Here is a 121,896-nt window from a genome sequence, read left to right on the forward strand (position 1 = left end):
GTGGTTTATTGTTTTAAAAGAAGAAGACACTAAATTGGTAGGGAGTACGGGGATTCTGGGAAGAGGAGTTGGGGAATACTTGGGGATGAAAATGATCAAACTATGTAGTATGTATATATGATTTTTTTGAAAATTTACACACACACACACACACACACAATCAAAAATGAGCCTTTTATTTGGATCAAGAGACTCTGAAGTACCAGCCCAAAGAGAATGATTACTTTAAGACTTTGTAATGTAGTAAACAGATATCAAACAAATAGCACACTCAAACGAAATTTGAAAAAGTTCCAACTGCTGTGAAATCTATTACAGGTGACTTCATGGCTTCCCATCATTCACTTATTGGTCTGTCATTGGTCTGCCAGGATGTCACTGGGTCCTCTGTTCAGGTTAGCACAAGGCTGAATCCAGGTGTTGACCACAGTGTTTTCATCTGAGTTCCCTGCAGTCCCTGAAGTCCTCACTCAAGTCCCCAGGAACTGGGTATAGATAAGCCTACAGCTTAAAATAGTTCAAACTCTCAAAAGCAGGAATATGGTCCAAAGATAATGGCTCTTTGTCTTTCAATCTAGAATTCCACTACCACCCAAACTCTTAATCAAATATTCAGGGCAAAATTAAAAAAAAAAGCATTTCAAGCTGGGCAGGGGTAGCTCATCCCTTTCATCTCAGCACGCTTGAGGCAGAGGCAGGTGGATCTTTGAATTTGAAGCCAGCATGGTCTACAGAGCAAGTTTCAAGATAGCCAGGGACATACAAAGAAAGTCTATCTCAAAAAATCAAGAGGAAACAGAAAACCATTTTCTTCTGATTTAAAGGGTATCAAAAGTTGCACCACATACCCTCTTTTAAAAAGTAAAGTAATTGATTAATTAATAAAGCTTTAAGTATCATCCCACCAAATTAGAATAAATTAAGAGAGAACCCTAAGGCCCTGAGAAACACATAGAAAGGCCATTTGTCTCACTTCTTTTGTTAAAATGTTATTTATTTATGTTTACTTATTTGTCTATTTTATGTGCATGTGTGCACATATATGTGCACGCAGGTGTCCACAAAGCCCAGACAGGGCCATGGATTCCCCTGAAACAGAAGCTATAGGAGGTTGAGAGCTACCCAAAATAGATCCTGGTTCTTTGCAGGGTCAACAAGTGTCCTTAACTGAGTCATCTCTCCAACCCCCAGCCATCCCACTTCCTACCTCCTGACTCTCACATTTCTCTCATCCCCAGGCCCTGGCACAAAGTTCTCCTTATTCATCATGACCTTTCTATCCCCTGCTCCACCTAAATTCAGATTCTCTAGGCTGTTTCTACCATCACGGCTAAGTGAGTGGATTTCCCATGTCAACTGCCTCGAGCTTTAGGACCACTCTGAACCCACAATCAGCTCCCAAAGGTTCTACAGGTGAACTAACTCTATTAGAATTACTTTAGCCTAGATTTTGAGATTTGATTCCTACCACACGACTGTGTACAATTATAAATAGACACCCCTATATACAGATTAAGCTGTTCTTCAACAATGGAGACCTTGCTTTATGTTTTAGAACTTTGAAAAAAAATTAAGCATCCTTTGTAGTTCGGATTTTATTTTGTTCTTGTTGACTATTGTGTTAAAGGAATTACAGAATCCTAAGAGACAAACAGGAAGATGTGAAGTCCCATGTGCCTCAGCAGCCAAGAGCCCTAACAGTGGCCAACTTGATCTCAGAGCGGCCGGCGCTCTTCTTCCCCTACCTCAGCCCTGGGCCGGGAGGGAGGTCAACAAATGCTTCTAAGGGAATCAGTATGCGATACCGGGGAAACAGCAGGTAAGCCCTTTTGCTTAGCACCATGAAATGTATCTCCCGCAACTGTCCACATACCTCACTTTGACAAGTTTAATGGACTCGTCCCATCTCAGTTTCTCACCTCGTAGGGAGCACGAAGCCTGAACTACTTTTCGCCTATCCAACAGACCATATCTAGCATTCACGTTATCTTAACAAAGACAAATTTATCACAAGAATTCCACACACAGGGCATGTCTTTCCCTTCGTGTAATGTGTACATGTCCTTTGGAAAGGAGATACCAATCTCAGTGTGACTTCCTTAAGAATAATAGACACTGTCACAGTTTGTTAATCTCATTTGTCTCCCAGGAGAAGGAGAACATTATTAATTACCCACTGTAGGTCAGGGGGTCATCAGGCCCATAAAGGCCATTTACCCAAGACCCTCTCAGGACACAAACTAGTGGAAGCTGGACAGATCTATATACCCTCTATATGCTGGCTTTGTTTTCAAACCCTTATTGTGTCCATGGAATACATACATACACATATATATATATATATATATATATGTGTGTGTGTGTGTGTGTGTGTGTGTGTATGACCCAACCCAATTTCCAGACTTGTTAGTGAATTTCAAAATTTTGTACATACATAGAGATGAAGGGTTTTAAGAAATCTTATGGACAGTGTTATTTCTGGTTCCTTCCTAACCAAGCAAATATAGAGCTGGGTCAGCCTGTATTTGCAGTAAGGCATATACACTGGATATATAACATGCCTAAAAGATATGATCTTTTTCCTCTTAATCCTACTGACAGCTTTTCTCATTTTCTTTGCCTTAGCACTCTCTGATTCATAAAGTAGAAGTTATAGAACACCACACAAATTAATGTATCATTGGGTTATGCTGCCACACACCAAAAAAACAGCTAATTGTAATACAGTGTGAGATATGCTAAATTAGGAGTATGAAATGCCAATAAAAAATAGACTAAGCCACCTGTCAGCCTGCCCAGGGAGAGGACCAGTCATAGAAGCCTTCTAGTATCAGGTCTGGGTTTTGAAGGGTGAGTTAGTAATTGCTGTGTGAATATAATAAGAAAAATCACTTCCAGAGATGGAAACAATCAAGACAGGTGCCACTGTAATACGGCTTGGACAGTCTCTCTCCTTGAGGAAAGAGATCCCGTGCTTTCCTCTGAAGGCTTGCAAGGAAGGCAAGAAGCAGAAGCAGGTACAACTCTCAAGTTCAACAGTTACTTCCCAGTTCTCACAAGGTTAATGACATTTCTGTTACCAGGCCCGAATTTAAGTATCACCCTCTCCCCGGAGAAGGGGCAGATCAGGTTGGACACATTGGCTTTCCATCATTGCAACAAATGCCTATGAACAGTCACCTTATAAGGAGAAATGTTTGTTTTGGTTCGTGGTTTTTGATATTTTAGTCCAAGTTCCATTGGCCTCACTGTTTGGCGATAGCACATTACAGTGGGGCCTGTGTAGCAGAGCAAAGTCGCTCAGCTCACTGTGTCATTCAGGTAGAGTGTCTTAGTTAGGGTTTCTATTGCTCTGAAGAGACACCATGGTCATGGCAAGTCTTGTAAAGGAAAGCATTTAATTGGGGCTGGCTTAGAGTTCAGGGGTTTAGTCAATTGTCATGGCAGGAAGCACAATGGTATGCAGGCAGACATAGTGTTGGAGAAAGAGCCAAGAGTTCTACATCCTAATCTACAGGCAGCAAGAGGAGGGAATGACATTAGGCTTGGCTTGAGCATCTGAAACCTCAAAGCCTGCCCTCGGATACATACTTTCTCCAACAAGGTCACACCTCCTAATAGTGTCACTCCTTCTGGACCTATGGGGACCATTTCCCTTCAAACAACCACAGATGTTAAGAGAGAAAACAGATGCTGGTTCTTGGACACCATCATCTGTTTCATACCCAGTGACCTATTTCTTCCACTCTATCTCTGAAGCTGTCCATCACCTGCCAACAGCATCACAACATGGGAACCAGACCTGTGCCATATGGCCTCCGTGGTGCTTAGCCAAACCATTCTCAAGAGCAACCTGCCTACTGATTCTAGAATCTGGGCAGTGCCTCTTGTTCATTATGTGTTGATCTGTGCATGAGAAGCATCATCAGGACAGTGAAGCTAGCACCCACACTTAATGGTTCCATGTTCCCACAAGAAAAAAACTTCCTTCTCCTCTGGCAGCCTGCTCTCTCACTTTTCTTTGTCTCTAAAGCATCAAGGATATCTTTTTATGACTTGCTCTCTATGACCTTGAAAGTTCTAGAACAGTACATTATGCTATATTTATATAAAATATAAAATGATGCTTTTCATCAACTTAAGAATTCCCTTTACATTTCTCAAGTAGCCTGACAATTTCTCTCATATGAACCACTTTAAGCTCATCATTTTGCTAGCAATCGCTGTTAGAGACTTGGGAATCTGATTTGAAGTCTGAATAGTTTCAAGCTATAGGAGTTGTGAATGCAAAATATGGCAGTCTAGGAAGTTTTGGTTGAACCTCAGTGATAGCCTTTAAAACAAGGAAGCAAACCATCATGAGTGATACAGAAGATATAATGTTTTCCATGAGCTAGGGAAATGGCTCAGTGGATAAAGGAGCTTGCACTGCTAAGTCCTGATGATCTGAGTTCAAACCCTGAAAGTCATATGCTAGAAGTGAGAGAACCAACTCTCCTCAGTCGTTTTCTGACTTTCACACATGTGCACACACATGCATGCATGTATCCACACAGATTCTCACTAAGTAATTAATTAAATAAGTAAATGAAATCAATATATATAATTGAATCTTATATAAGTGTGGAGAAAGCATGGGGAGTTTGGACCTTACAAATGGTGGACAAGAAGCAAAGAAGAATCAGAAGAGATTCAGACTTGTCAAAGGTTCCGAGAACCAGCCTTCCCTGCTGTGTGATAGAGGCTCAGAGCTCTGGAAGGAGAGCAGCTCATCGTGTTCTCTGTGAGTTCTCAACAAAGCATCTGACATAGCACAGTGGCACTTTGCAGATATACGGCTACCATGAGGACAAAGCAATGAATCGAAATGTGTTGACATCCTACCACATCTGTGTCTCTTACTACAAATAGGTGACAAGAATCTTCAGAAAACACGACAGTTGCTTCTCTCCCACCTCCCAGAATCATACATCTTCTCTTTTGGTCAACTCCAATCTGGAACTACATGAAAATAGATGGCCTGACAGCCATCGGTCTGAATATAACTGAGTAGATCCTAGCTATACTGGCTGATGTAATGTTGAGACTTCCAGCAGTCTGTTATGCCAGTTCAAGCAAGCGCCCCTCCTCAAACAAAGAAAGTCCCTAGGGAATGCGTACTTACATAGCTCTTAAAGACAAAAATGATGAAACTTTTTTTCCTTTTATTCTTTATTAACTTGAGTATTTCTTATATACATTTCAAATGTTATTCCCTTTCCCGGTTTCCGGGCCAACATCCCCCTAACCCCTCCCCCTCCCTTTCTATATGGGTGTTCCCATCCCCATCCTCCCCCCATTACCGCCCTCCCCCCCAACAGTCACATTCACTGGGGGTTAAGTCTTAGCAGGACCAAGGGCTTCCCCTTCCACTGGTGCTCTTACTAGGATATTCATTGCTACCTATGAGGTCAGAGTCCAGGGTCAGTCCATGTATAGTCTTTGGGTAGTGGCTTAGTCCCTGGAAGCTCTGGTTGTTTGACATTGTTGTTCATATGGGGTCTCGATCCCCTTCAAGCTCTTCCAGTCCTTTCTCTGATTCCTTCAACGGGGATCCCGTTCTCAGTTCAGTGGTTTGCTGCTGGCATTCGCCTCTGTATTTGCTGTATTCTGGCTGTGTCTCTCAGGAGCGATCTACATCCGGCTCCTGTCGGTCTGCACTTCTTTGCTTCATCCATCTTGTCTATTGGGTGGCTGTATATGTATGGGCCACATGTGGGGCAGGCTCTGAATGGGTGTTCCTTCTGCCTCTGTTTTAATGATGGCACGTTTTTGTCTCAAACATTTCACTCTCAAATTTTAAAATTATAATTGATTCATAGAGATAATATCTACCCATAGTTTATAACACAATGTTTTGCTAGGGAGGGAAAGGAGAACTTTCTGCTCAGTTTCTGTCATCTTTGTATGGTTCTGTGCATTCCACATTGTAAGCATCTACCCAGTTTTTCCCCATCCCAGGGTCCCAGCAATTACTAGCCTAGAGCAAGCTTTCATGCTCCTTTGCATTAAAAAATATCCTTATCTCTAGGAACCTGCCTCAATCTCACCATGTTCCAAATGGTCCATCAAAACGGACTTTAAAGGTAACAGTCCAACAGTAAACACCTGAATATCACTGGAGATCTGGGTGCTGCTCCTTCCCTGTCATCCAAAACCCAAAAGTACTCAAGTGCCTTTCTCTGTTACAAAGCAGGATGGTATTTGCATATAACCGTAAATGTCATGTAAATAGTTGGTGCATGGACTATAGGAGTAAAAACGTAAAAGCCTGTGTGTCCACCCCATCCTTTAAGATTTAATCCCCCAACTTACTGGCAAAATAGTGCTCATTCACTCCAATCGGGCCCTGAGTAGTCTTCCTTCCAGTGTCTTCTTGAGCACATGGCCACAAAATTCCCCTAAAAGGGCGGTGTGCTTGCCAAGTGTGCTGTGTGTATTGATTTACATGTCTATCCACGTCAGACTGCTGGGGTCTCAATGTTAAGTACCACAACTGGTCCATCTTTGTAGCCTAAGGCACTAACAAATTTCCCTGGCAATGGACAGGGCTCAATAATCATTTGGACAAAAAACCCTACTTGATGTATTTCAAGATTTGATATGTTTAAATATTCTATTCCATATTTTCAGCTGCTTCAATAGAAGCTAGGTTTCTCATCAAGTACAGGTTTACGTTATTAAAATTGATTGATTTGGGGGTAATCCGATAAAGGCAAGTGAACAAATATTGAAAGTCAATATAAATCACATTATTTCGCTGATGAGATTAATAAGATGATTCCTAAGTATCAATTTCTCTGGCGCTATTTAAACTTTTGGCATGTTGTCAAAGATAGAGAACAATATTTCTCTCAAGTCAAAGATGGGTGATGCCACACCTGATGACCTGAGTTCCCTCTCCCGGACACACATAGTGGATAAAAGGACAGAGCGTCTGTGCATTGTATTCTGATACACACAGACTGCTTCAGGCAGTCACAAGTGTTTACAGAAAGTTTTTAGACTGTGCGGCAACAATAGACTGTGTTTTTCTTAACTTTAGATTGACAAATCCATTTGTTGCCAGTAGCAGCGACGAGCTTGACAGTCCTTGATAACAGCTCTCGCGTGGGGAGCTCCGACCAAAGCAGATGGACCCGACACTTGGGGAACGCTTTAACAAGATGTCTTTGCTAATTCAGGTTATACACTCCTTGAAAGTTCCTCCAGCATAAGTTTAAAAGTTTGCAGATGATTTTGATCAGATCTGACAGTTTTGTCTAGAGGTTAGTTTCCAACTTCCCCTCGTGTGCAGTTTGCTTGGGGTTTGCTGGATTTTGCTGGAAAGACCAGGATGTTTACAATAGACCAGTGCACGAAACACACTGTGTTCTTGCCAACTTTCTGCTTCTGGCCCTTGCTTGTGTGGTTATTTCTTTAATTCATCATTGGCAACCCCAGGTTAATCCAGAGGTACTGCCATTTCTCTTGTGTGCTTGAGTGTATATTAATAGTAATTATGTTTAGACTCTAAGGTTGTTAAACAAAAGGCCAACCTCTTGCCAATGTAAAAGTGTTGGAAAGTCTTTTTAATACAACTGTGTTTATTATATTTCAGAACATATCAATCATGAGTATAAGTTTCAGTAATCCTAACCAAACCCTTCAAACATTCTATCATTTTTCAATTCCATAAGACTTACATAATTCTCCTTAAACTGTTCACTTTCATAGCCATTTTTGAATTGCCTGATTTACTTCTCATCAAATATGCTATCCCTAAGCTGATTATTTAATTATTTATATTGGAAGCAGAAAGGAATTTTATCATATTTGGACTAGTCAGTAGTTAATAAGAACCACACACTGAAATACTTTCTTATAGAAGCCTCATTCTGCTCAATAGAATTCATACACAAATCGCTCGATTTGCTCCACATGAAGCGGTTTCTATACGATTTTGGTTGGAACTCAGTACTTTTAAAATCATTTCCATCAGGCTTTAGGACCACGCTTATAGCTGAAGAAACTGATCCTTGGGGATTTAACTGCCCCAATACTGACTGTGTTAGCAATAGGATCTAGAACTTCAGTAATTATGCTAAGACACAGACAGACACATTTTTTAAAGACTAACCATAAAACAAATTCTGATTCGCCAATGAAAGTGTGTGTGTGTGTGTGTGTGTGTGTGTGTGTGTGTGTGTGTGTGTGTGTGTGTAGGGCAGAGGTTGGTTCCAGATTTCTTCCTCAATTGTTTTTATGACACTGAGAGTCCCATTGGATTTCAAGCTCACTTAGGTTGAATGCCCAGAAAGCCAGGGACCTACCTGTCTCCACCTTCCCAGGTAGGATTGTAAGTATATATTGCCACCACCCAGCTTTCTACTTATGTGGTGTAACCTCAGGTTCTTGAAGTCACACAGAAAGCACTTTACTGGCTCTCCAGCCCCCATATTTATCTTTACTGATTTATTTATTTTCTAAGATAGACTAAAACCTTTATAATCGCACTGAGATCTTAAAAGAGCATTTCCTTTTGAGAAATGTACTTGCATACAATGTATCTTAATGTCCACCCCTACTCTTCGCCTCTCAATTCCCCCACATCATGCCTCAATTTAATGTTCTTTTCATCAAGTAGCTCATGTGGGTGAAAGGTCACTGACTAGAACAGTGGCTACCAGGATCTGCATTCCTGAAGAAAGCTGACTCCCCATCCCCCGCACCTCACTCCAGCAGCCATGACCTTCCTTAGCACCTTAAACAGGAATGGGATTTTTTTCAGGAGTCCTCCACTATCAGCGCTGGCACATAGACTAGCTTGATCTTGCGCAGGTCGTGTGGGAGCAATCTCCGCTGCTGTGAGTTTGTGAACACGACAGCTGCGTCACGTCCAGAATACAGTTTTGCAGCAGTCCCCAAGCTTCTGCTCTTTCAATCTTTCTGCATGGGTCTTCCATGATCTTCCCTGAGTCTTGAGGTGGGGAAATATGAGCTATGGAATCTGTGGCTGAACACTCCTTGGACATTGATTGTCTGTACTTTGACCAGTTGTGTGTCCTTGTTTTCACCATGTTCTCTGATGGGGTCTGAGAGCTGTGCCACTCTATGGATACAAAAGTTAATTGTCATTCAGAGGGCAGTTTGACACTGTATCTATTTAGCAGAGTAGTAGTAGTAGTAGGCTCTCCCCTAGAGAAGATGAGCTCCCAGCTGTATGTTCTTGGTCAAATTTGTAGTACCAGGCACGAGTGCTAAGTTTTAAATCAACAGATGGGAGACGTGGGCTAAGTAGGAAATGACCATTCTCTAGTGCTGCTTTGGATAAAAATGAAAACAGTCGTTTCTAAAAACACTTTCACCAACTTGCCACAAGGTAAAAAGAAAAAGGAAAGAAAAGAAAAAACGAGTGACTATGGTCTTGATGTGGGAGGTATTGACAGGAGAAAGGATTCTGGGAGCCTCTTTCCAGGCTTTTCCCAAGGCTTGGCATCCATTTCTGGTCTTTCAGAGGACAGACCCTCCAAAGGCTCCCTTAGGGTACTATGCCACTGGTGCTTCCTTTCCTCTCCCTCAACCCTTGTGTTCTTGTATTGGCTGTAGTTTTACCCTCAGAGATCCATAAACTAGAAACCTGGTTTCAGTGTGGTTGGGCTGCAGAAGATCCGAGAAGCACACCTTCATTCAGGCACTTAGTTTCTGGGACACTCGTTCCAGAAGAGATGGACGCTGGTGTTGCAGAAATATTCCGCTCTCTTGAGAGTGAGTGGTTATAAATCAGGCCATACCATGCATTGGTTGTCCCTTTTGCATGGTGTCTGACCCCTGTGAGTTTGTCTGCCATATTGTGATAAACACGACTTTTTCAGACAGTTGAGACCACCCAGCCTTGAAGGTTTAGTTTCCTAAATTTTGATTAAAAAGAAAGCTGCTACCTTTCTAAAGTATTTATGGTCATTTGCACAGCTACAGAAAACGTACAAATACAGACCCCAAAGGAGAATTCCAAAGTTTTTGAAACAAAGGCATAGGGGGGAAAAACATTCCTTTTTCACAGTCAAATAGTCTCTGCCCCTGTCCTGACTACCAGGGCCTTTCCTCCAGCCTGTGAAGTGTTTTCCAGAAGGAAAACCTAGATGAACCAGCACTTTTGCTCCTCACTACAACGTCAATCCAGTAGGAACAGGCAAGCAGAAGAAGAATGGTCTTGTCCTGAACTCCAGCTGACTTTGTGGCCAGAGAAAAAAGGAAATTAACAAGTAGGCTCTGCTGCTCCGAGTTAAATGACTGTGTTATTCATCCTCACAGTTTCTATTCATTATAGTGGAAAGGCACGGTCATGAAAGTAGCAGCCTTAGGCCAATTGTGTAACCTTGGGTAAGCTGCAGCATCTCGCTGAGGCTTGATTTCCTAAGTGTAAGAGGAGGGTGATGCATAGTCTGGAGTTTATCATGAAGACATAAGAAAAAATCCGAGTATGTGACAGAAATGCCCAGGACTATTAGGAAATTAAGCCCCTGCTTGAGAAAGGCAGAAACTTTATGTTAACACAAATAAATCAAACCACTAACAAAATGACAGTGCACACCGTGTTGGAAATTCTCACTTTGGATTTTTCTACCTATAGTTCATTCAGTCTCCTGGTTATAACTGTGACCCTTGCAGCTTGTAGCAAAGAAATCTTTTTGTCCTCAGTATTGAACAGCCTTGGCCATATCCTTAGTGGCTTAGTAAAGCACATTTTTAGAGACGCCACCATCAGTAAATGGCATTTAACGTCACTCCAAAGCGTTGCCTACTGAAAGGCCCCATTTCTCACCGTCATCCACAACCCAGTGCGCAGCCATTCCTCCGTTCATCAGGCGTTGTCTTTCCTTTAAAGTCTGGTTCCCTAAAACGTGTTGTGTAGGGAGCTAATTTCATAGGAAATTGCCTCTGTGGGTTTGAAAGAGCACAGGGGGCATTTCTGCAGTGAACTAAGTTTAGAATATGGTGGGGAGAGGTGAAGCTAAGAAGGATTTTCTCTTTGCTCTGTTCTCTTTTCTCACACGTGAATTTTCAGAACTTTTAGTACCCTAATGTACATGGTGTGTGTCCCAAAAGGTAATAGGAACTCTTATGTTCCCAAATTTTATTTACTCTCAGAAACAGCAAAAGGAGCCGTCACCTAAGTCTTCTATTGGTTTTGGTGTAAATGTTTTCTTAAACACAGCAACAGACGTGTTAGGGCGGGGGAGGCGTAGAACCTGAGGAGCAGGAATGCACAAATTAACACAAGGAGACCAAGGTCATAGATTCCACTCCAGGCACAGGAGCGTGGTGTCAAGAGCCGAAATCTGCACGCATTACAGGGGATGATTATAGGTTGCTGACAAACTGAAGAGTCCATGCTTCTTCTACCATGAGTTGCATTATAAAAAAAAAAAAAAAAAGCAAACCAACAAAAACTCTCTATAAACCTTTCTGTCTATTTGTGTCTCTGAGCCCTGTTCACCACTTGCAGGCAGTAAGACCTTGTCCTAAGGAAATTACCTCCACTTGTGTTTCAAAAGGCTTGTAACATGTAACATGTAACATATAAGAAGAGTTTGAGAACTAAGTGTTAATATACCAAAGCTGGGTGGAAAGGATGCAGCATGGTCAGATCAAGAGATAGCAGCTCCCTTGACCAAAGCTACCATTAGGCCCAACTCAAGTTTAAGACATACGTTGTAATAGCTTCACTCTGTGTGTTATTTACAAGCATGTAGACAAGAATACTTCCTGATTTTTGTCCCCTAATGTTTTGCCAGATGCTGGGATGCATGTGTTACCACACTTAGCTAGCAAGAGCAGAAAAGGAACTCAATTCCTAAGCCCTGGCTACTACGCAAATTCAGCTTAGGGAACGCCTTTCTCCCATTTCAGGGAGCACATCCATTCTGAGTTCTTTGAAGGCTGTAGGTGACAAAGCCCTGGCTATTAGTGTCTGGTTAAACTGCTTTCCCCACAAACATGAAACCTGGGAGCAAGCATGTGTACATTAGTGTCAGCATTAACTGCTTGAATGGTGACAGAATGGCTAGCTCTCTTTAGACACCACTTCTGGGCTCAGGAAAGTGAGGAAACGAGGTAGCACCAGCTGCATCTTTTCCTTTAAGCAAGAAACTAAACCCCTTTCCAAAGGCACCATCAGATTTCACCTTGTACTTCATTGCCAGCGTGACAAACATCACGTGGCCATAACTGGTCGCAAGGAATTCTGGGAGAAATTTTTTCAAGCCCGGGGAAGGGAAAGCGGGAAGGGAAAGCTGCTTGGAAACAGGTGCTGGCTTAGCCAGCCAACATTATTGGCTACAGTGGTTTGGTCCGTTAGGAACATACCAGTAGAACTTCATCATCCTGTGTGTCACTCCGGCCACAGACGCTAAGAAAGACCGAGAATAATTAAAGTTTGCTGCAAAAGCATGGAATTGGGGGTGGAGGGCTACCATCTTTAGAAACTATCTGCTTCCATCATTTTCAAGATGTGAAATACTTTTTCTAGCAAACAAGTGCGGGTAGCGTGTAAAAGTTATACGGTGTTCACAGTCATTCCATAAATTAGATTATTTTTAGCTAGCTTTATAAACTAATATCTTCTGGTTTATGGCTAACATATCAAAATAATAATTTTAACGTCATTTTTAAAATCAAAATGAAATTTGTCCCTGAGTAGGAACCAGGAAAATTCTATTCTAGAAACATATAATAGAATGCTTGCATGTATAATCTACTTTTCAGTTTGTTTGTACTGCCTTTTCTGAGTCTTTATACAACTTTAATTGTTTTTGTTGTTGTTGTTGTTGTTCTGTTTCTCTATTTTTAGTCATAGCACTCAAACTTGGAAAACCTGTTAAGGCAACTACATGGGATGTAAAAAAAAAAAATCCAGTTAACATATTGCTATGGAAACCAGGAAATAGAAACGGCACCCTAATCATTCATTTAGACAATTATGGTGTGTGTGTGTGTGTGTGTGTGTGTGTGTGTGTGTGTGTAAAATCCATCTATTTACTTCCTATTGAAAAATGTTATAAACTTTCAAGCTAATCAGAATGGCTTTTTAAAGGCCCGGAACCCTGTAGCCAGTAACACCAGAGCTTTAGAATGAGCTCCAGCCTTCATTAATGATATGATATTCAGAAGGACGGACTTGAATCAAGCTTGTTTGTCTGGAGCCCCTGGACATAGTGTAGACCCTTGAAGGAGATTTGAGAACTGGATTCTAACTCTGGCTCTCTTAACAGCAGCTGTGTGACCTTCCTAGGAATTCATAAGGGCTGTTTTATTCATCTGCAAAAACGATTCCATGCAGGACTCCAAAAATGTAATAGGAACTTTCCTTTTCCATCAAACGGAGGAGCGGTGAGGTAAACAGCTCTTGGGACTGAAATAGCTCTGTCTAGTGTCTGGTAATGTACTGAGCACACAGTGCAGCTATCGGAAATGTATGAGACAGGGACCTGTCACCTTCCTAGTCTTTATTCTGTGTGTGAGAGGTGCCACCAGCACCTGCAGAGTGGCCGTCAGTTGAATGACTCTCAGTAACCAGCAAATACACACCCCTACTTCCACTACAGCTCATAGGACTGTTGGAAAGAACTCTCATTCTAAAAGGCAATGGATTCCTTAGATCCTTTCACCTTATAGGTACATGCAAATGTTAAGAAGCGATTCTAACAAACGAATCTCCCTAAGTGAACTATTGCCCTAAATCTTTTCCAATTATTTTTTAATATTCGAGATTTGAACTTATGTGTTGGTTTTGTTGGTTGCTATTTGGCTATTTAATCACCTTGTGGTCATTCGTCTGTTTAATTACCCTGTGTCCAGCTCTGAGAAAAAGTGAAAATAAACCAGAAGCCACTCCTGGGTTAAACTCCTGGGGTTCTTCCAGAAATTCGAGTTGTTAATAGTAGGGGGATAATGATTACAAAATGAAATCTTTGGGACAATCCGTCCATGCACTCCCAACATTGTGACAATGAGAGCCTTGTTTCGGTGGCACCTAGATCTCTGTCCACGCGGGTGAGTGCGGGCCGCCACCGCGGTCGTGGGAGAGGCTGCAGCGCTCGGGTGCGCCGGGGTGCACCGGGGTGCGTGCGCTTTGCGCGGGTGACTTTAGAGCACCAGGAGGGGGAGACTCGGGGCCGCTGATCTCCCTTTGCTCTGGCTTCAGACTCCAGAGCTGGGGGAAGGAAGAGAAAGCGCGTAGCTGGGGAGAGGGAAACTTCTCCACCTAGAAAGTTTCACCTTGTCGAGGGCGGGGGTGGGGCGGGGCTTGAGGAAGTGCGACCCCCAGGGCTAAGCGTACTGGCTGCGAGAAGGGCGGGGACACCACCCACCCCCCAACCCTCCCAGGGTGGTGCCAGTCCCCATTTCGGCCCCTCCAGGGACCGCTGGGACAGACCTAGAGCGACAGGGACGAACAGACACGTGCTGGGGCGGGTGCCCGGGTTTCTTCGCCTCCAGCCCGGACGCGCCCGGGCGCCGCCGTTTGCCGGGCTGAGTCACGGGCCGGGCAGGGCGCGTGTGGGAAGGGGCGGAGCAGTCCGAGGGCGCTCGGCGGGGTTCGGCCCGGGCCGCAGGTGACCCGGACGGCCTCGCCGCCCGCAGCGTCCGAGCTCGGGTGACCGGGTGCCTAGCCAGATGCTGGGCGACCGCTGACTCGCCGGAGAAGGGCAGAGCGCGCGGGTGGTCCCCGGCCCGCTGACTTCGCCGCTGCGCGCTCCGGGCACCCCAAGGTACAAACTCCAGCCGCGTCGAGATCCTGCACCCACCCTCTCCCAGCACCTCTGCTTTCTTTGTTCCACTAAAGGAACTGGCTACCGCTCCGGAGGACAAGACCAACGAGGTAGGTGAGAGCCCGGGGGCTTAAGAAACTGAAGGTATGGGGTCGGGGGAGGTACAAAGTAGAATTGAGCTTGTCGCTTTAGGAGGAGTGTTGTTGACGGCCACCTGTGTGACTCAGGGGCGCTAGGAGCATTGGTTGCTCCAGGGCTGCTGTTGTTCTACAAGTTTCACCTCTGGGATATAACTCAGCCTTTACAAAAGGGATCGGTCACCCTGTCCAGGGTGATGCAGCCGGCAAGGTTTGAGCCCAGCTATTTCCTTGTTCCCAGCCCTGCTTTATCTGCCTTGCGGGAGCGCTCGCGGAGGGGGTGGGGGGTGTATTTCCCAAGGGCAGGTGTTTCTGGGATGGTCTGATTTTTTTTTTTCTTTTTTATTCCTGGCAAACACACAGAGTGTGTGATCCATCATTTTCTATCCTACTTTATCTTTTTGCTGGGACTCAGTGGAGGTGAAATACATTATAACCAGAGGTCAGGCAGTCTGTCTAGTAGAGGTATAATTATTAAAACACCAAAGAGAGTACAATGCAGAATTTCCTCCAAACTGTGGTTTTCCATTTCCTACCTTTTATGTTTAGAGGAGCCATTTGCTAATTTGGCAGTTGGCAAGGGTTCTAGGGGCTCACGCATGAATGCCTGTCCAGTGGCTTTTCCTTTATCACAGGCTTGTGTTCAAAGCAGCTCTGGGGCAGAATGAAATATTGTCAACTTTCTTAAGCAAAATAGTCAGGAGGCTCTAATTGCCAAGTTAAAACGGTCCGTGACTGTGAGGAGATTGTAAAAGCTGAGAGAATATAGACAGAATTTTAAGAAGGCTGCTTGCATTTTGGAGCATTGGGTGGAGGTTTATTCTGTCGATTCCAACAGCCACACACACACACACACACACACACACACACACTCCCATGCAAATGGATTCAGAAGAACATTATTTTCCTTCACAGCTCAACGGTTATAGCTGACTAATGAATTTCTTCTGCATGAAGATGATCTGAAAATGATGTGCATGGTGTTTCCCTTTGCTACTGGGGCATAAAGTGTGCTTTTATGGGAGCAGCGTGAGTGTTGCCTGGATTATTTACAGGTGAAAGCTTTCCTCTCCGGTTGAAGGAAGCTTCCTCGGCTTTGTTCTCAAGTGTAGATTTCCACTGTGGAAGGGAAATGGGGTTCGGTGGTCTCTGCCATTCCAGGTTGTGACACAGTCAGGGTATGTCCCATCAGAGCAGATAAATAGCGTGCACGAGGTCCACATCTTCAGGAAGAAGTCCTATGGCGCCAAACGTGTGTCCCTACGGAGTGCAATAGGTGCTTGGAATTTTGTGGTCAGTTTTCAAACTCAGCAGGACCCCAGTCAATAGTTATTAACTTAGCCGCACTCCGCTGCAAACAGGATGGATTTATGGCATGTCGAGGATGATCAGGCAGTGCCTTTCCCAAGACTGCATTGTTCTTGATCATTGGCAACGGGCAATTTGTCCTACGGATGGTCTATGGGCTTTGAGACTCCGAGCCAGGGCAAGCTTCATCTGTACAATTAAAAAGTAAAAACACTGACGGGCAGTTCATTTGTAGGTCTAACATTTGTACTACGTTTAAGCCTATAATGAGAGGAAAATGACGATGTCCTCGGGAAGGTAAATACCCACAGTTTATGATTCCTAAGACCATGCAAACAGGGTCCCGCATTTGCCTTGAACTTTTAAAGAAAACGAGGGCTGCACCTAGAATTACATTTTTAAAAAAGTCAATTTACAAAGCTATCGGCGGAAATAAGCAGTTCAAAGTAGGGTGAGTCTGATTTTTCCCCTATACGTTTACGTGATTCGGGAGAGGTTTCCTCGGATGTGGTTTTTCTCAGAACAAAGAGGGGCTGACGCCCTGTGTGGCTGCCCAAGTGACCACTGTACCTATCGCATATTTAGTGAGAGTTGCGTGTTACTTTGCCCTGAGAAAGAAGATCATGAAACTCCGTCCTGAGGGCTCAGTATCTGACAAGATAGTGATCTGCTGTCGTATCCATATTCACACACACGACTAATCACACATCCAGACCTCCTCTCTGTACCCCTCCGCTCTTCATCTGTCACTCCCATTTCAGAGCTTTCTCGTTTCTTCACCGACATGAGGTTTAGGGACATTTAGGGATGGTCACTAGAACCATCTGTACTTGTTTTCTCTGTCCCAAGGAGGGGGGCAGGGTATGCATGGGTGTGCCTGTGCCCCTGGAGGCCAGAAGAGAGCATCAGATCTCCTGCGACTGGAGTTAGGATAGTTGAGTGAGCTGCTGTGTGGGTGCTGTGAACCAAGTTTACTCCTGTGTTAGAGCAGTCACCGCTCTTAAATGCTGGGCCTCCCTGTGATACCCTGTGGCCTGTTGTGTTGATGCCTGGAGCGCCGAAAGTCCTTATCATTGTCCCTTAGCAACAAACTGAATGCAGAAACCCAGATGCAAGGGAAGTAGTTTCCTTTTCCTGCCTGGTGTATGTTGCAACTCCTGTCAGATACTGAGCCCTCAGGACAGAGTTTCATGATCTTTTATTCTCAGTGCAAAATAGCATGCAACGCTCAAATAATAATGCAATAGGCACCGTGGCCAGTGTCAGTTGGAACCATTTTGACTAAGAGTCCTTAACACGTACTGAATCATGGCTGAACTCACACTTCTTTTTTTCTCATCGAAAATAGCAAAGAAGTTTTACTGTGAGCATTAGCTGTGCTGGTTCTGGGAGGGTATCAAAACCTGGGGAAGGGAAATACAATGCATCTGCCCTTGAAAACTTTTACAGTCTGATTGTGTAGACAGATATTACACATACAAAATAGAGCTAGAATCCATAATTATTAAGGGAACGTGAAGACCTTAGCATTGCTAAGACTGCTTCTGCTTATTTAATTCTTCATACCCTCCAAGCTGAGACCGGCTCATCCTGAGGTCTTCAGGGATCCACATCACAGGGAGCTTCGCTCTGCTCTTCCGCCCGTTTCTAGCCATCAGCAGAGGTTGTCTTCTGCAAAAATTCCCACTGAGGCACTTGTTGAAGAAAGACTCTCTCTCTAAACCCACGATCTATTCATATGCGTGGGGTCTTCCACCCCATTATCAGATTAAGAACTATGAGTGACTTTGTAATCTGCCCTCCCATCAGAGAGCCCATTCTCTGATATTTCTTCAGCTGTGTTAAATTGTTTAACGTTTATATTCCCCTTGGGTTTTGTTTTAATAAAAACATCCAGTAAAATCCGACTACTTTGCTTTCAAGGGACAAAATGAAGAAAGTGTTTTTATAAGCTATAAAACATAATTGAGAGAGAGAGAGAAAAAAAATCACACGTGTGTGGCATTTGTACCAGGAGGTGTGAGCACTGTAAAACTCTGGAAGTCACAGACCCAGGCGTGTGTGTTTCTTCCTGTTGTGTGCAAGTGCGTTTATATAGGTCAGTCTCCATTTTAACTTGCACCAAAATACGGGACTACGGGGCCATATAGGAATCCTGTGAAGAGCTATGGGCCAGGTAAATTATATCGTGAGGGTGAAAACCTGATTGTACTTCTGAGACAGCGAGGCAAAGAAGTTGTGAGGTTGGGTCAGGAAACCACAGGTGCTATGAAAGTTAAGGTCCTATTCTCTTAAAAATGTGACTGGGGACTTAGGATGCCGCGTTGAGCACCTACTAGGCATAGTGCTAGTATGTGATGCGCTGTAGAGAATAAAGTCCACAAGAACTGAGGCCTTGTGACACCCTGTTCAGTTAGGAGAGACAAACAAGAAATTCATAAGTAAAAGGCATTTTGTATGTTCGTGGTGAAGGGGAACGGGACTGTTAGAGATAAGAAGGATGGGAATAGTGGGGGGGGAAAGAAAAGAGAAGAGAAATGGAGATCTAGAAGCGAGATGAGGGAAGAGCCTCAATGGAGGATGAACCGGAAGCATAAGGAAATGGTGTGTGAACCCCGGAGTCTCCTCCACAGTGTCCTTGTGCTCTTAGGTTCTTCACAAGGCATGTCCCGCATAGCTGTAGCCAGAGCCTGTCCTGTAGGAGGTGTTCTTTACAAAACGCCTTTGTGGGCAGCTTCAGTCTCCGATGTGAAGGTACAAAGGTAGACCAGGTAGCCCAGACCCTTTTGTTTATGGAACACGGGAAACGAGGCATGGTGTTTCCCTATGTTTGTCAGGTCCAACATCAGAAATATTGGTCCGTTAGGTTAAGAAGGTTCTCTCTCACTTTCTGCCTTGAGCCTGGCCCAGTGACATTTGCGGACAGTAGTATTGTTACAGTCATTGCTGGTCCTTTCCAGGGCGACGAGCAGGTGCCAGCAATAAGGCAGTTGCTGGCGGTGTGCCTGTGCGCTGTGCACTCCCACCTCCCTCTCTATGTCTCCTTTTTCCCTTCGTGTGATGACCCTGGTCTGGATCCTTCCTTCCTTTTCTCTGTCTGGCCTATGCCCTGTCTGAATACTTGCAAACAGGTAGTTTAGAGGAATGAGGCCGTCCGTTTTTCTTAGGTACTGATAAAAGTTGCACCCAGGAGGACAGTCACCACTTGGCACCCGTGGTTGGAGTTGTCAGGTGGCATCTCTGAGTGTCAAGGATCAGCACGTGCTGTTTCTCTTCTGCGTTTTCAAGAGAAGCCACACAGCTCCCGGTTTTAAACCGCTGACTTGCTGTTTTTTGTTTGTTTGTTTGTTTGTTTTTGTTTTGTTTTTTTTTTGTTTTTTTTTTTTTGGAGCTGGGGACCGAACCCAGGGCCTGGCGCTTCCTAGGCAAGCGCTCTACCACTGAGCTAAATCCCCAACCCCTGACTTGCTGTTTTTAAAGCACTATATATCCAAGAGGGACAGAGAGACTGCAGAATAGATTTGGCCCCACGAGGCCTCGGTTGTGCCTCCCCCTCCCCACCATGCTCTCGCTCCTTCAGGTACTGTCCAGTTGAGCAACACACACAGCCGAGCCTGTTTTCTAAACAAAGTGCTTAGTTTTTTTTCCTAGACTTCTCAAAAAAAATTAATAATCTCACTGTGGAAAATTAAATCAAAAAAGAAAAGAGTACGTTATCAGTCACCGCCCCATTAGCATATAGTTCTCTAAACTGACCGGTCCGAAGGCTTTCCATCAAGCTACGGGCATTTCTAAGCAACGGGATAATCTAGTTACTTTGTTCTTACACTGAGGCCCTTATTTTCTGAAACCTGAATCCATCATAACTTTGCATGTGAACTTCATTTCATTTCCAAGTTCTCTCCTTCGGTGTAGACCCTCCTCTTGGAATATCCGCTCTTTATTTTGGATCAGACTGAATCCCCCGCCCCCTTTCTGCTTCCCCTTGCTCTTGAAACTCAAAACGTGTGCCGCCTTGCTGGCTTCGAGGGCCCTTTCAAAGCGACCAGTGTTGCAATCTGTTTTCTTTCCAAAGGAATAAAGGTTGTGTATCACAGGTTATGTAGGAACCTGTTTGCTTTAGTCCGAAGAACTAGGTAAAGCGCCTGGCTAGAAGGCCATTGTGTAAGAAAGGAAGATTATGGGCTCTATGTCTTCCTACTATTTTAAACACAAACATAATGATACTCCGTAAAGCAGTGCACATGTTAAGATCACAGCCCCTTTCCTGTTTTGAAATGATTCTGTGTTGCCTGTTGTGTTGGAAATCGGAGATAGGACCTAGGATCTCAGGTCTAGTTTTGAAGCTGTATGTTACAACAGCATGGCCTGGGGATCCAAAAATGACTCCAACCGCTGACATTTGACATAAGGTATTCACCCAAACTCTGAGAGAGAGGTGGAGTAAATCTGTGTAGCAGAGTTAGGGAGGCCTGGGTCACTTCTTTGGAGGCCTGCTCATGTGGGAAAGAAAAGCCCCGCCAAGTTCTGGGTCCCTAAGACAACTCAAACTGACTTTAAAAAAATAAGTTTTGGCTTAGCTTGAGACCAGAGCATTTTCGCTCTTTGAGTTTTAAACCTAGGGGTCTTTTAAGGGAAATTTAATCCATGTGTTTTTGATTCGCTAAACCTTAAACCATTACCCATAAACTGGGTGTCCCTCCAACCTCTTTGATGTCTATAAAATCTTTGAAACCATGAAAGTACCCTCTGGTTTTTTTTCAGAAAAAAAGATATGAGGTTGCTTTTTTCTATGGGTCAGTAAATTGTCGTCTTTTAAAAATCTGGGATAGTGATAAACTATCAACACAGCTTACTGAATGGGTACTAACAGGATGTGAAAAACTATTGGTACCTTAGAGACCTGTTTCCCATGCTAATCAGTTGATGTCCTTACCAATGCTAAGGGAATATTTTTGATGAACTTAATCTTTTTAACACATGTATCCCAGATTATTCATTTTTTTCTTTTTGTCCCTTAGTAAGTATACAGTAAATAAATACTTAGTTGAGTGTTAAGTAAATGGTTTTTTTTTTTTACAACCCAGAACCTTTTGCCTATTGCCAATCTTTGAATTCAATATCAATATCCATCTGTCACGTCTTAGAACAAGATCTATTCTGAGTGGGTTGACCTGTTTCGGCAAATTTCAAGAATAAGCCATCTAACTAAATATATGACATTTATTGAAATTCATTTTGTACCGTGGAGCAACTGCCTTGCAAAACGTGCTGAAAATAGGAAGGATTTTCTAAGCTAATTTGATTAAATATTCTGTTGTTGCCATATGCTTTCTGAAAATTGATTTTCCCTCTCTTGCTATTCCCGCCGTCCTTCCTCCCACCTAGACACGTTTACTGATTGGAAGCTATGCACAGAAAAGGAAAGGTATATGTTACATAAGAAGAGCAGCCAGTGGAAAGAGGATTAGAAAGCACATACCATAGTCATAAATTACTGTCATGTACAAGGGGGAGAAGGTCCCTCAGTGGTAATGGTGCTATTGGGTCTTGATCCAAACAACATGGATGACACATCCTTGACCTGCATTGTCTGAAGAAAACACCTTCTTGCTGGAGCTGGATTTCCTGTTTGTGTGTGGTTTCTGGTGACTGTGTTTCCCATATGAGCTCCATACGAGCTTTAAATACAGTTGAAATGCTCCTGGATAAAATGCCTGGTTGCTTTGGAGAGAGGGGGTAGGTACAGGACTAGAAAGGGCCATGATGTCTCCTTCGATGGCAGACTTGGATTTTTAATTAAAAAATTAATTTTTATATTATCCTCCAAAATCCTTCCTCATCCAGAGAGTGCAACATGTGATGTAGCAAAATTTGCTCATTTCTTTTTTCTTTTTTTCTTAATCATTTTATTCATTTACATTTTAAATGAAATCCCCCTTCCCAGTTACCCATCCACTAATTCTATCCCATCCCCACGCTCCCCCCCCCTTTACCTCTATGAGGGGGGCTCCTACACACACTCACCCACTCCCACCCCACCCCACTACTCTGGGTCATCTAACCTTCACAGGATCAAGGGCCTCCCCTCCTATTGATGTCAGATAAAACCATCCTTTGCTACATATGTGACTGGAGCCATGGGTTCCTTCATGTGTACTCTTTGGTTGGTGGTTTAGCCCCTGGGAGCTCTGGCAGGGGGATCTGGTTGGTTGATATTGTTGTTCTTCCTATGGGGTTGCAATCCCCTTCAGCTCCTTCAGTCCTTCCCCTAAGTTCTTCTTTGGGGTCCCTGGGCTAAGGCCAATTGTTTGCTGTGAGTATCTGCATCTGTGTTGGTCAGGTACTGGTAGAACCTCTCAGGGAACAGCCATACCAGGCTCCTGTGGACAAGCACTTCTTGGTGTTAGTAATGGGGTCAGTGTCTGGGTTTGGTGTCTGCAGATGGGATGGATCCCCAGGTGGGACAGTCTCTGGATGGCCTTTCCTTCAGTCTGTGTTCCATTTTTTGTCTCTGTCTTACCTTTGGACAGGAACATTTCTGGATTAAAATTTTTGAGCTGTGTGGGTGGCCCCATCCCTCAATTGGGGGCTGTGCCTATCTACTGGAGGTGGTCTCAGCAGATTCTCCTGTTTGTTGGGTATTTAGGCTCCCAGGACGCAACGGTGATGACCTTGGTCGTTTCTTATGCCTTGATAAATGAAGAATTGTCTCTTTATATATTTCAGACACTATATAAAATTGTTCAGTTTAAGACATTTTGGGGGATAACTTTTATGCCACAGATCCAGAAAATCAATAATACCTGGAGTTGGTGTTGGGTATTGGATCACTGGGAAAGCAGAGGGGAATGATAGGAAAACACTTGAAGGGTCAAGATGCAATGTATGTCAGAGTGTCCCATGAGGAGCCAGGCTGCCTGCTTGCCTGCCTGCCTTCCTTCCTTCCTTCCTTCCTTCCTTCCTTCCTTCCTTCCTCTTTTACAAGTAGTTTTATTCTTGATAACTTTAATATATTTTAATCATGTTCACCCCAAGTTCTTCCCCTTAACCCCTTTCGGATACACACCCACCTCCCTGCACCCTACTTACAAAAAATCTAATAGCCCATCAATTCTGATTCATGGTGTCATCCTATTAGGAGCTTTACCCTTACAGAAAATATATTCTTTCTCTCCCAGAACCTGTCTCTATCCATAGCACTCATCTAGGACACGTTTCTTCTCCATCTAAAATAGCAAGTGTCTTATCTTGTGCAGGTTTTGTGCAGGCAACCACAAATGTTCTGTTCTCCGGAGTCTAGTGGTCCTGTCATGTCCAGAGGACAATGTTTTGTTCTGGGGCTTCCCAACCTCTGACTCTTATCTTCCCTAGGCATTTCTACCTGCTTCTTCCACAATGGTCCCAAAGCCTTAAGTAAGGGAATGATATAGATGTCCCATTTGTGGCTGCTTACCCCACAGGCACTTTGGCTGGTTGTGTTATGTTATTAATTCACTAACCACTGCGTCTAAAGAAACTTCTGTGATGAGATCAGATTGCTGCACTAAGCCATAGGTACAGAGATACAGTTTTAAAGAGTAACTTGAAAATGACCGTTTAGCAAAATTGAAAGCAGTAGGTTCACCATTTGAACCTTCATTGGGCAAAGGCTCCCAACTATGGGCTCTTGGCCAGATTTGCAGTTAACAGGCATGAATGTCCTCCTATGGAAGGCTTTAAATGAAATCGGAATGCAGTTGTTTACCCGTGCTATTTGTTGCTCAAGTGGGTCTCTCTTGCTAGTTACTGCAGTAGCTCACAGGGCTCATAGATGGGGAACACTGATGAATTTTTTTTCTTCCCCAACCAAGAGTATAGCCCATATTGTAAATTATTTCAGGGGTTTTGGGACATCTCTGACTCAAGAGGAGATGTCTCACACCTGCCACTGGGCTTTGTATTTGGTGATCTTTGTCTTCTGGGGTGAGCACTGCCCCATGGGCAGTGTAGACTCCACCTAAACCATGCAATGCGAATACATACAGGTGTGTATGAGACTTATAAAATAGATTTCTGTATTGCTTTCTCAGACATCCTCATTGTTGATTGTCCCACCCCAACCCCCACCTCTGCCCTCCCCTCTCATCCTTCTTTCCACTTACACCTCCCTCCCCATCATCCCCCCCTTTCCTCTTTACATCATCTGTGTTCTATTAGCCTTCTTCCTTGGGATGATGGGTAACAATGATGAAACTTACCAAAATATATTTTAGCCACTCATATATCTTCTTCTGAAAACTTTGTAAGAATCCATAGCCCGTTTTTTAATTGTTACCTTCATTCAAATGGGCAAGAGGCAGATCAAAGTGGGAAGTCAACAATGAAATCCTGCCCCCCCCCACACATATGTCAGGTTATGGGTAGACTATAGGCTTTCATTCTCTTCTGTCATACACGGCTTAATTCTTATAGAAGGCAGACTGTCGTCCGTTTTATTGTTTGAATATGGTTGTGTCACTGAAAAAGTCCATGAGTAAGGAACCTGTTCCTTAAGGTGAAAGTAGGCTGAGGTGGCGTAGACCTTGAAAAGATGAGTAGAAGTAGAAATTACGTGGTTCATTGGAGCCTATGGAACATCAGTATCTCTCTGACCCCTAGCTCCAGATATCAGCACCCAGCTTAAACAGACTGTAGCGACTGTCATCTGACGTTCCCCATAAAATCCTCACCAAAGCTCCTCCATGCTCATCCAGAACTATGAGGCTTATGATCCGTTTCTCCATAAAGTCCTTCCATATTACAAAACTTACTACTGTAATGATCCTGATTTGAGCTGGCCTTTAAGTCTAGCTTGTCTTTGTCTACTAGGAGGAATAGCAGGAACACACGGCAGAAACACAGCTGTAATTGTCGGTAATTGTCTGCAGTCAATCTCTACACTAGGACAAGGTCATCTTTGCAGAGAACGTTGTTGGTGTTAAACCAAACAAGATTATAAAATTTTATACCACTTCCACAAAACAAAAAAATTTAACCTATGGAATCATTATTATTGTGAACAAAAACTATGTGTGGTCTTAAGAACTATATCTATGGTCATTGTCCAAGGACATATCATGTTATGGATGTGAGTTAGTGTCCATTGAGGATGTATTTTGAAGCCTTTCTTTGGAGGTTCACTATAGCAGAATCCATGCTAGAGTGTGTCAGGAATAAGAAATTCATATTTTAAATAAATTGAGACAGTGATCTAAAGACTGGAGGAAAGTTCATTTTACTTCCTGTCTTTTTGTTTTTACTTCCCACAATCTTGCTTCTCTAAGCATGTGAAATGGACAGCTATCATCTGACCCTGGCCTCACATTGGAGCGTAAACCTCTCTCTTCCACCTCCAGGTAAAGGCCACACTGCTCAAGGAACCTGTTATTTCCCATACTACCTAGTTAGCACAAAGACAGCAAACGAATATTTATCATTTAAAAACTAGAAGAATCTTTAGTTTAAACATTACACTAGTTAGTGTTGGTTGACGGGTGAAGAACTTCAAGCAGAAGTGTATATTTTGGACTTCTCAAAAATTCATTTCTGACTAGCCAAAATTAAGACACTTCTCAATTTTATTTCAGCCCGACTAGCACATATTTAGATTGTCCCTTGACATCTGTATGTCAAGGCCCAGTGAGCTTAAGCACTGTTTTTTGAGGTGCTTTTTTTAAAATGCTGTTTAAGTCACCAGAGAAGTACAGATAAAATCCCGGCAGTCTCCCTAATGTCGTGAAAGGTGACAGCTCTTGAATCTGTGTCATAAGTTGATTAATTACTTTCCAACTGCTATTAAACACTCTAAGTGAATAACTAGACTGGAATTCAGGATCAAGGCTCCCTCCCAATTCCTAAAGGGTTTTATTTTTCAGAGTTAGACAACCATTAGATCATTATATCTGATTCATTTCTTCAAGACCTTTAGGTCGCTGCCTTTATTGAAGAGAGAAGAGTGTCTGTTTTGATGTTTTCTTTCTCCAGAAGTTATTTCTTCCAGATTTTGATAAATCTGATTCTGAAACAATAATAATAATAATAATCAGAGGCTGACATTTTTTCTTAATAAAGGCTCAGGGAGCTGATGGATTATGTAAACATGAGGAATTTTCTACAGCGGTCATAATCAGGTAGCCATCTTCTTCTCAACTCAGCCTGCTCACTCAGTGGGAATGGCCACAAAGGGCTTTTAGATGAGAGCATCCTGGGGCTGGGGATTTAGCTCAGTGGTAGAGCACTTACCTAGGAAGCGCAAGGCCCTGGGTTCGGTCCCCAGCTCTGAAAAAAAAGAACCAAAAAAAAAAAAAAAGAAAAAGAAAAAAAGATGAGAGCATCCTGAAAGCTTTGTCCAGTCCATAGAACGAGTTCTTCTACAGGTCTCTGACCCGTCTTCCCCCCGGCCCACTGCGATGACTGCAAGCTCTCACCATGCTCTCAAGTCCTTGCTTGTTCTCAGCCTTCCTTGGTCTCAGTGTAAGGTCTCCTTTTACAGACGGAGAGTAACAGAAATGCATTCAGGCTCCACGTCACTCATTATTACGTCCTCGAGTATGTCTCAGGGAGTGAAGTGTTCTTTTCAACCTATGATCCTGAACCCACTCTCCCCCACACCTTTGATCACCTTGCTCTGCCTGCCCTGTCCTTCTTTTGCCCCCTCCCCTCCCATTGTTAAAGTCTCCTTAGCCATTTTTCATTCAGCTGCTGCCTCAGAAAAGGAATAAAGCGCAGACACAAGGCAGGCTGATAGGATCTTGAAGCCACAGTTGTCCAAGTAGTCACTCAGACTCGTCTTATCTTTTAAGTAAGAGTTCTCGAAAAATACACGCCTAACCTGTTTTCTCTACTTTCCTATTCATGCCCTAGTTCATTTTGCTCAAGTAGTCACCTCCCTATGGCCACGAAAGTCTCCTTGTTGCCAAAGCTAATGAACGTTTGTTTTATCCCTACCCTCTTCCATGTGGAATACCCTACGGTCCATATGTATGTCTAATTTCTTCCCTCCCTCTCAAAAGTTCTGCCTTAGCATTGAAAAATCATTCAGGCTTGGCTGGGCTTCTGTGTCTCCAAGTTTCCTCTGTTCACGACTTTTCTTTATACCTTTGGAATAAAGGCAGTGCTAGTCCTTATCTGAAAAGGAAGGGATCGGAAAGGTTTCGAATTTTAGAATTTTCCTTAAGATTCTAGAATATCTGCATAGACTCTGCTAGCTGAGTGTCCCGGGTGAATATCAAAAATTGAAAGAATGCTCCAAAATTCAAAACTCAAATGTGCAGGTACTTGAAGGATGGCAGACTTTAGAGAAGTGTGCATTCTTGATTTTTAGATTATAGATATTTAGCCTGCATAAAGTCTAAGTGTCCTGCGCTCTTCTAAGGTGGTGACTTTTTGTTAAACTATAGAAACAAAATAAGCAGATTTTCTGTTTAGGAAAAAAAAATGTCTCTTGTACATTGTGGAACAGAGTCACAAGACAAGAGAGGAACCTGGAGCAACACAGGTAAGAAATGGCACTACCTGGAAATGTAAGACACATACGTCTATAATACTCACCTCTGGGAGAGCAGCATGATGGCTCGAACTCCTGGGAGATGTGAGACACTGATCTGTGGTCCAGACTGGAGAGCAGGTGTCATGATCTGAGCGCAGGCGCCACAACTATCGCCAACTGCTCTCTTGGCTTGACTGACTCATCCTGTTTGTCCGGCCTGTTAGCTTTTTTGGCCCCAGTCTTCGGTTCTCCATGTCTTATCACCGATGCTTTGTTCCTTTTAGATCATATTCTTGACTTGTTGTTGTACGAAAATGCAGAACAGAGAGCAACTTAAGGGAGAAGGGGGCCATTTTGGTTGGGGGTGGGGAGGGTTAGCGGGTTGCGGCAGTACAGCCCGGGGTGGCAGACAACGTGAGGCTCATGTTCAAGAAGCAGAGAGCAGTGGATCCCAGTCCTCAGCTTGCTTTCTCCCGTTTCCCTTTCTAGTTTATCTGTACCACACTTGGGTAGTCTTTTCTCCCCAGTTCTACCTTTCTGGGAACACACAATCATAAGCAGAAGTATATCTCCTAAGTGCTTCCAAACCCAAGCAAGATGACCCTGAAGATTAACCATCCTGGCCTTCTCACCCAACCCTCCCTTACACTCCGTCTACATGCTGACAGCTTCTCAACGTCTCAGCCTAGGCCTTCATCCTTCATTCTAAGACTCCCACCACATGCCCAGCAACTCTTGGTCACTTGCATAGTAATTCAGCCGTCCACACAACACAACCACATGGGTTTACCCACACCCCCGCCAAACTTCTGGTCTCCTTGAATCCCGCTGGTTTTTCTAACCCCTTCTGTCAGTAATTGGGAAAACAAATTTCCTTATTATAAAATCTATAATCTTTTTTTTTAAACTTACATCCCTGATATTTGAATTCCATTCTCTCAGTCTTCAAAATATAACCACAATTCAGGACTTCGGCTGGAAGGAAACGTATTGTTTCTGTCACTGTTGAACTGCATAAGCAGTCTGCCACTGGCTTCATTGCCTCCCCCTTATGCCATACAACCCCTTTCTACCAGCAGTCCTCTCTCACACACACACTAAAGGGATTCTACTCCAGTATAAGTACTCTTTCAATCTGTACCTTGTGTGGGTCTCTCCTCTTAGTCCAACAAAAGCCAGAATCTCATAGTGACCTGCAAAGGCTCTACTATTCCAATTCTTTGTCTTCCCAGACCTCATCTTTTGGATGCCAAGACTTAGCAGATTAACTCACCTACTATGTCTCTTGCTCATTCCTCTTCTCTCTGCTCAGAAGTCTCTTTTCACATGTCATTTGGTTGCATTCTCCCTTCCACAACCTTTTTCACAGATTTTCAAAGCCACAGGCTTCTCCCTGTCCCCTTCCTCGACACAGTCCAGATATCCAGACTATCAGCTTCTACTATACTCTACCTACATCCAGCATGCCTGTGTGTATTGTCGCCTGAATACCCCTGCTAGGAAGTGCTTTCCAGAAGAACTGGACTGTTTGTCTGTTCACTGATGTACGCCAAACACATAGTAGGGCCTAAATGAACATGGACTGAATTCAATCTCAGTAGATGTTGGACAGGCAAAACTAGTGCTAGGGAGATGGACTCTTATACCATCTGCTGATGAAGGTAAGAAGATGGATACTAAACTAGGGAGTCCTCACTTTTTTCTCCTTGGTCCTCACCTATGCTTGTGCCTACATAGTCGAATGCTCTCACAGCCTTTGGCTCCTTCTCACTTCAATCTCACCATATGGTCATTAAAATGGGATATATGTACTAATTGCTATAGCCATCGACTCCCACCCACAGACAGAATGAAGAGCCTTCAACAGGCAGGAGAGGCTCTCTGTGAATGCTACTTGGCAGTTTCGACCATGCTAGGCTCTCTCACACCACAGCACTGTATTCAGGAAAGCCCTATACCCTGTCCTCAAGATGTCTGTGTATGAGTCCTCATTACACAAAGTGCCTGTGCCCTTAGCTGTCTGATCATGTCATTTACCTTCAAGATGCAGCTCAATCCATCGCCATTTGAATCACCTTTAGCTTCTTCTCTCCATGTGCTCTTTTCCTCCTATGACAACATTGCTAGGGGTGAGATGGGGAATGGGATTCCCAATCATTTTGACAGTAGCTCTTAAGTGAAAAAAGCCATTTAAAGAGACCATTTCCTCCTCTCGCTCTTCCTTTCTTTTCCTCAAACACAGATCTTACACACTCACAGTAGCATGATTACACACACACACACACACACACACACACACACACACACACACACACCCCTGAGTTATTTTCTTTTCCATTGATCAGTTATATAAATGCAGTGCTGAGCACAGTTGTTTTTAAGTTGTCCTAACCTTTAGGTTTATTGATTTTTTTTTCTTCAAGCATCTAAGGTGTTTACTGGATGTTAGAAATAGGATTTCATATTTACTTCTCTGTCCTGTCCTGATTTCTTAGCCCTTCTCTGCTCATTTGAAGATATTTAATTTTCATTTTGTAGATAATGTGCTTGGTTCTTTGTTTTCTGATGATGCCCTGATCGCAACATGTGTCCATGCTTTTGATTTTTGTCCCAACATAATTGCATTATTTTCACCCATGAAAGTCCTCACCTGTAGAAAAATACAGCTCAGCTTGGTTGTTCCATCCATTCATAGCCTTCTCACAATTTCTACGATGCCGAGACAAGAAACTATTGTGTACTTCAGCTTCAAAGCCCAGGCCTAATTCATTCAGTTTCTGAGTCTGCTTGTTCATGTTAACTTCCCAGGGAACATTCTCAGATGTGAGCAACACGGAGTTCAGAATTGAAAAGAGAATTAGTCAGAAAGGCCCACCTGATACAACCCTCGTGCCTCCACCATTGCCCCATTTCTTACTCACATGGTTTCCCTTTCCTTATGACAGAGCCACCATGACAAAACTGGGTCTACTCACTGTCTGTTTCCCTGTGCAGCTGTTTAACTTTTGCCTTCCGAAAACCCAGAGGAAATGGATCAGCCAATAGTGTTGCGTGACTATAATCCTAGCACTAGGAAGCAAAGACAAAAAGGACAGTTTGAGACCAGCCTGAACAACAACGTAACAGAACCCTGTCTCACTCAAAAGATAATGAAGGGAGGAGGGGAGGGAGGGAAGGAGGGAACAGAGAAGGAAGCACATAGATGGATTAATCCACCGGAGCACAGATTCCCCCATTTGGAACTAGAACATGCCTTATGCCCAGTACATTTTCCACTCCCCACCCCCACACAGAGGAGGGAATGTCTGATTCACTAGTGAGCAATGTATCAGCTTCCCCTGTATGTATCTTCCTCTCAGTTCATTCTGACTGCCTAGGCAGGTTCACCCTTTCTGGAAAGGGCTGCTAGGCCTAATTTATTTTAAATTACATATATGGAAAGATGTAATCTGTAGGCTTATTTTATTCAGTGTTCCTGGCTTAATTGAGCAAAATCTGGTAGGGCATTTACACGATCTGAATTATAAAGTTCCATTCATCTATTAGACTGAAAGAGTGGGGGGGGGGACGACTCTTGGTTTCAAGCCCTTTAGCATGTTCTTAACAATGGGGATTTTCAACCTCCACATTTCCAAGGATAATGAAATGTTCTTGTATGAGCTACCATTTATTAATGGGGTAGATGCCTGTCCATCAGTCGGGACTCTGACAATTCAATGAATGTTCTGAATGGTATTTTTCTTTACAACATGCACAATAGTAAAACAAATGTCCATTTATTCTTTTTTTCCCAGAAGTCGCATGTTGTCAGCCATTCTTATAAGAACAAAGATGTTTGCTAACAGATTATGAATATATGAGACAAAAATCTTGAGGACAGAATGCTTTTCTATTCCTTTTATCTTTACTCTTGCTGTATTAGGCTTGGACAATAATCTTAATCATATATTGAAAGTAGAAAATGCACAATTGGCTTTTTTCCTTAGGCTACAAGTCTGTCCTTTTCAACTTCTAAAACGATGATCAGGAGAAGGACTGAGCCTACCGCATAATAATCAGAACAAAAACACTAGCTCCCTTTAGCGAAACATTTGTATAATACCCAGGGAGGGGTGATGCTAAACCCCTTCATTATATGGGGCTCTAGTCCCATTCATTATAGCATTTGTGTATTAGTTTGGTGCCAATTTTAACTCAATCACTTCCAGAGCGATCTATATCAGAATGTAAGAAATATACAGATTTTTCTATGAAATTTTCTATGTAATATACAAGTTGCTATCTTTGTTATGACTCATCTCTTTAAAAGAAAGTTTATACCCTTCGACAGTTATACCTTCATATAATATTTTAAATTAATTCATGAGCTCAGTTACCCTACTGACCATATTTAAAATGTGTTTTAGATATATAATAGGAGCAAACACAAAATAGCAATAGGAAATTGTGCACAGTTTGCAGATATATACGTATTAGGGAAACAAACTTAAAAGAATGAGTCAGGCATATGCAGCAGAGAATAGCCTTGTTGGGGCACCAGTGGAAGGGGAAGCCCTTGGTCCTGCCAAGGTTGGACCCCCAGTGCAGGGGAATATGGAGGGGGGCAGTAATGGGAATGTATGGGGGGAATACCGGTATGGGGGAGGGGGAGAGGGAGGGATGGGGACTTATGGACAGGAAACTGGGAAGAGGAATAACATTTGAAATGAAGTAAAGAAATATATCTAATAAAAAATTAAAAAAAAAAGAATGAGTCAGGCCTGGTGGTATGTGTCTCCTAGTTATGGAGAGAGCTGAACTAGAGAGAGTTCAAGTTTAAGGTCTGCCTGGACCACAGAGAATGTTCGAAGACAACACAGACAATACAGCAAGATCGTCTGGAAACAGATAAAGGGCTGGGGCTGTAGCTACATTGGAGAACACTTGCCTCACATGTACAAGGCATTTGGTTCAAATTCCGATACAAATAATAAATTAATTAATAAAGAAGGAAAACAAGAAAGCAGGCAAACAGAAGACAGAAAATTGTTCTACTCCCAAGATAAATAGAACCTACCCAAGTCTTTTTGTTCCAAGTTATGTTGGTTTCAAAAGCTGGTCCCTCCTTTATTTTTCTCTACGTGTTTACCGCTAGAATTGCGATTTAAATACATCCATGGGACATATTTACACTGAAAACAAATCCAGTATTTGAGATTCAAATGTAACTGGGTCTCCTACATCTTCACTTCCTAAATCTCTGCGGGGATATGGGCTTACTCTTTAAACTAATAGTTCCTGCTTGGCTCTTACTGTAGCCTCTGTCTTGGAAGAATTTGAAGGACTTCAAGAACTTGAAACTGAGTTAGAGGAAAACCGCAGGATGGTCAAGGATGGGGAAATAACAAATAGTCTGTTTAAATTGTAGAGAGAAGGAAGGAATGAAGCACTGGGCAGGTGTGCAGAGTGGTCTCCCCAGAGCGCTGGCCAACTTCCTCATTTCTACTGAGAGCTGGCTGAACTGGCAGAGGCACAACTCTGGGATAATACGCAGGGGCGGTACATGTATTAGGTGTCAGTGTGTGCTGCTTCAGTGACTGCCAGTGTAGCCCATAACCTATTCAAGACCCTCATGGCCAATCCACAAGTGGAAACCAAAGAAACTGGCCCTCAGGCCAGACTACCTGAGGGGTAGAGTAGATCCATATCCGTCTACCACCTAAGTTCCTTTCACTCTCTCCCCTCCACACCCTACCTCTTTTCCACAATGTCATTTTGAATTATATGCCTATGATCATACCAAAAGAGCAGCTGGAGGGGCTGGAAAATCTGGAAGCTTCTTTCTGTCCCTTTAACCCGCCATTGGAAATCTCTGCTGTGAGAGTATCTTGGGGCTTGGGATGTAGGTCTCTGGTAGATCAATTACTTAGTATTCTTAAGGCCTTGGATCAATCTCTAGTGAGGGAAGGGAAGGAGGTGAAATGGAAACAGTAAAAGAAAAGGAAAGGAGAAGGGAGAAAGGAGAGAAAGGGTTAGGCATGGAGTAATCCCAAAATGGTCTCGCGACAGTGATTTCCAATGGCGGGTTAAAGGGACAGGGGAAAGGTCCATGTCATTCCCCTGTCCTTCTGTGTGGTCATACTTAAAGGGTTAAACTGCACTGGAAAGGATTTTGATAAGGACATTTTCTTTATTACTATACACAATGGTTAATCTAGAGGCATAGAAAAAAAGTCCAGAAAAAAATAGTTGTAAAAAATTGTTTGCTCGGTAGTCCCATGCTGCAGATGTAAGGTATGGAGTTTGTCCTGCTGTCTTTGAATCAACAGAACTTCTCAGTATCTAGACAACTGAGCGTCCTGTCTTGGATGCTTAGAAATATCTATTTGGTATTGCGCAACGTCGTGCACTGTGCCTGGTTACAAAACCAGCATTTGAAATGTCATTAGAAATTTCTTCTTTTTTTTCCTCTTTTTTAATTTGTTAATCATTTTTATTTGTTTGCATTTCGAATTGTATCCCCCTTTCCCTCCATAAGCTTCCCTACCCTAGCCCCTCCGTTTTGTGTCTAAGAGGATGCTCCCCGACCCAGGCACCCATTCCTCCCTCATCCTTCTAGCATCTTCCTTCTCTGCGGCATCGAACCTCCACAGGACCAAGCACTCCCCTCCAATGATGCCAGATGAGGCAGTCAGTCCTATGCTACAGATGTAGTGGGAGCCATGGACCCACTCATGTATACTCTTTGGTTGATGTGATGGTTTAGTCCCTGGGAACTCTGAGGGGTCCCCTTAATTGCTGTTCTTCAATAAGGTTGCAATTCCCTTCAGTTCATTCAGCCCTTTCCCTAACTCTTCCATTGGGGTTCCCAGGCTCAGTCCAACAGTCCGGTGCGCTGTGAGTATCTGTTTCAGTCAGGTCCTGGCAGAACCTCTCAGAGGACAGCCATTCCAGGCTTCTATCAGCAATATCAGCAATCACTTCTTGGCATCAGCAATAGTGTCTGGGTTTGGGGTCTGTGGATGGAATGGACAGCATGGTGGGGCAGTCTCTGAACCGCCTTTCCTTCAGCCTCTGCTCCATTTTGTCCCTGCATTTCTTTTAGACAGGGATAATTCTCAGTTAAAAGTTTTTAGATGGGTGAGTGTCCCCGTCCTTCTACTGGGGGCATTGTCTATCTACTAGAGGTGGTCTCTTCCTGTTCTATCTCCCTGCCATTGGGTATTTTGGCTAATGTCATCCCTATTGGGTCCTGGGAGCCTCTCACATCTCTGGCCTCTAGAACTTTCTAGAGGTTCCCCAAGTTCCCCACCCCCCCAGTGCTACTTATTTCTATTCATTAGAATCATGTTGCTATAACTTTATTATTATGATCCTATGTTTTCTTGTCTGGTGGAGTTGACACATGCACAATAATTGGGTGGAGGTGGGATGTCAACTTTGGAGTTGGTCCTAATCACGTATCTTCTTTAAGATCAGGTCTCTCTTTGTTTACCACTCACTGTGTATGCCCAGCTAGCTGGCGTCACTTCCTGTCTTGCAGCAGGGTCTCTGGTAATTACAGACATGCGTGTTACTTCATCACTTTATGAGAGTTCTAGGCATCTCCTAAGGCCCTCCCACATGCATGGCGAGCCCTTTACCTACGAGCTATCTCGGTGCTTTTATCCTGCTTTTAAAGCTAATGGAAAGAATATCCATTTACAGCCGGTTAGGAATGTTCTTGAAGATGTCGTTCTTGCAAGCCCTCTTAGATGGAGCAGTGACTGTTCTCATGGTTTAACTTCCAGAATAACAAATGCTCTCTATATCATTAAGCGTGTTGAAATCTTTCACAGTTTTATATGTTAGCTCATTACTTAGACACGTGATCTTCATCTTGAGCTCATGCTACGTACATATTCTACTTCAGGGATGCATAGTAGGAAAAAAATAAAAGTGTACCACCTTAAAATCTCACCTGATGAATGTGTTTCCAGGATGCCAAATGAGATATTTACGAGTAATTGTTCAAAGCCACTGAGAAATCATTTTGTTCCACTTATCTCAATATTTTAAGTAGCCTACAGCCATAATGTGTCTGATCCTCTCTGAGTGTTTCATGCAAGGTTGCTTTGGTGCATTTGACCTTGTGCATGAATTCACAAGTCCATAAGTATTTTTCACTGGCTATTGTTTGCTTGTGACTTGCAATGGAATCACTATGAAAGTGCTGACCGAAAAGGAAGAACAAAAGAAACAATTTTACTGGTTCCTGTAAGCTTTAAACATGGCGGGATAGAGAGGGCCAACTGTTAGTGAGAACCTCCACCTCTCCACGGTTACACTCTTCTGCCTGCAGCATCAGCTTCACGCTCAGGCTGGCTCTCCCCACACAGTAGCAGAGACATCCCTCAGAGGCTCCAAGCTGGTATCATCTGTAGGTTTGGAATCAATGAACGTGAGTGATTCTCTGCCAGCATCCATATGGTTGTCCTTGCTTTGGTCATGTGTTCACCCTGACTGAGTACTGGCTCGGAAGACGAGAGCTCATTGGAAAGCCAGTCTGGTGAGCATCCTCTCCCTGCAGTGAGAAGTGAGCATCAGGATGGATAGGCAGTCTCAGTAGAGGGGGTAGGGAGGGTTTTCAAAAGAGCTGCCAGGGGAGGAAACAAGAGGAGCTGAGCAGATATAAACAAGTGTTCACTTAAGGACTATGAATACAACCTCTTCCCTAGAATTGCGACTAGTTAAGAACAGTTCAAGCAAGCGTCGTGTACTTTTAAAAACTTAGAAATGCTGAGGGGACCTTGATTCTGTGTGAACATTTAGCTAACATTTCATTCTCTTTGTGCGCACACCATCTAAAAAAAAATCAGAATATTTGCCCTATGACTGTGATTAGGAAAAATTATATAACTGAGGGTATCTCGTAAACTAGAAGGTGTTTTCAACAGAGTGATGCATCATGTGACTTCTGAGAAAAATCAGCCCCTAAAGCAAAGTTAATTGTGTCAAAGTTTACAGTGCCCCTCCCCCTTTTAAAAAATGTCCCACAACACCTGCTGGAATTTCCCCTGAGGAATCAATCCTTAACTACAACACTATGCTTTTGCTGCTGATAGAATTGTTGGCGGGCGCAGATGCTGCTCAGTACAGCTAGATTTGGGAGGAATACTGTGACCAAAGCGAGACACTTTGCTGAGAAAACTAGAAAGAGACAGGTTAGTAGAGAAGAGTTGAGTGGCTGGGTCGGAAGGTTGGGCTGAGCCCAAATTCATAGTTAACAGGCTGTCTTTCATGAAGAGACTCCTAAATGCCACATGCTTAATGACCAGGAGGGCAAGGGAGGTGTTCATTCCAGGGAAATGTTTGTGCGGTGAGCGTATTCTTGCTACCAACTACAGAGAAACAAGGAAATGTTTTATAGGTGATTCGGTTTCATCTGCTGTGTGCACATTTCAAGGGAATGAATTAGTCAGTCCATTTGAATCATCTTTATATGTTCCATTTAGCCAAAAAAAAAAAAAATCAGTTAAATGGCTAGCACTGTTTCAAAAAGAAAAAAAGAAAGGTGAGAAAGACATTCTGTGTTCAAAGGCTCATTCAGACACATCACAGGATTCAGTGGATCAAGACAGAAATATGTGGAAGTGAAAATATTTCTGAAGTCACCACCATCCTAAACATTAAAATGTCTGGCATAACCCGGTCTGGCATAGAGCTAGGGGAGAATGTTGTAGTCATGAGGTAAACCTGATTCTCAGATATTCAGGCTGATGGCATTGGAGTGACAGGTAATTGTAGAAAAGCAGTCCCAGAGATCAGAACTGTTACAGTTGGAACATAACTTTGGAGTATCTTGGTTCATTTCAGGAATGCCAGTAAACATTTCATAACCATGCCCGGGTGGGAGGACAAAGCTCTAATGTGCAATATTTGCCAATTCCTATGAAATAACACTCCCACCATGCTGACTTTTGGTTGTTAGGAAGAAACTCACAAAAATAAGTGTAACTGAGCCAGGACCAGGGGACTTAAGCATGCTACCAGTTCAAAGGTTCAAAACTCACTCTGCAAGCTAGACAGATGCTGAAGGCCAAGAAGTTAAGTGACTTGCTTTGGGTCATACAACTTAGCTTCACTGACACAACTGAAGCCAGGTTCTGCTTCTCCAGATCATGAATGCATTGTGCGGAAAGCACTGTGATTGATGACTGAGTCCACTTAACTCTTTACAGCCTGGCTGCATTTCCTTTCTTTGAACGTCTCACCTTGAGTTTACTAGGCAAGCGTTCTACCGCTGAGCTAAATCCCTAACCCTCACCTTGAGTTTAAACTGCTGTGTGATTGTCTCTGTTTCCTACCGCTCTGTGTTCTCACTCACCGTTGGAAAAGTAACTTAATCACCTTTAAGAGGACTCTTTAGTCCTCTTCTTCATGTCCAAAACATTATACATACCTTTCCATGTTTCCTGAAGCTAGGAACAAACGGTGATAATAGAGGATACTCTCTGACCTACCATGTACTCAAAGAATTTATAGAGCTGCCCTCAGAAACAAGGTGGGTCCCAAAATTCACCTGACCAGAGTATGTGTCTGTGCAGTAGGCACCAGAGTCTGCTCTTGGCACTCTGCTCTCACTAACACACACCACTGTAAACAGGGACAAGTCCTAATTAACTGGAATGTTCCGGAAACTGACATGGATTAAGTGGTTAAATGCATCTTTCTTCCCTGCTAGCTTGCTCTTGATTTGCCATCCCCTCCAATGAGATAACAAAACATCATGCCTACACTTGCTGAATTCTAGCTCATTAGGCATTACCACTGTGCATGACATACTATAAACCGTAGAACACGATTCTTATTTTGAAAACGTGTAACTCTTCAGATTGTAAAAATAAAGTAAAGGTAATTGTTTGAAGCTTCTTTCACAAGAGAAACCTAAAAGCCATGCACATTCAATACCGCATTAATGGGTCAACTTAGATGCAAATGAGTTATGAAATTGTTTGGCCTTCCTTTTGGAAATAAGCATTCATTTATTTCCTTCAATATTTTGGAGAAAATATAGGAAGAGTATCTCATTCTTGGAAGATATACCAACATGAGTCATGTTAAGAAAATAACAATTTTTCATAAAATGTACCCTGGACTGATAGGACAGTTTGTCTCCAACCCCTACTTTTTATTCCTTCTCGTTTCCCTCACCGGCACTAAAAAAATATTCTAGTATATTTCAGAGCAATGAGAACTACATGTTAAAGTAGCAAGTTCAATTCCACTTGTCATATATACTCTAAGATGGTCCTGTAACTTCAAATATCCTGTCTTTTTTATATTTAAAAACAGTCACATGAGAATATTGAACTGTGGGCTGAGAGGTGGGTGGATGTTAAATCACAAAGCTAGACAGGGAGGGTCTGGGCTCAGAGCTCTGATGGAGAAACTTCTGTGCAGGCTGTGATCTCTCGGTGTTAATGAAGCGTCTGAGTGGGGACAACTGTTAGGCATGGGATCCAGTCTTGGTTCACCCTGCGTGACTTCTGTCAAACATGCTCATCCAGAAGAGGACAGTAATCATATTTCCTTCTTCACAGGATGTTGGTGGAGAGAAATCTGACGGTTTAGCAGAACGCCTGGCATGTGGTAAGCACACAATGCACATTTTTGTTGGTTTTATTATTATATGGCTTATACCTCTTCCGGTAATTTATCTTATTGAAGCTTTCCTTTGCTCTCTGGCAGAACTGTGGTTTTACTGGCTTTGGTATGCATCCCCTCAAAGCCTATATCCTCAGCCAGGTACCTTCACAATGACCCTAAAGACCACTGTGTCCTCAACTGTCTACGCTAGGGTTCTTCCCTTTCATGCATGTGAAATGGTGGCCACGGCACGTGGATTGTATCTTACCTTGAAGGAAGACAGCTTACCACTGTTCTTTTTCATTTCTTGCTGATCTCAGTTTACATGCTCTGCTCTGGTTATTTTTGAACCTCTTCCTCCAGCTGAAATCCTTAGTCCCTCCTTTATATCCATTACGTGAAACACGTGTTTGTGTACTCTGATTTACTTGTAGAACATGGAGTTACTATGTTCTGAGTCCTCACTGCTCCTGTACACCCATGTGACCTCTCCTCTCTGGCTCTACATGAACCTCCACATGGACCCCGTGACCTCTCGTATGTTTCTGGAATCTTGGAAATAATTGTTTGGAATATTGCATCATCAGCTTCACCTCTCACTTGTGCCTGTCACCCCACTTCTCAGACTCCACTGCTTGCCACCATCCTGCCATGTCACGTGCTCTCCACTGGTTCTCTGCTCTGCTCCTCTGTCTGTGAGGACACCTCATTCGCTCTCCTCCTTGAGGAATGAGTTCTAACCTCCTGGGTTTCCTCCCAACTCACACAGCTGTCTGTTAACTCGTTGCCCCTACCAAGAGACTATGGTAGACTACAGAACTTTCCTGAGAAGAGCACCGTGTTTTTGTTGGTACCAAAGCAGTGTTAGTAAAAGAAGGGAACGTCTTGCAAATAAGCGTACGTCTTTCCTACAGTTTAACAATGAAATACAAACAACTGCTGTTGCCTTCTGCTTCTTCTTCCTTGGGTGAGCATTCTACTTACACAATACACACATTCCCTTGTGCCTTAACAGTCTTTTGAAAGCTACTATTAAATTTATTGAAACCACTCTTTAAAGGTCAACATAGTTCTTTCCTGTATGGGCTAGGTGCCTCTTGAGACCCTGGCCTGGCTTCTATAACACTGAAACAACGCTGACTCTTGATGTCTCGATGACCTGAGCCTCCTTGACTCTTCCATTAGTTCTTTTAATGTAGGTGTTCACCCAGATTTAATTCATTGGCCATCTCCTTTTTTCATCTAGTCTGTGACAAGCATACCAACCTAGGTTTTAGTTATCTCTTCTTTGCAGTTTATTTCTGTCTTGGAAATACCAAGCACACTGAGTCTTGAATTTGTGTCCCATCCTGATTCCACTTGCTACTGTATCCCTCAAAGCAGCTGTGTCTCGCCTGGACCAGTCACGTCTCTCATCCATAATGGCAGCTTTCCTCAGAAGCCTTTCATTATTCACCTCAGTTCCTTGTCATAGATGTTCCATCTGCTCAGAAAGTTCATTCCCCAGGGATTCCAGGCACCTGATTCCTGATAAATAAGGTGAACCCTCCTAATCATTCCTGTGGTAGACCCATGCCTGCCTAGCATGCTTAAACTCTTCCTACTGTCCGCCTGCCCTGCTTTTGTAGCTCAGTCTACTTCTGCCCCGGTGACTCCCGGTCATCTTTACCTTCCTTTTATATTGTCTAAGCAGGTGCCCAGTGCTACTGAACCATGACTCACTGTCACTTTCTTATCTTAGTGCTTCTGGCTCTGTTTTACTTCACTCCAGGCCACTGTACTTGCTGGCCAACCATTTCTTTAAAGTTCCCAGCTTAGAAATGCAGTAGAACCCAAGTCAGTAAGTACGGACTAAGGTTCCTGGTTTTGAACCTACTGCTTATCTTTTATTTACAGAGAGATTCGGTGTATATTCTCTAATGCTAGGCTGTGTTCCAGGCCCCTCTGTACCTAGCTATTGGAATACAGTACTGAGTCAGACAGATGTTGCCCTCCCTCTTCGGAACCCCACAACATGATGAATGTGTACCTGTTTCTCAGACCATAGTCCCATTCAGGGACCATCTCCCCCTCTCTCGATGCTTGTAGTTTGGGGTTTGTCCTACATGGGGTGTCGTCATGCCGGGTAGTATAGTCATCAGTCTATGCGTGTTACATAGTAAACGATTTTTAGGTTCACTGAAAGGCAAGAGCCATGTTTTCCATTTTCCATAGTGTAAGCACAGAGTGCACATTAGTGACCTGGTGACTTTGCTGTGGTTCCGTAGGTCCAAAGTGAGTGGTCTTCACAATCAGTGCAAAGCCAGATATGGTTTGAAGCGTTCCTCAGCCCTGCCTGAAAACACAGTGTTAGGTAACCAGCTTGCACTCTAAAGCCTCCCTTTTGCAAAACAATACCCAACCCCTGCCCATACCTATTATCAGTAGAAGTCACATGTTTTTCACCTGCACCCCTTTTTAAAACGGAAGAACAAACCAGTCATGGTTCCTGGGAGAAAAACTGGTCCAATTGCATACCACGGAATACTGAAGTAATGTTCTTTTTACTAAAGAGCTTTCTGACTTGATAATGAACAATGTGTTGTTTTTCCCTGAGAAATGCTCTCTAAAACTTCGGTTCCAAAGATTACATTTTACTTCTACACATTTCATTCTGCTGTTTGTTTTGAAGTCCTGGCGATCTTGCATTAAGCATTTGTCTGTCTGAAACAATAGGTTAAGTAGAGCCGAATTATAACCATACCTTTGGCTGTGCGCACGCGCGCGCGCGCGCGCGCACACACACACACACACACACACACACACACACACACACACACACACACACGTCCTATAAACAGCACGTGATCGCTAGCTTCTAGGATTTATGATTGTTTTCTTCCAAAAGGAAGCTAAATTTAGCCTAGTAATTCTACATGCTCCCAAGGAAACAATGCCTGCTGTGATCTCCAGAATAAATGAATCTTAGCCACAGTTCCTTTACTTGGCTAACCAAGAAAGTTTAAGTATCAACCTAGTCATTAGCCACAGATATGAAACCACATTAAGCAACCGGCAAGGGGTTAAGACAGAATGTGCTACGTCTCTTTCTGAGCTGCGGCATGGCCTCAACACAGAACATTGTTTGCATCACATAATGGTCCTTGAAAATTACTCGTTCATGGCTTGACTTCTAAAATTAAACTGTGTGGATTCATGTCCAGCCCTACAATGCATCTTTATGTGAGGCTAGCTAGGAGTTTTTCTTCTCAGTCTATGTAAAAGATCCCAGTTAGGGGATGTTATTTCTGATCGAGAAGCTGGAGTCATGCTTCCATTTTTCTCTTTGTTCCTAATGATGACTAAAAGGCTCCTGCCTGAATGTGTCTTGGCAGATCGGCTCCTCACAATGAAGGCTCCCACCGCGCTGGCACCTGGCATTCTGCTGCTGCTGCTGACCTTGGCGCAGAGGAGCCATGGGGAGTGCAAGGAGGCCCTAGTGAAGTCTGAGATGAACGTGAACATGAAGTACCAGCTTCCCAACTTCACCGCAGAAACCCCCATTCACAATGTCGTCCTCCATGGGCACCATATTTATCTCGGAGCCACAAACTACATTTATGTTTTAAATGACAAAGACCTTCAGAAGGTATCTGAGTTCAAGACCGGGCCCGTGGTGGAACACCCAGATTGTTTTCCTTGTCAGGACTGCAGCAGCAAAGCCAATGTGTCAGGAGGTGTTTGGAAAGACAACGTCAACATGGCGCTGCTTGTTGACACTTACTATGACGACCAGCTCATCAGCTGTGGCAGCGTCAACAGAGGGACCTGCCAAAGGCATGTCCTTCCTCCTGACAATGCTGCCGACATTCAGTCCGAGGTTCACTGCATGTTCTCCCCACTTGCGGAGGAAGAGTCAGGCCAGTGTCCCGACTGTGTAGTGAGTGCCCTGGGAGCCAAAGTCCTCCTGTCTGAAAAGGACCGGTTCATCAATTTCTTCGTGGGGAATACGATAAACTCTTCCTACCCTCCCGATTATTCATTGCATTCAATATCGGTGAGGCGGCTGAAGGAAACCCAGGACGGTTTTAAGTTTTTGACAGACCAGTCCTACATTGATGTCCTGCCAGAATTCCGAGATTCCTACCCCATCAAGTACATACATGCCTTCGAAAGCAACCATTTTATCTACTTTCTGACTGTCCAGAAGGAAACCCTAGATGCTCAGACTTTCCATACAAGAATAATCAGGTTCTGTTCTGTAGACTCTGGGTTGCACTCCTACATGGAAATGCCTCTGGAGTGCATTCTGACGGAAAAAAGAAGAAAGAGATCCACAAGGGAAGAAGTGTTTAATATCCTCCAAGCCGCATATGTCAGTAAACCGGGGGCCAATCTTGCTAAGCAAATAGGGGCCAGCCCGTATGATGACATTCTCTACGGGGTGTTTGCACAAAGCAAGCCAGATTCTGCTGAGCCCATGAACCGATCAGCGGTCTGTGCATTCCCCATCAAATATGTCAATGACTTCTTCAACAAGATTGTCAACAAAAACAACGTACGGTGTCTCCAGCATTTTTATGGACCCAACCACGAGCACTGTTTCAATAGGGTAAGTCATCTAGACTTCTCACTTAAAGTTAGGTATGAAGCAGACTAAACTCCTATCCTTAAGAAAAAGACACGGCAGTTATTCGTGGTTGATGGATATTTGTAAATATTGAAAATATTTATAAATTCCTTGTGAGCAAATTAAGAAACTGATCTTGATTAATGATTAAAGCAGTGTCTTATTAAATTAATGTGGGGCTTAGTCGGTGAAATGTTTATTGTATAAGCAAGGGGGTGGAGTTACATTACAGGAAACCACGTGGAAAAAAACAGGTGTGGCGGCCTGTGCTTGCCCAGCACTAATATGAGAAATGTCTTGGGCTTACTGGTCAGCCAACCAAGCATAGTTGGCACTCTCCAGGCCAATGAGAAAGACCTTGTCTCAAATGAATAAATAAAAACAAGCAGGTCCCCAGGGGGTGATAACCAAGTCTCACTCTGGCCTCTGTGTGCCAACACACATAAAAAATAAACCCATGTACACACACACACACACACACACACACACACACACACAAGAGAGAGAGAGACAGACAGACAGACAGACAGGCAGACAGACACAGAGACAGACAGACACAGAGACAGACAGACACAGAGACAGACAGGCAGACAGACAAACAGACTAATATAACTAAAAGAAAAACTTACTTTTTAGGTTTAGATTTGGATTCCTGCCCAACACTTTTTGTTTTAGATTGAGGATCATTAGAAAGGTTTTTTCACAGGAAAGCATAGGAAAATTATTGGTGGTTTTATTTAAATAAAGTAGAATCTGCCATCTCTAAGTAGAGAATCATTTTTCTGCCAGCCCTTTGATCCCTTTGTGACAGAGAAAGAGCACCAACCTGCAGGGTCCATTTCGGTCTTAGAAGTTTTTGTGTTGAGCCTAGATTTACACGTAGAGCATGGCTGTGCCTCCTAACACAGGGACCTGCAGGGACCGAACTGAACAAATAGTGCCACTTTGAGTCCTATCTAAACACATTTAGGCTTTGGAAATGTGTGTCTTGCCCAAGCCCAGTCTAAGAAATAAAGGTGGTAACTGCAACCAGGAAGAGTCATCTGTGTGTACGTGATAAGAGAGCACATGAAATCAGCACTCAGTGAGCCTGGGGTACTTCTTACGTGGAAAATTATTTCTCTCTTTCATGGAGCACAGAAAATACAACCTTTGGTGAAGCGTAGACAAAGCCTCCCCCCACCCCCATATTCTAATAGTACACATAACACAGACACCACACCAGTACCACCTAAGACATACTGCCCACTTGCATGTTTAATATACATTGTGAACTCAGTAAGGTGCAATGGGACTCTTCATCAGGCTGATCTCGTTTTGTCAATAGAAAATACTACAAAAGAATGGGAGACCGCTGAAGGCCTTTTGGAAACCTGGCCTTCAGAAATGCAAGTGCCATACTTATAGAGTCTTGAACAAAATGCTTTGCCCACAGATAGCAAACTAATTGAGCAACACAAGTTTAAAGAGCCTGTTAGAAGTTCTCCAGAGTGTCCAGGGCGTCTGCCCTTGATGCTTGCATTTTGTACCGCTAAATGTTAAGACGAGCCTTGATTTTGCAGGCTTCTCACTGTTTTATTTTGTACATTTCAGCCTCCCACTTGCAAACGTCCTTACTTTTAGAAAATCTCGAAACCTTCTGAACTTTATCTTACCCGCTTTGCCATTTTTTTAGTGTTCCAGGGGGAACAAAAGGGCAAGACTATCCAATAAAATGCAGGCCAATTTTATCACGAAGGAAAAATGCCCCAAACGCCACACCTGAAACCATTATCACTCCCATCTCAAAAAATTCTTGTGGCAAACAAGATGTAACTTGCCAACAGTCTTCGTGCAAGGGAAGCCAAGTTTCACTCTGGCCAAATTCCATAAAAAGAAATACCTGTAAACCTCCTCTTTTTATTTGCCTGTTTACATTCTTCACTTACTAATGGCTGGAAATCTGCTGAAGCTGGGACTACACACTTTTCTTTTCACATACCCAGCCCTCGGAAAGAGTTCCAGTGATCAGCAGACAGTCCCTAGCTTTGTCCTACATGGCAGCGAGACCAAGATGATGTACAGGACTGAGTCAGTTAGGAACAAAATGATCATCTAAGTATTAAGATGACTCCAGTTTTTCTTGGCCAATCAACCTGGCCAGATATCAGGTGACCTTCTAATAATATCATGGAATATAGTCTTTATTTTTAGCATGAAGTTTCGTGACTAGAAACACATTGGGTAGTTTTGCTTTTAATATCTCTATACATGTATGGACAGACTTGAGCGTTCTTTGGAAAAGTCGAAGGATGCTATGGTGGTACCTTTCTACTTAGGCTCCTGCCCAGTCCTCAGTATAATAAGTGAGGAACCCCATCACAGGGGCTCTTTGCCCTTCTGTCTCCTTGCCATACAGAAAATGTATTTCTACTGCAGAATTAAGCACGAGGATGCCCGAGAAGACCCTATTCGGGGATCCAGCAGGTGTTTCAGGACGACTTACTTGTTGATGGCCAAGTTATGTTATTTTCTCTCTCCTCAATTTCATGAATGTATCCAGTCACTGTATTTACGGGTGTCTTCTCACATCTGTAACAGGAAAAGCCCCCTTTGGGTCACCTGGTAGTTCTGAGAACACATTATATTATTATTATTATTATTATTATTATTATTATTATTATTATTATTACTTTTTACCTATGTCTAAATTGTGCTTCAAAGCTTGTCCCTACATATAGTGCAGATGTAGAGAGCTTATCTCAAGCCACAAGTGTGCATCCATGGAATGCCAGTGCTGTTGTCATAGTAGACCTTCTGTAAGAATGTGGTCTCGATTTCCACAATGCACACGGGTTTTTTTTTTTCTGTTGAGTTTGAATGTGACTCTTACAGGACTCATTTGCAGTGATATCTAACTGAATTCTATCTGTTTGCATATCCACAATAATTTCGAATTCATTTTAGTTATCTTTCCTGACCTTTTTTTAACCTATTCATCAGTGAACCTTTATAAGCATCTTAAGTTATTATCAATTCATGTTGTTCTAGGCTAGTGCATATTTCATTAGGAATATTAATATGCAAAATAATTTTATTTTGAGAAAACACCCCCATAAAATGGAAACTTGGTAATAACTCAACTTTAGAGGGGAAAAGCCCTCTTCCTTCTATCTGAAGATAAACACGATTATAAATTCATTTACTTCGAATTTCTAGAATCTCCACCAATCATACATAAGAAATTTGTTAACTCGAAAGTCCAGAAAGAAAAGTTTAAGAACACATTGAGATGATTTCTGCAAATTCAAATCAATGTTTTTTAAAATAAATTATTTTATTTACTTACATCCCAAATGTCCCCCCCTCTTGTCTCACCCTCCCAGAGTTCTTCAACCCATCCCCCATCCCCTTTGCCTCTGCTCCACTCCCCAGCATCTTGAATAGGAGAATTTTTTAAAATCTCAAAATCAGCAGCAATCTTATTCTGTAAGTATGCTGTGTATTTAATTTGCAGACCTGAAGTATTACATTTTAGAAAATATTTTTTGTGGATATTGAGATAAAGAAGGGTTTTTTTTTATGTAAGATACTGATAATTCATTGCACTGTTTTCCTTAGAGTCCAATTACCAAAGTTTTTCTCTGTTATATAAACATTTGAAATAGTAAGCTTTTAGTAAATATTTCCCCAACGTCATGATCCTCTTTTCTGTTTGTTTGTTTGTTTGTTTAGTTGTTTTCATACATACAGTCTGTTTTGATCATATTCTTTCCCCTCGACCAACTCCTCCCAACCTCCCTACCCACATATGCTCTCTACCCTCACTTCTCTCTTCCTCAAGAAAAATGAGAAAGAAAGAAAAACAGTAAGACGACGAAACTTATCAGAACCACGGGGAAAATCATACTGAAAAACATGGAGTCTGTTTTGCGTTGGCCAGCTTTGCCTGGGCATTAGGTCTGTCCTGGTGTGTGGTTGATAGACTCAGTGACATCCTGGTGATCTTAACAATGATTAGTGGATCAGCTGAGGGGAAACAATGATGTTTGGTACCAGACACCCCTGGATAAAAGCCTGATTTACAGCACATTTGTTAGACAACTCCTGAATTTCGGTTTCATTTGTGGCAACACACAGATAAAACAACTTATTTCTTAGACTTTCGCATAACTCGAGGACTCTGTACTGCACAGTAAGATAATTATGAAACTCGCTCATTGGGAATCAGTGGGCCTAGTGAGAGGAATGGGAAGCCCGAGATTCAGGGCTGCACCCCGTTGTGTTCTACCTGGTGACCTTGAGGACATTATTTACATTCTCCAGGTGGGCTGGCCTCTCAGCAAAGCTATCACGAGGACAAGTACAATACCCGAAAGAGTCCCGGCTTGGTCCTATGCTCATACTAAATGACAGCTATTGCTATAAGGAATGCTTGTCTAAGGAGAGGTGAACTCAAATTACCTGTTTGTTTCTTTAGAGAAAAATATGCATATTGTGGCTCAATTCCTCCTGGGAATCTTTCACTTCCCTCTCTATATGAGTGACCAAACTCCATCCAAGTTTAATTGCTTCGTGTCTAAGTGGGCTGACCACGGAGTGGGACAACCAATCAAATTGCATTATACTCAAGACGGAAGTCTGCTTCATTCTCTGACTTAAAACTTAAACTAGCCCTGGCAAGGCTTCTGTACTTAGAGTGAAACTTTGCGTTAAGAATTACACAACAGGGCTCCAGAAAAAGCCAGCCTCCTAGGTTGTTTTTATTGGGCTTCCTTGTTTCTCAAATACCACTTGTACTCCAATTCAAAGAGTAGCCAACTGCTTCCCAAAATAAAGGAAACTAAAGGTAGTAATTTTCCATCTCCGTCTGGGAGTGCCAAAGTTAAAGGGTCAGCACTCAAAGCGGTCACAGGGAGAAAGGAAAGCAATTAGGACAATTTTCAATAAGAACAGAAATCAAAACAAGATGCAAACAAGGAATACCCGGCCTAGGCCGAGAGACAAGCCTTCGATGGGGTTTCTTATCACTACCATAAAGATGACAGATGGATAAAATTGAGTTACATTTAAGTTGTAATGAAGGAAAATAATTGCAGCATTCCATCAGGAAACCACAAGGCCCATTATTGATCTGTCCTCCTCGGGGCATGTCTTGTAATATTTAATAAAATAAACAGAGATTTATAAGTATCTATAGGCCGTGTATCTATAATCTCCCACGCTATGCAAACTGTGGATGTGGAGTCAGCATTAAAAATAGCACCCATGTCATTTGATTGGTCCGGCGTGGCTTACTTAGACAGCAGTGCTCTCAAGCGAACGCATTTTGTATTAGGAATGATAAATGGAAAGTCAGATTGTAAAGTTTTTTTACTTCCTGTGTTCAGAAATGAGAGAATGTTGCCCTGTATGTACACTGTTACTGGGGAGTCTTTATTCTTGATATTAGACAGTTCTCCAAACTTAGACATTAAAAATCTTGATGGTGCAGCAAATGCAATTGCCACCAAAACAAAATCTTGTGAGACAGAAAATCCTCGAAGTACAAGGATTGGATATACTTTATACATGTTTTTAAATCTAAGTAAAACTCTATTTCTCTTGCTTCCTTCCCATAGCTGTTGACTCTTCTCTCCTAGACTCAGTACGTTGTTGCCTCTGGTCTTACTTGAACTCTCTCTGCTGTCCACTGCGTACAAACGGCACAGTGCGGGTTTTTTATTATTTAAGAGAAACTTGCAACCAGTTTCTTTACAGAATTTCAAAATACCCTGAGTTCACTGGCAACACGGGTAGGGGTGTTTAAAAATTAACAAATGAGTTACTTTTACTTTTTCCTCCATCTTCCTGCTACCCCCCTTAAGTTGTCACGTGTCTCTTCCCGACCCCCAACCCAGAAAAGATATTAAGATTCCCTGGCATGAGGAAAAGAGCACTGTTAAAGTTGCAACGCAGGCCAGACATACAGACAGCCTTTACCTGGGATGACACTGACTCAGGATGTGAGTAACAGTGTCTCCCACGTGTGGGGCAGTTGAGGTTGGCTACCCTTGCATTTGAAAAGTGTTTCCTGTCCTCTGTGTCTTCTGAAGCAGGGCATGACTGTGTGGGGTTGCCGATCCCTAGATGGTGATTCATTTGGGGAGGTTGCCGTGTCTGACACTAAGTCCACAGGAAAAGAAATCAATCCTGAAGTCGACTTCTGAAAAAGGCAAAATTCTGAAGCCAAAGCACCCGAGACGCGGCGTTTTCCTTCCCACGACCCACAGCTGGAGATGACTGGAAGGGCGCAGAGCCCCGCATGTTGATAAGGATAATAACCAACTTGAGTAATAACAAATCTTTTAAAACTTACTATAACAACTCAAATCTTGGGTGTTGCACTCCTCCTCCAGACTTCTGTCTTATCAGTGGCCATCCCTCCCTCTGTTCTTATCTCGTCTCTCAAACAAGAAAAACAAGGATCTGCCGTAATTTAGAGAAGACTCAGGATTTTTTTTTTCTGTTGCTTATTCTTGGATTCTTGGTTTGGCACAAATGCGAACACAGTGGGTTTTAAATGAGCAAGCACCCAGGTACTGCTGTCAAGTCACATCTCCCATGCTGGGAGGGCTGCAAAGTATCAGGGAAATGAAACCAAAGTCTTGGCCACCCTTGAAGTCAATACAACTCCCTGGACTTTTCTTTTTCTTTTTCTTTTTAAAATCGTGGATGCAGTAAGCGATTCTAGCATCCTGGATACGGGCCAGTCTACTAATTATAATTTTTTTTCCAACTAAACTGTTCCAGAAGAGTTCATTTGCATGTGACTCAATGGCAGAGCCATATTGACTTCCTAGTCTAAAAGCTAGGCTCTACCTCAGGAAAGCAATTTACAGCACTTCACCTGGGAGCACACAGACACTTCAGGAAGATCTTCCAGTCTATCACAGGGAAAGGGAAGGGGAAAGGGAATTGCCTGGGAGCATTGCTAACCTAGAGTAAATGTTTGTTTTAACCATCCTCCATGTTCCAGACATGGCTACAGATGGCTTATAAATGACATTGTTCTAAAACAAAAAGATGCATCGTCAATTCAGACCGACATCTGACATCCTTGCTCCTATTTGGGTATATCGTCAAAGTGATGATCAATCAGAGAACATTAAATCGCTGATGGCACTTCAGATTGCGCTCTAGGTAAAAGGGGTGAGTTAAGGTCAGTGTGAGTTTGGAAGGCGTTCTTTTGTGGAGATGACTTTATGAAAATCCAGTTTTTTTTGTGTCGTCAGTACGGAATTCATAGGCAGTTCATGGTGGCCTGAGATGTAGATCTGTACGGCAAGAACTCGTAAATTAGAATGCGAAACTTCCTATTGATAGTTTACATTGGAAATATGTTTATCACTTAGCCTCTCTCAAGCAGCGTACTGACACTAAACATGAAGAGCCACTCAGGATTTGGGGACAAAGCGGAATTGAACCAGCTCTGAGTCAATCAATAGTGCTTACAGCTAATGCACTAAACAGGTTACAAGCACTAATGCGGTGGCAGTCAATAGCAAAAGCCAATGCCGCTAAACATTACCTCGACGATGAAACGTGCACTATTTTCCATTTATTTTCAGCTAATTGCATCGCAAGCTTGTTGTTGCGTCTCGTTAGTTTAAGCGAAGTGCCAGGAACCTGTTTTATTTAGGACATAAAATGAGCAGATCCTCGTAAGCACCATTTCCAGCAGGAATCCGAGGAAGGGATCTATTGTGCAGCCCGGATTCACTAGGAAGCCCAGTGGTTGCTTCATAAGTGCTAATTCTGCCAGTAGGACAGTGGTGAGCCAACTGTGGGTGACACTTTCCTTCATGTGTCCATGCATGAGTGGAGATGGCAGTAAATGACCAAGTCCCTCCAGTAGACAAGAAAGACGTCCTGGTAATTCATGAAATGCGATGTGACCTGTGAATATAAATGTATGCAATATCTAAACTTTATGGTTTGATCTCAAAAGGCTACTCTGGAGTGATAAAGCTAACTTTTGCATCAAGCTTACCACTGTACAGAAATGCATTCTATCTTTAGCATGTTTAGTTTGGGGCAAGCATATGCCAAATGTCTAATAACACCAACAATCACGACCTATTTCATGGCCTTTTGTCTTAACCATAAACTGTCGTATTTCACTTTAACGTTTTTAAATGACCTGGAGTCATTAGGATACATTATTTGCTACTTTAACAAAAGTTCTCAGAAGGTGTAACGCCCTGTTGGTAGTCTCCCTTTTTAAAATATATTCTGTTATGCGGAATGGTCAATGTGTTTTAATGGAGGTTGGTGTGAGACAGGCAATGCGTGCGCGGCCGGAAGCTACAAACCTCGTTTCATCTATGCCACTCAGGGCTGCACAGCCTAGCACGCCATCAGCTCCTTTGGAAGTAAATCTGGTTTCTGCTGAGCTGGATGAGTTCTTCCTTGGCTCCCTGCCTCTCTTTGTGTCAACACTCCGTGTTTGTGAAGACATTTTTTTTCTTCTGCACATGAAAAGGGTCCTCCCATTACTCATGAGTCCTGTGACAAGGAATCATGCAACCCAGAGAACACACAAAAAAAGTCCTTTTGAAGTCCTCAGCGTTATGAACATTAATAGAATGTAAGGCAATGTGAGACTGAGGTGACCCAAATCACATTCTCCTGCTGTATCTGCGGAGTGTGCAACCTTCACAATTGCATCCCTTTTTACTGTGTTTCCTGCTCATGAGGATCATGTGGTTGAGAGGCTAAGTGGAAGCCAGGCGCTTCCAGGACTCATGCACATCTCATGAGCACCTCCTGAATGGCCAAGGGTGTGCCCTCCCACCAGAGCCATCTTTGTGCTGCCAATCATTTCGTCTTTGGTGCCCTTACACCAAGCTTGTATCTCTCCCTCCTGTTAATTTTCATCTCTCATATGATTAATCACACAGATTAGATATCTAAGGGAGGGAAGGTCTCGGGAAAGAGGCATTTAGGACACTTTGCTGCCAAGCATCTGCATCGTAGAGCACAGACAATACATAGTGTCAGTTTGTTCTTAGAGGGATCTAAAACAATCTGTGCATTTGAACGGGAAAGAAAGAGTACCCAAATCACAGGTATATACACAATCTTGATAAAGTTTAAGCAAGTATTTTTGTGAATAAATTGTAAGCAGTGTTTTCATTATCTGCATAAGTTGAGAAGATTTGAAGTGCAGGTGTAAAAGTGATCTGACGAATCCAAAGAAACGCTCACCTTTTTCTGTGTGTGTCCGTTCACTGTTGTTTGGCCCACAAAGAAGTGTTTGCCAAGGGAATAGGAGGTATTTAGTCTTCAGAGCTTGTTGCTGTGCCTACAAGTCAGGGAGGTCATCGGCTTGCCCCTTCCTGCAGCATGTAATTACAGGTAGAGGACTCTTTATTTTCCAGTAAAGTGACCAACTCTTGAATGTAATACGACTGTTTATAAGAGCTAATGGATGTAAGAAATATATACAGTTTTGGAAAGGACAATAGGAAAATTAAACTACTGTCTTCATATTTTTCAATAAAATAAGATAGTCTGAGTCTCTAGAAATGTCCTAAAGTGGAATAATAAAGGTGAACCTCAGGTCACACTAGGTAGTCCCAGTACTTAACGTCTTGAATTATTATGGGAAATTTACAATAGGATAGAATACATCTGATAATTCATTAAGGAGAAACTAATTTGTGGCTCCACCATCCTGGTAAACAAGAAGCAATAACTATATTAGTAAGAATGATTCAGAAATATTTCTACTTTGGAAAAGAACAGTTATATTGGGTTATCTGGAGACACTGTGGGGGGAAAATAGCACTATTTCTTGCTCTCGACTAGCTCAAAGTTTCGTTTAAGAATAATTATTATAAAAGTAGAGACTCCAGGTAGATTGGGTATGTAACATACAATTTCAGTTCCGCTATTGTGCCAGTGCTAGAACTGTCCATAGGGGTTTGAAAATCCACACTGTGTAAGTGGTAGTTTTATGATAGGAGTTGAACCTTGTGATCTATGTTGCAAAGTTAAAATGTTCTAAGTTGTTGACATGTACAAAGAGAACTTAAACATATGCCAGCCTTAAAGTTGGTGTCACATTGGCGTAAATTGTGACAATTTTTCCACCTACTAGAAAGAAAGTTTCCTACCGAAAAATGAAACAAAACAAAAGCGAACCTTCACATTTTTCTAAGATCTAGGGTAAAGAAGGTGCAGGCCATTGATGCCATTGTGACCCTAGTGAAAAGACAACAGTCTTACCGAGTGTCTATCAGCCCATGAAGAGAAGGGTGGTCAACTACTTAGAAGGTGAACACCTGCATTTTCATAAGTTAATACTGCTTTTATATGAAAGCTTTCCCCACATCCGTGCAAGCAGTTAGAACTCCTAGAACCTTATTTAATGCTCAGTGTGTTAGAGGTTCAAGAAATAGTTAAGACAGTCATATTTTCTGTTTTGTCTGTAAATTATAATAAAATACCTATCAGAGTGAATGGACTGCTTTAATAATCAAGATAGAATAGCTTCATCTTCTCTTTCTTGGTTTGGAACAGCTTTTATTTTCTACTCTGAGCCACAGGCAAATCACAAAATAAATGGCACTATTGTTTGCTTAAGGCTCTGTTTCCTTCTAACCTTATTCTTGTCTATCAACCTCACCCCAGTTCCCTAGTAGCTCAGGAAAACCTCCACTGGGATTAAGTAATCGTTTACACAACCTCTCTCATTCATTAACCCATGTTGACATTCTCCTTCTGCAGCCCAGCCTTACATAAAGATTCCTTAAGCCTTATCCAGCTGTTGGTGTGGGTGCACACAACACCTATTTAATCAAGAAATGTAATATTTCTAATGAGTCACTTGGCCTGCCTCGGCCTTCTTCATGACCGCAATCGCCTTCTATTTCATCTTCAAAATAAAATTTGGAATCTTTCCTAGGAAACGTGTAGTTTTAAAATCCTTAATTTCTTTCTATGTATTCATAAAGCAGAAATAGAAAACATCATTGCTTCTTTAAAAAGTCGTTTAGTGTGCTAAAAATGATGCCAGTAAGAGAACATTAGATCATCCTGGATCTGTCCTCATCTTCACCCGATCTGTTTGTCTCCCGAGAACCAATGATGTGGTAATCTTTCTTGAAAGCAGCCTGTTTTTGAAGCTGCAACTTTAGAAACAATCTAGGGGCTCTCCCAATTGTTTCAGAGCACAATCCACACTCATTTGTATGACATTCAAGGACTATCTTACTTGGACCCTGGTTTCCTTCACATGTAGTGGTATGCCAGTCAAGAACTAACTCTTGGCAGAGGATAGTAGACACACCCTTGACTTGCGTGGCTGGCCTCTTCCTGGCAATTCAGTGTCCCACCATGCCTATGTACCCACTGGTACAAGTTTTGTCATTGAATAAAACATTGAAGAACTTGCACACATGGCACAGTGACCTGGTACACAGCAGCTCAGGGATGTCTTTGGGCTCTGCCCTATACCTGGGCTATCACTGCTGAGGCAGATAATGTCTGTGATTCTCCCTCACAGCCCAGCCTTCTGGTGCCTGCACCAAGGTCAGCCTCTCATTTCCTTCAACACTCGTTTTGTCAAACTCACACTTCTTCTCTATTCTTTTCTAATTCTCACCTTAGATATTACCTTTCCCGGGAACAATTCTCTAGCTTCCCGCCCATTCCCTCTCCCTGCTATAGTCTGAATTTTTCTGTGTGACATTTATTACCCGTGTAACCACATCTCTTACCACATGCAGAGTAATATATGTTCCACTCAACGTTGTTATTCTCTTGAAAGGGGCTATGGATTCTAGCTCCGTATATCTGCTGTGTAAGACAATACCTTGAACAAAATGCATACAATCAAACAAATGATGGTGACACAGATCCATGTTTCAAGTAAGATATTAAAATATTTATTAGTAAAAGTAACAGTTTTCCTCAAACTACCTTTCATCCTTCCTTTCAAATCTCTAATAACTAGTTTATAGAGTAGTGGGGTTTGAATATTTAAATGAACACGGGAGAAACCAAAAAGTTATATTTCTTCTAGCCAATGCTCCCTCTCTACATTCTTTTACATTACACATGCACATATGCACCCCACACAGTTTAGAAAAAAATGATAAATCAAGGAGAGAGAAATATGAAAGGAGAGGAGGATGAATAGACAGAAATTACAGAACTTGGTCAAGAACCGAAATTGGGAAATGAGAATTAAAGCCATTAAGAATAGTTAGAGGGAGGACGTCTTTGCTCTTTTCGGCCTTCTGGAACGTTCCCAGAACTGAATGATACTGTCAGGGTGAGGAGCTTTGGAGAACATCTAGTGGAGGAGGCTCGAGTTACACTGTCACTGTGAGCGATAGCCACAGTGAGAACCTCCCTTGACCTTTGCCCTGCAAACCCTCAGGTTTTCACCGATAGACACCAATGACGGCTTCACGGTTAAAATGATGTATGGATTGACAGAGAGAAGACTAAGTGTCTTCATCAGTACAATCCCTTGTGGACACAGGGTTCCTCTTACTCAGCATTGCTTCATAAGCATGAAGTACTCACTAGACAGAGAAGCCCTGTCCTGACCTGGATAGGCCCAACTGAAATGAGAGAGTCGGGTTGGCACTCAGGACACCTTGCCCACTTAGAAAGTTTCTGATAAGTAGTTCATGTCTCAAACCAAATGAGAAAACAGGAAATGAGTCTCACTCTATAATGCTAAGAAGGAAAAGAGGGATAAGAGTTAATGACTGTTGGGTCCATGACTAGAATATAGTCATGGGCTTCAGGACCATCCTCGGGGATGACTGAACACTTCCATTTCATCCATGTTTCGCCTCTCCTGGCCTTCTGCTAAGACAGTATTAGTTGCTCTATAGTAATCAGGAGCCTCCTGGACCTACAAGGAAGCTGTGACTCTTACTGCATTCAGGAAAAATGACTTCCTTTTGATAGGTTAATGTGTGTGGGGGGGAGGGGTTGGTTTTGTGCCTTCTGGCTTTCTAATACCTCTATGAAGTAAGTACATTACAATTTGGTTTCTAACTAAATAGAGAAAGAAAACCTCCTCATCGCATCAAAACCTGCCATGCTTGGAACAATTTGATGAATCACTGTCACTCCTCGCTGAGACTAGAAGCTCAGTATGAAGGCTGCTAACCAAAACCACATGGGCTCAGCCTGTTTTATATCTGATTCACCTTAGGAAATGATAAAGATGCAAAGGTTTGAACATTTCTGAATTCCGAAGCCCCTATCATTGTAGAATTTTGAGTGGTCTAACCCCAAGAGTGTGTGTGTGTGTGTGTCTGTGTGTGTGTGTATGTGTGTATGTGTGTGAATGCAAGCATTTGTACACTTGCATATTAAAAGCCATACCCACACATACATAAAATACATTCTGTTCCAAGAATGCTTCCTCCTGTAGCCCAACTTCTGCCAAGGCCTGGCTCTGCATCCCTCCCTCTCTGCTGCGAGGTTCTGCAGCTGTTGAGGCCCACACAGTTCTCATCCCTCTCAAGTCTGATAGCACATGCGCCCTGTACATAGCACATGCGCCCTGAGCACAGCTTTAGTCATCTGTCCGCCAAGTTCTGTTTTACATAATCAGTTATGTGCCTTTACGTGTTGGCCTCTTGTCTCCCTATGTGCACAGTGCCTTCAGAAGATGGGCTAAAAAATAAATTCTGTCACACATGTCAAGTTAAGAGTGTTTCTACATTTTTAAAGAGTTACATATATACAAGAAAAGTGAAATATGCCACTTGGATCCTATGATCTTCAAAGTCTGATATCTAATTTTATTTAATATATTTATATACAATATAATTACATTTAATATAATTTTTAATTCTTTGAAAACTTCATAAATGCATGTAGTGGATCCTATCATACTTAACCTCTCCTCCCATCCTCCAGCTCCCCGACCTGCATGTCCTATTTTGTATATCCCACTGAGTCCATTCAGAGCTATGTTACGTATACATGGAGGTGGGTCTTCTATGAGGACATGAACACAATCTCCTTCTAGCCCATCTTCAAATTAAAAGTATTCCGTCAAGGGTAGAGCTTTGTGAGCTCCTCCCCTCTCCGTGCTGGAATTTATAACTGGTCTTGAGGAGGTTTCCACAGTAAAAGTACAATACTTTTGTGATAAAATAATGGAGAATCTGACTGGGGGTGTAGCTTGGTAAAACACATGCTTAGCATTTACGGATCTTTTGGTTCAATATTGAATAGTTGGAGATGGCTGGGATGGGGGAGTGTTTGGGGGGAAGGACAAAATGATTTATAGAAGTCCTATACTAAAGGAGAGAGAAATCTACCCTCCCAAATTGGGAGGGAAAATGACTGGGTTGAGTCAGACCTACTCAAATATAGCCTTCAGGCAGATGTGAGATGTACTTGCCCTGAGGAGTACAAGCCAGATGGCTGTGTAGAGTTAGGTCATCAGCACTAGGCAAGTGAGAGTTTACTGCCATATTGTCCCCAGGTGACTCACTCACCAGTGCTGAGCCAGCAGCAGGCCAGCCAGAGGCCTGTTTTGCAGCCTTGGTGGCTGGCCTGGCTCAGAGCATGTGGTTTTGCCAGTTTGCTTTTAACTCCGCACCCAGCTTTGCTCGTCTGCTAGACCTGCAGCTACATGGTTACACTAGGCGTCAGGTAGTCGTGACCCCAGGGCAGGTGAAGACACAGCACGGGATTTCTTCATGTAGGGAAGTCGACGAGTGCAGAAACAGTGAGGGAGTGTCTTCCTTTTGTGCTGTGCCTTGAGAACATCAAACTTGAGTTCTCTTCCTGGCACAGGACAAGGTCCAGACAATACCAACTTTTGACATTAAAGCCTAGCCTGCTGTGCCCAAGAGCTGATTCTTCTGCAGCATACAGAAAGCCCTGTCTTCAGTGTTGATCACTGAGAAGTTCTAGTGACTGGGGGTTAAACTGTGGGAGGGTAATGACCCAGGAGCAGTGGGGTAATGGACAATGAGCCTGGCTATCCCGAAAGGGAGAAGCAGACACGGAGTGGCATAGACTTCCTCTGTAGAGGCATAGCCACATGTTGAAGTCAGGAGACCTGCACCCCTGCATTCAGGAGCTCCACTGCACCCCTGCAGGAATGGCATTTAGGGAAGAAAACCTAACACAGCTGAGTGTTTAGCCAACTGGCTAAAAGAGTCTCAGAGAAGGAACTTTCCATCTTGAAAGCTGAATCTCCCAAAAAAGCCATTACTCTACTTTCTGCAAAATATATCTCTGAATAAAGTTCATATTAAAAACCTAATGTTAATTTTCCAGGGTCAAGGCTGTGGGAACTGATATGAGTAAGCTGGGAATGATTTTTACAAAACTAAACTTTAAAAGAGTTGTCTACATGACTGATTTGAATTAGCTATAGATGAGCTAAATCTGTCCTATAGATCAATTAAAAGAATCACTATTTTAAATATATCACATCCTTAATTACACTGAATTAAATGTAATTGCATGCTCTCTTCACACATCACAGTGTTAATTGAGGGAAACATTTTGAGTCAAACCTATTGAGGTTTCTAGCACTTCGATTTTCTTTTTATTAAAAAAACAAAATATATATGAGTCATGTTTTTAAAAAATAACAGGCAAGTATGATAACATGATTTTTAAAAAAAAAAAACCTCACACACATAAACACAATACACTGAATTAATTAAGATATTACTTCCAAGTGTATAGTGTAATTCCAGTTATTTCTAGGATGAGATAAAAGATAGATCCCAGGGAAAGGAGTTTGCAACACGTTTAAGGTGTATGCATGTGCATGGTGCACAGTCCTCTGAGTGCATATGTTGAGGTCAGAGACATCCTTCCAAGCCGTAGTGAGTCATACTTAAAGTTAGCCGGATTTGCATGTTGCTCTGCAGTGTGGAGAGCTTGGCTCCTTATTAGAATCCTGTTGCTAAGGTTCAGATGGCATGCAGCACTGTAGACCACTGTGCAGTCTCTGGGTCGCCGGGAGAGAGACAGGGAGAGGCCCCTCTCTCGAAGTGAATGTTGGGACATTACTTCTTCCCAGAAGCCAGTGTGCTCCCCCTGCCGCTCTCTGCTCTGGGAAAAGACAAGTAGATATGGGTCCGAGCATTATGAAACTAGAATGTCCTTGACCTTGTTTGTCTCTTGGCTCCAAATTGCACAATCTTTCAAGATCAAGGAGTCCCTTAGATCCTGTCCTAGCATTGTGCAATGTCTCCACATAGGAATGTTACTGGGGAGGGATAAGAGACATAAATCCATGCTACTAATCCTTGGGTAAGATTTTAGAGACCAATTTCCCGAAGGAAGGATCTTGAAGCTCAGGATATAAAAATGCCATTGATGCTGATGCAGATTTATTTTTAATCTTTGCATGCAGGACAACGGGTGTATAGGGGCTGAGGGCCCCGGTTGAAACACTCTCTTTCCACTGCAGATAAAGTTCGCAAGTTCCTGTAGATTTGCAGGCACTCTAAGAAACTCCCAGAGATCACCTCAGCCCCTCTCCTGTTCACCCCACTCAGCAAGGTGGACCTTAAAGCTGGTTAGGAGAAGTGCTCTGTCTCTGGTGACTTTATCTTTATCTTTGCAGATACACAAATCTTACAGGAACTTCTATTATCTGCTGACACCTCTTAGACATGATGGAGGGAAGTTGGGACAAAAAAATATTAAGGAAGTTCCTATATCTTGATGACAGAGTTGAACAATAGTTTATGGTCCAGGACAGCTCCTCACCTTACACATTGTATTTGCATCCCAAGAAAATCCATTAAGAAACTCCGTGCCCTAGGTCAAGTTTGAGGTTTTAAAGTTCCCAGTGAACTACCCAGATCTAGAAGGGGCAATGAAGGGTCTAGTAAGAGAAGGAACTGGCACAGATGGAGCACTTCAGATGGCCTAAGATTTGAAATTGTCCATTGCTCCTTTAACCAGCCTCCCTTGACTCTGGCTAGCTCGCAAAACGAATCAGCAATCACCAGTCGAAACTCAATTATCAATTAATCGATCTCTATTGAGTAGCTGGTACATCCCAGTTAACTGCTACTCCCCAGAATAATCTATAGTGCCTTCGTGAAGAAAGACTTCTAATTAAATAGTGAGCTAGTGCTTATTATACATCAAAGTAAGTGTCCAGAACTGAAACGTTTTCTTAATTACAAGATACAATAGATTTAGCCTCTCTTAAGACTCTCTCGGTTTGCTAAGTGATTGCCAATTAAAGTGAAGAAATTGCCAATGCACAAAAATAGAATATTTTAGGTGGCTTTTAACCACAGAGGCAAAAGATATAAGAACTTCACAATTCTGTGTGTGTGATGGATGGTCACCCTTAAGAAATGAAGTCACTACACAGTAACATAACTGAATTTTTGTTATTCTTAACTGTAAGTTAGAGGGCATGTGATGAGGGTAGGGAATCATACAGGTTCAATCATAAGTATCACAAAGGATTAAGTTTCAAACTTTTATAATAGACAATAGTAACAAGGAATTTCTAACATCTCAATCAATGTCCCAGCAGCTGTATATAAAAAAGTCCTGCTAGGCGGTGGTGGCACATACCTTTAATCCTAGTATTTGTGAGGCAGAGGCAGGCAGATCTCTGTGAATTTGAGGCAAGCCTTGTCTACAGAGTGAATTCCTGGACAGCCAGGACTCCAGGAAGGAGCTCTGACACAAAAGTCAAACAAACAAAATGTCCAAGAGTAAACCTTCATTTCTTTTCTTCTAAGTTAGGCTTCATTTTCTTTAGTATGTCCTTCCACCCCGTCCAGCTGGCCCAGATTTACCAACTCCCAGCTGTCCTCAGGAGCACCGAGGGGCCAACCATTCTTTGCTCCTCAGGAACTCCTAACTGCCCTATTCCTGAAAATGATAGTTTCCAAACTAGCAGTTCACAGCTTCCTACGCACTCCACCTCCGCCTGCCTTATCCAGCCATTCTGTCATTATTTACTAGCTCCCTATATTTCGTGATGTTCAGTCTGCCACTGGCAGTAGTTTTGGAAAGGCAAGTACAGTTGGCTAGAGCCGGACATTAGGTATACAAGGGAATGTTGTGTTGCAGCAGAAATGGTTACTGCTGTGCTTGTGATTAGCGGGCAAAAGCTATCATGAGACTCCACAGTGGGAGCATTGGGCCTTGATGTGAGCATCAGAGCAAATCTCGTGGGAGACTGGTGATTCCTGAATAAAGGATATTTAGGAGGTAACTAGGTGAGTGGAGGTAGAGGGCAGACCCTGGAAGGGCAAACCCCGTACGTCAGACTCGTCAATGGGAAGATGTTTACAACCCTCGGACAGCTGAAAGCAGGCCTGAACACTGAGACACAGAGAACATAGAACCAGAAGGCGGGTAGAAGCCACATAATATGAAACCTAGTAGGCTATGTTAAAAAGGTTTCTTCTAGAGTTAGGGAAGGTATTACATAGTCTAAATAGAAAGGAAGAAGTGTTGGATTATATATATATATAAAGAGACCTACTGCAATACAAACAGCTAATCCGACAGTGGCACTGGTTGAGAAGCTCTTGTCATGGCCCAGCAAAAGGGTGGGTGGCAGGACAAGTGTCACAGTGATGGAGACAGAAAGGCCAGGGATAGCTCTGGGAAGTCATCTGTTGACAAAATCCAGCCCAAACTAGAGGCACAGGGAAACCTGAAGTGAGGAATGGCCTCCATCAGAACCGCCTGTAGGCAGTTCTGTGCGGCATTGTCTTGGTTGTTGATTGAAGTGGGAAGACCCAGCCCATTGTGGGTAGTAATGTCATCTCTGTGCAACTAGTCCTGGGAGGAGCAAGCAAGATATTGGAGGCAAGCCAGCATGCAGTTTTCCTCCATGCCTCCTGCCTTGGCTTGTGCTCCTGCCCTGACTTCCATTGATGATGGACAGTGATGTGGAATTGTAAACCCAACAAGCCTGCCCACCCCAAGTCACCTTTGGTCAGCAGCGGGAAGTAACTAGGACACTTAGGAAATGAAACTGATGGAGTTTCAAGGTACCTTACTTGGGAGGGATGAAGGAGAAGGGAAGCATGAAGACACTTAGATGCCTGGCTCGCACATCTGGAGGGGTGGAAGATGTCATTCTGTGAAGGGTATAATAGCATAAGGTCTGGGAGGGGCAAAAGGGTCAAGCTAAGCCTGAGGTCTCTCAGACATGTGGATCGAGACCACATGTGGTGTCAATAAAATAGATATCACAGAAAAAACGGATAACCAAGGAAAGTGTGATGAGTGTATGGTCCAGGCGTGTATGGTCTACGAGTGACCCTAGAAGCCTTGGGAAATCTGACGTAGAGACTCAGGCATGACTGGGTGCTGCACGGGAAGCACAGATGCTTAGGTCTGAGAGGTAAGAGAAACACCAGAGACTGGATGGACACCCAGAGGGCGGAGTCCTCGGTGCTTAATTGTCGTTTTCCTGCGTTGCTAAACAGTCATTTTTTTCCAGCCCTTCCACTTGAATTTGAACATTAGCAGATTGGCGCTTGTCTTTCAGGAAGCTGCTTTCTGAGATATGTGATGTGCGCTTTTCAAAAAAACATCTTTCTCCCGGCGATGACAGGTTTAAAGTGAAGTTCCGTATGCTGCTTCTGTTGCCAGAGATTCACATGAGCTAGTTGACTTAATCTTTGCAACAATTCTGTGTCGTGGGGACATGTTTTTTTTTTTTCCATAGCAATCTCTGTTTCACAGATGGGGAGAATAAAAGAGAGACCACCTCAGTTTCTCAACGCAGAAAGATTATAGGAATTGTGCAAAATGCACGTGCACTCAGGACCAAGACTTGACGAAGGCAGTTGATGTATGTTCAGTTGTCTTCCCATGAGTTCCCTATAAAAGCTATTTCCCTCTACTACTGTGTCCCCAGAGCATGCACATATGCATGGATTTTAAGATATATCACAGTATGACTGTTAAGATCATCATCATCATCACCATCATCACCATCATCATAGTGCTAAGGAACTATACACCAATGTCAAGAAATGAGACATTTAAAGTTCCGTTTCTCTTTCAACAGCATCCAGCTTCTATCTTCATGAGTGTACATTTGAACCCCAGTATGACGCTGAGGTAATAAGCTTTGCCTCTCCATTCTGAGAGTCTGTACACACAACAGTGCCTAGTGAAATGAGAGCCTTCAGTCGTTACAGACTTTCGTGCGCGATTAGGGCGGTTTGTCTGTTCTCATGACTGTTCTCGATAGTCTGAGCGAACTCTTTAATGGCACACAGCAAAGTTCCCTGCCAGCTTGTTTGCCTGCAGACTCAATTTAACTTCTCCGCCCTGCTTTATTCCAGACCCTGCTGAGAAATTCATCGGGCTGCGAAGTGCGCAGTGACGAGTACCGGACGGAGTTTACCACGGCGCTGCAGCGTGTGGATTTATTCATGGGCCGGCTCAACCATGTACTCTTGACGTCTATCTCTACCTTCATCAAAGGTGACCTCACCATTGCTAATCTAGGGACATCAGAAGGTCGCTTCATGCAGGTAAGAGCATTCTTAGGGTAGCCGGCTTTATATAACCATCACTGAACGACAGTTATAAACAGACTATAAAGTGCAAATCATGGCCGAAGCCAGAGACACACAACCTAGAAGGGCAACAGTGTGGCATGACCTACTTTGAATGAAGTGGGTAGCTTGTTTTTGTAAAGGTTTTGAACCTTTCAACTCGAATGTTGGCTGCTTTAGTCTTATCTGAAATGGTCTTTTTTTCCCCATTCATAACTTTTATCACATGATTGGAAAGTTTAAAAAAAAATGAAACAATTAAGCACTTCCAGGCAATGTTTTCCTATTTCAGGGGGAAACTGCATCAAAGGAGAGCTATTGTGTGGCCCGCGCATGTCCATGAGAAGAGGCATTCACATCCCTGAGAGACACTGGCAGGAATCAGAAAGGGATGTGATAAAAATCCCTCTGTACCTAGGGCTCGTCTCCTTCTGCAAAGCAGTGGAGTCTCACAAAGGAGTTCAGATACTTAATTCTTTTAAAAGCAGGCTTCACTAAGAAATGCTTCTAATGGCTAGTGACATTATTTCCATACAATGGAAGTCCACGCTTCAGACTTTGATGGAATTAGTGTTTCCTAGTTACAAGAATCATAGCACTTTGCAGAAATTAACAACCCCCCATGCTGGATTATAGTTTATTGCTTTATTAGGTATTGGTGCTTTCCACAAGTTCGTGAGTAGATTCTGAATGCGGAGGGACGGCAATGACATCTGTGGAACTTCTATGAACATTAGGAATTTTTTTATAAGGGAAGATGTTCACTTCCCTTATTAGTTATTAATTGATGTAGTTAATAACCTGTTTGGATAATGGCATCTAGAAAGCCAATAGATGGTGATGAGATTTTCCTCTAATTTACCCATCCCTACATACTGTATCTATATTATTTCACAAAGCGAAATTTTGAAAATTCTCACTATCTTTTCCATGATCCAGATGTTGCTCATTGCCATAATTTAAGAGCTACAAATCATAGTTCTCTTATGCACGGTGGGCATGGTGGGACCTCTCCAGAGCCATGGAGCATGTCTCCAGCCTCCCAGCTCTAAAATGTTAGCAAAGATCCCATGATACGAATGTCCCCACGCTGTCTCCCTGACTTCTTCACCCTCACAGCTGACCACGCCTCTCTTCCAGTCTGGTGTGCTGTCTGCCTGACTCGCCACTCTTGGTCATGTAAGTCTATTGCTACCTGTGACGCTGGGACACATGTCCCTTCCACCTACATGGGCAGTTAGACATTGCGACGTGGCCGTCACCTACTGTTTATGAAATGGAGGCCCATTGCCTGTGTTTGTACACACTCTTCAGTTACACTGTCACTGCTTTAAAAGTCCAAAACATCTGAAGGAGAAGGGGACATCTGGTAAACTACTTATATGTGCGTGCCAATGGCTTCCCTCATCCTTATTTGTCCTTTTCTATTTTCTAAGTTCCCCCACTGTCTCACTAATCCAAGTCTACAATACAATTTAACAATCAGTTTAGATTTGAAAGGTGTTTTTTATTTTTGAGATTATAATATAATTACATTTCTCCCTTCCTTTTCTCCCTTCCAAGTCCTCCCAAATACCCCTTGCCACATTCTTTCAAATTCATGGTCACTTTTCTTCACTATTAGTGCATGCATATATGTAAATGTATATACGGCTTATGTATATATGCATACATGTCTATGTAGATATAACCTGTTTCATCCATAGAGTGGTATTTTCTTAAACATGAAAAGGGTCTATTTCCACATGTTAAAAATGATAGTAAAATCCTATTTTTTAAGTAAGTTACTTTAATAAAAGAGTCCATACCATCCCAAGGATAGATCACGTGTCTATAACCTTATACTCCTTTTAACTAAAATTCTGTACTAGATGCTTAATTCTTGTGTCTTGGTGTGTTTGGGTGGTGGGGGGAGCTCTCTTCTGCCATTAACGGCCCAAACAGTGAAAAATGAGGACTTATTTCCTAACTGCCATCGCTGCCTGATAGTTTTGTTATCCAGGTCGTCTTAACATCATCAAGCATATATTAAGATTCTACCGATTTTTTTTAACTTGGGCAAGTGGGTGAAACAAAGGAAACTCAGAATCTGCTTTGGGTTGGGGGGGGGTAATAAAATGTTGATGGAGGAGATTAAAGTGTTTTCCTGGCAGCAATGGAGCATGCGATAAAGAACTATGCACCACAAAGAACGTATGGCTGGGATAGTTACGGTCCATCACGTTTTCTATAAATACACCTAAAGCATTTGACCGGCAACAGACTCAGGCGACCAACCACACTGAAATCCAGTTTGTTTACATCAAATACAGTGGAAGGAGGGTGGGTAAGGAGTGTAGAGGAGACCGGAGACCTTGAGCTGCCTTTGCCAGAGTGACTTACTACCAGGTTCTGTCAGTGTTTTGACTGGACTAAAACTCTGAATCTGTAGCCAGGCTCAGTTCCTACAACTCTCGTGTTAGTAAATACTATGGCGTTCCTGTTACAAAATAGAATCAACATATTTTTTCCCCTCCCAAGGCAGCTGCCACACATGAGAAACACGGAGAAATGATTTTACTTCCTTCCTACCCTCAAGCCTAATGGCCAAGTCGCTTAGCAGATTTTTTTTTTTATCCCAAGAGTTTGCAGCTGTTTCTGCCCTTCCTATTGTGCTGCTGCTCAACTTAGGCTGGGAACACAGGCTACAGCCCCAGCTGTTGGGTGCAAAGTGAATCAGGTATTTCACAGTGGTTATTTGATTAGAAAGAATTATATTGTTTAGCTAACAATAGCCTGGGCATGCAGAGAAGAGGTTTTAGACATGTTGCTGACTTTTAAACAAGTGTAACGTATATTCTACAGGTGCCCCTAAGTCTAAATAGACTGATGTGCCCGTCTATCTGAGTCTCGATCCGTGGAAATATGGCAGTAATCTAATTCTAAAATGGTTTTGGCTTGTGTGATCACTCTCTTGGGATGCTTTGAAGTAGAACACGAAGCAGTATTTGAGATAGCAGAAGTAAACAGGGAGAGTATGTGTTCTTACAGGGAAACCTACCCCAGTGAGCAGGACCATGTGGGAGAAGGACAGATTCTCATGAAGATCACAGGACTAATCACAGGGATTGCCAACGTCTCCCCTTCTGAGCTCCTCATCCAATCTACATCCAAACAACGCTTGCTTGATTTTTTTTTACAGCATTTGTATAAGGCCTTTAATCTCTAAATGCAGAGCATTGCTATTAAAATATTTGTGCATGACTGTCAGGCTGGGCAGAATTGGTCCATCAGGGATGGGGGAAGGGACCCGAAGCCTTTCCAAGGCCTGCTTCAAACTCAGCTCACAAACATTTACTGGGTAACCATAGTATGCCTGTTAGGAGTGTCCACTGCCTGGGCACAGTCACAGCTCTTTGGTACCACCCTGGTCTTTCTGCATCATCCCAAACCCTTCCCTCTTCTGTTACCTTCATTGATGTTAGCACTCATCACCTTCCCTTCTGGTCTTTTCTGGGCTGGTTGAATCCAGCAGGAAATGGAAGAGGAAAGATGTCGTTTGGACATGATTATTCTTTATGGCCATTACCGAAAGGGTCATGTTGGTAAGGTGAGAGTAACCACTCCCTTTCTGTAAGTCCAGTTCATTTGCTGGCCTCCTGCCATCCGATTGCGTGCGGCTTCTAGACCCTCATCGGCTGTGCCACATCAGTGCCTTCCGTGGAAGGGCAATGGCGTGTATCATGTTGGGAATTACTGCTATTTTCTAACATGTAGGCACATCCAGGTCCAAAAAGGGAGCATTAGACAGAGATGCGTCTGAAGATTAAACTCAAACATTGTTTCTCTTTAGGGATTGTTAATTGACTCATCTCTTATAAAATATTCAGACCGAGGCATCATTAAAAATGTCACTTAAAATGAAATATACAACACTGACCTAGATATAGCCCACCGAAAGAATATTAGCACCGGTCTGTTTCTTTTGAGGAAAACATGTACACTGAGTTCAGAAGCTTCTTTATGCTAAATGAGAACTTAGTGTAAATAAGAATTCGAAGGTCATGCCCATAGCTAAAATTTAAGCCGGGCTCTTAAAATTAATGTATACATGCTCTTGAACGGCATATATTTTGTTCGCTCTCAAATCACAGAAATTTAAAGCGTCACAAATATTTGAAACCCTGGGAAAATGTGGAACTTTTGTTTGTTTTGGTTGTAGATAAAAAAGAGAAACTAAAATTTATTTCATGGATGCTTTGCAGAAAATAAAGAGAGAGAGGGAAATGTAAGATAGAAAACATATAGCATTAGTTTATGAACCTTTATTAATTTTTAGTATCAGTGGCGGATAAACTCTGTAGAAAGACTAATTGTCCTGTAGTCAATGTGTTTGTATGACAAATTTGGAAGTTGCCTTAGTTATTTATCTCACCGCTGTAACAAAGTGCTGATAGAACCAACTTAAGGGACGAAGGATTGATTTGGCCTTGAGGATGCAGTCCATCACTGCAGTGAATACAGTGTGCGATCAGCAGTGACTGAAGGCCGTGGCGGAGGCTGCTTCTCACATCAGAGTAGATGAGGGAGCAGAGACAGACAGAAAGCAAGGTCTGGATGGAAACCTCAGGGCCACCTCTCCGGTAGCCGACTTCCTTCAGCCAGACTCCACTTCCCAAAAGTCCTTCAGCCTCTCAGAACAGTGCCACCAGATGAGGACCAAATGTTCAAACATGAGCCTACGGGAAGCTCTCTCACACCCAAACTCTGACAAACACATTGGCTCTTTCCATTATTTTTTTTGTACAATTTCACTAGCTCGTTTGGGTTTTAGGTGTTTGAATTTCTTCTTGATTCTTTTCAAAGAATTGAAACACAGACACCTTATTTATTTATTTAAGCACACTGTAGCTGTCTTCAGACACACACCAGAAAAGGACATTGGATCCCCTTACAGATGGTTGTGAGCCACCATGTGGTTGCTGGGAATTGAACTCGGGACCGCTGGAAGAGCAGTCAGTGCTCTTAACTGCTAAGTTATCTTTCCAGCCCCAAGACTTGCTTTTTGAATATGCCTGTCCCTACAATGCCTGCTTAGCATAGAAGCACTCCTGCCCATCCAGTAAAAATAACTGAGCAAAGTGCAGAGAAAATTTCCCCAGCCCTGGCTCTTATTTGAACTCCATGGTTTTATTCTGCAACATGGAGGGCCACATTGTGCCTCCCCTGTTCTATTTACCTCACAGACTTTTGTATTTGGTATATTGCCTCCCACCTCTTTGAGTTCTGAGCTTCCAATGCCAGTCAGCAATTTCTACTATTTTTTTCTATTATTAAACTAGTTTCCTTGATCGAAACAGTCACTCTTCATATTATGGCTTCTTTCTAATAAACATCACTTTGTAGATGTTAGGAAATCTCAAGCTGCCTAGAGGCATAAGGCCTCAGAGTCATCCAGGGAAAATACACATTAAAGTCAAAGGTTTAGTTCATTCTGAGACATTTAAAACATCCAGGCCTTCATCAAGGCATACATAGACTTCCTATTTCAATCTGCAAATATATTAAAACAATAGACGTGTCTTGCAGACCTACTGTGGGCCAGAGTCTGATCTATACTCGTATAACTACAGGAAAGCAGATTAAACTTGAAATCTCTAACACCGTATCTAGGCATAACTTGGTCTGTCTATCCATAATGTCACCTTTTCTCATATTTTTCTCCTTGAGTCCCAAATTCCAATAATTTGACTCTTTCATGGATAATTGGTTTGGCCCTACTCCTTAACAGAAACCCTGTGCTTCTTAACATTTAAGATAAGTCAATATCATAGATGGTGTCAGAGCTCCTCCTCAGTTTTGATTGCCTTTAAATAGGGCTGTCGATTTTCAGTTCTTATCCAGCAGTTTCATGCAGGCCTCTCTACCTCTGCCTGATCTGCCACACGGATACTGTGTGCTTCGTCTCTCATGCTGTTTCTCCAGTGAGAATCTACCCTGCCAGCTACCAGCTTCTCTAGGACCCTGCACTATAGAGGCCCACTCTGACCCTGAGGAAACATTCTTCCAAGCCTGGACTATGGGCACTGACCAGGGTCTCCAGTGAATCTCTTGAAGTAGACTTTCCTCTAACAACAAAGCAAAATAAACAAAAAGACCAACCAAATCAAAAAACACTTGGTAAGAAGTGCAAACCCAGACCACAGAACAGTACTACTTCACACCTCCTAAAATGTCCATAATAAAGAAAATGGAGACTAGGGCCAGGCATTGTGGCACTCACCTTTACTCTCATCACTCCAGCACCTGAGAGGCAGAGACAAGCATATGTCTGTGAGTTCGAGGCCAGCCTGGTCTACATGAGTCCCAGGATAGCCAGAGACATGTAGAGAGACCCCCCCTCAAGAAGTGGGAATGTCGAATAGTACAAACGCCGGGAAATAGCTTAGCAATACCTTAAAAGCCATAAGGTTTTAAAACCATAAAAAAAAAAGCCTTATCCTAGATGCAGCACATAGGAGAAATCAAAGTATATGTTCACACAGATAGCTTCACATTAATATCCATAGTAGCATTATTCAGAGGCAGAACGTAGAAGCAGCCGAAATGTTCCTCGAGTGATGCACATGTGCATAGAATGTGGTCTGTATATACAGCACACTATTGTTTGACAGTAAAAAGGAGCAGGGATGAATCCTAAAAGCATGTACTAAGCAGTAAATGCCATACCCAAAAGTCCAGACATCGTCAGATTCCATGTATATGCAATGTCCAAAATGGGAAAATACAGAGAGATAGAAAGCAGATTACTACTTGTCAGGGGCTCGGGAGATTGGGCAATAATTGTTAAGGGGTGTTGGTGGAGTTTATTTCGAGCAGCTAAATTATTTCAAAGTCGACTGTAGTAATGACTGCACAAATACACATATACTCTAAACACTAGGCCTCTCTAATGCAGGCTAGAAGCTGTGGGAGCGGAAGGAGCGGCCGTGGATTCTCACTGGGGAAAGAGTGGGAGATGAAGCACACTCCCCAGACTCGGGGGTGCCAAGTCACGTGGGAAGGGTGTGGGCAGAGGAGGTGGGGTGGCTGTGTGGTCATAACAGCATGGGTGACCGTGGGTTCTCTGAAGGATAGGGGGAAGCCCCTGGAAGTCATCTGACTATCGGGCTTGCTGTAAATTAAGGACATTTCCTACTCGAGTGAGCATTGAAATTCCTATTGACCTTGCAAACATCACCATCACTCCCCCCTCTTTCTCCTCTTATTCTTCCTTCTCCCTTTTCTCCTCCTCCCCCTCCTCCCCTTCTTCCTCTCCTTCTTCCCCCTCTTCTTCTTCCTCTTCCTCCTCCTCCCCTTATCACATGAAACTATTGAATTGTGTGAAAAAGAGAAACAGAGCATTTTTAAGGGACTAGATAGCTACCTAGACTTAATTTTTTTCTGTTAAAATTATCTTCATCTGTTTTTAAAATTTAACTTGTAAAAGCTGACTAGTTGAAAATAAAAACTTTATACGGCAGGGAATTTGGTCTTTATGTATCATAATAAATCACGGAAAAGTATTTTGTTCACATTTACAAGTTTTCTGGGTGAAACCACACTGCTTTGTTTTTCCGTTCTTGTATTGTTTTACTCCCTTGTTTCTCAGATCCCTTAGTGAGAGAGTTTATGTGGCCCAATCGCAGCAATGAGCGAGTAAATGTGGATTCTTCCCTCTCCCCCCCCCCCCCCCCCCAAACAGTGCATTAGACCTCTATTTTCAAGATCATTAAAGAAAAAGGGTTTGTGACCTAAAATACTAAGGATTAGTCATGGACACAGTAGAAATTCAAAAGATAATTGCCAGTCTTCTATTTCATACTAATTGTTCTCAGATTGCCAAGTGATTTATCATAAGAATTAAACTTACGTGCCAAATTCTGTTCTGTCCCTAGAAGTATCTCCATGACAACAAAAAGCAACTCCTAATTCTTGTAAGCACTGCTTCGGGAGTATTTTGAGGATTTTAGTGGTTACTCAATTATTTAGGATTCTGGCAATGGGGGGGGGGGGGGGGATTAATGATAGAAAAAGTATCCTTGGCATTTCCTTGCAGTGGAAGCTCCTGCAGAGAAAAGGCTAACGATCAGCTGAAAAGGTATTTGCATCTGTGATAAGGTCTCTGCTCATCACTGTGAAGGCAAAGATTCACACACACACCCTTCTCCTGGTCTTCCTTCCTTCTCCTGCTGTCCACTTTCCATAGCTGACAGCCCCCCATCTAATCCAGCGGCTTTGCTAGCCGGGCTAGTAGGCTGTCATGTGGGCCATCAGTACTCATTTAAACCAAGGCCTTTCCCTCAGGCACACTGAACTCCTGCAGCCAAGGTTACTGAAACAAGGAGTCCCTGGCAAGAAAACGCATTGTGAAAGCTGTTCTAACTTCAATTCCCCAGTGCTCTTTGGGACTTCTGACTCCAGGCTTCATATTCTTATTCACTCCAGGGCTCCGAGAGCCAAGCAACTGGGTGTTTAAGAAGGAGTCAAATGCTCAGATTTGGGCATTAGATAAAGTCTCTGGGAAACCTGACTCCTGTACGCTCCAGCTCACTTCTCCCTTGGATTTTATTGAAAGCGAAAGCGGTATCTATCGTCCAGAATATCTGTGATCTCTTCTTGAAGCACTGAGCATGGTGTCTGACCCGGTTACCTAGGATGAACATGTCTCCAGCTGAAAAGTCATGAGGAGGCAAAAACAAATCAATCAACCCAAGCCCAGAGATGCAAAGAGCTTCTTTTTGAAAACAAAGGGGAAGGTTAATCATTCCTGGGAAGCACATAGAATCAGATATGCGATAAAGTCAAAGATAACAGTCTAGTAATTAAGAAGGGATTGCTTATTATAGATTCGAGAAATTCTAAACCGAGCAAGAAGGTTATATATAGAATTGCCATAAGGCGCAGCAACCAGTCCTGACATATCACGTGACAGCAGTTTAAGGAAAAGGAAACATAGCCTTTCAAAGGGTTCTGGGAGATGATCATTGTCATGTAGGTCTGAGGAGTCTAGAGGAAGCCAGAAGGGCAGGTGCAACTTGCAAAGATGCAAGAATTGATCCATAATCCTCAAAGAGGTGAAAGTCACAGAAAGCTGAGTACTAAGACAAGCTTATGGGTCTCAGTCTGGGTTTTATTATTGCAACGAAACACCACGACCAAAAGCAAGCAGGGAGGAAGGGGTTGATTTGGCTTTTACACTTCCATATCACTGTTCATCATCAAAGAAGCCAGGACAGGAATTCAAATAGGGCAGGAACCTGGAGGCAGGAGCTGGAGAGACCAGGGAGGAGTGCTGCTTAGTGGCTTGTTTCCCATGGCCTGCTCAGCCTGCTTTCTTAGAGAAGTCCGGGAGTGGAACCATCCACAATGGGCGTGGCCCTCTCCCCTCAGTAACTAATTTAAGAAGTGTCTTACAGCCAGATCTTATGGAGGCACTCTCTCGATTAAGTTTCCCTCCTTTCAGATAGCTCTAATTAGTGCTGTCAAGTTAGCCCAAGACCAGCTAAAACACTGATGTTTGTGTTGGTTTTGATTCATGCATGAGAAAAGAGTTTTTTTGGCTTTTTGGTTTTTGGTGGTGGTGGGGTTCTTTATCTTTATTTTCAAAGTGAAGTCATGGGTTGGAGAACTACAGAGAATGGGAAGAGCTAAGCACCAAAAGAAGTTTAAGATTGCAAAACTGAATGGATGACATCCAGGTGATGTTCTATAGAGGCTTGGGATCTTCAACATTGGATAGGTGAGCAGCCCAGGCAAGGAGGTAGGAGACTGGAAATAAAACTCTTCTTCATTTTGCCCTAAAAGGTCACAGGTGCCTAAGTATAAGAAATAACAGTAATTTTCATCCTGACCGTATGACCCTGGAACCATCATTTAGTTTCTGTGCAAATATAACCACCCAGATTAATGGAGGTGTTTTGAAAGCATTGAGTGTTTGGAGTAGAACCAAACGGTCATGATGTTAACTTTTACAGTTCAATGTGCACTGGGTTAGTTTCTTTCTATTAACAGTTCACCCATGAGAACAAATTAAGCACTTGGAAATCTTCCTAAATTGTTTCAGGCTACTTGACTTCTTTATTGTGTTGAAGAAGAAAAAAATGACCATTTTTCCCCCAGAATATGTTTATTTTGTGTGTATTTGAGTCCAAAGCATTTAATCACTACTTTAATCTCCACTTCTGTTTTGTGAATGAGAAAACTGTGGCCGAGGGAGTGCTTCGGTTTTGTTCCTTTTTTGTTTTGTTTTGTTTGCTTTCTAATTTCAGGGTGCCTGTCAGTGTCCTAGGATTTCACATAACAAACCCGTGCACTTTGAAATTAGAACTTATAACAGTTTCTTGGAAATGTCAGTCAGTGTCACAGTTGATGTCAAGCCCAGTGCTCAATCAGTCTCTTACTCCACACTGGCTGCGTGCAAACTGATGACCTACTTCAGAGTCTCTCTGAGCATGCCCAAAGCCTCCTAAAATCTGCAGTCGGCTAGTAGAACAGTCCTGAGCTAGTCTCCCCAGTTGATCTGTCCCTGAATTTCTATTAGCACTGGATTCTAGAAACAGGAAGGAGGGAAATTGGATTGCTGGGGGATGTCTCTAATGACAGAGTACCTGAAAGCCAGAATAGCACTATTTCTTCGAACACAACCTTCAGTCATTGTTAAAACCCCAGGCCTTATTGTTAAAGCCAGCATAAAATGTAGACGTTTATTTGTACTATAAATAATAGCATATCATGAGACAGTGGTGTGTGTGTGTGCGTCTGTGTGTGTGTGTGTGTGTCTGTGTGTATGTGTCTGTGTGTCTGTCTCTCTGTGTTTGTCCGTCCATCCAACATTCAGTTCAAATAGTCAGAGTCCATTCTGACCTCAGAAGATCCATAAATACAGCTTAAGATTAGGAAAGCTGGAGTCAGCCCCAGGTTTCCAGACTCCTCGTGCTCTACATTTAGAAAAACTGCCCCAGGTGGAGGGTTAAAAGGAGAGATTAGAGAATAATCCGGGAACGATGTAGCCCATGTGGTGTCTTCCTTCTGGGGAGAGTTTTGGCTCCTCCAGCTCCCCATGCTCTTGTAAGGAATGATCTGACTGTACTGCTGCATTGATTGGAAGTTCTCTTCTACAGACTGCGGAGACCAGAGGCAAAACATGAGGTTTAGACAAATTGGCTTCAAGGCAGGAGATGAAAAGATGTTGTGCTGGTTTCTAACAGAGTGCCCTGTGGGTCCTTACTTGGAGCGTAATGCACTCTCCCCGAGTTCAAAGCGAATCTGTTGGAATAAGGGTGTCTTCTTCTGTCGCTCAGGTGGTGCTCTCTCGCACAGCACATTTCACCCCCCATGTGAATTTCCTCCTGGATTCCTATCCTGTGTCTCCGGAAGTTATTGTCGAACATCCATCAAATCAAAATGGCTATACCTTGGTGGTCACAGGGAAGAAGGTAAGGCCTGTTTCCATGGGAATCTACATGGACTCGGTTCTTCTTGGGTGGATGATGTGTGGCATTGTTTAAATTCCCCATCTCTGAGACTTAGGTTCATGCTGCTTCCATTTCTTTCATTCTTGAGTCTTCCAGAGGGCTCCTGAAGTGGAGTTATCTACCAGCCAAAGAATGTTATGCCTAAGGAGGTCTTCTTAAGAATGTGCATTTCTCCTCAGTCCTGCTTCTCGGTGGAACAAACAAACAAACAAACAGGAAAGATGTAAATTACAGTGCTAACAGCAGAACCCCAGAGCAGGCAGATAAATCCTGGAGACACACTGTGTATGTGACTCCAGCCTGTAATCCCTTTCCTCTAAGAGAGATGAACGTCTTGATACCAGAATGCCATATAACCGTGTAACCTTACACAGAACTCTCCAGGGTCTCGAGTGTTTCCCCTGAAGCTTAAATTAGTTTCTCTTGTTATTTTAAAAATCGTCACAGACAGAGCCACATGTCTCTACTTTGCAGAACCTCTAACATTATAGGACAGTGATTCTGCACCAAGACAGTAATGTTGATGTTTCCTTAAGGTTGGGGTGGGGAGGGAGTTAATTAATTAGTTCTGGTTATGCTGTCCAAGATTTCCTGGAGCTCACAGACCCGTCTCAGACTTCCAAGCAGCAGGCGTCTCAGGTGCAAACTGTATCAGCCAAACGGTATTACCTTTTTACCATATGTGTGCCAACAGTAAGAAGGAGTTTGGCTTTTTAGAGATCACTTAAAGCCATTGTGATGGGATTTTCACATAGATGCTGTCTCAATTAGATGCTGTCGAGAGATATTTATATGAGACTTTTACGTGTCAGCTTTTACAAGCCATTCTAGAAGCCCTTTCCCTTCTCTGCAGATCACCAAGATTCCACTGAATGGCCTAGGCTGTGGGCATTTCCAGTCCTGCAGTCAGTGTCTCTCTGCCCCCTACTTTATACAGTGTGGCTGGTGCCACAATCGGTGTGTGCATTCCAATGAATGCCCCAGCGGTACATGGACTCAAGAGATCTGTCTGCCAGCAGTTTATAAGGTAGGCATAGCTGCCAGCTATTATGTATATGTATATTTGTAAATGCAAATTCCAAAAATGAAAAAAATGCAAAAATCAATGTATTCATCTATGTGGGGGATATCAGCCAAAGTCCCCTCTCTGTCTTAGCTTTGTCTTTAAGATAGCATTGGGACGCCCTCTCATTCTGTATCTGAAGTGCTTGCTTCATGCTCCTAGGGCCTCTCTAGGGTAGTCTCTCTCCCTTAGGTCCATGTGTGTAACATAGAGAGGTGAGAGATGACCACTACTGCTCCCCAGTCCAGATCCGTTCCCTCCATAATCACCCATACTCTTATTCCTCATTGCCTGCTCTGGGCCAGGTGCCCAAACTGAAGCTTCCAGCTCCACAGAGATGGGTCTCAGGTTCATGGCGTACATGGAGCCCCTAAGTTGAACCATGTGAACTGATGAGCCTCATACATAAAGGTTGGTTCCCAGGTTTACCTGTGGGTGCCTTTAAATCTTATCTCAATGTATTTGAACAAGTAATGACACAGAGAATACTCTACTGGCATCTACACTCTATAAACCATATCATATGGCTTTATTCACTCTGAAAACACTTACTGATCATATGGCAAAACATAAAGTTCAAGAAGAGATAAGTGAGGCCGGCCGTTGAAGAGCTTAACTCTTGGCAGAGATGGGAACCTTGACCCTGTAGCCATACTCAAAGTGTTGCCTTATTTCTATAAAGTTTGGTTTGAGACTATAAAAATCTGAGGTTTTGGATTTTTTTTAAAGCGTCTTGGCCCCTAAATATTTTGCTTGAAAATGATTTCCCAAGTGAGGACCCAGTATCCACTTTTCTGTCTGCCTGTAGAAGAGTTGGACTTTAGTAAATGTTTCCTGTGACAGATTCAAGTTAAAGGGCTGGGTCACCTGGTTCACTCCAAGTAAACAAAGTAGCAGAGTGGAGAGCAGGCTGTGGTGCCTGGCTGTTTCCATTTAGTTATGGTTTAGAGCAAGACTGGCAGTGGGTAACTGGGCTTTCAGTAAAACCATGTTCTGCTAGGTGTGACACAGTTACCAAGCCTTGGCAAAAAGAAAGAAAAAGGAAGGAAGGAAGGAAGGAAGGAAGGAAGGAAGGAAGGAGGGAAGGAGGGAAGGAGGGAAGGAGGGAGGGAGGGAGGGAGGGGAGAGGGGAGGGGAGGGGAAGAGAGGGGAGGAGAGGAGAGGAGAAGAGAGGAGAGGAGAGGAGAAGAGAAGAGAAGAGAAGAGAAAGGAAAAAAGAAAAAAGAAAGAAGCTTTGAGTCTGTACTGTGTCATTCAGTCTTTTAAAACCCCCGTGCAGCTGAATACTTTATTAAACAAAGAGCCTTAGCAATTTCAGACGCCAGAAACTTGTACTCTTTACTGTCTGGGGCAACTACAACTAGTGTATGTTTGTGTGCGCACTCACAGAATTAAATCACAACAGTTTCCTTTCAAAGCTGTCCACATTAGTGTTTAAGAAAGCAGGCTGATAACCCGACCAGAAGGAGCGCTTCGTCTGGCCCCTTGTGCCTCCCTTTATTGCTAAAATAGCTGGCAACAGAGCAAATAGCTTAGACTTTTCCAGAACAGCATAGTTTCTCTTACAAGTCTTCTTCCTTCATCCTTCCAAAGTCCAGCATCTACAGTTGGTGACTTTAAAAGGTTGGGGTGTGACAAGCACAAGTCGATGAGGTGTAGGTTTTACAGCAGACAGAAAGTAGCAATAGCAGAGCTGACTGTGTAAACCCACACACCCACCCCCTCTGCCCATAGCTGTTAGGAAGATTTCATGCCATGCTAGACCGTGACATTGGGCATTCTTACTGCGAAAAAAAATAAGATAAATTGTCCCCCTTTCTTTTCTGCCCTCAACTCTACATGCACAAATCCAGCTGATGTATAGAATTTCACTTTCTGATACATATACATTAACCTGCTTCTCACAGTACATGGTATTCAGTAGCTGGGAGACTTTGCAGTTTCAGATAGGAGTGATTTCAAGATTTTAAACCCAATGCATTGTTTCAAGTGTGTCCTCTGACCTCAGACTTCAAAAGCCGTGAGAAAAGGAGAGGCATTTTCACAGTACAGTCTGGGTGTATCGTGGTGGGACAATCTTCATACGTTATAGGACTGGAGACAGTCTCAGAGACACAATAGAACTGTATCATTGATCAGAATCCCAGATCAGGAGCAGCACCAGACCGGGCCATCAGCATATTTGTGACTTTATTTTTCCTGCTAAACGAGAACATGGCTTCCGGTGGTAAATTTAGTTTTCGATGGTTTTTTTTTTAATGCTTTCTCATATTTTATTTTAATGGGGTGAACCAACATAATTCTAAGGTCTTGATGGAATGGTCCCAGCAGTAATGTGGTCGTTCACCTGTGAAAGGAGAGGAACTGATTTGTGGTAGCATCTCCCCAGCCAGACAGGTAGGAGACCCGGCTGGCTTCTGTGGCTCTGTGCAGAACATTTCCTGCCTGGAGAGTTTCTCTGAACTTCAGGATGACTCCAAGTTTGCCAGCCCATTGTTGGGGCTGTACAAGGGTGTGTGGTCTCCGACAGCCTCCTTCCTTTTCCCGTGGAAGAGGGACAGTTCCTTCATAAGCTACTGGGACAGCATTGGGCTCGGAGAATGCTAAACAGAGCCAACCTTTTTAACTCGGTGTGGGGGGAGGAGGTGGGTGGTGCAGGTTTTACAGTCACTTGTTGTGTTAGTCACTTGTCACTAGTGGCCACAGCTACTAGGCAATGCTGTCCTTTCTCGGTGACTGCCAAGTCTCTCTGCCATTTCATTGGAAGCAATGATGAGGTGTGCTGAGTGACAGGCTTCAGTTTTAACGTGGAGCAGGGGAAAGGCTGGAGGCGGAAGGATCTGGCCCACATGGGCTTGGGCAGCTGTTTTGGAAGGGAGCCTCCTTACAGTGAGCTGCAGCTGCGTGTGAGCATTGGCCTGAAGAGCCCTGGGAGCGACTGCCTCTTCTCTTCTGTTAGGATTGCCCTAGTAAACAGATTTCCCCTCTAGCAGTTTTCATTTCGCCAGACATAGATGAGGTGAATTTTCATGAAAGGCACAACTGTGTAGTGGATTTTGTTTGTCAAACGGCGATTAGAAAAGCATTAGGCTGAGACTTTAGAGGGGGTTGGCAACAAGGGTGCGTTAAGGCATGGGTTTGCAGTTACTTGCTTAGGGAGGGTGGGAATGTGTGCGAACCTGAGTTCTTCTGGAAGTTCTCCTTGACTGTAAGAGTGGCAGGCTTTTCAGTAAGCGCCTTGGCTGGTTCTGAGTTGCCCTGATCCTCAGACTTCATTTTCCCACCATTGTACTTTACAGTACAATTTACAATATGTCCCCCCAAAAGAGCATTTCCTTTCTCAATTGTCACACAGCTCCCCAGGAGAAGATTATTTTTAACTTGGAAACGTGTTCTGCCTAAATAATTTTAGCCTTGGAGTGGCCATCATAAATGCCTCATGTTATGGTATATGGCTGCCACCGTCACATAGTAAGTCCAGGGGTCACTTTTAACACACCGAAAGTTAGCCTGTTGATCACTGAACATTGCACATTGAGGAAAGACATCTTTACAATGGCATAAAATAATGTTGATAAGTAGAATTAGAAACATCACTACAATACTGATCTGAGGATCTCTCAGTTTAGATTTTTTTTTTTTTGCCAGAAAGAGAGTGTTAATTTGTACTATTACAAAACTTCATGTAGGTTCTAGATCAAAGTTTCACCATATTTAAAGCAACTAAATTTTTTATTAAGAAATACAAACTGGTAGACATAAATTGCTTGATTCAGAGAGTCAGAAAGGTATTCAACAGAGGCCCTGAGTTTAGTTCCTAGAACCCGCGTTACATATGTAATGCCAGGATCAGGGGAACAAATGCACTCTTCCGGCTTCCATAGTCAGTGTGCTCACAGACGCAAAGCCACACACAGAAACACGTGTGTGTGACTTTTTCAGGATTAAAATAAATATTAAAAAGCAATACACCATTTGCTTGGTTTCCACGATGTGGAAAATGATCACAGTCTGCTGGGTTTATCGTTGCAGGTTTTCCCCACTAGTGCACCCCTCGAAGGAGGAACAATGCTGACCATATGTGGCTGGGACTTTGGATTCAAGAAGAATAATAAATTTGATTTAAGGAAAACCAAAGTTCTGCTTGGCAACGAGAGCTGTACCTTGACCTTAAGCGAGAGCACGACAAATACGTAAGGAGCATGGTGACTTTGCTGAGTGGCCTTGGGAGATAGGCCGGGTTCTTTAATTGGGTTTTCTGAGAAGAAGAAAAAAAAAATAGTGTTCAACATGTTCATCTATGCATTCACAAGGGTCTTGACCTGTCATAGCATTTGAAGACGTGTTTGGTTTTCTCCTCGTAATCTCATTTTATTAACAAACTAGGAGAAAGGAAAAGGTGGTATGGCCTAGAGCAATTTAGCTTCCATGAGTTGTTTTTAGACTTGTTCACTCGATTTAATCTTTATACAGAGTTGGAGTATAATATTTGTGTTTATTACTGTAGTTTAGGGTGTTTGGCGAGTGTCTGTGGGTACAGTTGCACATGTAGCATTGTGTGTGGAGGCCAGAAGATGACTTCAGGAACTTGGGTACCTCCTTCCAGTGTAGGTCCCAGGGCTCAAACTCAGACCAGTAGGTTTGTGTGGTAATTGGTCTTCCATCCCGCTGGGCCAGCATCTAGGAGGTTTGAACTACTAAAGTAAAGCCTCTTCAGAAATTGCCCGTACAGTTTGAAAGACTGGGTCTTCCCCTTGAGACCTCAAACGTTGCCCCCCACAAAGGTTTCTCATGAACATCAGTAAACAGCTGGGTGTCTGTCCTCTGTTCATGATTCACCTGCTGGTCCTTGGAACAGTGGCAAGCACTTTTTAGATTCTTTAGATGAGCTTAAATGTATATTCAGGTCATATTCATGGCACTCTGCCATCTGGGTGTCCCCCACATCTTAGGAGGTGTCAGTTCCATTCTTGCCTAACGTTAAGAGAACTAGGGTACAGCCTACCTGAGCGAAGCCAGAGATCAGCGCTCTGTTCTCTGATCAAGACCTGTGCTTAGTCTCCTGTATTCTACACATTCCCTCTAAAATCCCTAAATGCCACAGTGACCAGGTAACCCAGGGATTACTTGTTGGAGTGCAGTAGCAACAACCAAAGTTTCAACAGTTGAATCATTATGGTTGAATCTGTTCTATAAAGTAAATTATCTAATATAGATTCCATTCCATGGTCATCATAAAGGACCTTAATATAATCACCAAAACCAGTCAATGTCAAGCTTGCTAGGCCAAAGGCAAAAGCGAGTTTACTCTAGAAGCATCCCTTTGTTCTCCAAAACTCTTAATTATTAGAATGTGAATTAAGAGCTATAAAGAAAAAGGACAATTCATTCTCTCTTTTTAGAAGTCTGTAAAAACAAATTATATTTAAATTTTATTATATAAATATATATTTATTATATATATAGCTATATAAGATTACGGATAAAAATTGGCACTATTGGTAGCCAAGGAGATGCCTCAGTTGCTAATGCGCTTGTCAATCAAGTATAAGGATCCAAGCTCAATACCCAGCACCCAAGTAAAAAGTTAAGTGTGGTGGTGCTCACTGTTGATAATCCAGCACTGGGGAAGCAGAGACAGGAAGACTCCTAGAGCTTTCTGGTCAGCCAGTCTAGCCTTATCAGGCATCTCCAGGTCCCAGAGAGAGAGCACATTGTAAAACCAAGTAGACAGCCCCTGAGAAGTGACACCCAAGGTTGGCCTCTGGCTTCTACATGCATTCTTGTGTCCCCAACATGGCACAACCATAATAATTTACAGAAAAACTGTCCCAGTAGCATTAGCCTTTAAGTGGTTTAAATAGATTTCTGACGACTACAGTCGTAGAAAATATAGTTGTTGGCATAAATTGGTGAAGAGAGCTGGCTTACTCTATTCGTAGCTGGCACATTACTTCACATGCTGCTGACATAGCAGCAGTCATTATGCTACATGGGCCAAACACCCAAACACATAACTTCACAGACTTAGGTTATCATGCACTTCTTAGCTGGTGAGTCTGCACTGGTGACCTATGAAGGGTCCTACAATGGTCGATATAAAGTTTGGCACCACCATTCAGAAAATAGGATTACATGACTTTTCAGCCTTATGACTTCCATGAAACCGAGCTTACCATTTGGAATCATGAGCTCACAATTTGGAGTTAATGGTCCCATCACGACAAGCAGCCAAACCAGAAAATCAGAAAATGCGTGTGGCTTTGAGACATATTAAGCTCTGCTCTTTCTTTGCAGGTTGAAATGCACAGTTGGCCCCGCGATGAGTGAGCACTTCAATGTGTCTGTGATCGTCTCAAACAGTCGAGAGACAACACAGTACAGTGCGTTTTCCTATGTGGTAAGTCCAAGCTTTGCTTTTAGTCATGACCCGGGATGTTTGGTTTTTTATTTCATCTGCATAAAGAATAGAGCTAACCAGTTCCTTTTTGGTTTTGCCACCCATTCAGGATCCTGTAATAACAAGTATTTCTCCAAGGTATGGTCCTCATGCCGGAGGCACCTTACTCACTTTGACTGGAAAATACCTCAACAGCGGCAATTCTAGACACATTTCAATCGGAGGGAAAACATGTACTTTAAAAAGGTATTGTCGCTTTTTGGTTGTATTAATATCTGTGCCTAATACGCCAAGCCAAGTTCTTTTGCATTTATTTGCACAGAGCATAAAGATGTTTTTATATGATTTTTCTCCTGGTGATTCTCTTCTTCCCAAGTCCAACTGGGTCCTTTTGCTGATTTTTCTATCCTTCCCCTTCTGTTGCTTAATCCCCACTCTGAGTTTTGTCTTGCTATCCACTCCTTCATTGTGGTGAGTCTTATCTGAGCTATATAACGAACTTAAAGCTCTGGTCATTGGCACTACATCAAAATAAGCATTTCTATCAAGATCCAGAGATGAAGAAGGTATGCTGAGGGACGGGATGGGTGAGCTTAGATTTAAAAGGTAGTTTCTCCTCAGGGTGGAAGGAGCTAAGTTTATTCTAGTACCAAATGGACTTTGAAGTTTGCCTGAACCACCACATGTTTTGAAGTCACGGATGGCCTTTCATCAAGGCTAAGTGTGGGAATCTAGCTGGATGTAAACAAGCTACCCTGGGAAGGGCTTTTCTCCTAGGCCACCTCAGAAAATTCCACGGAGTTGTATTTTTCGACGTACAGGTATAATTTTGGAGTATAATATCACTAATAACTAATGTCTGCTATTTACTCTTTTCCTTCCGTTCTTTCTGGCCCTTGGTGTTTTGCTTGTTGTTCAGTGTATCAGATAGCATTCTCGAATGCTACACCCCAGGCCACACCGTCTCTGCCGAGTTTCCCGTGAAATTGAAAATCGACCTGGCTGACCGAGTGACAAGCAGCTTCAGTTACCGGGAAGACCCGGTTGTCTCTGAAATCCACCCGACCAAATCTTTTATCAGGTAAGTGAAAGCTTCTGATCGGTAGAAGGAAAGCAAGAACGGAAGGTTGGCTGAGGAATACCCAGGAGCGTTGCACTTTATCCCTTGTTTAAATGCTGCCGTGTTTTGAGGGCTCCGCTCCAATTCAGCGGGGAACTGCATTTAGGTCCCGCGGACAGTCTGACTTTATCGATGGTACTTCCTGCCAAGAACAATTCTGCCCATTATTCATTTCCTGTTATGATTTCAACACCTAGAGGAGAACAGTTCAGCCTGGTGCCATTGTATATGTGACACACCTATGTCACATACGCTTGCATATGTGTCAGTCCTCCGCTGAGCTGCAGGTCGCCTTTTCCCTCTCCTTTTGTTGTGTTTTGGGATCCCTTTACACATACATATTTCTTCTCTGCACCAGACTCTGTTTTAGTCAGCAGCTATTGAGCATCTCCCGTTTCCGCTTGTTCTGTCAGCCAAGCGAGAACAGTCATGGATGTTTTCCCCTGTATTTTTCAGAGAGAGAAAAAAAAAAATTCTTTTCCACATTTATTCAGTAAAAATTCGGCCATTTCTACAGCTAATGAAATATCTCTTTAAACATTCTCAAATTTCCAAAGAAGAGTTACCCCTGAACTCCCATTCAGCCCTAGCGAGTCCCCTAGCGTGATCACTGAGTCTAAGACTGGGCGTCTACATAGTTGGTAGGACAGCTCTGAATATTTCCGTTTTCCGTTTTATTTGACCAGTGGTGGAAGCACAATAACGGGGATTGGAAAGAACCTGAATTCAGTTAGCACCCCAAAGCTGGTAATAGAAGTGCATGACGTGGGCGTGAACTACACCGTGGTAAGTCCTAGAGTGGCCATTCCGCTCAGAACTCTGCCTGTGTGCTGCCAGGCTTTCGGGGCACAGGGACATTTTGGCTTTGTCTAGTAAGCTGCAGCAGAAGTCAAGTGGTACTTTTAGTCAACAGTAGAATCTTGGGCTGACATTGTAAACATACAAACATACACACACACATACATACACACACACACACACACACATACACACATACATACACACATACATACATACACACCCACGAATACACACACACACACACACACACACACACACACACACACGTTTATACACCAATGAAGACCTTCAGCATGAGCAGAAGTTCTCAGACTTGTTGGTATACATACAAACCTGTCACAAGCCAACAGTCATCTAGGAAGAACAGTCACAACTGAGAAAGCGCCTCCTCAGATTGACCTGCAGGCAAGCCTCTGGGGGCCATTTTTGTTGTTGATATTGAAAGGACCAGTCCACTGAGTGACGCCCTCCCTAGGTCCTGGGAGGGATAGAAAGGGTAGTTTAATGTGAACCTGGAGAATATGCCAGTATGCGGAATTCCTCTGTGGTCTTTCCTGCAGTCCCTGCTTCCATAGTCCCTCCTTGAGTTCCTGCCCTGACGTTCCTCAGTGATTTGAGAGTTGTGAGATGAAATAAACCCTCTCCTCCCAAGTTGATTTTGGTCCTGGGGCTTTGTCACAGCAGTGCAAACCTAATTAGCACAGCCCGAGATGAGTTTCTCACATGAAAGAAGTATGATAGACATTTTTATGAATGAGATGCATAAATACTAGGTTTTAGTCAAAATTATGTATTTTTCTTTTTCTTTAAACATATACTACATGATGCCAATAAGCAAGATAGGCCTATAGTATACATACAAAAACATTATATGTACAGATATTATAGGTAGATGTATTTCTCGTAACACATATAATCAAAGATGATTTCGACTAGTGAAATTAAGGAATTTTAAGCTATTACACACCTCTTGATGAAAATAATAATAATAATAATAATAATAATAATAATAATAATAATAATACAAAACACAGAACCCACCCCACTCCTCTGTGTATCTCAGACTGGGATCCAAACCCTTTTCTTTGCATTTCCTTACCATGGTCCTTGTCTCTTTATTAGCACACAGGAGATGCTAATAAAGAACTATTATCAAGTATGTCAATGGTATTTCTCATTTCTCTGCATTTTTTTTATTTGCAAGCTCAACCATAATCTAACTGTAAAGGTGATGGATCCATCTCTTGCTGTGACAGTTTTACATTAGGTTGAGCCTGGTGATGAGTCTGGAAGACGGAGGCAGGAGGATCAAGAGTCTAGGGTTGGCCTCCACTATATAGCAAGTTCAAGACCAAACTGAGGCTAAATAGATCCTGTTTCAAAACAAACAAACAAACACCACTAATCCCAACCTAAACCTGGGAAAGATGTATGGGTTTTTTTTTTGTTGTTGTTGTTTTGTTGTTGTTGTTTGCAGTGTTTTTCTGCTGTGAAATGCCACACATCAATTGGACACATGCACTCAACTTGGAGTTAAGGTTCTAAGTGCTCTCTCTCCTCTCTCTCTCTCTCTCTCTCTCTCTCTCTCTCTCTCTCATTTACAGTCTCAATTGGGCAAGTAAGTGGTAGATTGAATTATAGCCCTTTCTTTGAAATTCCCCCATCCAATATTTCTTAAGGACAAAAGCCACTCTGGTCCTTAATTACAGAAAGCAATTTGGGACTAAAAATGTCAAGCCAAATCACCAAACACTGAGGTCATCTCAAATGAGATTCCTCTTGACCCTCTCAGTCATCCACATTGCATCACCTCTAACTAGTGTTATTAGATTCTTACCATATTTCTGAGAGATGATGCTCCCGGGAGTCACAGCATGAAGTTAGGGACCTTGAAGCCAATCCCCCCATACATGGCCACAAACAAAGTTAGAATACCACTGCTATTAATTTAGGAGACATCACTTCTCCACAACCGAGATCTTTACTTTAACCAAGTAAAAATAACAGTAACCCTTTTGGGTGTTGGCATGTGACTTTTTAAAGTTGGGTTTAAGAAATGATTCATTGGCTGAAGGCCAAGCCTGCCCATTATGAAGGCAGTGGCTGAGCTTCCTTTCATCTCCCTTGCCCAAAGATGACATAGAATGACTCTTTGCTTCAGCCATTTATTTATAATGAAATGCTTCCTTGAAGCCCTCAGTGTCCGATATAAGAGAGGCAAACCCTAAGGAAGACTCAAACAGTAGTAGATTTTTAAAAAGTCCTAATGGTCTACACATCTGGAAATACAAATTCTTCTTGTTTGAGTCGAAAATGCAGCACACTTTAATTATATATATATATATATATATATATATATATATATATATATGTATGTATGTATATATATGACAGGAACGAGAAATTTAAAGTATATTCTACTATCTACTTTTTCACTGCTCCTCAATTCACTGTCATTCCTAAAATCTGCCATATGCAGAGATGTATGTTCCTTTCCCATTCCCTGTGGCTTAAAGAGTTTAAAGTGGACCAAGATGAATTGAACGCATTCATTATTTAGCAAATAAAATCTCATGGTCAGGTACATATAAATTAAGCCACGATAATTTTTTAATTCCAATAAACTCGGTGCATTAAAATATAGAAATAATTAATTTAACAAAATGTAGATTAATGTATTAATGTGCACTGTGTCCCAGATTGTTTTGTGGTTCCTAGGTTCTTATTATTGCACAGAGAATTATTATGGGAGCAGCGACATCTTTCATTTCCGTTTTACAAGATCATGGGAATAAATAGCTCTTAGTGCTATGACATTATATTTGATATAAAAATAAATATTGCAATATATTTTATCCATGTGGTATCTCTGTTCTATCTGATTCCAACATACATTTTTAAATGCAGCCTGCTTTGAAATTATTAAGAAGAAAACATCGCACAGTAAATTCTGTGCTTTTTATGTATATCCTGAGGCCCTTAGCTATTGTGAGGATAAGTAATTGTTTTATCTCCAACTATACTTGTCAAAGAAAAGGAAATCTAAGGGATGTTGTTGCCTGTTTGTCTTTTCCTTGGGGGAGAAACACAGCCCTTTGACTTTAAATATACCACTTTGTGTGGCCGGTTTTACAATCAAGAGGAAGCTGCATTTTCCAAAATTCCATAAATCAGAATTTCAAAGAGGAAGATTTGAAATGAGAGATGAAAGGATATAAAATAATAAGAGCAGAGCCTTTGTAACACGGACAGCACTATTTAGAGACGCTACAGAGCGAAACAGAAACAAGGCTCAGCCGTGATGATAGCGAACGTTGATGTTTATTAAGCCCTACTCCATCCGTCAGATGTGTGACCAGACCGAATGAAGTCTGTTTTCCAAGTTCAGTGTTTTATCTAAAAATAGAGCCAGGCAGTGATGGCGCACGCTTTAATCCCAGCACTGGGGAGGCAGAGGCAGTCAGATCACTGAGTTCTAGACCATTCTGGTCGACAGAGTGAGTTCCAGGACAGCAAGGGCTATACAAAGAAACCCTGCCTCCCTCCCCCAGGAAAAAAGGACAACATGACACCTTCCTGTGGAAATATAGGGACTATTAGATGAGATTGACTTTGCATTTTGGAACTAACCCTTACTAGTAAACACACTATTAAGAATGCATGGACGTTTTCAGATGTGGTGCTAACCATGTGGAACTTGGCATTGTGCCCTGTGACCTCCCACGCCGAGAAGAACACTTAAATCTTCTTTACTAAGTAAGGAAACTGAGTTTCTGAGTAAGACCTTTACCTCAGTTCCTAAAACTTAAAAGCAGGATCTGAATCAAGGGTGTCTATGTTCTCAAGGTCCAGCCCCTGTTGGCCCATAGCTGCTTTACAAAATGAGATGGCATTTCCACCAAGAAAGTGCCTTGTTGAGCTGAGGAAAATCACATGATGGAGGGAGGGAACAGCCAGCTGCCAGGACATCATCGTAGCTTATTCGCAGCCCGCGAACGCTCAAACAGTTGTTTGGAAATTTTTACTTTCATCGTGTGTCCCGAAATGTGTTCTTCGACGTTAGGAAGTCAAATGCAGAACATCTTTGACAACGGATGTGTCTTGAGTTGTGGTTCTGAGGTTGTGAAATAGCCAAGCGGTAGCGATGCCGTCCGTGTGCTGCTGACGGTGGGAACCCTGTCTTCCGTAGGCGTGCCAACATCGCTCGAGTTCAGAGATCATCTGCTGCACCACTCCTTCCCTGCAACAGCTGGACCTGCAACTCCCCCTGAAGACCAAAGCCTTCTTCCTGCTGGACGGGATCCTTTCCAAACACTTTGATCTCACTTATGTACATGATCCTATGTTTAAGCCTTTTGAAAAGCCAGTAATGATCTCCATGGGCAATGAGAATGTAGTGGAAATTAAGGTAAGAGTTGCTTAAAATACTCTCTTAAATGGACTTGAAGGGCTCCGTTGGCTTCACAGCCACGTGAATAGAGTCATTGTATTTGCTCAATGTATCTGATTCTACATCAGCAAATATCAAAGCTCTGGAAACAAATCTTTTTGGCAGAAGACTAAAAGATAAGCGTATTTATCCATTGCTTTTTAATGAAGCATCGAAGACCGCTTCCTTGTGTGTACATTAAAAAGCAACAAGTGCTGAACATAAATCTATCAAGCAGGCTCCTGCTGATGCTGTCATGACGATGTGAATGGTATATATTTCCTCGTGGGCTTCACCTACACGTGCTTATTGGAAGGCAAACAGTCAGGGCTGTGGTGGTAAATGCGTTAGCTGCAGTTTCGTGTTTCCTTGTAGTATGTGAAGTTTTGCATCTGTGTGTAGCCAGTTCCGGGCAGGGGAGGGGCGGGCATATCATGGCAAATATTTGAAGACCAGAGGTCAACTTTTCAGAGTTGGTTTTTCTTCTTGTTCCCTCTCTCTCTCTCTCTCACTCTCTCTCTCTCTCACACACACACACACACACACACACACACACACACACACACACACCATCTCTCCCCTTTTTATCTTATCTATATGTACTCTTTGAGAATTTCATAGACACATTTTGTCCATATTCAACTCCCCACTCTAACTCTTCCCAGATAACTGCCCACCCCTTCTCAATTCCATGTCCTCCTTAAAAAAATAATAATAACCTACCAAATCCAGTTTGCATCTTCCTTATTATATTCACAGACCTGGGCCATCCACTAGAATGCACTTGTAGTTGACTTACCAGAAAACACACTCTGTCCTCCAAAAATTCCCACGCATAGCAACAACTCCTTAGCTAGGAGTGGGAGCTCACGTACAGGCTGTGTGCAGACAGCTGTGTGTTCCTGAACAAACAGTTCAGACCTGAAACTGGAATGAACAGCCAGAAGACACGGCTTTGCACTGCTCATCCCCAACCTCTGACTCTTACAATCTTTCTACCCCCTGCCCCCCACCATGCCACCCCTCTTCCAAGATATGGTCCCTGAGGCTTGAGAGAAAAAGGTAATGAATGTGTATGTGCCACCCATGGCTTAGCACTCAGCTAACACTGGTTTTCTGCACTTTGACCAGGTCTGGGTTTCTGTATTAACCACCATGCAGTGCGCAAAGTCCCCTGACAAAGTCTGAAGGCTACACTAATCTACAAGCCTACAGATAGGAATTTAGAGGACAGTTTGAGTTTTATGTCTATTTAGCAAAAGAATAGTAGTGGGTTCGCCTCCATGGAAACTGTCAGCTCCCAGGCCACGGGTTCTTGACCACATTTCACAGCAAGGCAGACTCTTATTCTGCCACTCCAGGCTAGATGGTCCATAAATTTCTAAGCAGCTCTCTTATCTCCGCCTCCCCGGCATAGGCGTACTGGGATCATGGATGCAAGGAACAGCATTCAGCTTTTCACATGGTCTCTGGGGATTTAACTCATCTTATACCCACTGGGCCATTTCATAGGTGCGGTGGAATCTAAGCCGACTTATAAATGAATCTGGATTACCACTGCCTTGGGAATACATTGTTCCAGAGCCTACTCAGCATATAGCAGCAGATCTCCTTCCTGCTGCAGGTAAAGATCGCTAAGATCCAGCCAGAAGCAGTAAGGGCTCAGACCAGCTCTCTTCTGTTACTTCAGTCACTTTTACTTCCAATAATAAGAAAGCTAGCAAAACGGTCAAGATTCAAGCTTTTCAAAGTCCACTCAGATAGCAAAATATCCGACCCTCACAAACTGTTGTTTGAGACGGTGAGAATCTTTTCTCCTGAAAGAACTTCTGAATGCCTACCTGAGCTCACACGAACAGTGGAGTAGCCCCTGCTCAGGTGGGAAGTGGTACCATGGGTCACCTCCATCCAAGTGACACTGCCACTGAAATAGTTCCGATTTTTCAGGGTGATTTTTTTTTTATCTCTGAAGGAACCCATGCCCACACTCACACTCACTCTCACTAACCTCGCTGTCGCATTTCGTACAATAATTAAGTAAACCCAGCATGAAATTAAATGGAAGCCTGCTTCACTGAACAGCATGTTCGCCACACCAAAGTTCTTTCATCTGCTTCTTTAATTGGTTTTAGGAAAAAGAGAAAGGATTTTTTATCACTTCTCTCCTTTTTTGCCCCAATAAAACTAATCTAGTGTGACCTTTTGCTTGCAACAATAACAGTTTGCTGTTTGAAAGATTCCATTTGGTTTTTCTTGATGAAAACAAAGGTTGGTGTGCAAGTAGTTTTATGCCACCCCAAAATACTGTTTTCCTGTTCCTGTGTCTACGATGGACAGATTAGAAAGAACGTTCTTTGTCTCCCCTTTCAAAGCTAGTGTTGGACAGAAGAGAAAGTCCTCTCTATATAAATTAAGCAGGCATTATTCAATGTCCTACAAAGTTGTTGGACCAAGAAAAACATGACTTGACATCATTCTAATGGTATTTCCAACATGGCCCAAGTTCTCTAGAGATGGTCACAAAACAGTTCCCTTTCTTTGCTGTATAAAGTTCACTTATCCTCTCTAACAGAATAGTGTTTTAGTGTCCTAATTCACCCTTTTCCTATATACCATTTTATGTACGTCTAGGAGGAAATGTGAGTGGAATATGTGGTCTTACTAACTGTGGCAGAAATTTAATCCTTTATCAATTTCTAAAAGTGATCACTTTGATCCCTCTGCCTCTCTCGGACACCCAGTAGTGTGTTTTTGTTAAAAGAATTTCTCGTTCTTATTCCACTGCCATTCAAACATAGGTGGAAAGGGAATTTGCCTTCCATTAACGAAAGTGCTGTGTGCTTGAGTGTGGCTTGGTTGTCGGCATGTTCAAGACCCTAGCCCTAACCAATAATACTACCAAAAAATGTTAAACAAAAAAGTGGGAGCTGGAAAGGCGGGTCAGTGGTTAAGACTGTATACTGCTCTTGCAGAAGAGCTCAGTTAGGGATTGGTTCCCAGCACCCATGCCAAAGCCTCACAATCACTGTAATTCAACTCCAGAGGATACCATTGGCCCTTGTGGACTCTGCTCGTGCACCAAAGAACACACATGTGCACATAACAAAGAAGAGGAGAAGGGGGAGGAGCCTGCGGGGAAGTAGGTGGAGACTGATAGTTAGGGGCCATAGCGCCTGCTTGCAACCCCATTATGGGTAGGTGGGATAGGAAAATAAGGGGTTCTAGGCCAGTATGGACTATAGAGTGAAACAATGTCAGAAAGCAAAGGAAACTACATCTATGGGAGAAATTACACTATGAAATTTGTTGTTGACTGCCAGGAGGAGTTCACATTTCTCAACCAGATGTACCTGTAAGAATCCCTGATTTAAAGAGGACCGTGGTAGTTCTCAGCTCCAATTGTGGAATCTGCCTCAGCACCTAGTTGGCCTGGTGACTATGCAGAGGGACCAGTCCAGTAGCACCAAATTCCAGTCATTCTTAATCCTATAGACGTTAGAAGTAGTTCAAGTCCTGCGGGAGAGCCTGTGAAAGGTGTTGTAGAGTAAGCTTCTCTCTGGGAGTACACAGTGGGGTCCCACGAGCAATAGCACTCACGCTTATGAAGGAATTTACAGTGACACAAGGTTTTTGGTTTATGTTATTTGATTAAAATCTTATGTGGACCTTTGAGGTTAAGAGGTCAGTAGGTGTTGTTCCCTATTAATGAGTAAATAAACAAGTTTAGAAAGATTAACTTAACTGTCTTGGGGTCCGCTGGGGAGCAAACAGTGGTACTAAAGCTTACATGCAACTTTCCTGAGTTACAGTGTTTCTAACTATTCACTTTTATTTAATGACTATAAAAATACTTTATAGTAGAGAAATTTTTATCACGTGACATAGGTCGTGCACACTTATTTAAGGGAAATAGCGTTAAACACTTGCAAGTGTAAGTCCAGGTACCTATGGAGTCCAAAAGAGGGTAGATCCCCTGGAGCTAGAATGTTGTAAGCCAGGAGAATGATGGGAACTGAACTTAGGGTCTCTGGAAGGGTAGCAAGCAGTCTTAACTGCTGAGTCATCTTTCTAGCCCCACTCTAAACTGAAGTAATGTTTGAAGTAAAACATCTAAAATTTGACGAGTCTTTGTTTCCTCCTAGTCACCATTCATTGGGTGAGAAGTAGATTTTGCATCAGATAGAATTTGCTAAGCTTTGTGACTTAGTCCCTTCTTGAAGCTTAGTCCTCCTCCTGTAAATCAGCAATCACAAAATACCAAGTCTTTACAGGAGAAAATAAGATCATTGTAATTCTGAGTTGCTCTTTGTGTCTAAAGAAGCTCTCCTCATAGCAAGAACAACACTGTCAACCAACCAGCCCCTCCCACCCCGCCACGGGGCTCCCAGGGACTAAACCACCAACCAAAGAATACATGTGGAGGGACCCATGGCTCCAGCCACATATGTAGCAGAGGACTGGCTTGTCTGACATCAGTGGGAGGAGAGGCCATTGGTCCTGTGGAGGCTCCATGCCCCAGTGTAGGGGAATGACAGGGCAGTGAGGTGGGAGTGGGTAGGTTGGTGGGTGGGGGAACACCCTCATAGAAACAGGGAGAGGGGGATGGGATGGGAGTTTGAGGAAGGGAAACCAGGAAAGGGGATAACATCTGAAACGTAAACAAATAAAATATCCAATAAAAAAGGAAAGTCAAAAGGAAAAGGATTGAAGCTCTCTCGCTTATGCCATTTCATTTAGAATCCTGTATAGTGTTACTTCAGTGCCTACAGAACTGAACTGGCTTTGTAAATGTGTGCTTCTAATTAATAAATAGTTTATAATTAATCATGGAAGCCTTAAAATCGTTTCCAAGGCTCAAGAAAGCTGCATTTACTTTGAATGCAAAGCCTAAACTGCATCCATTTTTGTTCTTCCTGCTTTGGTACCAGTTCCTCCTCTCAGATGCTAGGGCTGCCGGGATCCGTCTAGCCTTTGTACGTTTTTCTATCTGATTTCAGCTTTTAAAGGCATTTCATCTCAGGACTGTTGGAAACATACATTCTATAAGTCAGTGCTCATCATGTGCTCCTTGATGGTTATGAATAAAAAAAATGAATTCAGTCTTTTAGTTGTTAATTCTTCTGAGTCTCCAAGGAGACCATAAGGCTGAACCCGTGAGTCCTGGAGAAGGGTATGCATTATTGTCCTCCCTTCCCTCACCCTCAGCTATTATCTAAGCACATGAGGCCCATGTTAGGGTGTCTCTCATAAATCAAGCCTTCTGGTCCTTTAATACCTTTTCCCTCTCATTTGCTGAATTCCCTCCAATATGTGAGTAAGCTCCCGTGCCCTTTCTAGACCTAACCAACAAGTTGTCATTTCAAGTCCCAAAGTGACCCGTGAGATTTATGTGCTTCTCTGTTGAATTACCCTGTGTGGGTGACCTAGATCAATGGCTTGCTCCTACCAGCTCTGGAAGTACAATGAGGACAGGGTTTGTCTGTGTTCGTTTCTCCAGGAGAGCCTTAGAAATATAAAGAGGTGCCCTCTCTCAGATATTCCCACTTCTAGAATGCTCTCAGGCCTACCCATCATGAAATCTATGAGACACTTGCAAGGAAAAGCAGTTTGTGGACACAGTCGAGAAGAGTTTGTAAAACAAAGTTGCTGGGCCGTCTTATGTTAGGACCTGTTCTTGTCAGTAAGAAAAATAGTAATAGGTTTTGATTGCTCTCTCCTCCAAGTAACAACGTATTTAATAAATAACTACCCATTAAGTCTTGATATGAAAAACAAATATATTCACATTTTGCACTTCTTTCCCAAGACTAATGCCTAGTTTCTGGAACAAAATGTTGATTTTGGTTTTTTGTTTTGTTTTGTTTTTTTAACATTTAACATTCCTGATGTTGATTTAAGTTAAGTAATGTCAAGTTGGGTAGTGTGTTATAAACCTCAAGATTCAACGTAATTATTCTAAATAATTCAACTGTGCTCTCAAATCCTATGGAAGGTCATGCAGCATCTTCCGGGAATTTCGTCGAAATGAATTTATTTATGTGCATTGTTCCACTAAGAAGAATAATAAAGAGAAACTGCCCAGCTCAAGCAGCTAAAGGAATGTGTCCACCAGGCAGTTCCTTGGGTCTCTGAAGATGAGACCTGGGCTTTGGTATTTTCTAAAGTGTTCAGTGCAAGCCCGAAAGTCAGTCGCTGCAGAAGGTAGTGTTAAGGGATTCAGCAGGCTTAGCCGCTAAACGCGAAGCCGTTTCCTTTTTGTCATCATCCGTACTCTGTGTGAAGTCAGTACTAAGATGATTGTGCATGACAGTTTTCAAAATAAAGGGGCAAACAGTAGTCCCCTTCCCTTTCTCTAAAATCAAACCTGATGGAAAGTCTCCTCTTACCCTTCCTGCCTAGACAGTGTCCTGAAATGCTCACACCCCCTCTCAGCCAGCCCATCTCCCAGGAAACTGAGCACCAGAAAGGGTCAGATCTCTTGGAAAACACCATGTGTATTGGCTGTATACTTGGCTTCCTTCTAAATCTGCCAGGGCTCCTACCGACCTGTGAAGTGTTGATGGCCTCTCATTTCTGTTTTCTCTTTTTCCCTTCCAGGGAGACGATATTGACCCTGAAGCAGTTAAAGGTGAAGTGTTAAAAGTCGGGAATAAGAGCTGTGAGAATCTCCACTGGCATTCTGAAGCTTTGTTGTGTACGGTCCCCAGTGACCTGCTGAAGCTGAACGGCGGCGAGCTAAATATAGAGGTGGGGTTCCCGCAAGCCTTTCATGATGTAAATAAGGATGCCGTTGCAATTATGTCGCCAGGGGGCTTAAAATAAATCATTAAAGCTCATCTCTGCTCTGGCTCTAGCTCATCAGCTCAGCCTCGGTTCCTAGATGTGATTTGAGAAACGTGGCGGGTTTTAATCACACCGTCTCTTTCCCCTGGGTCAAAAGTGTAATTCTCAAAAGGCGTTTTACCAGCACCGCTTCCCCGTCATGCCACGCTCTTGCCAAAACCTGCTGCCATTCTCAAAAGGAGCAGAGCTCGTGCAAGAGTGTGCCTCCTCCCACTTTTTACCACACTAAGAGGCCTTCCCACGTCAGTGGTCACAATGCATAGAAACTCTACAAATAAAAGGAGACGTATCCGCTTGGCAGAGTAAAGTGGAAACTCGGCTGTTGTACATTACCTTCTTTCGTGTCCACAGCTAAATCAGATAACCCAGAACAAGAATGTTTCTTTATTTTTCCAACAGTTTATTTTTGGTATAGACTTACATACCATACAATTTGCCACTCGAAATATACAGTTCAGTAGGCTTGGGATGTTGAAATTGTAATTTCTTTAAATCAGGGTGATACACATGTATCATAAAGTTTGCTTTCTTAATAACATTAAATGGGCAACTCAAGGGCAGGAATTATATTCATACTGTGTATAACCGTCACTGCTCTGGAACTCAGAAGCCTTCCCAAGCAGATGCTTCATAACCAGCTAAGCAATAATTCCCCTCCCTCCTCCCCAGCAGCTCCTGTTTCCTCTAATCTACTTTTTTTCCTCTGTGAATTTGCTGACCTATGTATTTCATCTCAGTCAAATCATACAATAGTTTTCTTCTGGCCTCTCTCTCATTTGACTTGGAAAATACTTTTTTTGTGGTTCATTCTAGTTTATGGCTGAACGATATCTTATTTCATGCATACCATGCTTACCCAAGAAACTGGTAGCTATGAAGGATTCCTGAAGTCTTCTGGAAACGTTAAGAAATGGAAATATACAAAAGAGTTACAAAATCTGAGACCGGATGTAGAAACTAGGGTTCAAATTTCAGAATGACCATCAATTTTAAAAATCGCAAAGCGCCAGAGCTGGGGAAAGCCACAAGATTTCTTCTGTGTGTCAAAGTGGAAATAAAGAGACTATGAAGCTTCATTATCCTATAATAATATGGTCTCTCCTCTTATGAGAAATATTTTCTGCTGTGCATTCCACCCTCCCAAATGGGACATAAGTTTTATTTATTCATACTTCTATGGTATCATAATACTTGAATTATCCATTTCCTTTCATATATACTTTAGTTCCTCAAGATCAAAGAAATTTTTTGTTTATCCAAGTCACGCTTTAGGTAATCAGTATTTCCTAATTATCTGCACACCGAGAAAGAACTGAGGAAATTCTCGATTACTCTGAAGGCCGTAATGTACCTTCTAGAATAGCCATCAGGTGCTAATTGGGGCCCAGAGAAACTGGGTAGATAGAATATTTTATATCAACCTTGGCCAAAATCTGACTTTCCTCCTTATTTATTTCTAGTGGAAGCAAGCAGTCTCTTCAACTGTCCTTGGAAAAGTGATCGTTCAACCGGATCAGAATTTTGCAGGATTGATCATTGGTGCGGTCTCAATATCAGTGGTAGTTTTGTTAGTATCCGGGCTCTTCCTGTGGCTGAGAAAGAGAAAGCATAAAGGTGCATATTTTGTTTATTGTCTAAGAAGCTACCATAGTGATGTCGTGCTTACGTTCAGCACTGTCGTGGAGATGTATTGGGTTGTTTAAGAAGCATTCATAAAAGGCTGTGAGTTCTGGGCACTGGGTCAAAGTCTCCTGGGGCCTGTGACAGCAAAGTCTTAACAAGCTCTCTCTTTCTCTCTGTTTTAAGATCTGGGCAGTGAATTAGTTCGCTATGACGCAAGAGTACACACTCCTCATTTGGATAGGCTTGTAAGTGCCCGAAGTGTAAGCCCAACTACAGAGATGGTCTCAAATGAGTCTGTAGACTACAGAGCTACTTTTCCAGAAGGTATAATTCAGTTTACTATCCTGAGAAATATCTATACATAGACCTCTGTGAGCTGTGGCATTGTTCTTGCTTTTTGCTTTTTTTTTTCTCCTTCCTTATATTTTTATACAAGTAGGGAAAAAAAAAGTGTGACCTCTGCCAAAGGAACATTTAACTTGACGCAGAATTGCATGGCCTTCACTTTATAATCCAACTCATGCAGGTATCATATTGGAATTTTAGCATCTGCAAGCTCTCTGCTCACACACAGAAAGGTTCACTTTAGAATTATTTGAGCAAGGTGACTTAATATCAGCAATGCTAAGACACTGAGAAGCTCTCCTCAACCCTTCAGCTAGACTCCAGTTATAAAACATCTTTATTTAAATATAATTTTTAAAATGCTATCTTTGGGGGAGGAACTTTTGAATTATGCCATTAGTAACCTTGTTTAAAACATTCTCAATGAGCCTATCTTTTACCTACCACCGTCTGTGACTTGAATATATTTTGAGACTTATCCAAGAAAAACCTCCAGTTCTGCTGTTCATCAACATCGTCTGCTTTGCAAAACACCAGACCGACAAATGGTCAGGCTGGCCAGGGCATTTCACATTGTTTTAGTTAAACATGTCTTGCACAAAGTAAAATGTCTGTATTGTACCGGGGCCATTATCTTTAGAAGTTACAGGACATGAGTCAAGTGCAAGCACTTCCCTGTTGAAATATCTACCATTGGATAAATAAAGTGAGTCACAGACAGTTTCGGACACTGAGAAGTTAGAAGCTGCTCATCCAAGCAGTGAGATGCTTAGCGTTCCAAGTTTCTCGCCGCTCGTTGCCCTTCCTGAGACTTAGGTTGGTCCTCCCAGAGGTTATCGAATGCCGCACATGACTCCATCTACTTTTAGAAAGAAACCCGACCCTTTAAGAATGTGAACAAATCAAGCTTGGTGCATGCTTTTAAACTTTAAATAAAATTAGTAGTCTGTAGCCATGTTTAATAGCTCTAACCTGGAGTTATTGAGGCTGGCAACTAGCTGCTTTCCACAGAGCTTTCCTGGGCTTGGGAGATGATGGTCTATAACATGCTTACAGCCCAAGAAAGAGGACCTGAGCTTGTATCAGCAGAACATACATAAAAGTCACATGTTCCGGGCATGTAGGGCACACAGCCTCAGAGTCCATTGGCCAAGCGGCTCCAAATTCAACTAGAGAAATAGAGAGTGACTGAGGAAGACGCCAAGCATTGGCCTCTAGCACAAACACAATATAAACACATACAAGCACACACACCATAGTGCTTGCTTGATCGTGTGTGTGTGTGTGTGTGCGAGAGAGAGAGAGAGAGAGAGAGAGAGAGAGAGAGAGAGAGAGAGATGAAAGGTGGGTTAGGTAAGTGATCCCCAATGGCAACAACAGTAATACTGTTTGCTTGCAGTCCAACAAGAAAACTAGTCCTTAAGGAAACTGATGATGTCGTGACTATTTCTAACTCCACTTAGGCATGGTTTGTGTTTTCCACAGTAGCTCTCTTGGTTAATAAGACTTACTCGGCCAGACAATGAATCTCAAAACTACCTCCAGAAAAGTTTTGGAAGGGCCTTTATAGTCATAATAGTCAGTAGCTCAAAACAAACAAATGCAGCCTCCCAGGAAGACTCTAGAACTTCGAAGAGGCCCCGACAAGTGGTGGGTAGGGAAAGGGCAAAGGAAGACCTGCTCCCTCCCCCCCACCTTTAATAGCAAGCTGTCAAATGAGGGTTTTCTAACCTTGTTTCCTCACCCTCGCTCTCCTTTGCACCTAGAGTTCAGGGCTGCAGATTCTCAGGGGCTGAGAAAAAAGTTTTGTAAGATGCAAAACAAAGGTCTCCTGAAGGGAGCTCCTCCTGAGCCTCTGTGTAGCCCAATACACAGCGAAGCCAGTTTAGATCACCCAGATATAACCCCACAGAAATGTCATAGGGAATCTGGGTCTCCACTAAACACACATACACACACACACACACACACACACACACAATCCTCCCAGCTATAGAGAGTTCTGCAGTTGCTATTGGTTAGGTTTGGGATGTGCACTCTCTCATTCTTCTCTCAGGATGGCTTTCTTTTGCTCTGCAAAAGAAGCAAGGAGCAGGTGGGAAGCAAGCCAGGAGGGAGAAACTGGTTTTCCTAGCCATGATGACACATTAGGCAAGTGAGGAATCCTCACACTGCACGAACACACACACACACACACACACACACAGAGAGAGAGAGAGAGAGACAGAGACAGAGACAGACAGAGAGACATACACCCCAATAATAATAATAATAATAATAATAATAAATTATAATAATTTTTAAAGTGAGAAAGCAAGAGGGCTCGGGGAATGATGTAATTGCCGACAAGCCTGCTAAACTTGATGCCTGGAACCCATGTAAAGGTAGAAGGAGAGCGCCAACCCCACAGAACTCTCCTCTGAGCATACACATGCACACACACTGCTAGCCACTTGCTGTGATTCTAATGCTCCATCTTTGTCGGGGGTGGGGTTCCAGTGGGAAGCGAACAGTGGTAGGGAGTCCTAGCACAGATCCAAACCGCCTCCTCTAAGCAGCCATAACACTCTGTGACCCCCACCACCACCACCACCACCACCACCACAATGTGGGAGACTCTCAATCCTGAGAATGTAGTGTCATTTACTTCTAAGGATATATAAGTACAAGTTGACAACCATAACCCAAAATGTTGAAATAGAAAATAGTTGAAAGCTCGGTGACGTGTGTGTGTGAGAGAGAGCATGTGGGTGTGTGCCTGTGTGTGCATGTCTTTGTACCTACATATGAAGCCCAGAGCAAGATGTCAGGAGTCTTTGCTGTCAGTCTTGGCCTTGTTGCCTTATGACAGGCTCTGTCACTGAACCTAATGCTCTCCTTTTGTGCCAGGCTTGCTGGAAGCTCTTGGCATCCAACTGTCTTGGCTCTGCAATGCTTTTTTGGTTTATGTATATGGCAGCGGTTGGGAGGGGGATGTTTGAACTCAAGTCCTCATGCTTAAGTGCTGTTGCCCACTGAACCATAGCCCCAGCCCTTAAGAACTACGATACCTAAGTATCAGGCTTCAAAGTTTTATATTTTCAATTTTAAATTTCAGATTGTGTGATCAGGGATGAATGATCAACCAGTAAAGTCCATGACAGTATTTCAAACTCAGAGAAAATTCAAAGTCTGAACGATCTCTGGTGCCAAGTATTTTTGAAAGGGATATTCAACTTGTATTGGTTGTATGTATTTTTCTATACATAATCCCTTGACCAGGAGTTGCCGCAATACTAATCATTTCCGTTAATATGTTGTCCTCTCATAAGGCATCTTTTTTTACTTTTTTAATGTCTGAACTGGATATTTGCAGGACTGGGCAATTGCTAAACCATGCTCACTGCTTCTGACCTCTATTATTTAACTTGGTAACATAATACTCTTGTTCATCCTTTGGGAATTCCATACAATGTATCCTCCTCAATTTCACCCTTACTCTTCTCCCTGACTCCGTCCTCCCCACCCCATCTCATGTCCTCCTTTTTCCTTTTAATAACTTACCTGGGTCAGTATTGCTGCCCGCATATTCCTGAGTGTGGCCCTCACCCTTAGTGAAAATTAGCGCTTTCACCTAGAAGCATCGCAGATCTATTCTGCTTCCAATTCTTAGAGGAAGACTGGGTCTTAAAATGAACTTCAGCCATTGCCTTTTGTTATTAGTAAGAAGAGAAATTAAAAACCCAAGGAAACCAATGGGACAAACAGGAGTTTATTGTTAACACTACTCACTTAAAACACGTATGTGTGTGTGCCTTTTCCTGATTCACTACCATTTTTCTCCAACCGTTCTTTGCAAAGGGTGTTCCCAACCTCAGTGAATGCAGTAGCTAGCATTGCGTTAATGTTAAATCCACTATTAATCCCCTTTGCCACCCAGAGACACACCACAGTGAGTAAGATTTCACCGCTGTATCCATTTGCTTTATCTTGCAGACCAGTTTCCCAACTCCTCTCAGAATGGAGCCTGCAGACAAGTGCAGTATCCTCTGACAGATCTGTCCCCCATCCTGACGAGTGGAGACTCTGATATATCCAGCCCATTACTACAAAACACTGTTCACATTGACCTCAGCGCTCTAAATCCAGAGCTGGTCCAAGCGGTGCAGCACGTAGTGATTGGACCCAGTAGCCTGATTGTGCATTTCAATGAAGTCATAGGAAGAGGTAAGTGTTTCCACTCAGTTCTCTGTTAAGTACAGTTTTCCAGTAAGCCTTTTATCTCCTGTTTTGCAGATTAGGAACTTAGACAATGCTGAGGGCCCCTGACAGAGCCTGATAATGAGGTGTTTGAGTTCTGTCCCACAGAAATACAGACATGAAAAGGCATATCCACGGAGACTGCCCTGTGCGTGGAAACCGGGTCTTCTCCAACACAGGAGAGAACCCCATTTCTCCCTCATATTTCTCACACTAACTAGAGTTTCTTGGGAAAAAAAAACTATGCCATTTTTTTCACTCCTTTATCCCTTCGATCTTCCTTTATTCTGAGAGCAGTAACAAAGTGTAGTATATAACGGCTTGTCCCCTGCTGGACAGCATCAGGATACAGGGAATTTATAGCCTTCCCCTGATCTGAGGCGACATATATCATCGCCACAATGCACTCCGGTTTCTTCACACAAAGAATGACTATTTGCAATAAGCCAGTCGGAGCATCGATAACCGCAAACGTTAACACTATTGGAGGAAGTATTTGTCAGGAAGAGAAGCCAACCAGAAGCCATGAGATAAAGTCCACTATAAAATCCTTTTTAACTTAGTACTGAATGGTTCTTATGCTAAATGCTCTACCAGAGGCATCTGCCAGGGTGATGCAAGAGAAGCTGATGGAGCGGTGATGCGTGAACACCGCTCCCTCTGACCATCCAGAGCTGAGTTTGTAAGTTGCTTCTTCCCGAAAAGGGCACAAGTGGGGATGTATACTCTCACTAATTATATTCTCACTGCCGTGTTTTGTAAAACAGTGCTGTCATTGTCTCCCTGTGCCTGTGCCTAGGTGTCACCCCGAACAACCATGCCAAATGACAGACCTAGTGTAAAAGGAAGTTTTAATATTGGGTGAAGGCCCACCAGGAACAAGTGGGGACAGAGAAAGAAAGGGAAGGGAGAGAGAGACAGAGAGACAGGCAGAGACAGAAACAGAGAGAAAGAGTGAATAGGAGATGGGGAGAGAGAGAGAGAGAGAGCTGGGGTGCGAGCAATCCTCTTATACACCAGCCTTATACCTGGGGGAAGGTGATGATGTAAGCTGTTGCTAGGTTCCTGGGAATAGCCTCGTGGAATTGTCTATAAGGCAATACTCTGCCTGTTGCAAAATCAGGACTTTTTTTTTTTAATCATGAAAGGTGTTAACATGATGGTGATTATTTCTCCAAAGTCACAGTCATTAAGAAGCTGTATCAATATTAACTACTGTTTGTTTATATGTTTTACCCACGGAAAATTGTGAGCACTCAAGAGCCTGGGTTTCATTGTGTTTGTGTCACAGAGGGTAGCCCCATCCCTCATACACTAAGCCCTCAGGACAGCCGGACTCCATGAATTAATTGAATGACTTACACAGCTCTCGGGCATTTGGCACCTCTGAGAGAAATTACTGCCACTGGTGAAAGGCCACCGTTAGGGAAGTGAGTGGGTAAAGTCAGAGGGAAATGCATGAAGTGAGTCATAGCGAATCTGCCTCATCTGGGCAGATTGTCTTTTGACTCCTGCCAACGTGGCTTACATATTAACCAGTGACTAACAGGGGAAATCCTTACTCCACAATACCTTATTTATTATCAGTTACTAGACTATAAAGGGCTCATTTTATACTTATTCAATGGGATAAAATTATCTACATGTTTTCTTAAGTAGTATTTTATCCTTAAAAATAATAACTCTTTCATGAAGAAGTTATCTATCATCATGCCCAGGGACACCCCCAATGACTTGATGTTTTAATAAATTAATCCTCCTCTTAGCCACGGGGATATGTTTAAGGTCTGCCCTGCACAGGACAGCAGACAGCGTGGGCTTCTACAACCTTTCCCCCAAGCCTCTGAATAAAGTGCTTCAACAACAACAACAAAAAAATTAATCTTTAAAAGAAGCCATAGTACCTACAATTTTCACCACATATTAAATAATCACATTGCTTATAGCATGGAGAGAAATGTATTGCATCTGTATTTAAATCTAACACTTGTACCGTACAGTGTGGCACCATTAATCAAAGTGTCATAAGCAATGTAACCTTTTATCTCACAGGGGGGAAAAAAGGCTTGATAAAGAGTTGCTGCCTAAGCCAGTGTCACATAACTCTAGCCAGTTCTCTTTTCCAATAGGGCATTTTGGCTGTGTCTATCATGGGACTTTGTTGGACAGTGACGGAAAGAAAATTCACTGTGCTGTGAAATCCTTGAATAGTAAGTTGCATTTAGTAGCGGAAAGTACATTGGTGGTTTGCAAATAATGAAGTGTCGGTTTGCACTTTCCCTTGTGGGGAAAAAAATCATCTGCTACTGAAATTGTGGAATTAATCCTGAGAATGTGTTTAGTCTAAACACTTACTGAGATAGCCCCTCTGAAATTACCTCATGGAGAACTAATAAGTAAGGAGGAAGGTGCGGTGAGTCTCTTCGATGAACCGAGTACCATTTTTAGCCATGTTAGACTTATAATATTTCTTTTGCAGATGACACTTATGGAAACTATTGGAAGCATTGGCACATACCATAGTAATGGCTCGTTTTGCCCAGAGACACGACTATAATTGTTCTTCTGAACCAGCACTTTCATTTTAGAAGAAAAGGCTAATAACTGGAATAATACAAGCAGAGGAGGAAAGTGCTGGCAGAAAAATGACAAATCATTAAATATGGTAATCCCTCATTTACCCACATTTAGAGAATGAGGTATGCCACGGAAATAAATGTCCTAGGGAAACACCACGTGCCCCCTTTTAATGCAATATTTCTTAAAAATTTAGCTGTTACGTAGAAAATTCTTAAGATCAAGTGCACAGTCTCTTTAAAGAGCAAGGTATGCTTATAAACATAAACTTAGTCTTTCCTGATGCAGGGGCATGATCGTGGACAAATATGACACCCTGTAGCAGCCAGCGTACTCTACACGTGAAGGGATTCCCGGTTCCGCCTTTGTCACATATTTGCTTTCCTACTTTGTAATTTTCTACTTTATAATTTGAAGCCACCTGAAAAAAGTGGTAGCCGACTATTATGATATAGATTTATATTAGAACTAATAGGCTTTAAATTATACACACCAAGGCACTCTGACACCAGAGCTACTTCAGCTCTTTCAAACGTCAACCTAATCTCCATGATGACATTGCTCTATACGGTTCATTTTGTTGGATACCTCACTACAAAATAATTCAAGGCACAGTCTGCGTGGAGTCCAGTAGCAACGTGTGGTAGATTAACTATACCGATCAATAAATTGGCCTGATGCCAATTGGCAATGGTGCCATTTTTACTCAGAACAGTCCTAACCCCAAGACATTTTTCGGTCCTTGTCATGAGGTTACTGTTGTCAGTCCACATTGGCCTCCATCATCTTTCCATAGACAGCATTATATTTCTAAAAGGCTGCCAGCATCCTTAGGAACACCAAAGAGATCCTCGTGAAACTTACGTTAATGCTGTCAACTCCTCATTGGTGTGCTATCATGCCCTCAGTGTGTCTTTCTAGAAATAATCAGGAAGAACTACATGAACAACTAACTATTCTGGGTTTGGAGAGATGGCTCATTGAGTGACAGCGATAAGCATAAAGACCACCGCCCAGATCCCTGCACTCACATAAAAAAAAAAAAAAAAAAAAAAACACCTGTGGGGATTGGAAACAGGATTACTGGAGCTTGCTGGCCAGCAGCCTTGATCCAAATTCAGTGAGAGAACCTGTCTCAGAGGAATGGTGCAAAGAGACAATGAATGTCATTCTTGGTCCTTGTATACACACACACACACACACACACACACACACACACACACGCACACGCACGCATGCACACACACACTCACGTGAATACACCACATGTGAATACACCTCGTGTTTGTGCACATGTATCCCACTTAGTTGGTTTGAGTCCGTATAAGGCAGTCTATGCTTCTGCATGGACCAGTTCTTTCCTGAACTCCATTTTACAAGTGAGGTTGTCAGTGGTGACTTGATGACACTGCACAGGATAACACCATCGAGGCTGAGGAAACAATATCCTACACTATGGGGCTCTGGTTTGCTGAGTTCTTTGAACTAAAAGACATCTGACAAGCCTCCTCTGACAATCCCCTGCCTCTCTGACCCCAGGTCTCCTTTATTTCTGAAAATAGAAGTAGGTCTTAAAAATTAGAAATTCTCCCCATCAAGGCAGATCATAGAAACTAGAACCCCTCTTCCCAAAAGCCAGGCATAATCCCTTGAAATATTTCTCTGAGCATCATCCTCTTCCTCCGTGTCCTTTGAGCTGCATGGCCCCAAGATTTTCCATTCTCTGGCCACTCATAAGACCCTTATTCTAGAAGAGGTCCTATTTACACCCAGGAAGAAGGAACGCTGTCCCAGAGAGAGAGACAGTGGCCCAACAGCTTTGCTGGGTTCCCTTCAGTGGTTTCCAGTCATTCGATCACAGACTTTTGATCTAGTCATGATTTTCACAGCTGTCCATCTTCCTCAACCCCAAGTGTGAAAGGAATAATTCTCCTGAATACTTAAATTTCCATTTCTGAAGACCCCCATGTCTTACAAAGCTCATTTTTAAAAGATGGCTAGAGAAATGGCTCAGCAGTTAAGAGGACGTGCTACTCTTCCAGAGGACTCGGGCTTTGTTCACAGCAGCCACCATGGGTGGCTCACAATCATCTGCTCCCCACCCCAAGCCCCACATATGCACACACACACACACACACACACACACACACACACACACACTCCCAGTAATAATAAATAAAAATGTTTTAAAAAAGACCTCATACTTCTCTGTTGTTAATCAGTTCTTAGTTGTAGGATTCTCAGATGACCCTCAAGATAGCTAAGGAAAGTGAAAAAACAGACAAAACAGACAAACAAACAAACTTTCTGGCCCAGACGCCATTCACTCAGGCATGTTGTAGAAAGAACACCCTAAGGTTGAAGCATCCGGACAAGCGACACCTGCTGGTTTGAACATTTTTTCGCTCTTGCTCTCTAAATTTGAAGAAGTAGTCATTGTCCTCCGATGAGGCTAAAGTCTCAACACTGAATTTTTCAGGAATCACAGATATAGAAGAAGTCTCCCAGTTTCTGACTGAGGGAATCATCATGAAAGATTTCAGCCACCCCAATGTTCTCTCACTCTTGGGAATCTGCCTGCGGAGTGAAGGGTCCCCTCTGGTGGTTCTGCCCTATATGAAGCACGGAGATCTTCGCAATTTCATTCGAAATGAGACTCATGTAAGTACTTTACTAAGCTTATGGACTCGCAAATTCTCAGTAAATCAGATAGAGTTATGAGCTACCACGTGTATGCAGAGAAACAAGCCCAGGTCCTCTGCAAGAGTAGCAGATGCCCTTAATGATGGAGTCATCTTTCCAGCCTGTTTGCTTGCTCTCTTGCTCCTTGGGTGTATTGGGATTCTGCACAGACACCTATCAGAGTACTTGTGCAGGTCAAAGGCTGGCACCAGATGTCTTCCTCACTTCTTTCTCTGCCTTAGCTTTTAAGACAAGGTCTCTCACCGAAACTGGAGTTCGACATTTTGCCTAAATTAGCCAGCTAGTGAGGCCCTAAGATCTGCCTGTGCCAACCCCCTCTCTGGAGTTAGAGACGTGTTATCACGCTTGGCTTTTCCATGGATCTGCATTCAGGTTCTCATGCTTACACAGCAAGCATTCACCCCCTGAACCATCTTTCCAGCTCCAACACAAGCATTGGGGTCTTAGAAAAAGCTCCTTGTCAATCTAGCCCAATGCCCAACCAGCTGAGATATGATGCTTTCTTCTCTGTAACATCCATAGGCAGAGGCTGTCTTAGAAGAAGAGGAATAGACCTTTAACAATTCCTGGTGATGATCATGTGTTGAAATAACGTTTTAGAAAATTTGGGTTACAATGTATTGTGATATGTTTCATCCATCCTCAATAAAGTATATATGCATGTCTTACTCTATATGATACCAAATATTGTTGTACTAGACAATAAACAGAAACCATATATATGTATGTTCACATACACACGAGCTTACAGGGTAGGGACTTCGCCTATATTGTTTACTCCAGTGGGTCCAGTGCTCAGCACATAGGCTCTTAATAAATGCTAGTCCAATGGATGAGCTCATGGTTACAGAAGAGGACCACGCCTCTTCTGGGTGCGGGTTTTCTTTACGACACTTAAACCAGGACATAATAGTAGAGTGAACTTTGGCCAGACCAGGGCTGAGGAGAACGGAATGAGGAGCTCCCAGAACTAAACTGTTTGGATGGCCTCAGGCTTGGCTACTGCTGCGCAGGTCCCCACGGGAGTCTCCATCAAAAATGACTGTGTAAACATGACGCTAAGTAAGCTCTAGGACATTAAGGAAATAGTTTCTGTTCAGCCAAAAGAATAAAACACCCTCCGGGTGTGGAAATGTTGCAGATAATTCGAATTAATGTTGCAAAGGTCTTCCTTCAACTCTTGTCATCTCTCTGATGAGTCAGTCAGTGTAGATATGTCACTGTCCTCCCAGGATTAAATCATGGGAGAGATGTTCTACTGTCCGTTACAGAATAGAAGCTGGCCTCTTAAAACCTACAGAGTGGTTATGTATGTCCTAAGGGAATGGCTAATCCACAAGATGTAGCCTGTTCATAGGCTAGGTTTACTAGCAGGATCTGCAGCCCTTCTGTCTATGTTCTCACTGGAATATTTTGTTCAGAAGCTCCATGGTAGCTGCTGAAGGAGAGACAGCCCGTTCTGGACAGTAAGACCCTTCTCAGGGCTGTCAGCCACAGTGAGATCTGTAACTTCAGAGTCCAGTCTTACAGTCACTAAAGCCTTTCCTCTGCCTGTGCAGTCTTGGGGGTGGCACTTGTAGAGAACAGCATGCACTGTTCTCTGTGTTGGTCCAGGATGGCTGGATGATGGGCGAGCTGGTACATTAGTTACGGTGAGCTTCCAACAGACTTCAGTGAATATCACTTGTCCTCAGGAGTGGTTTGGCTTATTTCTGTGATCAGCCTACATTCACCAAGTTCCCGATGCTTTGACGTCTAGATCATTGCTGCCTTTAGAGTGTATCTTTCATGTGCAAACCAACCCATGCCTCAGCTACCTCTACATCTGGCTCTCATACTCTAACCTACTGTGTACCCATCCTAATCACACTAGGACCAGGCATGAGACCCCCTAGAACAGCCCTGCTGGGAGTATTTAAAAGAGCCAAGGCTGCCTTTGTCCTGCACCTTCGAAAGGAAAGGAAACTACAATAAAGTGCCTCCTGACTATCTCGGATACTTTCCAACACAGCCCTGCGTGTGTGGTGTGCCATACCGCTTTGTATTTGGAAACTGTAAGAAGCAAACTGTCTTTTCAACAAGAACTATCTCCTGATCAATTCCGTCTCATCAGACACATGGAATAATAAAACCTGCATTTCAAAGCGTCCGAGTTTCGCCATCTGGAAAACAGAGCCTGTAACATACCCCCCCCCCCCAGCAGAAGTGTGTACAAAACAACCAAAATTTATAGAAAATATGTAGTCCAGTACTTTGTATACAGTACTACTTAACAAATAGTTGTGGTTCTCCGTGGGGCATGAGTTATTATTTGAGACAAGATAGGTCATATAAACATGGCAGCGTTCTGAGCTCACTGTTAGAACACTGAGTGCTTAGTTTATCCTTTTCGACTCTCTTTGATTGCAGAACCCAACTGTGAAAGATCTTATAGGATTCGGTCTTCAAGTAGCCAAGGGCATGAAATATCTTGCCAGCAAAAAGTTTGTCCACAGAGACTTAGCTGCAAGAAACTGCATGTAAGTATGAGAATGCCTCCATTCCTGAGGTGCAAGTGAAGCGTTTCCTCACTACTGTGCTAGTGAGGACATTTAGGGGGAAAAAATCTGTATTTCCTTGACTATTTTGAGTGAATCTGTAAGCCCCTGGGGTGTAGGTGGGGCTTTTAGTTTTATCAAACAAAGCGTTTAAAAGGTTGCTCCACGGGGGACCTCAAACAGCTGCTCTGTACTCCAGTTCCTTGGTCCTTCCCACCAACAGTCTCCAGTGTTGTGGTTTCACACCGAATTAGTGATTGGGAGAGAGAATTTGATCTCCAGCATTTGACAGTGAAAAAGGAAAGCTGGTAGCGAGAATACCAGCGCAGTGTAACAGCAGCTTTGAAAGCAGCCTGCAGAAGCGCTACCAAAAATGGTCTTCGGGAATGGATATACAAAGAACTTTTATTTGTGTCTGGCTGCCCAGCTATGTAACAACAACAGTCAACAGTTTATAATTGAATCCCGGCTTTCCCTTGCAGAGCACTGATTCATGGCTCGCAGTATGTGTGAATCAAAGACCTATGCTATTCATGCTCTACCTAGGTTTTGCTCGGGGCAATATCATAAAAGCACGTTAAACAAGGGATAGAGATACACGGTCTTGGTTCACACAAAGTGTTTGCCCATGGATGTTGTGTTGTTGCTTTTTTTAAAAAACATGACAGTTTTCTTGAGTGCTTTACCTTCAATCTCACTACCTCACTGAGTTTTATGTGCTGGCTGGCCCATTTTAGAGCAAAAAATAGTAAGATAGCACCCATATGGTCTTCATCCCATGAAACATAGAGGAAGTAAGGTAGCAAGCGAAGACTGCTGATACAGGTCAGGCAGGGCATAGGTCTGGTGCCCTGTTTATTTTGCCACCAAGAAAAGCTGGGTAGAATCCACCTTTACCTTTTCTGCAAACCCACACCATAGCAAATGCCATGCCATTCATCACAGCTCCTTCAGCCAGTGGAATTTGTAATGTAAATGTCAGGCATTTTTATTCAGGAATCCCACTGTAATTTAGCATTAGTCAATAGGCCAGAGGAAATTATGGATCACTAATACCGACGCCACTTTTGAAAATATACAGACATTCAGCACTGTTGTAAATTATTCTACTTCAGTCAGTAATATTTTTTTTCTCCTGTAGGTTGGATGAAAAATTCACTGTCAAGGTTGCTGATTTCGGTCTTGCCAGAGACATGTACGACAAAGAGTATTATAGCGTCCACAACAAAACGGGTGCGAAACTACCGGTGAAGTGGATGGCTTTAGAGAGTCTGCAGACGCAAAAGTTCACCACCAAGTCAGACGTGGTAATGTACCCATCCTTTCTAAATCTCTCATTCTGTACTTTCTCTCCCATAGTTGCAGGGTAACATGTTCTTTTAAGAGATTCCAAACCACTAACTGCAGGGTATCTTCAATCACAGGTGTAAAACTGGAGTCAACTGTCCAGTGGGTACCAAACTATATTCAGAAATTCTCTTGTCTATTCAAAAATACCTGTAGTCTGAAGCACCGAACTGGGCTATATGCCCAGGTCCCGGTAATCTCTTAAAGACCCCATCTCCTAACAGCGGCACACACAGAAATCTAAACTAGTAATATTTTTATGAGAGTCCAGAGGAAATCATTTCAAAGAATCTACACAGTAAGGAGAGCGGGGAGGCAGAGAGGCTGAAGAGGCAGGAGAGCCTACATGGAAGTCAGCGGAAGAGAAACATGTAACAAGCGATGTGGGTGAGGGGAACAGCAGCAAGTCCACTGCTCACTATTCCAGAAGCCTTGGCCTTGGCCTCTTAGGACTTCACAGAGCATGCTCAGAACGTGAGTGCTGCGTGAAACTCCGAGTAGGCTGTTTTACTCACATGCCACAAGTCAGGAAAAGGGAAATGTCTAGGTAGAAAAGCATCTGGTGTTTTACCCTTAAGGATACAACCACAGATCTGTGCTGCCTGTACCCAGGTCATCCTGGAAATGTTCCTGGAGGGAGGCTGTGACCTTCTAAAGGGGAGGTCGGCAGCTGCAGAGATGACAAGGGATACAGACTGAGGGTGGTAGAAAGAAGTTAGCTCCCTCCCTTGTCAGTCAGAGAGGAGTGGGCTCTATGGATAAACCAAAGAAGCAGTGCACATCTAGTTTCTGATCCTGTGAGGAGGAGGAGGAAGAGATACTGGCGTTTATTCCAGGTGACTAATCCATTGGTTTTCAAGAGTAAATCGCAAGCCATGGTAGTGTAAAGAGACTTCTAGGGCTATGAGATCCGTTAAAGGAAGGAAGGAAGAAAGGAGGAAGGAGAAAGGGAGGGAGGGAGAGAGAGAGAGAGGGAGCGCGAGCTCACAAAGTAGAGCCTAATGCCTGAGATTTTGACAGTGAAAGTTTGTCTAAACAAGAAGTGAAGAAGTATAGAAAAATGCGTGTTAGAGAGGGACACTGTAACCAAGGTGGCAGGTCAGTGCCTAAGATGAGAGCTTACTGATCCTCACATTCAGACTTGACCACCTGTGTGCTTACAGGAGGGGAGGAGGGTTAACTACTCAACAGCAAAAGTAGACAAAGGACCTGAATCAGCATTACACCAAACACATGTGCGACTCGTTAGCTAATAATGAAGAGAAAAGCATGCTCACACAAAGATTTACATGTAAATGATGGCGGTAGTATTATTCATAATTGTCCCAAATCAGGAACAGTCCTAATATTCATCAACCTGAGGATGGATAAGTGAAATATGATGCACCTAGATCTGTGGAGATGCCTCAGTCAGTACAGTACTGGCTGTGCAGGCATGAGCACTGAGGGTGTCCCTAGCACCCAAAGCTGGGCGAGGCATCTGTGGCTCCAGCCCTGGGGTGCCTAAGACAGGGGAACGTGCCTGGGGCTTGATATCCGGCTCATCTACTCAAATTGGTGTGCTCCAGGCTCAGTGAGAATCCCCGTTTCCAAAGAGTAAAGGTGACGGGGCTTAGAGCGATGGCTCAGCCAGGTAACTGCATTTCCTGCCCTGCTAGCATTTTGTAGCAGCTAACACCCTTCTACAAATCGAGTTTCAGGGGACTCAGCACGTTCTCCTGGCATCTGTGTCCACCAAGCACATGATACACATATGTGCAGGCAAAATACTCATACATCCAAAATATAAATAAGGTGGGTAGATACCCAAAGTAGACCTTGATCCCTGGCCTTACACACACACACACACACACACACACAGAGAGAGAGAGAGAGAGAGAGAGAGAGAGAGAGAGAGAGAGAGAGAGAGAGAGAGAGAGAGGTGGGCCCTTGAATGCAAAACCATTTGGCAGTATACAAGAATGACTGACATATGCTGCAGTGCAGATAAAACTCCCGAAATTATGTCAAGTGAAAGGAAGCAGACTTAAATGATGAAATGTTCAATGATTCCGTTTGTGAGAAATTTCTAGAAAGCGGTAGAACTATAACCAGAACAGATCAGTGGTTGCCAGGTGCTAAGAATAGGACTAGGGACCGATTACAAATGGGCCTGAGGGAACTTTCTAGGGTGTTGTGAGTGGGCTAAGACCGGGACGCAGTGGCACCTATGACCTAGTTGAATTTTTCCGCATCATTGATTATATAGTGATATGCATGTAATTCTATAACTGTAGACATCAGCAAGAAAAGGCCTACCCCAAGAGCCACGAAAACTAAGACAAACACTTAAGGGAAACTGCAGATGTCAGTGCACTTCCTCTCTCCCTCTCACTAAAAGACACTGTGCTCTGAAGGGTAAGCCACACACAATGCTACGTTGACCGACAGTCACTAATTGCATGGAATAATTTGTATGGAGTTTCATTTCAAAGGCAGCATAGTCTTTTGAACGTTGACATGGAACGCTTCCAAGAGCGTGTAGTAAATTGAAAGCATCTCGAATCCTACGAGCAAAAACTTGCCTGCATTTGATTAGGTTCTCTTTTTAGCCAATGCCCAGGTGCAGTTTGGCCACACCAACTACTCTTGGGTGCATTCAAATCCAATAGGGATCACTTCCCATGGAGTTACTCATGCCCAGACAGCCCCGTCCAGTGGCTCTCACTTAGCACAAGCTCTTCACCAAAGTTTGTGTTCTTGCTTGTTCAATCCAGATGGCTTTTCTTTGTCCCCCATTCTGAATCTTTTCCCAGAAGGTATCGTCCACCATTCACAGGACCCAACTCTTCCTTGAAATCCCCCTTTCTAGACACTGGGCCACTTGATTTTCTTAACCAAGAAGGTTTCTTTACAGCCTTCTGTCTCCTCCTTGAGCAGCTGAAGGAGTCTATTGGTAGGAAGTTACCTACACATAATTACAATTGCCAAGACACCTGCCTAATAGACATGTTTGTGTGAATATGTTTTCGTTTCATTTTAGATAGGTGCCACACTCCTGCACGTTCTAATGTTTGAGAAAGTGCCAAATGTTTTACAGAATGGCTGTATCATTTTCTCTCCCCACCGGTGATCCCTGTGAGTTCTTGTCATCCAGCATCCTCAAACACAGTTGGCTTTGTCAGATTTGGGAAGTTTAAACCAATCTAATAAAGCTGTATTTTCTTCTTAATGTACATTTCTCTAACGACTACTCAATGTTGAGCACACCATGTGCCCGGTTTCATCCTTGTTATCTTTTTTGATGAGCTGTCTAATCACACCTTACCTCCATTTCTGTTTGAGTTGTTCAAGTCATTTGTGTATTCTGGATACAGGTGTGCCATCAGACGAGTGTTTTTGTTATAGTCTAGGACAGTGCTTTCTGGAAGCTGTGTCCCTCCATCTCCTGTCTGATGTCATTGCCTAAGGTGTATGATATTTGAGAGTCCTTTTTCTCCATTCTGCTCCTTCTCCACTGCAGACCCTGGATCTGATCAGCCTCTTACAACTCTGGCTTCCTTGTCCTTACAACACCTACAAAGTTATTCACACTTCAAGGGTATGCTCGTGGTTAAAGCATTCTAAGGATTAAATAAACAAGTTGGGTAGGAAGTGATGCCCACACATACTGCACTGTGTGGCGGACAGCCTTCTGGTATCAGGCTTGGGGGAAAGATCCACAGGCTTACATGTTTCTCCTACTGAAGCTCCCTTCCCTGTTCTTATTCAGAATCCTCCATCTGAGGGTTTGTGAACCAACTTCTCCATTTTTTTTTAATTTTGGGCAGAGTCTTAGTCATGTACCCCAGACTGGTCCCAGACTTATGGTGTGTGTGAGGAAGTTCTTGGACTTCTGATACTCTTGCTTCTGTCTCCTAGGTGCTAGAATGATAGGCAGACTCTACCATTCCTGGTTTTAAATATACTGGGACAGGAACCTAGGGCTCCGTGCATGCTAGGAAAGCACTCTACCAACTCAGCCACGTCACTGCTAGCGTCTCCTTTTGCCTTAAGCACTTTTGTGGTCACAGTCTCCAGGCACCCAGCAACCATATCTCGCCACTTTCAGCCTGGCCCATTTTCAACCTTTGAAACCCCCCCACACACACAGTGTTGTTGTGACCATGTCTCCCCATCACCCACTCCACAGGTTAGAAGTGTGACTTCTCCAGTACTAGAAATATCTTCCTTTTGGACGAAGATAAGGGCTTAAGACAGGGTCTCTAACACTTCAGTCTGGCCTCAAACTCATTATCCTCCTGCCTCAGTTTCCCAGGCCGATAATTAGAGATATATGCCACCATACCTAGCTTCGTGTGCCTACTCTTGCTGCTGCACCACTCCATCCAGAAGTCAGATGCCATGAAGTCTTGAGTCAGTTTTTCCTGTTCCTCAAGATCTGTTTTCCCTTCCCTCCTCCCGTAATCTTTCTGACTTCTCACCACAGCTGTGCTGCTTCTCTATCGTCCGTCTCTATTACAGTCCTGTTCTTATTGCCCAACACTGTTAACACTGTTTAATCAGCCCCGGGACCTATCTGGTAACTTGGACAGTAACCGACTTGTACAGGATCAAAGGTCAATCGACACTTGTTCAATGGACTTAAATTTTAACTCACGTTCTAGAGCTTAAGCCTTTACACCGTACGTTTCCAGAGTGAGAGTTACATGGAAACTTTAATAAGAGACTGAGTTGAGAGCGAGACTACCCAGCTCACTCCCTCCCGGGAGGGGATTTGTGTCTCCTACTTCGATCAGAGTATTCAGTGATCTTGATGGCTCTCGAGTCAGACACGGTGACTCATATTCATAGCACAACTCTCAGGAGGCAGAGGTGGGACGGTTGCTGCCGACTCAAGCCCAAGTAGACTCCAGAGTGAGACAGTACCCCCATTCCTAAGAGGGCAGGAGAGCCTTGAGGGCTGGCACAGTGCTTTGGTGGGTAGAGGTGCTTGCACACAGGCCTGATGACCAGTCTGTTCCCCATCGTGACCCCACAAGGTGGTAGGAGAGAACTGAATTCTGGGAATTCTTCTCTGACTTGTACATACTCGCCATGGCGCGCGCGCGCGCGCACACACACACACACACACGCACACACACACACACACCACAAATAAATCATTTGAAAAAGGGAGAGGTGGGCAAAGGAAAGAGCCATTGATATGATTGCTTCGGCCACTCTGACAACTAGAGAGCTGACCCCAGAGCTCCATTGTTTTCTTCTGTCTCAGGATTCAGAAACATATATTTCTCTTTTTGCTAAATATTCTGAGCTATATTTGATTCTAACTTCCTTTTGGTATAGATTCTGTTTCCTACACACACACACACACACACACACACACACACACACACACACACACCGGCCTCTCGACCTTCCCATAGGCTCTTTTGTATGGAAATGACCTAGAAATGCTGCCTACCAGAATCTATTGTTCTGAGTCCTCTGCATAGGGTGACTTGCATGTGCTGACTTGTCAAGGTTTTCGCATGTCCCGTGGGGGTGGGGTGGGAGGAATGATATGCATGACCTGTGCTATTTTGAGTAGGGAGCTTTAAATCAAGAGAATGCATATCTGTGAAGTCCAATCGACACAGCCAGACCCGAGGGTCAAGAACTCTTTAAATGTGTATGCCAGTGTGAAGTCAGATACATCAGGGGATTTGAGCAACCCTTAGCCCCTCTATGCCTCTCTGGTCTCCCAGTAAAATACTGACGCAGCTGTTCCACATTAATCTGGCACTTTATTAAAATTTATTAAAATTAGTTTTATTAAAATTAGATTTATTAAAATTAGTTTTCAATAGAAAACTGTTGCCTAACAATTGGATTAGTTATGCATTTAATACAGGTTTTTTTTTTTTTTTTTTTACTTACACTGATTTGGAACTTTAACATGAACATTTAGATATGTTTACATTTCTCCCCCTTTTTGCATGTTCACGTTTGTTTGACGTGTATGCCTCTCTGTACATGCATTCGTGTGGGTGTGGGTGTGGGTGTGTGTGTAAGCTCATATGCACATGACAGTGTGTTTGTGGAGGTCAGAGGTTGTTGATACTTATGTTTTCCTCAGTCTCTCTCCATTGTGTTTACTGAAGCAAGGTCTCCTGAGCCTGAGTTCTCTGTTTAGCTAACTTGCCCTAGGGATCCCCTGTGTCTACCTCTCAAAGTCTGAGATTACAGACAGACTGCTAAGCCTGCTCCTCCCTTTTTAGGGCTAGTAATAAGAACTCTGGTCCTTATGCTTTCATAGCAAGCTCTCCATCCCTAGATGTGCTTCCAGTTCCTGTCTCTTTAAATGTTTGTATTTTGATGTTTTGCCTGCATGTGTGCTTGTGCACTGCATGTATACCTGTGCACTGCATGTATACCTGTGCCTGCATGTGTGCCTGTGCCTGCAGAGGCCAGGAGACGACTTGGATCCATAAAACTGGAGATGGCTCAGCAGTTAAGAGTACTGATTGCTCTCACAGAGGACCTACGTTCTGTTCACAACACCCATATTGGGCAGCCCACAACAACCCATGTCAGTTCTGTGGGCATCTTTATCCACATGGCGCGAATATACTCACACAGACACGCAAACATATATAAACAGGAATTTTCTTAATTCGTTTTTTTTTTAATTCTTGGAGGTCACTTTTATCTATAAAAATCTAAAGTTGTGGCAAAGCTATTGAAGGGGAAGATAGGAACATGTTGGTAATTTGGCCCTTCAAGAAAGAACTCCACTAACCACTTATTAAATCTTAAACATCCTGTAGACTTCACACATTCTTTTTGAAAACTATAATTCTTGTAATCTAAGCCTTATCTCATTCTGGTTTAAACAGGCCATGAAATGTATAGCTTACTAGTTCTCTTTAGAGAAATTTTCCCCCTCAATAGAAACTGTGCTAAGTATGTCAAGCAAGGATTAATTGCAGAGAGCTACTGATTTTCCCTTCATAGTAGTGCGGTTAACACTTTGCTCACCTGACTTCTCCTCTCTCTTGTTTTATTAGTGGTCCTTCGGTGTGCTTCTCTGGGAGCTCATGACGAGAGGAGCCCCTCCTTATCCTGACGTGAACACATTTGATATCACTATATACCTGTTGCAAGGCAGAAGACTCTTGCAACCAGAGTACTGTCCAGACGCCTTGTAAGTAGACTGTCTGGTAGGGTCTTGTGTATGGCTGAAGCTTATGACTTGTACATAAGTACTTGCCATTGTGTCTCTCACAGAATTTCTTTCTGAAACAGGTATGAAGTGATGCTAAAATGCTGGCACCCCAAAGCAGAAATGCGCCCATCGTTTTCTGAACTGGTCTCCAGGATATCCTCAATCTTCTCCACTTTCATTGGCGAGCACTATGTCCATGTGAACGCTACTTATGTGAATGTAAAATGTGTTGCTCCATATCCTTCTCTGTTGCCATCCCAAGACAACATTGACGGCGAAGCGAACACATGACGGATAAGAGGCCCGCCAGCCCCCTTCTAAGAAACAGTACTGGCCTAGACCAGTCTATACCTTCTTCAACAGTTCTCACTGCCTGGCCTTTGGAAGGTCACCCAACATTTCTTGTTGTTGTTGTTGTTGTTGTTTTGTTTTTCTTGTTTTTGTTTGCTTTGGCCATAACTGCAGCACAATGAGACACTGACTTCCTGTTTCAAATTCCTGGATTCTAAGGGATTTCTCATCTGACAGTGCATTGGAAACAGAAGCGTGCTCCCCACAGGCTGGGGACCAACGGCTGCCTGCAGCTATGACAGCACTCCTATCTCAGTGGAGTTCTAAATCTCAGTTCTGGCTTGAAGGTTTTAAAAATCAGGTTTTTTTTTGTATATATATATGGATACAGATACATTGAACTTTGAAGATTTCTCATAGAAAACGCAGAAGAGATGGCCTCGCTCAAGTTAAATGTGGTGGTCCCAGCAGGCTGCTTGTTGGAATTCCAGTATTTTAAAAATATTTTTGTTGTGTTGTGGTCATGAACATTTTCCATTTCTGATATTGTCTACCCATCAGGCAAACATTCCCGTTTAAACATTTATATACACATTCCTTTGGTTGGAGGAATAGCCACAGACAATGCACTTATTTTCAAAATAGCATGACATGAGGTGTGTTTATAAATTATCAGGGAGTTATGTATTGTACATAGATGACAATAGGGAGATTTTTTTCAAGAAATAACTTTGTTACAGTAAAATATTTGTCATTTAAAACTCAGCTGTTTAGCAAGGAGTGTTGGCTCACACCTATAATCCCAGCATTTGGGAAGCTGAGGGAGGCAGACTTCCACAAGTTTGAAACCAACCTTGGCTACATAATGATTTACAGGCCAGCATGGGTTACAGTGTCTGTCTTAGCGAACAAACATTCAACTCTTTGAGGAGGATTTTGTTCTGATCTAATGAATGTGAACATTAAAATTTTTTATCTGTTTTTTAATGGCAACTTTGAGAATGAGTAACTTGTGGTGGTAAATCTTTTTAGAGGCAACTCAGTATGTTTTTAAAGGCCAATAAGACTGAATGAAGGGTTCACTATTCCCAGTCACTGCTTATGTGTAGAACAAAGAAAGGGTCAATGGACAAGAAATATATACTGTTTTTCAGGAGGAGCCTTCTCACCTAAAACAATTGGATCCAACACTTTTGGGGAAGTCTCATTTTTTTTTTGCATTAGGGCATATTTTAGGTTAAACAAAAGCATATTTTAGAAACAGACAAAAGGCCAATTGAAAATCTTGGATGAATAGTTACTCTGGACAGGGCTTTGGATGTGTTCTGCTCTGTGGAATTTTGTGCTTACTACTGTATAGTGCATGTGGCTTAGGTTGCTGTAGCTGGTTTTGTCCGTGTAAACATTGAAAGTATTATATTTTTATAGAAATGTTTATTTTTTAATGATGTATGAAAATTTTTGTTAGGCCGCAGAAGTATGGGAGGTATGTGAGACTGGGTTCGGCAGCAGCCTGTTTTTTTTTTTAATGGCTGTAAGTTATGATAAGGAAGTGTACTGATTGCCAGTACACCCCACCCTCATTACGTCCGTCACCGGGACTTGGAGCCAAGGGTTAATAGAGCAAGCTATGACATGGGTGTGCTCTGCTGAAACCCAATAGTTGAATTTGGCTGTTGTTGCAGGAAAACGATGGCAATCAACAGGTCTTTGATGGTGGTAGAACATATCAGAACACATAAGGAACTGTAGTCGAGATTTATTTCAATTCAGATGTTACTGCTTCGTAACTATGAAGAGTAGTGCCAATTCACAGAGCACTGTCAATGGCTGACAGCAAAACATAATCTGCTCTGCAGAAAGAGTTGACTGCCATTACGAGGTCAAGAGAATGAACAGAAAATGGCACCAGGAACAGAAAGAGCTGTGGGAGACACCCATACCTGTATATACATGCCCCAGAAAGCTGTAATGTGAACATCATGTTTCCTATTTATGAACCTTCCTAGGGCACTGTGTCTGGACAGACTGTGAGAGGAAGTCATTCTCCTAAGATACTTGTCGCTGCCTTTACCTGCACTTGAGCTGAATGGTACTCCGTGTGTTAATAATTGTTCTGGTAAATCATACAGTGAAAATAAAATGACGTAACATCTTGTATACTGTGAGTTGACTGTAGCTGGTCATGCTTGATTACCTACCTCATTTACATAATGACAGAGGAAGCCTAAGATTGATTTCACCTGGCTCCGTGGCCCAGATGCTGATTCCTTAATGGATGGGCAGTAGCTACATAGATTTGCATGCCTGACTCTCTGGAAGTCTCTGTGTTGCCAAGGGTGGTTTGTCCTGAATTTTTAATTCCCTGCATTTTTCTGACAACCTTTCCCCTGCTAGAGTCCTT

General features: G+C 42.9%; 1 protein-coding gene and 1 long non-coding RNA gene across 3 annotated transcripts; one reads left to right on the plus strand and one right to left on the minus strand.

The window, feature by feature from the left end:
* Positions 1-14,236: 14,236 nt before the first annotated feature.
* Met (MET proto-oncogene, receptor tyrosine kinase) lies at positions 14,237-121,660 on the plus strand. Of its 2 annotated transcripts, NM_031517.3 has the most exon segments (22): positions 14,237-14,899; positions 39,305-39,353; positions 42,725-43,941; positions 64,275-64,466; positions 75,812-75,946; positions 76,839-77,012; positions 81,081-81,241; positions 83,346-83,448; positions 83,558-83,694; positions 84,368-84,529; positions 85,255-85,354; positions 89,559-89,777; positions 96,396-96,545; positions 98,102-98,255; positions 98,448-98,588; positions 102,585-102,815; positions 104,978-105,058; positions 107,905-108,086; positions 110,538-110,647; positions 111,807-111,972; positions 119,044-119,180; positions 119,282-121,660. In NM_031517.3, coding segments are annotated over 20 exon segments (4,149 nt in total). In that variant the 5' UTR covers positions 14,237-14,899; positions 39,305-39,353; positions 42,725-42,738; the 3' UTR covers positions 119,493-121,660.
* Positions 26,090-28,040, minus strand: LOC147994758 (uncharacterized). The gene is made up of 2 exons (XR_015685959.1): positions 27,806-28,040; positions 26,090-26,273 (listed from the first exon to the last, which is right to left on the minus strand). It is a non-coding gene; the product is annotated as an uncharacterized LOC147994758 (long non-coding RNA).
* Positions 121,661-121,896: the final 236 nt, after the last annotated feature.

This window comes from Rattus norvegicus, chromosome 4 (genome assembly GCF_021556685.1).
Source record: "Rattus norvegicus strain SHRSP/BbbUtx chromosome 4, alternate assembly SHRSP_T2T, whole genome shotgun sequence".
Taxonomy (NCBI): domain Eukaryota; kingdom Metazoa; phylum Chordata; class Mammalia; order Rodentia; family Muridae; genus Rattus; species Rattus norvegicus.